The sequence below is a fragment of the Dendrobates tinctorius genome, unplaced genomic scaffold (genome assembly GCF_039654945.1).
Source record: "Dendrobates tinctorius isolate UK_male_01 unplaced genomic scaffold, ASM3965494v1 ptg000166l, whole genome shotgun sequence".
NCBI classification, from domain to species: Eukaryota; Metazoa; Chordata; class Amphibia; order Anura; family Dendrobatidae; genus Dendrobates; species Dendrobates tinctorius.
In genome coordinates, this window is record NW_027361833.1 from 3,495,793 (window position 1) to 3,639,971 (window position 144,179).

At 41.4% G+C, this 144,179-nt stretch overlaps 1 long non-coding RNA gene across 1 annotated transcript; it reads left to right on the forward strand.

The window, feature by feature from the left end:
- The first annotated feature begins 58,652 nt into the window (after positions 1-58,652).
- Positions 58,653-112,050, forward strand: LOC141053637 (uncharacterized). Its single transcript, XR_012221237.1, has 5 exons — positions 58,653-58,812; positions 109,023-109,095; positions 109,189-109,232; positions 109,869-110,022; positions 110,192-112,050. It is a non-coding gene; the product is annotated as an uncharacterized lncRNA (long non-coding RNA).
- The last annotated feature ends 32,129 nt before the right edge of the window (positions 112,051-144,179 follow it).

Genomic DNA, 144,179 nt, shown 5'->3' on the forward strand with positions numbered 1-144,179 from the left:
ATTATCACCCATACTGCCAGACAGACCTACCAAGGATCTGAGGAATTCCCTGTTGGGAATCTGAACTAAAATGTGAGTGCCAGCTATTCATAGCCCATAGGCATCGCCAGCAGCCAGGCGTAGTTGTGCACAACTGAGTTTCCCACTCTGGAGCAATGCACAAATAGGAATGTAAGTGAACTGCAAACAGTTAGCATATCCATTCTAGCTGCTGCATCCCATGGTTCACATTGAAAGAACTTCTCATGGATAGTCAGAGAGTGAAGTTTACTCTGCTCCATCGGTGAAAAAACAAAGGGCCAACCAACTAGCAGGCCACAGGTGCCAAGAAAACAAGTGTGACCATGCCCCAATCCTCCTTCCCCTCCAAAGGACACAGATATTTACTGTAAATAATTACATTCATTTTGTAATACCTTAACTATTTTCCTCTTTCCCCCAAGAAACTGTAACTCTTAGCATATCCTGACAGTCAAAGACCTTCAGGGCCTGATGGGAGCTGTAATTTTCCTTCCTGAAAATAACTGTACTATTATGCTCTAGTGATGTTGCAGGCACAGAAGTTGTGCCCACATCAGTCCATGCTGGTGCCAACTGTTTCAAGGTAAGGTCCCATGTAGCAGATATTACTTGGCAGATGGACAGCTGTGAAGCAGCTCTGATGATGCTCATATTTGATTAATAATACAGTTTTGGAAATAAAGTGTGACCATTATCATTCAGTTTGAAAACTACAGAGGTATGAATGCCTGCATGTTCCTTGGTTGCCTTATAGGCACATTGTATCCATATTACTGTACTACTGTAATACAGTTTGCATGCTATATTAACAGCTGAAATAAGATTTAACTATGATCCATTCTACTTCACCCCTCTAGTACTGTAGTCAATACTGATCTTAGCACCTTGGGGTACTATAGATGATAAAGTATTTTATAATGCATGGAAATGGTACTGTCATGATTTATTGAGATTTCAGGGTTGGATGTTTAAGAGTTAACTTGTAAAGCCTCACTCTGGGTCCAGGGAGGGTTTTTATAGCCTCATGGTAGAGCCGTCCTCTGTCGTTTATCCTCCTAGCTGAGTGTGCCTGACCCTGTTCTGCCTGTGCTTCATGCCAATCGTTGTTTGTCAGTCTGGTGTTTGATTCGGTCCTGTCACGGTAAACGTCTCTTGTCTGTTGATCTTGTACCTCGCTGCCCGTCCTGTGTATGACCCTTGGCTATGTTACTGACCACTCTTGGAATACCTCTCTTGCACTTTGCTGTCTGTCTTATGTATGACCCTTGGATACGTTACTGACCCCTCTTGGAATACCCCTCTTGTACCTCGCCGCCTGCCCCGTGAATGACCTGCTTGCTTGTCTGACTATTCCATTCCTCTGAGCCACATCATTTCCAGTATATCTGCTAGCGTTACTGAGGCTCGCCTGTGGCCCCACCCACCTTCCCTGACTCCCGGTCACGTGACCGCAGGCCCTGTGAATCTTGGCTGTCACACCACAGCTCTGCCCTCCTCACAGGTCCTGGAGCTGGTCTCTCATTGCCAGCTCTGCGCTCCTGGCCCACACCACAGTGAGTAGACTCCCTCCTCCCTGGTATCCTGCCCTTGTCTCCTAAGTGGCTGCTCTATCACGCTGCTTGCTGACAGGTACACAGCATAAAAGATAAGTGTATTAACTGTTCTGCAAATCCTTCTACAAAAAAGTAAAGAAATATTTTATATAAATATATATATATATATATATATATATATATTTATATATATATATATATATATACTGTATATATATATTTTGTAAAATATATGTACCCAAAGCAGTGCTAATAAAATCTTCCATTTATCCTTTAATATAGAAGCCCATAATCAGCTACAGTAAATGCCTTCACCTCTATATTCAAATGTGCTAAAGTTAAAGGTAATCTTTTTGAGTTAATAATATGGGTATACTGGTTGTATACAGCTGAAATTAGTTATACCTGAATGCCTTCTTGATGATGATTGTTTAATCCCTTTACCCCCAAAGGTATTTTGCACGTTAATGACCAGGCCAATTTTTACAATTCTGACCACTATCACTTTAAGTGGTTATAACTATAGAACGCTTCATCGGATCCCAGTGATTCTGAGATTGTTTTTTCGTGACATATTGTACTTCATGATAGTGGTAAAATTTATTTGCTATTACTTGCATTTATTTGTGAAAAAAATGTAAATTTGGCAAAAATTTTGAACATTTTGTAATTTTCAAACGTTGAAGTTTTATGCCCTTAAATCGCAGAATATGTCACACAAAATAGTTAATAAATAACATTTCCCACATGTCTTCTTTGCATCAGCACAATTTGAGAACCCAAATTCTTTTTTAGGAAGTTATAAAGGTTAAAAATTGACCAGCGAGTTTTCATTTTTTCCAACAAAACTTACAAAACCTTTTTTTAAGGACCACCTCACATTTGAAGTGACTTTGAGGGATCTATATGATAAAAAATACCCAAAAGTGGCACCATTCTAAAAACTGTACCCCTCAAGGTGCTCAAAACCACATTTCAAAAGTTAATTAACCCATCAGGTGCTTCACAGGAATTTTTGGAATGTGAAAAAAAATGAACATTTAATTTTTTCTTACAAAACATTTTTCATCAGATGCAATTTTTTTATTTTGACAAGGGAAACAGGAAAAAATGGAAATCAAAATTCATTGTGTAATCTTTCCTAAGCATGATACCCAATATGAGGGAGAAAACCACTATTTGAGCGCACAGCAGAGTTCGGAAGGGAAGGAGTGCTATTTGACTTTTTGAATGCAAAATTTGCTGGAAAAATTGGCAGACACCATGTTGCATTTGGAGAGCCTCCTGATGTGCCTAAACAGTGGGAAGCCCAACAAGTGACCCCATTTTGGAAACTAAACTCCTCAGGGAACTGGTCTAGATGTGTGATGAGCATATTGATCTCTCAGGTGCTTCACATAAGTTTATAACATTGAGTCGTGAAAATAATAAAATCACATTTTCCCCACAAAAATTTTATTTTAGCCCCAAATTTTGCACAATATATAGTGCAAATTCTCCTAAGTACACTGATACCCCATATGAGGGATAAAACTACTTTTTTTTTGCACATGGCAAGGCTCGGGAGGGAAGCAGCATCATTTGACTGTTTGAATATAGCATTTTTTTGAATCATTAGCGGACCTCATGTCCCGTTTGGAGAGACCCTGATGTGCCTAAACAGTGGAAACACAAAACAAGTGACCACATTTTGGAAACTACACCCCTCAAGGAATGTATTTAAATATGTGGTGAGCAACTTGAACCCCCAGCTGCTTCACTGAAGTTTATAATGTTTAACCGTGAAAATAAAAAAATCACATTTTCCCCTGAAAAAAATGTTTTTTTTTAGCCCCAAAGTTTATATTTTCATAAGGGTAACAGGAAAAATTGCACCATTCAATTTGTTGTGCGATTTCTCCTGAGTAGGCTGATACCCCATATAAGTGGCAATACTACTTTTGAGGCACAGCGCAAAGCTCAGAAAGGAAGATGTGCCATATTTGATTTTGCTAGAGTTGTTTGAGGGTGTCATGTCACATTGGCAGAGCCCCTGAAGTGCCAGAACAACAGAAACCCCCAATGTGAACTCATTTTACAAACCACTCCCCAATGAATTAATCTAGGGGTGCAGTGATCATATTGACACCACATGTGCCTATCAGAATTTTATACCATTGATCAGTGAGGAAAGAGTACATTAGATTTTTACCACTAAAATGTTGTTTTAGCCTCAAGTTTTCAATTTTTCTAAGGGTTAATAGGAAATTTTTTTACAACAAAGTGAGGTCCATTTTTTCCTGAGTGTGCCAATACCCTACATGTAATAGGAAAATATTTTTCAAGCACAGTGCAAAGCTCAGAAGGCAAGGAGCCCAGATTTTAGTGTTATGTTTTTCAGGTGCCATGATCCACTGGGAGAGCCCATGAGGTGCCAGTACAGTATAACCCCCCATAAATGATGCCATTTTACAAACTATCCCTGTCAATGAATTTAGTTAGGGTTGCAGTGATCACATTGACACCATGGCTGTATCACAGAATTTTATACCATTTGGGCAGTGAATAAAAAATAGCTACATTATTACAGCCAAAATGTAGTTTTAGCCCCAGATTTTACATTTTCACACAATATGTGGGTAAAAATAGCACCATAATGTATCCCACAATTTCTACTGAATGTGGCAATATCCCATATGTGGCTGTAAAGTACTACTTAGCCATTTGGAGAGACTTGGGAGGAATCGAGCGCTATTTGTCTCCTTGAGTGCAGATTTTCCTAGAACAGTTTGCAGACTCCATATTCAGAGCCCCTAATTGCTAGAAGAGCAATATTCCCCCTCAAGTGACCTTATTTTGGAAACTATACCCCTTTAGAAATTTATCTACAGGTATAGTGAAGATTTTGACTTCATAGGTATTTTCCAGAAACAAGCAGCAATGAATGTTGCCGAGTGAAAATTGCATACTGCTGTTGTAATGACCAGTATGCTGTAGTGACCAGTATGTTGCGGTTACTTGTATTTTATGCCCAGCCTGTGCTTCTGGAGACATGCACCCACAACCCCTGCATAAGCGCTCACTGCAGAGCGCAGGATAAATGTGTTCCGAGTCTTACTGTGATCTTTTGGGATGCAGAATGAAAAAACAAAAGCAGGTGAAGAATCGGTTTTATTTATTTTTTAACGCTGTTGCTCATGTAGTATAAGTGATTAGGCTACTTTATTCTTCGAGTCGGTGCAATTACAGCGATTTCCAGATTTATATTGGGTTTTTATCTTTGGCTGCTGTCACACAGAAAAAGACGCTTTCTATTGCAAAAACTAGTTTTTTGCATCACCATATTTTAAGAGCTATAATTGTTACATATTTTGACCCATAGAGTCATATGAGGACTTGTTTTTTGCGGGACGAGTTGATGTTTTTATTGGTACCATTTTTAGACATGTGACTTTTTTGATTACTTCCTATTTTGATTTTCGGGAGGAAGAATGTACAAAAACCATCAATGCAGTAATTTTTTTTGTGGGGGTTTATCTCATTCCACGTGTGGTAAAATTGATAAGGCAGTTTTATTCTTCGGGTCAGTACTATTACAGCGATTCCTCATTTATATCTTATTTATGTTTTGGCACTTTTACACAATAAAAACAATTTTATTGAAGAAAATAATTTATTTTTTGGCTGATGGAGTGGTTTGGCGGCTTGTTTTTTGTGGGACAAGATGACGCTTTTATCGATAGCATTTTTATTTATGTCCATCTTTTTGATTGCGTTTTATTCCACTTTTTATTCAGCAGTATGATGATAAAGCATTATTTTTTGCCTTGATTTTTATGGTGTTCACTAAAAGGGTTAACTAGGGGGATAGCTTTATAGGTCGGGACATTCCGGACGTGGCAATATCAAATTTGTGTACTTTTATTGTTTATATTTTTTCATACAAGTATTTATTTATGGCTACAACATGTTTTGATTATTTTATTATTTTTTTTTGATATGTTTAAAAAATATTTTAACAATTATTTAAAAAAGTGTTTTTTTTTACTTTTTACTACTATGGGACTATCATTTTTTGCAGGCTGAGCTTGTATAGCATGGGGATGCAGCAACATCCCTGTGCTATGCAAACTGTCAACTCTGCACTGGCAGAAAAGGTTGCTGATCATGCTCTGAGCATGATCAAGCTACTTTCCTAGCTCTAGTAACCCAGATGATGTCATGATGACATTGGGTCACCATGGAAATGATCAGGACCCCGCATCATGACACAGGGTCTCCAATCCAAGGGAAGAGGGGCTGTCATCCCTCTGCCTGCTCCTGGAATGCTGCAATTAAGTTTGATCACAGTATTTAGGTGGTTAGAGTGCCAGGAGTGGTGCAGGACCACACTTGGCACTTAGCGCTAGTGTTAGCTGTTAGAGTCAGTCTGTGTGCACACACGATCACAACACATAATATCAAGTCCCACGTCAATAAGGCCCAGGGTGTGTGGATGTATTATTAATGACTGTTGGAAAAGGGTTAATAAAACATATTTTACAGCTTCAATCTTCCAGGCTTTGGAGCGTAGTCTGACCAGAAGATAAGACTGCCTCCGGCCATCATTATGCAAGATTTCTCCTCCCTTTCTCTTCAGATGTCCCTTTGATGTCATGTGTGCTGCCAGAAATTCCACACCTGCATATTCTGCATTCTTTCTCCTCTGTTCTGCCCTTCTGTGGGCACTGTCTTAATATTCATGTGTGCAGGTGCTTGCCAAATTTCCATTTTTTTCACAAATAAATGCACGTCATATCAAAGAAATTTTACCACTATCATGAAGTACAATATGTCATGAGAAAATGATGTCAGAATCACCGAGAGTAATTGTAACTTTAGGTCCCAGTGAACTACAGCGCATAGTGAATGTAAATTCCCCATACTGAACAGTCCCTCAGAAGAGAGCATTCGCGCCAAAATGTGCGTCAGGGACCTAGCATCCACTTCTAGCACAGGTAGAAATATTTTTACTTGCATTTTCTACTTTGTACCTCATATTTATTATGCTGCTATATAAAACTTTAATAGCTTGAGTCAGGTGCCCATGGTTAATACTTAGTTACTGTTATTTCACTGCTTCCCTGGGCCATTTCAGTTTTTATTAAGCACTATTTTTGCATACAAATTTCATTGGATTTTCTCATCTCTAAAAATTAGCATTAATGGGAACCTGACAGCTAATCCATGCTGCTCCATCCATGGACAGCATGTATCTGACATTGCTTGTATGATTTCAGCCATATATGTTTAACTTTTAAACACAATGGAATTTAAAAGAAAAATATAGTTCAATAGCCAAGAGGGAAACTTCTTGAACAGGCCAGTCCCCACCGGCTTCTCCATGCAAGCAGGCACAGACCTGTTATTCCAGAGCAGTGGGCATGGAGGAGCCTCAGGAGACACCCCTGTCTGATTAGTTTCCCATGTGGCTTGGTCACCAACACTTATGAAACTATACTTTTTCTCAGAAATGCCATAGCATGTCAGAGTTAAATAAACATGGCTTAAATTATGCAGCCAGGGTCATAGTCATACATGCTGCTCGTGGATCAAGCAGTATGTATCAGCTGACAGGTTTCCTTTAAATATTAATATTTAGATAAATTGTGGTACTCTTATGTCATAGATTATTGAGCAAAAACGGTAGCGGCAATACTTTCATTCTCACCCCACAATCAGTACATTTCAAAGTTATCTGGTCATATTATTTCATAATAATGATAATCATCAGCACAAATATAACATGATATAGTATACACTCGAAAAGCTTTTTCAGCATGCTGGTAGGAATAAGACAACTTTTGCATTCCATACTCTTATGTTCAGTGTCAACATCTGTGGTAGATGGATGTTTTATAGACAAAACTGGTCTAGAAATGCTGGTCACAATGCAAACAATAATTAATTATGCAATTATTTTAATTTATGCTCATACTCTCCTAGTGAACAGATGGCAAATTGAGAAACTTTGAGTGCGCATGTGCCATCAAGTGCATAGACCATTAGTAATGACAGTTTTCTTACAAATTACATTTCATTCAAACTCTCAAGGAGACCAGTATTACCTTAATGTTAAGCTATGTCTTTAAAATTGTCTTGAGTGCAATCATGATGTATTGACTTAGACATAAACAATTATAGCAAACATGTTATTCAGGTGAACAGTGAATTTTTAAAGAATTGGAATTTGATTTCTCAAGATATGATCAAGGCTCTCTTTCTAATAGCATATTTAGGTTTACATAAAAAATGTTATACTTAACCAAAAGAATAGTATAGTCTTTACCACTTTTCTTGCCATCTAAAGTCTCCCAAAATCTGCAGAAATCTATTGGACTCCATTATAGCTCAATGCTCTCTGTTAGGATTTGATAAGTCCATAAAGGCTCTCTGTGTGCAGTAAAACGATTGTGTGAGAACAGAAGCAATGTTGGTGTGATTAGCAGCAAGATCTTACCGGTAATTGATAGCTGGGCTCCTGCTCTACTGACCTGAAACCTCTGATCCCACTTGAGCAACAGCAGCAGCATTTCAGGGTTTGAAATAAGGAAGGATATATGTTTGCCCATTGGCCAGGTCAACAGGTTACTATGCCAACAAAGGATATAGCAAAAGAGCCCAGCTCAGCGGTAGGTATCAAAATATTAGGTCATAACAGAAGTACAGTAAATCCTTAGCCTTTGTTCTTACCTACAATCTATTTTTATATTTAAGGACTTGCATTGTGAACAGATCCAGGGAACTGCTGTTGGGGTAGCTTGAGTACCCTTTTATATGCATTTGTTCCTCAGGCTCAGAGAAGGTAATCTTTTTTACTGATTCAGCTTCATCGATATAGCAGGTACAGTTACTGGACTGCTATATCAATAATGTTTTGATATGGCATGGCTCAGATATAGAATTACAGTCATCACTCTTTAATTTAAGCTGAAATGGACACAAAATCAAATAGTCTTACAATATGAGCTGCACAACCATTTTTTTGGATGTTCCAAAACAGTTGGGCACATGGGACTTTTGTAAGGAGACATGTAGTGGAGTTTAAGTAGAATTCAATTCCACTCAAATATATGTGTCTATAATGTTGGCACATTGTAATTTATTATTTGACTCTGTTCAATTATACAGTATGTCTGTAATATGAAAGATTATGAAAATCATGTGCTATGTTTATTCATTCTCTGTGTGATTTCAAACTGGGGAAGTTTTTCCATGTCTCATTTACTGTTGTGCACAGTTCACATAATGTTCTTCACTATTACTTTGCACTGGTATTTCACTGTAAAGAAATATGACAAACTCTATTTTATTTATACTTTTTATTGTTATATATTATTTTTGTTATTTTATTATATTACTTTCTTCATTTTCATTTTTTCTTTTGATTATTTGTATTACTGTCACTATTTTGTCACATTTTACACATGCACTTAATATTTATTATTCACATTTTTTCTGGTCACAATTTTTTGTTTTTTCCTTTTTCTTTGTTGCTATTTTACTTTTCATTTCCTTGTCTTTCATTTTTTACTGTGTTATTCTGTGTGCCTTTTGCTTTGTCTTGTCGTTTTATTTCCTACCTGTTCGAACATTCTTTCTTGTTTGTTCTTTTTGTTTTTCTTAAAAATTCATAAAAATGGGAATTGCACACTTGCACTTTAAAAACACTGTCAATGAACGTACAGTATCATTGTCGCCTCTTGGTGTCTTGACAACAACGTCATTCATGAAATGGTTATCTGGTGACATATACACAAGACGTCATGTGACTGCGCGTGTGTTGGCTTATTTCCAGTTTGCGCACTTTTTTACCATTTTTACAAAGGCATCAGTATCTATTTACTGGTGATCTTTTACAATACAACTGATAGCTAAATACACATATCCTTATACATTATATATTGCACTTTTATATGTCTTTGCAAATGTATTTCACATATAGTGCTCAGCATAAATGAGTACACCCCAACAGATTTGCCAAAAAAACTTTAGGAATATTTGACAAATAGAGGAAAGAATGGATTGGATGAAATTTCAACAAATTCTTGATGCAAACATAACATCATCATTAAAAAAGCTGAAATTGAAAAGAGGATGGCTTCAACATATGAATTATGATTAGAGTTGAGCAAATTTTTCAAAATTCGGTTCCGATTAGGATTATCATTAAATATTGTTCGCCAAACACAGCCAAATGTCATTGGAGTCAATGGGAGTAGAAATTACCGAATATGTTCAGAACCGACCATCAAACATAAATTTGGCATGAATGTAGTACCAATATAACACAAATATGGCTAATTCAAATTCGGCGACCGATTTCGAACATATTCGGTCAACTCTAATTATGATATTAAATGTACATCAAAATCCACAGTAGACTTGGCACAAGCTGAAGGTTTTACAATGGCCCTCACAGTTCCCTGATCTGAACATCACAGAAAATCTGTGGGTAGGCCTCAAAATAGCAGTGCATGCAAGACATCCCAGGAATTTCACATAACTGGAATAATTTTCCAAGGAAGAATAGATGAAAATTCCTCAACTAAGAACTGAATGACTCTTGGCTGGCTACAAAAAGCATTCATTAGTAGTGATACTTTCAAAAGTGGGTGCTACAAGTCAATAACCATGCAGAGTACCTAAAGTTTTGCATTGGCCCATTTTCCTTTTTGTAATTTTTAAAATGTTAAAAATGACTATATTTGTTTTACCTTAAAATCAAAAGGAAGTGTGTCATTTTTAACTTTTGGCCTTTTAGAGATCATTTAATCTTCAAATTGCTTAACTGTTCACAATAACAGCTATCTTCTCCAGGGGTGTTAAAACTGTTACATGCCATTGTAATTCATTAAACAGATGTCCAGCAGATAATTAACAATAACATTTTATTAATTAATAAATAAAACCTATTCCTATTTCATGCTGTTAGCAATGGCACCACATAGAAGAGAAATGTCACAAGACTTGAGAAATATTAATTTATTTACACAAGAAAGGTGAAGGCTACAAGAAAATCACAAAAGCTTTACTTATCGATTAGAATACTGTAGCAAAGGTAATACAAAAATTTTACAAAGATGGAACTGTAACCGTCTCACAAAGATGTCCAGGCTAATCATGAATGTTAACACTCAAAAAGGAGTGTCTTCTGATGAGAACAGTTGAAGAAAATCGACATGCAAGTTCACTGCAGTGAGTAAATATTTATTATAATGTTGGTAGGACCATACATAATAGTCATTTTCTACTTATTGTGTCCCTCCTATTTCCTTATAGATCTTAAGCTTTCAAACAGGGCCCTTACTACTACTGTAACTTCTCAACTATGTGACACTCTGAAATGTCTTTATTGTCTGACACTATATAAATAAATTTATTACCACTAGTGTTGAGCATTCCGATACTGCAAATATCGGGTATCGGTCGATATTCGCTGTATCGGAATTCCGATACCGAGTACCGATATTTTTTCAATATCGGATACCGGAATCGGAAGTTCCCATAATGCAATGAGCCACTGTTGTGGCTGTCATTGGCTGCTGAAATGATGTCATCATGATGCGCGGTCTGTGCGCATCATGATGCGCTGTCTGTGCCGACTGTGGGAAGTCTGTACGGGCCTGCTGAGGGCCTGTGCCGGCTGCCGGGGGTCTGTACTGGCCTGCCGGGGGCCTGTGCTGGCTGTCGGGGGTCTGTACGGGCCTGCCGGGGGCCTGTGCCGTCTGCCGGGGGTCTGTACGGGCCTGCCAGGGGCCTGTGCTGGCTGTCGGGGGTCTGTGCGTGCCTGCCGGGGGCCTGTGCCAGCTGTCAGGGGTCTGTACGGGCCTGTGCCGGCTGCCGGGGGTCTGTACGGGCCTGCCGGGGGCCTGTGCCAACTGCCGGGGGTCTGTGCGGGCCTGCCGGGGGTCTTGTGTGTGTGCAGGCATTGTCCGATGGGACTACAAGTCCCATCGGGCTATGCCTGCTACAATGACAGTGATTGACACGTTAGCCAATGATGGGACAGCAGTAGTCCCATCATCAAGCTAATGTGTTGAATGTAAAAAAAACAACTTACATACTACATACATACTACATATATAAAACATTCATACAACATACATACATATTACATACTACATACATACTTCATATATACTACATTCATACAACATACATACATACTACATACATACTACATATATACTACATTCATACAACATACATACATACTGTACATACTACATACATATATACTACATTCATACAGCATACATACATACATACTACATACATATATACTACATTCATACAACATACATAAATACATACTACATACTTACTACATACATACTACATACTACATACTTACTACATACATACAACATGCTACAGACATACAACATACATACAACATACATACTACATACATACTACATACAACATACATACTACATACAATACATTTATACATTCATACAATACATACATACTACATATATACTACATTCATACAACATACATACATACTACATACTACATACATACTTCATATATACTACATTCATACAACATACATACATACTACATATATACTACATATATACTACATTCATACAACATACATACATACTGTACATACTACATACATATATACTACATTCATACAGCATACATACATACATACTACATACATATATACTACATTCATACAACATACATAAATACATACTACATACTTACTACATACATACAACATGCTACAGACATACAACATACATACTACATACATACTACATACAACATACATACTACATACAATACATTTATACATTCATACAATACATACATACTACATATATACTACATTCATACAACATACATACATAGTACATACTACATACATACAACATGCCACAGACATGCAGCATACATTCAACATACATACTACATACATACAACATACCTACTGCATACAATACATTCACACATTCATACAATACATACATACTACATATATACTACATTCATACAGCATACATACATAGTACATACATACAACATGCTACAGACATACAACATACATACTACATACCACATACATACAATACATTCATACATTCATACAATACATACATACTACATATATACTACATTCATACAACATACATACATAGTACATACTACATACATACAACATGCTACAGACATGCAACATACATACTACATACAATACATTCCTACATTCATACAATACATACATATAGACACACAGTACATATAACATAGAGTACATACTCACCATCACTTGTCACTTTAATCCCTGAAGCCAGTGTCATCTATGAAAAAAATTAGAAAAAAATAAATAAGCAATATACTCCCTGATCCGCAGAAATCCACGAGTTTCCCACGATGATCTGCTGCACTGCATCACTGAGAGGTTACTATCGTTCACTGGTCTCACTTTATGGCAAAAGCTGCGTGGGAACTTTCTCACACAACAAGGCCAAAAATGAGACTAGGGACAATTTTTTTACAGTGGCGGAGGAATACAGTGCGGAAGGATACCTACCTCCCGTCATTGGATTCCTGGAGCCCCTAGAGAGCGGTCACATCAGCTGATGCTGCTGTTCTCCACGGGAGATCGTCGTGGGACACTCATGGATTTCTGTGGATCAGGGAGTATATCCGTTGTTTGTTATTTTCATATTTTTTCACAGATGACACTGGCTTCGGGGATCAAAGTGACAAGTGATAGTGAGTATGTACTCTATGTTATATGTACTGTATGTCTATATGTATGTATTGTATGTAATATGTATGTAGTATGTATGTTGTATGTCTGTAGCATGTTGTATGTATGTAGTATGTATGTAGTATGTATGTATGTTGTATGTTGTACTAGCTGAAGAGCCAAATAGAAAAAATAAAGACGCGCACTCGTGCTGTAGGAGGAGGTGCTGACTGAACGTGGATATACCACAGGTAAAAGTCAACGGGTAGACAGTTGCACTCAAAATTGAATGTCACTTGCATCAGAGTCATTAAAGGAATTATTATGATTTTTATTAATTTTTTTTTTTACCTATCCTCCATCCCATAGTCGAGTGCCCATATACCCATCATACATATTCTCCATCCTATAGTCATATGCCCATATACCCATCACACATCCTTCATCTCATAGTCCCATGCCCATATACCCATCATACATATCCTCCATCCCATAGTCGAGTGCCCATATACCCATCATACATATCCGCCATTAGCTAGTATTTTGTTTTTTCCTCCTTCGGTGACTCATCATAACAGATGGGTATATGGGCACTCAACTATGGGATGGAGGATATGTATGATGGGTATACGGGCACTGGCCTATGGGATGGCGAATATGAATGATGGGTATATGGGCATGGGACTATGGGATGGAGGATGTGTGATGGGTATATGGGCACTGGACTATGAGATGGAGGGTATGTATGATGGGTATATTGGCATGGGAATATGGGAAATTCCCACACAGCAATGGCATAAAGTGAGACTAGGGACTTTTTTTTTTTTTAAGTGGCGGAGGAATACAGTGCGGAAAGACTTGAATGGGACTTCCGGTATCGGAATCGGCGATACCGATACTTTTTTTAAAGATCGGCCGATACCATCCGATATGATACTTTGAAGTATCGGATGGTATCGCTCAACTCTAGTCTCTATATAATGTAGTGATGAGACAGTTATAAATGTTTTTTAAACTGATGGCAGATATGCAATTTTCCAGCATGACAATGGCCTCAAACACATACAGTCATCACCGAAAGTGTTGGTACCCCTGAAATTTTTCAAGAATATGAAGTGTTTCTCCCTGCAAATTATTGCAATGACGCATTTTGTTATACACATGTTTATTTCCTTTGTGCATTTTGTAACAATACAAAAACCCAGAAAAAAATTGGGCATAATTTCACACAAAACCCCCAAAATGTGCTGGACAAAAATGTTTTCACCTTCAATTTAATATTTGGTTGCAAACATTGTGTAAAAAGTAATTGCTATTAATCACTTCCATCCATCAACAAGCTTTTTACACCTCTCAAATAGAATTTTGGAGAACTAATCTTTGGCAAACTGCTCCAGGTCTCTCATATTTGAAGGGTGCCTTCTCCTGACAGCAATTTTAAAATTTCTCCACAGGTGTTCGATGGGATTTAGATCTGAACTCATTGCTGGCCATTTCAAAGCTCTCCAGTGCTTTGATTCCATCCATTTCTGGGTGCATCTTGAAGTATATTTGTGGTCATTGTTCTGCTGGAAGTCTCTTGTCCTAGGACGCAAACTCAGCAATCTGACACTACATTGATGTGCTTTATCAAAAACCTCTCTCGTGGTCTCATTTGTCAACAAGATGCTATCCTAGAAGAATTTTGGCTTACTCATGCACCTTTTTTCAAACTGCAGTCTAACTTTTTTATATCTGTATGTCAGCAGTGGCGTCCTCCTTGGTCTCCTACCATAGCGTTTCATTTCATTCAAATGTTGATAAATAGTTCTCTCTGACACTGCTGCACCATGACCTGCAGGACAGCTTGATTTTCTTTGAAAATTGATTGGGGCTGAGTATCCACCATCTGGGCTTTTTATAAAAATTTTTCTGCCATCTTCGTCCGGGGAGGTTAACTACAGTGCCATGGGTTGTAAACTTCTTCTTTATGTTATGCAACATGGACAGAGACATCAAGATCTCTTGAGATGGACTTGTAACTTTGAGCATATTGATACTATTCAAAAATTTTGTTTATAAAGTCTTCAGAGAGTTCGATTCTCCTCTTTCTGTTCTCCATGCTTAGTGTTGCACACACAGTCACGCTATGCAAAAATTGAGTCAATGTCTCCCCTTTTTATATGGTTTCAGGTGTGATTTTCATGTAGCTCATACCTGTTATTTTCCACAGGTGAGTTTGAAGGAGCATCACATGCTCGAAAAAAGTTGTTTACCTACAATTTCGGAAAGGTACCAACAATTTTGGCAGGCCCATTTTTTGGTGGTTTTATGTGAAATTAAGTCCAATTTGCAAATTTTTATCTGTTTTTTTGTGTTATTCCAATGCACACAAAAGAAATAAACATATATATATATAATAAAATGTGTAATTGTATAATTTTGTAGGAAAAATACTTCATTTTCAGAATCAATTTCAAAGATGCCAACACTTTTGGCCATAACTGTATCTAAGGTCAATGTTGTATTTCTAAAGAAAAAGAGGGTGAAAGCTTTTCGGTGGCCAAGTATGTCTCCTGATCTGAGTCCAATCAAAAACCTATGGGGAATTCTAAAGAATCAAGTTGAAGATAACTCTCCATCCAGCATCCAGGCTCTAAAAGAGGTAATTCTTTAACTCCTCTTCTCCCCTCCAAGCATGTTTTTAACTTCATTACAAGGCCAAATTTGACAATTTGACCAGTGTCATTTTATGGAATGTTTTGATGTATCCAACTAATTCTGAGATAGTTTTTCTTAACATGTTGTACTTTATGATATTGGTAAAATTCGTTCAAAATGACTAGCATTTATTTGTGAAAAATCAGAAAATTAGAGAAAATGTAACAAAATTTAGCAATTTTCATACTTTTATCTTTCACATTGTTAAAGTATAGAGTTATGTCACACAAAATTGTTAAAAAATAACATTTGACACATGCCTTCTTTACATCAGCAAAGAGAGACTTTTTTTTGTATAAGACGCAAGTTGAAATGTGTAGGTTGTAAAGTACAGTACCAAATGTATTCTTGTATCCCCATGTTCTCAGATGTGACTATATGTTTGTTTTAATTGGTTTAATAAAAGCTATATTTTACCTAACAAGATTAAAAGACTACATCGCTGGATCACATCACCTTCTAGCTGTTCCTACAATGGTAGCTCTGCCGTGACCCGTGCGAGGCTCTGATTCACTTTGGGATCTATACACCCAACAACAGGTTAGCTGACGATTATATCTTTCCTATATTCTTTTTTTGTTAGATAGTTAGAAAGGTTAAAAGTTGACCAGCAATTTCTCATTTCTTAGACAAAATTTTCAAAACTATTTTTTTCGGGATCACATCCCATTTCAAGTGACTTTGAAGGGCCAATATGACAGAACATACCCAAAATTGACACCATTCTAAAACTTCAACCCTCAAAGTTCTTCAAACTACATTCAACATTCAAGAAGTTTATTAAATCTTCAGGTGCTTCATAGGAACTGAAGCAATGTGGAACAAAAAATTAATATTTACATTTTTTTCACAAAAATGTTACATTAATCTTCAATTTTTTATTTTCACAAAAGTAACAGGAAAAAATGGACTCCATATTTGTTTTGAAATTTAAATTTGAGCACGCCGATACCCCATGTCTGGGGGAAAAAGATTAAACTGTTTGGGCACACAGCAGGACTGGTAAGGAGCACCACTTGACTTTTTGATTGCAAAATTGGCTGGAAATCATTAATGGACACCATGTCATGTTGGGAGAGCCCTTGATGTACCTAAACAATGGAAACCCCCCACATGTGACCCCCTTTTGGAAACCAGACCCCTCAAGGAACTTATCTAGATGTGTGGGGAGCACCTTGAAGTCCAAGGTATTTCACAGAAATTATATTGTTTTGCCGTGAAAATAAAAAAACAAACATTTTTTTTCTGCAAAAAAATGTTTTTAACTCCAAATTTTGCATTTTTACAAGCAGAGCAGGAAAAAATGGAACCCAAAAATTGTTGTGCAATTACTCCTGAGTACACCAATACCCCATATGTGTGGTAAAACTACTGTTTGGATGCACAGCAAGTCTCAAAAGAGAAGGAGTGCCACTAGACTTTTTGAATGCAAAATTAGCTGGAATCATAATCGGACTCCATGTATAGGTTGGAAAGCTCCTGATGTGCCAAAACAGTGGAAATCCCCCACAAATAGACCCCTCAAGGAATTTATCTAGATGTGTGATGAGCACCTTGAACCTCCATGTGCGTCACAGAAGTTTATAATATTGAGCTCTAAAAATAAAAAAATAAAAATTTTCCCACAAAAATGTTCTTTTAGCCCCAATGTTTTTTTACTTTCACAAGTGTAACAGGAGAAATTGCACCCTATAATTTGTTGTGCAATTTCTAGTGAGTACACTGATGCCCCATATGTGGCTGAAAATTACTTTTGAGGCACAGTACAAAGCTCAAAAGGTAAGAAGCGCAATATTGGAGTTCAAATTTTGCTGGAATGGTGTGAGGGTGCCATGTAATATTGGCAGAGCCCCTGAGGTGCCAGAAAAGCAAAAACCACCAGTAAGTGGTGTCCTTTTACAAACTACACCTCTCAATTAAATCATCTATTGGTGCAGTGAGCATGTTGACACCACATGTACCTTTTCAAAAATTTATACAGCAGCTTTATTCTTCGGGTCAGTATGATTACTTTGATACCACATTTATATAATTTGTTATGTTTTGGTGCTTTTACAAAATAAATACTATTTCAATTAAAAAATAATTATTTTTGCATCACTTTATTCTGAAAGTTATCGCTTTCTTACTTTTCTACTGATGGAGCTGTATGGTGGCTTGTTTTTTGCAGGACAAAATGACATTTTTAGCTATACCTTTTTATTTACATTCATCTTTTTGATCACTTTTTTTATTCCATCTTTTGTCTGGCTGTATGATGAAAAAGCATTTTTTTCCTCTTTTTTTTACTGTGTTCATTGAAGGTGATAACTAGAGGGACAGTTTTATAGGAAGGGTTGTTCCGTATGCAGCAATACCAAATGTGTACTTTTTCCTTTTTCATAAAAATATTTATTTATGGGTACAATATATTTTTATCTGTGTTTTATAATTTTGTGATTTTTTTTATTAATATTTTTACGCATATTAAACTTATTCCTACTATGTGACTTTCACTTTCTGCACTCGGATCACAGTTATCTATACTTTATAACTGTCAGTGCTGCAGTGACACAAGTTTGTTAGATCAAGCACTAACTAACTTGCTAGCACTGGTGACCCTGATGTCATCATGAAGACAATGGGTCACCATTGGCAACGATCTCCCCCTTTCAGTTAATTTCCTGGGTCACCGATCGGAGTGCATAGGGATTTCCCTCCCTCTGTCTGCCTTCTAAATATTGTGATCGATGGCTAAACTGCCTGGAGGAGTGCAGGCACTGCTCCTGGCAGTGAGTGTCGGGTGTCAGCTGTGATGTCAACTGAACACTCGGCAAAGATTGCTAGTGCACAGTTCCTGTGCTTGCAAACTCATCTGGGCGTATCCATACATCCAAGGTTGGGAAGTACTTCCCAACCTGGATGCATGGATATGTATAAGGTCATGAAGAGGTTAATTATGAAAAAGATGCTGCAATATGTCGCCAACTTGTTTATTCCATGTCTAGAAAACTTACTACTGTCCATGAAATATATAGAGGTCATGCAAAATACTAGATTTAATAGATTTTTATGTAGAATGTATTCATATATGCATCAACCATTTTGAGTAAAACAAGATTTTTTAATAAAACTCATATTATTAACCTTACTTTTATGTAACGGGTTAAAAAATCTTCTATGAAATTCAATCTTGTCAAAAAAATTTTTGTGTTCAGTGAGATATTGATTAAAATCTTACTTTTCACAGTGACTGTACTTACTTATACTGAGCACTTTATGTCTTATTGTATTGTATTTGATTGTATACTTGCTAAATAAATATCCTAAACCCAAACTTACCAACCACTCCTGATGTAATTGTGTGTGAAATGTGCATCGTGTTTGGTGGGTGAACCTCAATGCTTTGACACCAGTCTTTTAATTCACGTGTGATGTTTTTGACTATTTGTCAAGGGGAACTTCTCTTTATGCAATCCATTTCTCCCATTTTTTCTAGTACTTTTTGCTTTAAAATATACTGTTGTGTTCTTCCCTTTATGTTGAATTACTTAATTATTTCTTTTTTTGCATTATGCCTTACATGTAGTAGTTTATACCCTGTCTTTTTAGTTTGGTCATAGGTTACTTTTTGATGGACCAATATATTTTTAAGTTTTAGCTCCATATTGCTGTGAGTCTGTTTTCACACTGTCTGTTTTCTCCTTCCACTCAGTGCTTTTTCCATCCATTTCAACATTTTCACTACCCCCTGTAAGGCAGCAAGAGCACCCTACACAGTGATGAGGCAGTGACCTGCAAAGTCCAAACATAAAAGTCTCTTTAATGTGTTATCTTCACACAGAAAAGGTTCCAATCCACACAAATGCAAATAACTTCATTGCATATTAGTAGTGCTTACTTCACACCAGTTCATAGCACTATATAGTACCCAGCATCCTTTAGATTGCAGTCACTACACACGCTAGTCCTCCACTGACTAGTTCCCGTGGGTGTTCTGCACTGCTGTATCACAGTCTCTACTCACAGCCATACCCAGTCCTCGATATCCTCCGGGTCGCAGCAGGGCACCATATCCACCTGGTTGCAGCCGCTAAACATGCTAATCCTTTATTCGGCCACAAGATATCATCCTCTGGTTCCAGTCACCTTGGATGGCAGCCCCCCTCTGTATGCTGTGGGTGGCAGACCTATTGGCTCAGCTCTGTCCTGTGCTCTACACACCAAGTGCTCTGCACAGCAACAAGCACCAACTTACTCGGGCCCTGACACACCTGAGACTCCACAAACTTTCTCAGCACTCACTAACTCTTTACTGCAGGGCTTTTATCACAGAAATATGTGGCTTTCAGCCACATGGAAAACCTGGGTCCAGAATGGAACAGACTGCACAAACTACTATCCTACAGTCTTCTTCAAACACAACATCCAGAGCAGGTTTTCCATACCTCTGTCTTGGATACTACCATGTCTAAGACTAACACTTACTTTTATTATCAGTCTGCATTGCAGTCACAGCTACGCCGTGACTTCCATGCACACCTATGGCCTTCATACACCTCCATGCTCATCCTGGGGAGAACATTCCGTGACCACTAGCTGTAACAGGGGTCTGCCTCACACCCCAGACCTCTTTGTACAATCTGCCAGAAAAATTCTCTTATTTCCCATTGACTCCCATTATACTCGTTACTCAAAACGAGCATCAGAGCATTAGGAATTGCTTGGTTTGTGTAACCTGTATCCTAGCATTTTAGTGCTCGCTCCTCCCTAGTGAAAATCCTATATTTGCATTGTCGAAAGAAGTGTAGTTTTTCTTTTGTAGCTTTGCCAAATCTTGCAACTCGTGTATACTCAGCTTAGTTTCAACCATCCGGATTTCAATAGCTTCTCGTCTGTGGTGGTATAACTACGGTAACCTAAACTGTCACAGCAGTAGCATCTGACTCTGCAGGTTCAATTCATCACAACACTTCACATTTACTGAGTGTCAAAACCAGATTAAGGCTGTGTGCCCACATAGTGTTTTTTCAGCGTTTCTGCAGCGCTTTTAGACAAGCTTTTCTGCTGCAGAAATGCTTAAGAAAAGCATCCCATGGAAACATAATGGAATCCGCACATGTTGTGCTATTGGTGTGTTTTTTTCCACTACGGAAACGCTAAGCGGAAAAAAACGCAGCATGTTAATTTTTTTGGCGGAAACGTGTGCGTTTCCACATACATACAGTTGTATTGCAAAAACGCATAGGAAAATGCATGCTAAAACGCTTCACAAAAGCGTCAAAAACGCTTACAAAAGCGCTTCATAAAACGCATGCATTTTCCCAGGAAGAGGGTGTGCGTTTCCACTCAGGAATATTCTGCATGAAAAACGCTATGTGGGCACATAGCCTACTAGTCACATTAGATTTATTAGATCTTATCTTTTAATTTGCATACAATTTACAAATAGCGGTACATGCTTTTACTGATTGTTTTCAGATGAATTTACATCAGTATAGTTTGGAATTATCTACACTACAGAATCATGATATACAATTGATAAATTCAGGAATGGATTATAATGTGGGCAATATGGTTCACTCCCGGGTTCAAGGCTCCAAGAGGGAGTATTTCCAGTTTGTCCTTAATGTAGTAATTTTTTTTCCACCATTAGCGGCATACATCATCAGGTAGGGAGCATTCCCGTAACTCCACTACAGAAGAGACACCAACAGCAAGTTACTGGATCTAAATATTTATTCAGTATTTACAGTGTATAACTTGCAAACATGGACATAATAATCTTGTTCATGAAAGAAACTCCATTATTAAGTATAGCGCTGTTCCTTAGTATACAGTGTCTTCTGTTTTTATGTATAGCATCATGCCCTATTACATAGCATCACTTTTTGTTTTGTATAGTGTTACAGTATATTTTATTACATATCATTTCCTTTTATTATGTATTGCGCCACCTTTACAACATAGAATTCATTCATTTTACGGATAGCGCCATACTTAATTACTGTACATACCGCCCATTATTATTATGTATACTGACATTCCTTATTGTATAGCATTTTCTCTAGTTATGTATGGTGCCATCCTTTATTACATAGTATCCTCTTTTGTTATGTATAGCATTGTACAAAGGAAACATTTTTGCTTGTGCTGCCCCCTCTATCTCCTTACAGATACAAATGTTCTCCAGAGCACCTGTCTGTTCATTATGTGACCTATCTCTTGACTTCCCAAATCGTCATGTGACAAGTCACATGATATATCAAATGCCTGGGGGAACAAGCACTGGTCAGTACTAGAGATGAACAGTTCCTTTTAAATTCAAATTCACAAACTTCACCAAAATTTTCCCAAAAATTTAATTTGTGGAAAATAAATGTGTGCAAATCTCAATACTTGAAAATTCGTAATTGCTCACAAAATACATGTGGGAGAAGAGAGAGAACCCTACTGACCATAATACTGTAGACTACACTCTACAGGAGAGAGAAATAAATAGAGAGGACCCCACTGACTGTGATAGCTACAGGGTATTATGGAAAAGCTCACATGGTAATAAAATATGACATTAGCCCACTCTTTGATCCTTCAGTAGTGTGGAAATGGTGCTGGGCAAGTTCTTTTTGTGTGAATTGCAAATCAAATCTCAAAATGTTTATATTTCAATGCCTCCAAGAGTTTCAGAAATTTGACTTGAACTCAATCCTCTGTGGAGTAGTATGTTCACCTCTCGTCATTACCTACCAAAAGTAGTTAAGTAAGGATAACTAGAAAACCTATTCCACAGGACATCTAATATCGGACAAACTGCTGAAAAAGATACTGTTTGCTATGATAAAATGGTGTCAGAAAATACAGTCCATAAAATCCTGCTAAGTGTGAGGCTGAGTATCTGCAAACCAGTCAGAAAGTGCACATATCAGCATCAGTACTGGACCAAGGAGCAATTGAAGAAGGTGGCTTATCTGATGAATTGTCTGTCTCCTATAATATAGAAAAAACTAGGATTCTCTAAAGGCCCCATCACACATAGCGAGATCGTTAGCGAGATCGCTGAAACACCACAGGTTTTGTGACGCAACAGCGACATCGCCAGTGATCTCGCTATATGTGACTCTCGCTGATCGTACTCGAATGTCCTGGGCCAATTTTTGATCGTTGGCGTCCCGCTGGCCAGCATTCATCGCTGTGTTTGACGCCATAACAACGACGAGCGACCTCGTTGAAGCACGTGTATAGAGGTCTGTGTCGTCACAATAGCTGCAGTGTGACAAGGTCCCAACGACCGCCGAGGATTGCCCGATCGTTGCTGCGTCGTTGAGTAGATCTGCCTGTTTGGCAGCTTACTAGCGACCATGTAGCGACGCTCCATCAATCCTTACCAGGTCGTATCGTTGTCAGGATCGCTGGAGTGTCGCTATGTGTAACGGTACCCTTAGGGCTCACTTAGTATCCAATGTTTTATCATGTATTCATGAGCCTATTGTTATACTATGAGGCAGTGCTGTCTAGCGTTTTTTGCTCTCATGCTGACTCGGCATGAGAAAAAAATTGCATCATGCTGCGAGTCCATCTGATAATTGGACAACACACACCCATACAAGTCTATGGGTGTGTGTAAAACATTGAACTGTATTCGGATGTCATCCGAGTGCAGTCTGATTTACCTGGACAGAGACAATTGGGAAGATGGAGAAATTATTTTCTCCTTTTTCTACTCAACTGTGATACGATTCTCTCAATTATGTGTCCAATCTGTGGAGATACCTCCTCACAACTTACAGAGCTTAAAAGATCTGCTGTTGGTTCCAGGTACCGTAGAACACATTCAGAGATCTTATGGAGTCTATGCCTTAAATGGAAAATGTCAGCAGCAGGTTTTTGCAATTTAATTTGAGGACAGCATGAGTAGGGGTTAAAACATTGAGTTCAGTGATGTGTCACTTATTATGTTGTGTGCTGTAGTTTACTTACAATGAAGGTTTTATAACCAGGACAGTATCACTGCCAAGACTAACTGCCTTATACCATGTGGGCACATGTAGACAATGTACATAGAGAGCCTAATGTGGGCGGGGTGAGCTTTCTGAGCTCTGCTACATGCTACAGATAAAAACTCTGATTTAATCACAACTGCTGCACCCAGTAAACTAAGTGATATATCGCTGGAATCAGGGTCTCTTTTCTTACATTATGCTGCTTTCAGAAGATGTAGCATAAACCTGCTGATGGATTCCCTTTCATGGTTCAAAACTGTTTTTGCAGTCTGAGGGAGACGTTAACAATGACAGGTAGGTGTTTTAATGTTACGTCTGCTTTGTGTGTAAATGTATTATTGGAATCAGCTTATTATTAGAATCATGGCTATGATAGCATAGATGAGAAGCTGCGGAGATAAAAATCCTCCTCTTCCCTGTCAGCGCTAAATTAATGTGAGCTGCTTTTTTTCAGACACAATTCTAAGAAATGTTCCTAGAATGATTTCCTTCTATTTTGCCTTCAGTATTAAGTTCTTTCCTTTGGAAATATCCAATTACAGTGTTCTGAGGTTTAGAAACAGATCAGCATGATATCAAACCAACTCATTCCTGCAGTGGTCACTAAATCAGTGTGTAAATGTGAATTCCTAATCTCCAAATCGGCATCAATGCCCATCTGCGGAATAATACAGTGGGAAATCACCAGTGGATGCTAATTGTGAAAAAAATAAAATACGAAGTTATCACCCCACCAGGTGTGCTTTATGTCTCCTGCAGCTTTTTCATATATGTTTTTTCTTATATTACCTTGAAACTGGGAATAGCGCGGGTATTCATATTCATTTTTAATTGTGAATGTGGCCTAAATCATTCCACTTGCAGGTATGAGGATGTGATCATTACTAGTATATCATTCACTCCTTTTGTTCTCTGCATGTTTAGTAACATACTTAACCTTAACCAAATGATAAGACAAATGACACCTTAACAGTCGGTAGAGCAGGAGTGGTTTTATTTTAGTTTTTGCTGTACCTTTTTTTTCTCGGCTAAAATTTGCTTCACATCAATCTCCTAGTAAAGCCAATGCTTTGGTTTGCGAGAGCAGAGTATAAAGGCACTGGGGCCATTAGGGACTGCCAGTGCCTGACCCTGCGGGCCTTTCTGTCAATCACAGCTTTCCCATCTCTTCTGCTTTTCACACCAGGCAGCTGTACCCATCGCTGTCAACCAGGTAACAACCGGCAAACAATAGAGGCTTGAATGCCTGGTCTAGACACTCTTTTAGCCACTTATTTGCTGCTCTTGGCAGCTGTTGAAGCATAAATAAGCAGTTTGTAATCAGAAAGCTGACATCATCGCAGCTCAGCTGAGGGCGAGAATTGTTCCTGTGCACTGAGCTGCTTTTTTTATGACTTTTTTGTGTGACATTGGATTCTAGGCAGGGAGGGGGAACAGATCCGTGCCACGCTAAGCTGGTCTTTCTTTCGACGTACAATAAGGCCGGGATTGTCAAACTACTGAAAAAACACAGAGAGGAAAACGAGCACATGCTCTTTCTTATGGATTTCAGGAAAGATAATCTAGAACCTACATAACATGTCATAAAATGAGAGCAAACGCTGAAATATGGCCATCTGTGGTCTAACGCGTCATCTCCAAATCCCAAGAAAGCAGCTTCTGTGCAGGGTGGCTGCCTTCCTAATATTATGCAGCTCCTTGCCTAGAACTTTGCTACCGGTCATTGAAAATGAGCGCACATAGCAAATTGATTGTAGTCACAATTAGAAGGGCAGCGCGGCGCCGTAATGAATTGTTTATTTATTTACTACCTCCTCTCATCTCGCGTTGGTGGGGGTGTAGGATGTCAACCTAGTTTGAGACCTGTATTTAGCTTTTCTATTCCCCCAAGTCTTTATGTAAATGTTACGAGCATCTACATTCTATATACCCATACGCAAGTTTCAGCTCAAGAATCTCTATGATGCAAGGTGGTGATTAAAAATTAAAAAAAGGCAGTATACAGTATTTATTAAAATAAAAAATAAAAATAATGATTTTATTTATATAGCACCAACATATTCCACAGCACTTTTCAATTAAGAGGGACATATACAGGCAATAAAGTAATAAAGTAACACGCAGTTCACCTGTTACTGGAGGAGCGACGACCCTGCTCGCAAGCTTGCAAGCGGTAAAATAAACTTTTACTTTACACGATGTTTGAAGTTTAAATGATTTAGAACAATAAACTGTTATGAATAATGCTCAACATTATACGATATGACTATAAAATATTCATTTGACATTCACATTTCAACATTTAACAAGACCTTAGCATCAAGAAATACATTTCCAGTTGTGCCGCAATACAGTGAACATTGGGAAGGTGTTTCGCCATCATCTGCTATATCTTATGTTCAGAAAAGTGCCATCTTTCATACATGTCTAATTCAATACAATATTCACTATAAATCAGTACCGTAATGGAGATGTAGGGAAAATACATAAAATATTTTACAAGTCAAAGAAGCATTTATAAAATATACAAATACAGAGCTACATTTCTTCGCACTTTGTGACAACTAGGAAAATCTGCATTTCTTTCAGTCAGGGCATGAACTAGGTATGGTTATTTTACAACCAGTAGGTCACACATGGTCTTATAGGAACTATTCCATGGACTGTTTCTTCCAAAATAAAGCCCTCTCCCAATACATGTAGAAACCAAGTGTGGGTGCCTGAGGTTTTCATAGTGCAGTTACGATCCGGTGCTGCACCTCTATGTTCACCGGACAGTGAACGTTGTATATACTTTGCTTCTGCACAAATTATGCTATCACTAAATAAACTATTTCATATTTGTATAGCATGGGGGTAGATATGTTCATCATGTCCCAGATCTATGGTAAAGTCATATTGTTTTGAAACCAGAGTATCTACTTATTGATTGTCTGTGTGAAGGAAGACTTGGACATTCTGTGCATGTAGAATGGTATCAATAACTGATAGCAAACCAGCCTAGAAACAACACCCCACTATTTCTTGTGCCCCTTTTATCAATGTTTTTAGTTAAAAGGAGTAAAATTATGTTAATTATTAATACTGTGATATCGGTGCAGCAATGCGTGAGGTCCTGTATACTTCTTTCACTCCACTTTCTTTACGTGGCAAGAGTTAAATGCTACTACACCACACTGGAGTCCAGGGAATGGCTGAAGTTTTGTAGTATTCATGAAATGTCCTAATTAGCATTTAGAAACGAGTATGGCAGCGCCAACAATTGTCCTTAAATGAACTATCTATCTATCTATCTGTCTGGCTGTCTGTCTGTCTGTCTGTCTATCTATCTATCTATCCATCCCATATTTATCTATCTATCTATCTATCTATCTATCTATCCCATATCTATCTATCTATCTATCTATCTATCTATCTATCTATCCCATATCTATCTATCTGTCTATCTATCCCATATTTATCTATCTATCTATCTATCTATCCCATATCTATCTATCTGTCTATCTATGTAAAAATAGAAAAGTAGGAGTAGCACCAGTGTAAAGTGGGTGCAAAGCCTCCCTGGCAAACCATCCAGATAAACAGTAACAAATGGAGGCCACTATGTGCTGATTAACCACAGTTATTTTTGCCATATCTCATATCCATCCATCTCATATCTTTCTATCTATTATCTATCTCTCTATCTCTATATACAGTATCCCATATCTATCTATCTATCTATTATCTATCTATCTATTGTATATCTATCTATCTATATCTATCTATCTATCCATCTATTGTATATCTATCTCTCTATCTATCTATATTCTATTTACTGTATCTAATTTTTTTCTTTTCAGATTTGCTCTAAATGATGTTATGAATTTAGGAAACAGAGCGCATCAAGAATATTCCATAGAGGAATTAAGTCCGTGTGAATTGGCCTGCGCTGCTTTACATCCCTGGTATGAATTGGGAATCTGTAAAACTCTACAGTACAGAGAGGAACATTTCATAATAAATATTTCTCCATAGCTTTGCGACATTATCTTATTGTACAGTAAGTGGCTTGTGATTTACAATACCAGAAAGCATTTCCAGAACGCATGTTTAACAAAATGACATAGCAGATAATTGAAATTTATTTGCAATTTTCAAAGTACAATAAACACAATTCTCTCTTCCTTTCATTAATAACCACACGACTAATGCATAACAATCCCTCTGCAGCTTTTACAAGCCAAACTTGAGCTGCTGTGTTGTAATAGCTGAAAAAGTTAATGTAGCTTGAACAAGGTTCCTAATTGTCCCTGTCTCTGTCATATTTGTCTACTTGAGTGGTCCTAAATACCACAGCGATTAATTACTGCAGAGCAGGTATTACAAGATGTTATCATACTTCCCTGGCTGTCTGGGTGAATGAAGAGAAGCAGGAGATTGTTCCAGTGTTTCATCTTTGCACTTCCTATAAGGCAGTTTAACCAGAAGATTTAATGTGTCAAAGTTAACTGCGATCCCTAGTAGATATTCACATTCTAATTAAAGATTAAGGAACACAATACATTACACTGTGATTTGTCATACTTGACTTGTTAAGTAGAAAGCCTAGTGGGATTCCCCAACATTTCAGAAACCTATATTTTTGTGTTTTTTCCACTTCTGTATAGTGTCAGAACACAGATGTTTAGTAACACAACTTGCCTATGTGTGTGCAATGTAACCTACAGATTAGGATTGATAATATATTGAAATATTAGGTGGAAGGAAGGATGATTTACTCATAGAATAACGGCACTTAACCCTAAGTTACTTTTGATTCATCTAGTGAAATATCACGTCATCATCCTGAGCTCTGATGACTAGGTAAGTACCGGTAAAATATGCTAATATGAAAAAATTCTCCAGAATAGTTTTTGAATCTAAATTTTGTGTGTTCTTTACATGTATTACCTATTCGTTTTAGATAGACATTTTCATTGTCATCACTTGACTTTCAATTGTATACATAGTATACCATAATTTCTTTTTTTTTCCAGATTTAGACCATCTTGCTTTTCAATAACATGACAATAGCTAACTCATAGGGATGTACTGGAGCAGAAATGATATTTTCTTTCGGGTGCGTCTCTGAGCAGGAGGTTTGGAGCAGTAACTGCTTTGGATTGATTATAAACAGCTCTATTGATTATTAATCTGAAAAAAAGCTGTCGAAGCTGGCAATCCTAGAAAATGTGAGTGTCCCATAAAGCACAGTGTGAATAGAAAAAAGCAAATAGAGGGATATGTGCTGGGATAAAACTAGTCATGCCAATTATTAAAATTTTGATCAAAATTATGTTTACTAAATACCCTTATTATTATTACCTTTATGCATTATTTGCAGTATACATTTTTTACTTTTTAGTTCAGGATATTTGTGTTTTTGCTTTTTGTTTTCTCAATTATTAAAATGGTATAGACTTTATTTAAATACAATTTATAAAATGAACAGTAGGAAGATGATGCCAGTGATGCAAATAAGGATTAAAACTGTTGAAATGGAAACCTCTTGTATACAAAATTTAATGCATGACAAATATATAAAGAGTAAAAACAATTTCAAATCAATATTCATGATCTTATTAATATACAGCTCTGTCAAAAATTAAGAGACCGCTGCAACATTTTCAGTTGGTCTGATTTCTTTCTTTATAGGTATATTTGAGTAAAATGTAAATTGCTCTTTTATTCTATAAACTACTGACAACACGTCTTCAAATTTCCAAGCACGAAATTTTGTATTTATTTTCAGAAAATGAGAAATGGTCAAAAGAACAAAAAAATGCAGTGCTTGCAGACCTCAAATAATGCTAAGAAAGCAAGTTCATAATCATTAGAAACACCAACACTAATGTTTTAACTCAGGAAGAGTTCAGAAATCAATATTTTGTAGAAAAACCATGATTTTTAATCAAAGCTTTTATGCGTCTTGGCATGCTTTCCACCAGTCTTTCACACTGCTTTTGGGTGACCTTATGCCACTCCTGGTACAAAAATTTAAGCAGTTCTTTTTTGTTTGATGGCTTGTGACTATCCATCTTCTTCTTGATTACATTCCAGAGGTTTTCAATGGGGTTCAGGTCTGGAAATTGGGCTGGCCATGACAGGGATTTGATATGGTGGTCCTTCATTCACACATTGATTGAATTGATTGACCTAGCTGTGTAGCATGGCACATTGTCCTGCTGGAAAAAACAGTTCTCAGAGTTGGAGAGCATTGCCTGAGCAGAAGCAATCAACTGTTTTTCCAGGATAACCGTGTATGCGGCTTGATTCATACGTCCTTCACAAAGATTAACCTGCCCAATTCCAGCCTTACTGACGTATCCCCAGATCATCACCGATCCTCCACCAAATTTCACAGTGGCTGCAAGACACTGTGCCTTGTATGCCTCTCCATGTCTCCATCTAACCATTAGACGACCAGGTGTTGGGCAAAAACTGAAAATTAGACTCATCAGAGAAGATTACCTTACTCCAGTCCTCTATGGCCCAATCCTTATGGTCTTTGGCAAATTTCTGCCTGGCTGTCCTTTGCTTCTCATTGATGAAAGGCTTTTTTCTAGCTTTACATGACTTGAGCCCTGCATCTAGGAGCCTTTTACGAACTGTTCTTGCCCTGCACTTCACACCAGCTGCCATTTGCCATTCCTTTTGTGCGTCACTTGATGTCATCCTGCTGTTGCTGACTGATGTTCAAATAAGACGACGGTCATCCTGGTCAGTGGAGAGTCATTTTCAACCTCTGCTCGTCTGTAGCTTTGTTGTCCCCAATATCTGCTGCTTGACCTTGTTGTAATGGACTGCCGTCTTAGAAACTTTTAAGGATGGAGGCAACATGACGCTCACTGTATCCCTGGCTTGTAAAGCCAGAATTGAGCCCTTCTTTTCCTCACTCAAGACTTTTCTTTTCAACTCCTTTGGCATGGTTAAACATTATTTTTTCATTCCTATTATTTTTTGGGATATTACTAGCACTTGTTTTGCCATCCAGCTTGTCCTATTGCAAGAGGATTGTGAACACCACAGCAGGGTTTCTTATACTTTCCTTCATTAAATAAGATTCAGGTGATCACCTAATCAGAAGCACATTAAATAGAATGAGGTGTACTCTGGCTGGAATTAAACTGACACTGGAAAGGAATGGCTGTCAGACATGAAGAGAAGCTGATTTTTATAAAACTGTGCAATGGTCTCTTAGTTTTTGAAAGAGCTGTATATCTTTACTAGGGGGTCAATACCAAAGAAGCTAGTATAACCCACAGGAGGATAAGAGGTAATGAGTGTAGATAATTAGTAGCAGTAAGATCACCCACTCAATGTGTGTTTCACAAATGCTTCATCAGGGTGGTTGGGGAGGAGCTTAGAGAAGTATATAAAGTGAAAATGGCCAATAGGAAAAATGAACAAGATGCCAGCAGGTGGAAGCAATACATATATCAAGCATTAAACCACTGCATTTAGTTTACCACTGAGAGAAGTGTAAATAATAAAAACAATAATATTTCTTAATGTATTATCTGCAAAAATTTAAATAAAGATAGAAATCCAAACGTCAATTCTATTTTTCTCATTTGCTCTATTATTCTTATAAGTTTATTTGTAGTTTTATGGAATGAGCTTGGAGAATTTTCTTTTGCATTCATTGTCTCAACAAACTATTGGATACAAGGTGTAAAAATAGGAATTCACACATTAAAGGGAATCTGTCACCCCATTTTAGCCCTATAAGCTGCGGCCACAGCCATCAGGGGCTTATCTACAGCATTCTGTAATGCTGTAGATAAGCCTCCGATGTAACCTGAAAGATAAGAAAGTAGAGTTAGATTATACTCACCGGGGGGCGGTCCGGTCTGATGGGTGTCGCGGTCCGGTTCGGCGCCTCCCATCTTTATACGATGCCATCCTCTTCTTTCCTTCCTGTCGTGGCTCCTGTGCAGGCACACTACTCTGCCCTGTTGAGGGCAGAGCAGAGTCCTGCAGTGCGCAGGTGCCGGGAGAGGTCCGGCGCCTGCACACTGCAGTATTCTGCTCTGCCCTCAACTAGTCCCAAAAATATAAATAAAAAGCTTTATTAAAAACACAACATGTTTCAGCTGTATTCAGCCTTCCTCAGGTGTATAGAAGTTGGTGGAATGCTGGGCTCACATATTACTATCCTGATCGATGTAGACTACTGCCGCAAACAGGAGGTTAAAAATTGTCAGCTTCTGTTTGTTGCTCCTGCCTACATCAATCAGTATAGATATATATGAGCCAAGTATACTGACCAACCTCTAGACACCTGGATACAGTTTAAATACATTTTGTTTTTAATAAAAATGTTTCATTTTTTTGGTATACTTTTTCCTTTTCCTACATTTACTACTGCAGGCGAGCCCTACACCTGGTATCTCTCCCTATCAATACACACTGCTGGAACTTACCTGGAGGAATTCCCAACAGCACATCGGGTCTGCTGCACAACAGTAATCTCACAAAAGAAAGAAAATAGGTAATTGCAGTGTTTTGTGAACTTAACCTTAGTTAAAGCCCTAGAAGTTCTAACTTTTCCTTCAGTACACATTACAGTGTTTCAATAACCTTCATATCCTGTGTACACAGGGGTAAGAGAGCAGCAGTTAATCTAATGCACTAGAAATTATCAAATCATTTTAGATTCAAATTTACTAGGTTCGACAAATTAGAAAAAAAAATCGCAATACTGAAATGCCTCTGATCACGTTGAAAATATGTGACACAGAGGTCTGCTAGATGTATATCCAACCCCTTTCAAGTTCTTTACACAAAAACAGCCTTAGTTATGTCAAGTGACCCTAACATAGAAAAGGATTGCAATCCAGTAGTTATTAACAGCCCATTTGATAACACATTATATTGACAGACTTTTGATGTAATTTCATAATAAAGCATGATCTAAACATTATCCCTCGTAACAGGGATGGACTGGCCATCTGGCGATTCTGGCAAATGCCAGAAGGGCCTATCTGTTTGTGGACTGCCTTGTCTGCTGCCTTGCTAGCAGAATCAGTGTTCTCAAGACACCCATACTGTTAAGAGTTGTGACGGAGCATCAAGTCGCTGACTCAGTCACTTACCCCAGAAAGCCAAGGGTATCATTAGAAATATTTGTCTTGTAGTAAATCTTCCTTTCCTCCATATAGAGTAATATTATTAATATATCCCTTCTGGTTCTTGGGGACGGGGACAACACGGGCCTATGTGATTTCAAATGCCAGAGCTGAATTTCAGTCCCAGTCCATACCTGCCTCTTAATCACTTGTAATCAAGCTGACCATTCAGTGCAAAACACTGACTCAAACTGACAATACCACTGGCGGAGGTAACATCATCTTGATGTCACTGAGACTACTGATGTGCCATATATTTTATAATGCTTCCTCCCCTCAAATATGCTTGTCAGAACTTGCTACACTACATCACTGATCAATTACAAAGACACTGCTGCTGGTGATACACCTCCTATGTTTTTCTCCCACCATCAGTTGAGTTTGTGTATTATTCAGAGTCTACTACACTAATCTTTTTCAGTGCTGCAGTTATACAATATGTTACTGTCTGTGTTTATCCAATGCTTTAGGGATTTCTCTTCCTATTTCTTTAGTTGAGTTGTGAGCTCTGATGTCCTCCCACTGTCTTAAGGCACTATAAAATAGACGCTGCATTCCCTCTATAGTCTTTTATATAAGTTAACATAGTCATTCCTGATTGGCTGCACTGTACCATGTGATGTAATAGCTGCAAGGCATTAAGGGGAAGCCTGCTCAGTCATGCCTACAGACGTGAAACTTTTGTGGATAAAGCAGTCTTCTACAATGTATGAACAACCACAAAAATAATAGCATTATCTATTAAATAAATATAATATATGTTAGTTTTCACTAGATAACTATGCACATAGTACAAAAAAGTGAGTAGACACAGGAATAGTCAATAAATATGCGGTTTTTATTAATACATAAATATAAAAGCTGCATGTTAGCAGAGAAGGTTAAAATACAAAAGGAAAAGACTAAATCCAACATAGGAAAATCACAGCAAATGACATATAGAAAATGGTTCTAATAATCAATTGGTATTGTCCTCAACACATATAAAATAGTACAATTCAGATTTAGCATGAGGGTTGGCTCCACACATGTAACTTCCGTTCCTGGGGAATTACTTCCTAGCAAGCGTTCTACACTGGAGCACATTGCCTCTTCTTGATTAAAGAATTTTCTACTCATGTTCTTCTTTTATTCCTTCTCCAGTGTGGATTGTCCTTGACATCACATGCTTATGCTATCCTATGAGACATTAATTTACATTCTAAAACCCATTTTGGCAAATTCTCTTCTATTGGCTGAGTTGACATTTATACACCTCCTTTTTTCTCTCTTTCATTATACTCCTTGAGAAAGTCACCTGGCAAACGTTGAAGTTTTTGGATATTTACAGTGAGTATGGAAGGTATTCAGACTCCTTTAAAGTTTTCACTCTTTGTTTCATTGCAGCCATTTGATAAATTCAAAAAAGTTCATTTTGTTCCCAATAATGTACACTCTGTACCACATCTTGACTGAAAAAAATCAGAAATGTAGAAATTTTTGCAAATTTATTAAAAAAGAAAAACTGAAAAATCACATGGTCAAAAGTATTCAGACCCTTTGCTCAGACACTCATATTTAAGTCAGATGCTGTCCATTTCCTTTTGATCCTCCTTGAGATGGTTCTACTCCTTTATTGGAGTCCAGCTGTATTTAATTAAACTGATAGGACTTGATTTCTAAAGGCACACACCTGTCTATATAAGAACACACAGCTCACAGTGCATGTCCGACCAAATGAGAATCATGAGGACAAAGGAACTGGCCAAGGAGCTCAGGGACAGAATTGTGGCAAGGCACACATTTGTGGCCAAGGTTACAAAATAATTTCTGCAGTACTTAAGGTTCCTAAGAGCACAGTGGCCTCCATAATCCTTAAATGGAAGAAGTCTGGGACCACCAGAAGTCTTCCTAGACCTGGCCATCCAGAAACCTGAGAAATTGTGGGAGAAGACCCTTGGACAAAAAGATAAAGAAGAACCCCAACATTACTGTGGCTGAGCTCCAAAGATGCAGTAGGGATATGGGAGAAAGTTCCACAAAGTCAACTATCACTGCGGCCCTCCACCAATCGGGCCTTTATGGCAGAGTGACCCGATAGAAGCCTCTCCTCAGTGCCAGGCATATGAAAGCCCACATATTGTTTCCTAAAAAACACATGAAAGACTCCCCACCTATGAAAAATAAGATTCTGTTGTCTGATGAGATGAAGATAGAATATTTTTTTTTTCATAATTCTAATCAGTATGTGTGGAGAAAACCAGTCACTGCTCATCACCTGCCCGATACAATCCCAAAAGTTTTTCAGCTGCAGGGACAGGATGACAGGTTGCAACTGAAGGAAACATGAATGCAGCCAAGTACAGAGATATCCTGGATGAAAAAATCTCTTCGAGAGTGCTCTGGACCTCAGACTTGGCCAAAGGTTCACTTTCCAACAAGACAATGACCCTAAGCACACAGCTAAAATAACAATGGAGTGGCTTCAGAACAACTCTGTGACCATTCTTGACTGGCCCAGCCAGAACCCTGACCTAAATCCAATTGAGCATCTCTGGAAAGACCTGAAAATGGCTGTCGACCAAAGTTAACATCCAACCTGACGGAACTGGAGAGGATCTGCAAAAAAGAATGGCAGAGGATCCACAAATCCAGGTGTGAAAAACTTGTTGTATCATTACCAGGAAGACTAATGGAGGCAATGAAACAAAGAGTGAAAAATTTTAAGGGGTCTGAATACTTTCCATACCCACTGTATCTGCATTGTACTGTTTTATTTGTGTTGAGTACAATACCATTTTATTATTAGAACCTCTTTCTATAAGTCATTTCCCTGTGATTTTCCTATGTTGGATTTATTCCCTTCTTTATGGATTTTAACCTTCTCTGCTAATATGCTGTTTTTATATTTATGTATTAATAAAACATGTATACGATATTTTATTCACTATTCCTGTGTCTACTCACTTTTTTGGTAGGATATGCAAATCTTCTACAATGTGTAAAATGGCAGGTATTTTTATTGGGCAACTTACACCAAGAAAATAGCTAATTTTTCGAATTCACAAAGATGTGAAAATGTTATAATATTTTAGTTTAATCCTAATTGGAAGTTCTGAGCAAATCACTATAAGTTATATAAGTTATGCCATATATATAAGCTCATACTATGTGTTATTGTTTTTCTTAACTTATTGCACTTTGTTGTCCTTTTCTTTTGTGCTTTCTGATCAATTGGTTATCAGAAATGGATAACCCCGTTAAACAACCCTTGTGACCCACTTTTATTTGATTCTTTGGATTTACAAAATAATTAAGGGTTTTATATTTTGTGCATTTAAAATATCATCTTAGTCAACCTCTTTATATTTTTAACTTCACTGACATTTTATTTTTTTACAAAAGATTTATGTAGTTGAAAGCTTGTGATATGATCTTACACTTCTAAAAGTTTATACATGATCATCTAGAATGTAAAAAGTTGCTGCTTCAACTTGTGGTATTTTAGCTCTGTTTATTCAGCAGCAAGCTTTTTTTACAACCACAGTGACACCATAGGAGAAATTTAGAATCACACAGGTTCCTTTAAAATATGCAAAGTGTTGGATCCTCTAGGGTGAGAGGAGCTGGTTCTAGTTGATCTCTTTTGTGATCTACCAATGAACACTCTGAATGGTCAATCCACCTTTATTTAACTGGTAGGGCTTATTAAAAGTGGTTTTCTGAACAGTACACCTATAATATTAAACATATTTAAGAGTTAATTTGTTTGAATAGTAATAGTAATAACGATGACAATTTTCTTTATACAGCACTAACATATTTCTCTGCATTTTACAATTCAGAAAGTACATTTACAGACGCTATTAGACATTGCAGAGTGACACAGAATACAATTTAAACAAGAGTAGGTCACAATGTATAAGGAAATAGGGCAGACACAAAAGATGTAAAGTTCTCGTATTGTGTGGTCCATCCACTTTTATAAATGTGGGTATCCATGTAAAGCTGCATGAACCGATCATCAGCCGGTATCTACAATTGTCCAGATACTAAGTGCGACTGTGTACTAGGAGAGTATGGCAACAGATGATAGAATGGACCAGATTCTGAGAAAAATATAGAAAGTGAGAACAAAAAGCAGTTAGGTTAGCGAGGTGATGTGATAGGCAAGACTAAAGAGATGTTTTGGGATATGCTTAAAACTGTCTGAACTGGTAATTAACTGGATTTTCTGGGGTAGTCCATTCCAGAGAGCTACTATTTAGATAAAATTATTCCTGTAAAATCATTGTTCCTTTGAATACAAAAAAATAAAAAATATATAAACCATTTTTATATGCAACTTTATAACAATAGCCATTATTACTACAATTATTCCAATTTATTCAGCACCAATGACTTTCACAGTGCTTGTACTATAAAGGTTTAATGCTTTACACTAACTACAAAAAATAGTGTGCTACAAGCAAATTAATTAATTCTTGCTAAGATACATTTGGGAGGCTCCAAGGAATATATAGAAGAGGTCATCTCACATGTAAAGCGCCATGGAATAATGGAATAAGTGGCGCTATAATAATAATAATAATGAAGGGAGTCATCAGATCTATCCATGTCAGGCAGAGGCAGTGTTTACATTTTTTGGGTTGGACTTTTTATGCCATTTTACATGGACATTGGAAAATATAGACTTTTACTGACTATTCACAATGTTGTAGAGTTGGGGTGATCTTAACTTGGATGGTAAAATAGAACTGTTAATTAAAATACATTTCATACACAGCCTCAGATGTTAGTGATGTTAGGTTGTGTTCACAATAGCATTATGGTGTTTGGTAATATCTGCCGTGGCTTCTGTAATAGCAATGTGTGGTGTAATGGAATCGAATGGATCTTGATGGATATAATTTATTTTTAATAAATTAATACGTGTTTTTTTACATCAAAAAATCATAGCAGATTGGTGTATTCTGGAAGTCAAAGAACAGTTCATTCTTATTGTAATGGTATGGTACAAAGTAAGACTTCTTTACTAGTGAAAATTATACGGACACTAGTGTTGAGCATTCCGATACTGCAAATATCGGGTATCGGCTGATATTTTTACAATATCGAATACCGGAATCGGAAGTTCCCATAATGCAATGAGCCAGTTGTGTTAGCTATGTTAACTAATGGCATGGCTGTGATTGGCTGCTGAAATGATGTCATCATGATGCGCGGCCTGTGCGGGCCTGCCGGGGGTCTGTGTGGGCCTGCCAGGGGTCTGTGCAGGCTGCCGGGGGTCTGTGTGGGCCTGCTGGGGGTCTGTATAGGCCTGCTGGGAGTATGTGCGGCCTGCCGGGCGTCTGTGCGGGCCTGCCGGGGGTCTGTGTGGGCTGCCGGGGCTCTGTACGGGCCTGCCGGGGGTCTGTGCGGGCTGCCGGGGGTCTGTGCGGGCCTGTCGGGGGTCTGTAGGGGCCTGCCAGGGGTCTGTGCGGGCCTGCCAGGGGTTGTGTGTGTGCAGGCATCGTCCGATGGGACTACAAGTCCCATCGGTGTATATCTGCTACAATGACAGTGATTGACACATTAGCCAATGATGGGACAGTAGGAGTCCCATCATCCGGCTAATGTGCTGAATGTAAAAAAAAAATACATACATACTACATACATACATACTACATACTAGAGTTGAGCGACTTTTGGTTTTTTAGGGTCGCGTTTGGTTTCGTGAAACCCGACTTTTCCAAAAGTCGGGTCGAGCAAGATCGTCCGATTATAGGGAAAAGTCGGGGTCGTCCTGAAACACGAAACCCAATGTAAGTCAATGGGGAATAAAAGTCGGCAGTGAGAGGAGGACAGGAAACACACCTACAGTGCCCATTTGAATGCCAAAAGCATCAATTCTTCTTACTTAAGCTTGTCAACCTTAATTAACTTCATAATACAAGTTACGCACTGAAAAATGGGGGTTATTTGGCTAAAGTTGTGGGGGGGGGGCTGGCTGCAGGTTTTCATGTGCCCTGGGCGAAAGAGCGCCCCTTTAACACATACCACAACTCATCATGCTCCGATACGGCAGATAAATAGCGGTATAGTACAATGAAAAATACCTCACTTTTTACATCTCATGACGAGGCCCATCTATTTCTCCATACAGAATCATTGGTCCCATATAATGTTTGAAACAGTATATGAGGAGCTCCACATAATGCTACAGTATATTTTAGTCCCCATGGATGAAGCTCCACTGTCTTATGGGCCCAAATAATGCTCCAAACATAATGGGCCCCATTTCTAATGCTCTAGTGTATAATGGGCCCTGTAAATGCTGCTCCAGTGTCTGATGTCCACCTTTGGAATGTTCCAGTGTATGGTGGGCCCCATCTATCATTCTCCAGAGTATAGTGCTCCCCAAAAATTGCTGTCCCAACATTGAAAACAATCAAATAAGTCTCCTCGCTAGGGAATCCCTGTACTTGTCTGGACAGGTGCTGTAGCTTGCTTAACAGCTCGCCAGCAGTTCTCACGCCCAGTATGGATTGCACGTGATTGCACAAAGGTTAGAAAGGGTACCGTATCCCTGGATAACATGTACGGATAGAGTACACATTCAAAATATATGTCTCAGGAGGCAGGCTCAGACGGTGTCAGGCCCAGTTTGGATTGCACGTGATTGCACAAAGGTTAGAAAGGGTACCGTATCCCTGGATAACATGTATGGATAGCGTACACATTCAAAATATATGTCTCAGGAGGCAGGCTCAGACGGTGTCAGGCCCAGTATGGATTGCACGTGATTGCACAAAGGTTAGAAAGGGTACCGTATCCCTGGATAACATGTATGGATAGCGTACACATTCAAAATATATGTCTATACAGCATGAGGCAGGCTCAGACGGTGTTAGGCCCAGTATGGATTGCACGTGATTGCACAAAGGTTAGAAAGGGTACCGTATCCCCGGATAACATGTATGGATAGCGTACACATTCAAAATATATGTCTATACAGCATGAGGCAGGCTCAGACGGTGTTAGGCCCAGTATGGATTGCACGTGATTGCACAAAGGTTAGAAAGGGTACCGTATCCCTGGATAACATGTATGGATAGCGTACACATTCAAAATATATGTCTATACAGCATGAGACAGGCTCAGACGGTGTTAGGCCCAGTATGGATTGCACGTGATTGCACAAAGGTTAGAAAGGGTACCGTATCTCCGGATAACATGTATGGATAGCATAAACATTCAAAACATATGTCTCAGGAGGCAGGCTCAGACGGTGTCAGGCACAGTATGGATTTGACGGCCCAGATTACACAGCGGAGGAGCAGGGAGAGGTAAAGATTGCAAATGCTGGGGCCCTGCCCAAGCAAGGGGGGCCCACTCGTGGGCGTCGGTACTGGCACTGGGCCCCTCATAGTACAGCGGTGTGTCTGACGGCGGGTGTTCACCACCACCGTCAGAGACACTTGATTGCACTATGAGGGACCTTGTGCCAGTGCCCGCGCCCAAGAGTCGGCCTACCCACCTGTCCAGGGCAACGGCACTCGCACGGTGTCGTGCGGTAGGTGGTGACCCTGGCCATGGGGGGGAGGCAGCACAGTTAGGGAGTTTTAGAAAGTGGCATATGTTGATGTTGGACATTCAGCTGATGCAAAAGGCGAAATAGGTGAAGTACCAGGAAGAGGTGGACCAAAGCAAGCCATTTTTCTGTCACCCTATGTGTCATCAGGGGAAGGTGGGACAAAATCCTTGGAAACCCATGCGTGGTTCATTTTAATGAAGGTTAGATCATACACATTTTGGGTTGACAGACGGGTCCTTTTTTCTGTCAGGATTGATCCAGCTGCACTGAAGACTCTTTCCGATAGCACACTTGCAGCTGGGCAAGCGAGCTCCTGTAAGGCATATTGTGCCAATTCAGGCCAGGTGTCCAGTTTAGCGGCCCAATAGTCAAAGGGGAATGACCTGTGTGGGAGAACATCGATATGGGAGGAAAAGTAGTTTGTAACCATAGGTGACAACTGCTGTCTCCTGTCACTTTCCATCGATGCAGTATTACCAGTTGTGTGAGCAGTATTTGAAAAATCAGTCCACAACATTGTCATGAAACCCCTGTCTCCAATGCCACTTCTGCTGTGTGCACCACGAACACCTCTGCCAAGCTGCTCCCGGCCCGTACGGCTCGTGTGAGAACCATCACCGCTGCTGTGTGCTGGGAATGCCTCAAGCAACCGATTTACCAGAGTTGCTTGTTTATTAGCCAATATTAGGTCAAGGTTCTCCTGTGGCATGATGTTTTGTAATTTGCCTTTATAGCGTGGATCCAGGATGCTGGCCAACCAGTAGTCGTCATCCTTCATCATTTTGGCAATGCGGGGGTCCCTTTTTAGGATCCGCAAGGCATAATCTGACATGTGGGCCAATGTTCCCGGTGTCAATGATGCACTGCGAGTGCTGGGTGGAGGAGCACTTTCTGGCAAATCCACATCCCTCCAGTCACGCACAAACCCTGTACCAGACCTTGCCACGCCAACATTTTCACTTGCCCCACGAGATGCATCCTCCTCCCCTAAGTAATCATCCCCATCATCATCCTCCTCCTCCTCTTCTTCCTCCACCTCGTCCAGGAGAGGTCCCTGAGCAGACAATGGCTGAATGTCATCAAGGATTCCCTCCTCCTCTTCCTCCTCATCAACATTGGCTGCAGACGCCTGCTCCTTAAGGTGCGTCAAAGTTTGCATGAGCAGACGCATAAGTGGGATGCTCATGCTTAGGATGGCGTCGTCTGCGCTTACCAGCCGTGTGCATTCCTCAAAACACTGAAGGACTTTACAAAGGTCTTTCAGCTTCGACCACTGCACGCCTGTCAACTCCATGTCTGCTCTCAAAGTGCCTGGCCGTGTATCCTCCCACAAATGCATTATAGCCTGCCTCTGCTCCACCTTGTTGCAATGTCGATAATGAGGCGGTGGTTGGGAAGGTGGAGCAATCGCTGCAGCTTCTGCATACGAACGGAGTGTACAGGCGACCGGCGGATGTGCGCGCACAGTCTTCGCACCTTCTGGAGCAGGGCTGTTAACTCCGGATAATTTTTGAGGAAGCACTGCACCACCAGGTTCAAGGTGTGAGCCAAGCAAGGTATGTGGCTGAGTTTTGAAAGGGCTATGGCTGCCACAAAATTACGGCCGTTATCACTAACTACCTTGCCTGCCTCAAGATGTACACTGCCCAGCCATGACTCAGTTTGTCGCTTCAAGTACTCGGCCAGCACCTCGGCGGTGTGTCTGTCGCCCAAACACATCATCTGCAACACAGCCTGCTGACGCTTTCCACTAGCTGCTCGATAGGGGGACACATCGTGTGCAACAGTGGCAGCTGCAGATGGAGTGCTCGTACGACTGCGCTCTGTGGACGAGCTTTCGCTTCTGGAGGAGGAGGAGGAGGAGGAGGGTCGAACGCCTACAGCCAACTGTTTCCTATACCGTGGGCTAGGCAGCACTGTCCCACCACCGCTGTCCCCTGTGGACCCTGCATCCACCACATTAACCCAGTGCGCAGTGATGGACACGTAACGGCCCTGGCCATGCCGACTGGACCATGCATCAGTTGTGAGGTGCACCTTTCCGCTCACTGACTGCTTGAGTGCATGGACAATGCGGTCTTTCACATGATGGTGGAGGGCTGGGATGGCTTTGCGAGAGAAGAAGTGGCGACTGGGTAGGTCATAGCGTGGTACTGCATAGGCCATGAGTTCGCGGAAAGCTGTGCTTTCCACCAACCGAAAAGGCATCATCTCAAACGAGATTAGTTTGGCAATGTGGGCGTTCAAACCCAGTGTACGCGGATGAGAGACTGAGTACTTTCTTGACCTACTCAGTGTCTGGGAGGGTGAGCTGGACTTGAGAGCTGCATATGGTGGAAGTAGCGGTGGACAGGGCGGACTGAGAGAGGGTTGATGATGGTGATGGAGTTGGTGTTCTTTCTGATGGCCTAGAATCAGTCTTTCGTTGATATAACAGTGGGATTCCCTGACTGCTGTGGTCTTGCAATGACACCTCAACATTTGCTGCTGTGCTAACCGGTGGGCTTACAGTGGGGGAAACAATGTAGCGTTCCTGACTACCTTCGTTGTGATCAGTTGCACATGTGGCACTTGAGGTTTGGTGTTGTGTCCATGCTTGCAAGTGCATGCTGGTTAAATGTCTAAGCATGCAACTGGTATTCAAATTTTTCAGATTTTTTCCTCGGCTAAAGGTCTTTGCGCACTTCTTACAGATAACCTTGGCCTGATCATGAGGATTTTGTTCAAAAAAGTGCCACACTGCACTCTTCCTACTTTGGCAGACATTTTGCGGCCTAACACGCTGTGATCTTTTGACCCTCTGGACAAGCTGTCCAGCAACTCTTTTGATGTTTGGAACCTGTCTTTGGAGTGCTCCGGGCCTGCCAGATAACAGCTGTTGCGATGTCGATGTCTGCTGTGGATGCTCCTTATCTGAGCTATTGGAAGCAGCACCCTCTTCCCCCAATGGATGCCAATCTGGGTCAACAACTGGGTCATCCATCACCTCCTCTTCTATGTCATGTGCACCTTTCTCTGTGTCACCGTGTATGGTGGTATAGTGTGCGGGAAGGGGCACCTGAGTCTCATCAGGGTCAAAATCTGGCTCTGTACACTGCGAGGACAATGTAGTGCTCTGAGTGAATGTACCAGCAGAATCATCCATCAGCGGCTGTGCATCAGTGCACTCCATGTCAGATTCATCTTGGCCTGGGTAATTCACCATTTCACTTGATAATCCAGGCATGGTATGTGAAAACAGCTCCATGGAGTAATCAGTAGTATGGTCTGCGCCATCCTTCAATCTTGGTTGGGGTGAAGGACACAAGGAAAGGTGTGGTTCATGAACATGAGCCTCCAATGACGACTCAGTGCTTTTACTTTTTACAACTGAAGAAGAGGAGGCGATAGAGCTGGAGGCTGAGTCAGCAATGTAAGACAAAACTTTTTCCTGATGCTCTGCCTTTAAAAGCGGTTTGCCAACTCCTAGAAAACTAAGCGTTCGAGGCCTTATGTAGCCAGACGATGACGCAGGGTCAGCACCTCCTGCATTCGGTCCTATTTTGTTCTTGCCACTACCATCAGATACACCACCAACACCATCGTTACCAGCTGCCAACCCCCGCCCAATTCCAAGGCCTCTTCCACCAGCCTTCCTCATTTTTGGTAGAAATGTAGACAAAATCCAACAAACTATATAGTAATGTAAAACAAGGTACAAGGTATCTATAGGACAGGGGAGATTTAGAATTTCTGCACACACTTGTGGACAGTGGACACTTTTGGATTGTGTGAGGCCCACTGATATCTGAGCGCTATGTGACACGCTCGATGGCACAGCTGCCTTTGACCAAAGTGACGAGAGGATAATGGAGATTTTGAATCTCTGCGCACACTTTTGGACACTGGACACTTGTGGATTGTGTGAGGCCCACTGATATCTGAGCGCTATGTGACAGGCTCGATGGCACAGCTGCCTGTGACCAAAGTGACGAGAGGATAATGGAGATTTTGAATCTCTGCGCACACTTTTGGACACTGGACACTTGTGGATTGTGTGAGGCCCACTGATATCTGAGCGCTATGTGACAGGCTCGATGGCACAGCTGCCTGTGACAAAAGTGACGAGAGGATAATGGAGATTTTGAATCTCTGCGCACACTTTTGGACACTGGACACTTGTGGATTGTGTGAGGCCCACTGATATCTGAGCGCTATGTGACAGGCTCGATGGCACAGCTGCCTGTGACAAAAGTGACAAGAGGATAATGGAGATTTTGAATCTCTGCGCACACTTTTGGACACTGGACACTTGTGGATTGTGTGAGGCCCACTGATATCTGAGCGCTATGTGACACGCTCGATGGCACAGCTGCCTGTGACCAAAGTGACGAGAGGATAATGGAGATTTTGAATCTCTGCGCACACTTTTGGACACTGGACACTTGTGGATTGTGTGAGGCCCACTGATATCTGAGCGCTATGTGACACGCTCGATGGCACAGCTGCCTGTGACCAAAGTGACGAGAGGATAATGGAGATTTTGAATCTCTGCGCACACTTTTGGACACTGGACACTTGTGGATTGTGTGAGGCCCACTGATATCTGAGCGCTATGTGACACGCTCGATGGCACAGCTGCCTGTGACCAAAGTGACGAGAGGAAAATGGAGATTTTGAATCTCTGCGCACACTTTTGGACACTGGACACTTGTGGATTGTGTGAGGCCCACTGATATCTGAGCGCTATGTGACACGCTCGATGGCACAGCTGCCTGTGACCAAAGTGACGAGAGGATAATGGAGATTTTGAATCTCTGCGCACACTTTTGGACACTGGACACTTGTGGATTGTGTGAGGCCCACTGATATCTGAGCGCTATGTGACACGCTCGATGGCACAGCTGCCTGTGACCAAAGTGACGAGAGGATAATGGAGATTTTGAATCTCTGCGCACACTTTTGGACACTGGACACTTGTGGATTGTGTGAGGCCCACTGATATCTGAGCGCTATGTGACAGGCTCGATGGCACAGCTGCCTGTGACAAAAGTGACGAGAGGATAATGGAGATTTTGAATCTCTGCGCACACTTTTGGACACGGGACACTTGTGGATTGTGTGAGGCCCACTGATATCTGAGCGCTATGTGACAGGCTCGATGGCACAGCTATGACCAAAGTGACGAGAGGATAATGGAGATTTTGAATCTCTGGGCACACTTTTGGACACTGGACACTTGTGGATTGTGTGAGGCCCACTGATATCTGAGCGCTATGTGACACGCTCGATGGCACAGCTGCCTGTGACCAAAGTGACGAGAGGATAATGGAGATTTTGAATCTCTGCGCACACTTTTGGACACTGGACACTTGTGGATTGTGTGAGGCCCACTGATATCTGAGCGCTATGTGACTCGCTCGATGGCACAGCTGCCTGTGACCAAAGTGACGAGAGGATAATGGAGATTTTGAATCTCTGCGCACACTTTTGGACACTGGACACTTGTGGATTGTGTGAGGCCCACTGATATCTGAGCGCTATGTGACACGCTCGATGGCACAGCTGCCTGTGACCAAAGTGACGAGAGGATAATGGAGATTTTGAATCTCTGCGCACACTTTTGGACACTGGACACTTGTGGATTGTGTGAGGCCCACTGATATCTGAGCGCTATGTGACACGCTCGATGGCACAGCTGCCTGTGACCAAATTGACGAGAGGATAATGGAGATTTTGAATCTCTGCGCACACTTTTGGACACTGGACACATGTGGATTGTGTGAGGCCCACTGATATCTGAGCGCTATGTGACACGCTCGATGGCACAGCTGCCTGTGACCAAAGTGACGAGAGGATAATGGAGATTTTGAATCTCTGCGCACACTTTTGGACACTGGACACTTGTGGATTGTGTGAGGCCCACTGATATCTGAGCGCTATGTGACACGCTCGATGGCACAGCTGCCTGTGACCAAAGTGACGAGAGGATAATGGAGATTTTGAATCTCTGCGCACACTTTTGGACACTGGACACTTGTGGATTGTGTGAGGCCCACTGATATCTGAGCGCTATGTGACACGCTCGATGGCACAGCTGCCTGTGACCAAAGTGACGAGAGGATAATGGAGATTTTGAATCTCTGCGCACACTTTTGGACACTGGACACTTGTGGATTGTGTGAGGCCCACTGATATCTGAGCGCTATGTGACAGGCTCGATGGCACAGCTGCCTGTGACAAAAGTGACGAGAGGATAATGGAGATTTTGAATCTCTGCGCACACTTTTGGACACGGGACACTTGTGGATTGTGTGAGGCCCACTGATATCTGAGCGCTATGTGACAGGCTCGATGGCACAGCTGTGACCAAAGTGACGAGAGGATAATGGAGATTTTGAATCTCTGCGCACACTTTTGGACACTGGACACTTGTGGATTGTGTGAGGCCCACTGATATCTGAGCGCTATGTGACACGCTCGATGGCACAGCTGCCTGTGACCAAAGTGACGAGAGGATAATGGAGATTTTGAATCTCTGCGCACACTTTTGGACACTGGACACTTGTGGATTGTGTGAGGCCCACTGATATCTGAGCGCTATGTGACTCGCTCGATGGCACAGCTGCCTGTGACCAAAGTGACGAGAGGATAATGGAGATTTTGAATCTCTGCGCACACTTTTGGACACTGGACACTTGTGGATTGTGTGAGGCCCACTGATATCTGAGCGCTATGTGACACGCTCGATGGCACAGCTGCCTGTGACCAAAGTGACGAGAGGATAATGGAGATTTTGAATCTCTGCGCACACTTTTGGACACTGGACACTTGTGGATTGTGTGAGGCCTACTGATATCTGAGCGCTATGTGACATGCTCGATGGCACAGCTGCCTGTGACCAAAGTGACGAGAGGATAATGGAGATTTTGAATCTCTGCGCACACTTTTTGGACACTGGACACTTGTGGATTGTGTGAGGCCCACTGATATCTGAGCGCTATGTGACACGCTCGATGGCACAGCTGCCTGTGACCAAAGTGACGAGAGGATAATGGAGATTTTGAATCTCTGCGCACACTTTTGGACACTGGACACTTGTGGATTGTGTGAGGCCCACTGATATCTGAGCGCTATGTGACAGGCTCGATGGCACAGCTGCCTGTGACCAAAGTGACGAGAGGATAATGGAGATTTTGAATCTCTGCGCACACTTTTGGACACTGGACACTTGTGGATTGTGTGAGGCCCACTGATATCTGAGCGCTATGTGACAGGCTCGATGGCACAGCTGTGACCAAAGTGACGAGAGGATAATGGAGATTTTGAATCTCTGCGCACACTTTTGGACTCTGGACACTTGTGGATTGTGTGAGGCCCACTGATATCTGAGCGCTATGTGACACGCTCGATGGCACAGCTGCCTGTGACCAAAGTGACGAGAGGATAATGGAGATTTTGAATCTCTGCGCACACTTTTGGACACTGGACACTTGTGGATTGTGTGAGGCCCACTGATATCTGAGCGCTATGTGACACGCTCGATGGCACAGCTGCCTGTGACCAAAGTGACGAGAGGATAATGGAGATTTTGAATCTCTGCGCACACTTTTGGACACTGGACACTTGTGGATTGTGTGAGGCCCACTGATATCTGAGCGCTATGTGACACGCTCGATGGCACAGCTGCCTGTGACCAAAGTGACGAGAGGATAATGGAGATTTTGAATCTCTGCGCACACTTTTGGACACTGGACACTTGTGGATTGTGTGAGGCCCACTGATATCTGAGCGCTATGTGACACGCTCGATGGCACAGCTGCCTGTGACCAAAGTGACGAGAGGATAATGGAGATTTTGAATCTCTGCGCACACTTTTGGACACTGGACACTTGTGGATTGTGTGAGGCCCACTGATATCTGAGCGCTATGTGACACGCTCGATGGCACAGCTGTGACAAAAGTGACTAGAGGATAAGGGAGATTGGATTGCTTTTAAAAAAGCAGTTTGCGGAGCAGTGGGTAAACAGCAATGCCAGCGTGTCAGGAAGCCTTAAAAGGCAGCCCAACAACCAACACCACTGATACACCACAATATAGCCTCCCCTTGCACTGCACACACAGTGACTTGTGTGTTGTGCAGGCCAAATCGCTAGCAGCAGAAGCAGTTTTTTTGTCTTCTTCCCTGCCTAACGCTCTCCCTACAGAATCATCACCAACCTCTCCCTATACTAAGATCGGCAGAAGTAAGATGGCGGTCGGCGTGCACGCCCTTTTATACCCCCTGTGACGCCCACCAAAGCAAGCCAATCACTTGCATGCCCTTCTGAAAGATGGTGGTGACCCGTGCCTAGGTCATCACGTTGCCCTCAGTGTCCGTGGATCCTGATTGGCTGAAAAAGAGCGCAAAACAAACTTTTGAAACGCGACTTTGGCGCGTAAGTCGCCGACCTCGTGGCCGACCTCATCCTAGGGTCGGGTTTCGTTTCATGAAACCCGACTTTGCCAAAAGTCGGCGACTTTCGCTCAACTCTACTACATACTACATACTACATACATACTACATATATATTACACTCATACAACATACATACATACTACATACTACATACATACTTCATATATGCTACATTCATGCAACATAAATACTACGTACATACTACATATATACTACATTCATACAGCATACATACTACATAATACATACATACTACATATATACTACATTCATACAACATACATACATACTACATATTACATACATACTACATATATACTACATTCATACAACATACATACATACTACATATATACTGCATTCATACAACATACATACATACTACATACTACATACATACTGCATATATACTACATTCATACAACATACATACATACATACTACATATTACATACATACTACATATATACTACATTCATACAACATACATACTGCATATATACTACATTCATACAACATACATACATACTGCACACTACATACATACTAGATATATACTACATTCATACAACATACATACATACATACTACATACTACATACTTACCACATAGATACAACATACATACAACATGCTACATACATACAACATACATACAACATACATACTACATACAATACATTCATACATTCATACAATACATACATACATATAGACATACAGTACATAAAACATAGAGTACATACTCACATCACTTGTCACTTTGATCCCCGAAGCCAGTGTCATCTCACTGTAAAAAATATTAAATTAACAAACAACTAATATACTCCCTGACCCGCAGAAATCCACGAGTGTCCCACGACGATCTCCTGCAGTGCATCACTGAGAGGTTACTGTAGTTCACTGGTCTCACTTTATGGCAAAAGCTGTGTGGGAACTTTCTCACACAACAATGCCAAAAGTAAGACTAGGGACTATTTTTTTACAGTGGTGGAGGAATACAGTGTGGAAGGATACCTACCTCCCTTCATGGTATTTTTGGTGCCCCTAGAGAGTGGTCGCATCAGCTGATGCTGCTGTTCTCCATGGGAGATCATCGTGGGACACTCGTGGATTTCTGTGGATCAGGGAGTATATTGCTTGTTTGTTATTTTAATATTTTTTCACAGATGACACTGGCTTCGGGGATCAAAGTGACAAGTGATGGTGAGTATGTACTCTCTGTTATATGTACTGTATGTATGTATTGTATGAATGTATGAATGTATTGTATTTTAATATAACCGATACTATGGGTAATCAGCAGTTTCCATAGTCCCCAAAGGGGATGGGTCACTCTCAACATACAACAGAATTCACACATGAAAAGAGCATTCTGCCCAATATAAATAAACATCAGAAAGAGTTAGATTAAAAAAATCCTTTTATTAATCATCACATAAAACCACAAAATCATAGTAATGGTAAATGAAGTAATCGGTGTTTGGGAAACAAAAATAGATTCCCCGGAACTAATTCAGAGCCTAGGCAAAATAAAGTGCACCATAAGAGAAATTCCCCAAAAGAAGGGGGGCAGTAAGGTGCCCGTATCAAATCATCACCCTGTACATACAATCTCAAATCACTATAAATCCCATAAATATCAAAGTATCCTAGTACAGGATAAAGAGACTGCTAATGAAAAAGCACTGTGGCTAGTATGCAGAGAGTCGCCCACCATAGAGGCTATACCTTCTTTGCTAGATAAAGTGACGGTGCAAATTAAAGTGCCATATCGTGCTTACCCATATGGGTGAATGTCCAAGTTCCAGGAACGTGCCCCGACGCACGTTTTGCCTATCTGGCTTCCTCGGGAGGCAGTGTATTGTATGTAGTATGTATGTAGTATGTATGTTGTATGTCTGTAGCATGTTTTATGTATGTTGTATGTCTGTAGTATGTATGTAGTATGTACTATGTATGTATGTGTGCTGTATGAATGTAGTATGTATGTAGTATGTATGTATGTTGTATGAATGTAGTATATATGAAGTATGTATGTAGTACATATGTATGTTGTATATATGTAGTATGTATGTATGTTGTTGGAATGTAGTATATATGTAGCATGTACGTATTATGTAGTATGTATGTATGTTGTATGAATGTAGCATAAATGTAGTATGTATGTGTTATGCCGCGCTCACCAGGAGGCGGGGCTTCGGCCCCGACGTCACTCCTTCCGGTACGGCGGTCCCTCAGGGGTCCCCGTCGGGTGTGCACGCGCAACTCTCGTCCCCGGGTCTCCCCCTCCATGCCACGTTTGCGCTTGCACGCTCCTGTCAGTGCTGTATAGGGCTCGGTCCTCTCTATGGTATTGGAGGACCCGACCCGGAACCACTAGTGGTCATGTGCTTTCTGGCTAGGTCCTGACCCGGAACCAGTAGTAGTCATGTGCTATATCAGACGACCTCCCCCTAGGGGAGGTGCCTGATTATTGTTGTGCTTCCTGGCTGGGTCAGCTGTGTCCCAGCCTGGCTGTGCGCTGTTCTCAGGTCCTCTGCTCTGTCTGCTATTCTGTGGTGCTCCTAGCACTTGCTCTGAACCCTTGTTGCTTCATGCTCAGTTGTGCCTCCTGGCACATCCTCTCGTATCCTGTCCCTTGTTTCTTGCTCCGCCGTGCCTCCTGGCATTCACTCTATTCCTGTGTTCTGTTACTTGCTACACGCCTTATGTGCCCACGTGTACCCGTCTAGCACTACCTTTTACTCAGCACACTCCCGTGTACTCTCCTGTGTTCCCTAGTATCCTGCACCGTCCAGTCACACAGTCTCGTATCTCCTGTGAGCCGGCCGCCTGGTGCCAGCAGTCGTGGTATCGTATCCCCTGGGGCTTGCTCCTGACACTCCCTGTATAGGGGGTGGTCCTCACTAGGCTAGCTCGCCCTGGGAGGGTTGGTGCCGCGACCCAGAGGGTCCACTCCAGGAGTCGCTAACACTCTAACATTCTAACAGTATAATCAGGCCATGGACCCCGCTGGTACTGCGGCTTCCGTCCAAAAGGAGCTGACGTTCCTCCGGGAAAACCAGATTAGGATTATGGCATTTCTCAAGTCCATGGAGTCCGGTTTATCTGCCTCTCAGTCTTCTGAGCCTGAGAATGCTGCCCAGTTGGCTAGTCTCCAGCAGGAACTTGCGCAGCAACGCGACTCCCAGGCTCAGATTCTCAACTATATAGCGTCGGTAGATAATCGGCTCCTTTCCATACAATCTGCCCAGGCCATGCTTCCACACTCGCTTCCGCGCCTATGCAAGCCACCCCGGTATAGTGGTGACCCTGTGTTGTGTCGCGGATTCTTGAACCAGTGTCGTTTGCATTTTGAGTTTTTGCCGCAGCATTACCCCACCGATCGTGCTAAAATAGCATTTATTGTTTCTCACTTAGAGGGTAAGGCGCTTGCGTGGGTGAATCCCCTTTGGGAGCGTGATGACCCGCTCGTCGCTCAGCTTTCCATCTTTTTGGACACTTTCCGTAAGGTGTTCGACGAGCCGGGTCGCCTTGCTTCCACCACCGAGTCCCTCTTTAATCTTCGTCAAGGTTCTCTATCGGTTGGACAATACGCGATATGTTTTCGCACTTTGTCCTCTGAGCTAGGTTGGAATAATGATGCCCTCGTAGGGGCCTTTTGGCGTGGTCTGTCCGGTCGGATCAAAGACGAACTGGCGGGCCGAGATACCCCTACCAATTTGGAGGATCTTATCTCTCTCGCGACCCGCATTGATTTGCGCTTCCAGGAGCGCACCCGCGAGTCAGCCAGAGAGAGAGGGTCCTCTCGCCTCTCTTCGTCCACTCGCAGTTTTTCTCATCCGTTACCCGAGTTATCTGCGGCAGATCCGGTACCTGAGCCTATGCAGGTGGATCGCCTCCAGATAGCTCAACGGCGTCGTGTGAAAAGGCAGGCACAAGGGCTCTGTTTCTATTGTGGGGATGCCTCCCACTTTCTACGCTCATGTCCCAAGAGACCGGGGAAGTCTCTCCGCCTGGGACTGTTAAGTGAGGTCTCCCCAAGTGTATGTGATTCCTCTCTACCCCTGACCGTGCCTGTCTCCCTGAATTTTGGTTTCGAGACTTTTACTGTGAAAGCTATTGTGGACTCTGGCGCAGTGGGTAACTTTATTAGTCTCGAGGCAGTTAAGAAGTTTCGCATCCCTGTCAGATCCCTGGAGTCTCCTAGGTCAGTAGTTCCGGTCGACGATAAGCCCTTGCAGGACACCGTTAACCAGGTCACTGAGGAAGTTGAGTTGCAGATTGGCACATGTCATCGGGAGCGGATCTCCTTCTACGTATTGCCGACTTCCCCTCATACCCTTCTTCTTGGCCTTCCTTGGTTACGTATTCATGGGCCGACCCTGGACTGGCAATCTGGTGATATTCTCCGTTGGGGACCGTCCTGTCAAAAGAGTTGCCTGCTGTTCATTCATCCTAAGAACCCTGCTTGCTCGTCTTCGACGGTTATAGGTCCGCCGTCCACCATCCCGTCTGTGACTTGTGACATTGTCGAGAAGGAGGCTGAGAGTCAGTCTCCACATCCGTCAAGCATCCCGTCTGTGACTTGTGACATTGTCGAGAAGGAGGCTGAGAGTCAGTCTCCACATCCGTCAAGCATCCCGTCTGTGACTTGTGACATTGTCGAGAAGGAGGCTGAGAGTCAGTCTCCACATCCGTCAAGCATCCCGTCTGTGACTTGTGACATTGTCGAGAAGGAGGCTGAGAGTCAGTCTCCACATCCTTCAAGCAACCGGTCTGTGACTTGTGACATTATCAACAGGGGGGCTGAGAGTCAGTCTCCACCTCCGTCAAGTGACCGTCCCAAGGTAATTACCGTGGCTTCCGTCAAGTTGACGCCCCAGCGTCCAGGGGAGACCTTTGTGTCTAAAGGTAACCGTAAAGGTGTGTTATCCTGGGGACATTCTTCTCCGGCTGCCGGTCATGTTGGTGCCAAGAGGACACTCTCCCGTTTATCCCACGATTACTGGTGGCCATCTATTGCTCAGGACGTCAAAGACTTCGTGGCTACTTGCCCATCGTGTGCCAAGAAGAGACTTCCCAAGCAACCATCCTACGACAGCTCGCCTCCTATGGATGAATTGACTTCCATTGACTGCACCACCACTTCGGCCTCCAAGCATGTCTGTGTGCCTCTGCCGGTTCGACCTGTCTCGGGGATACCTGCCTCCGACTCTCTGTCCGTGGAGTTCTCCAGGGTATGGCAGGAGACCGAATTTTCTCGTATTGAGACTCTGGATCTCATTGGTCCTCATGCAGTTAGGAAGTGTCTGGATCCCGCTCCTAGTGTCAAGGTGCTATTTTCCAGTTCTAGAGAGAGGGGGCTTAAAGGAGGGGGTACTGTTATGCCGCGCTCACCAGGAGGCGGGGCTTCGGCCCCGACGTCACTCCTTCCGGTACGGCGGTCCCTCAGGGGTCCCCGTCGGGTGCGCACGCGCAACTCTCGTCCCCGGGTCTCCCCCTCCATGCCACGTTTGCGCTTGCACGCTCCTGTCAGTGCTGTATAGGGCTCGGTCCTCTCTATGGTATTGGAGGACCCGACCCGGAACCACTAGTGGTCATGTGCTTTCTGGCTAGGTCCTGACCCGGAACCAGTAGTAGTCATGTGCTATATCAGACGACCTCCCCCTAGGGGAGGTGCCTGATTATTGTTGTGCTTCCTGGCTGGGTCAGCTGTGTCCCAGCCTGGCTGTGCGCTGTTCTCAGGTCCTCTGCTCTGTCTGCTATTCTGTGGTGCTCCTAGCACTTGCTCTGAACCCTTGTTGCTTCATGCTCAGTTGTGCCTCCTGGCACATCCTCTCGTATCCTGTCCCTTGTTTCTTGCTCCGCCGTGCCTCCTGGCATTCACTCTATTCCTGTGTTCTGTTACTTGCTACACGCCTTATGTGCCCACGTGTACCCGTCTAGCACTACCTTTTACTCAGCGCACTCCCGTGTACTCTCCTGTGTTCCCTAGTATCCTGCACCGTCCAGTCACACAGTCTCGTATCTCCTGTGAGCCGGCCGCCTGGTGCCAGCAGTCGTGGTATCGTATCCCCTGGGGCTTGCTCCTGACACTCCCTGTATAGGGGGTGGTCCTCACTAGGCTAGCTCGCCCTGGGAGGGTTGGTGCCGCGACCCAGAGGGTCCACTCCAGGAGTCGCTAACACTCTAACATTCTAACAGTATGTTGTATGAATGTAGTATATATGAAGTTTGTATGTAGTATGTATGTTGTATGAATGTAGTATATATGTAGTATGTATGTAGTATGTATGTAGTATGTATGTATGTTGTATGAATGTAGTATATATGTAGTATGTATGTAGTATGTAGTATGTATGTATGTATGTTGTATGAATGTAGTATATATGTAGTATATATGTAGTATGTAGTATGTATTTTTTTGTTTTTTTTACATTCAACACATTAGCCGGATGATGGGACTACTACTGTCCCATCATTGGCTAATGTGTCAATCACTGTCATTGCAGCAGGCATAGCCCGATGGGACTTGTAGTCCCATCGGACGATGCCTGCACACACACACAACACCCCCGGCAGGCCCGCACAGACCCCCGGCAGCCCGCACAGACCCCCGGCAGGCCCGCACAGACCCCCGGCAGCCCGCACAGACCCCCGGCAGGCCCGCACAGACCCCCGAGAAGCCCGTACAGACCCCGCCCACACACACAGACATGCACAGTGTCCGCCCACGCACCACCCACACTCTTCCCCCCTCCTGAACTGGATGTGCAAGTAAATAAAGGGTTCATTTTCATTACGATATTTGTGCCCCATTGACTTGCATGGGTTTCCAGTATCGGAATTGGCGATACCCGATACTTTTTGGGTATCGGTCCGATCCAATCCTATCCGATATTTCACGATATCGGATGGTATCGCTCAACACTAACGGACACTAAAATGTAGGTTTTCGCTGACTGTTCCAAATATTGAAGAGTTAAGATGATCTCTACATGAGTTTTAAGCGTATATTTATGAGTACTGTGCTATATGAGTAGTTTATTATATGATCTGAGTTGTAAAAATGAGCCTTATGGGTGATTATCTCGACAAAGATCATACATACAAGAACAAGAGGAGGAATCTTTAGTGCTTCCTAATCTTTAATATTAAAATCCAGATACTTTGATTTATTTAATATACTTTAAAATGTATATCCAAAGCTTTGGATTTTGATAATACTCTATAAGAAAAACAGAAGACTCTGACTCTTATTTGTGTATGAATGATTTTACCATCGATCCTGGAAGAACGATTGGTGATGGACAACATGGCAGCACACCTGCAATCCATATACTATGCCCACATGCGTAGATCTAGAGATGAGTAGATAAATAGGGTGTGCCCGACTAAACTTCACAGGGTTGAAGTTGCTTTAAGGTTAATATGAGCATCTTGTCATCATGGTCACATGCATAGGATGCAACCGTGGGTTGAAACGTGGTCTCCTACTCTTAGTTTCGATAGCCAGTCACAGTGGCATATTTTTAACAGTTAAACTATAATCAGTAATTGCAAAGTTTAACATAAAACATTATTTTTAGACCCCCTTTAAATGCCGTAATATAAAAATGATTACAACTAAAGTACAAGTATTTGATACATTTCAATGAAGCTGCAGAAGCACATTCTTTTAAATTTCCTATTTTCAAGGTTTTTTTTATACTTTACTACAATTTCAATATGCTACCAAATGTTTTTTAGCAACCTCTTACCAACAGTGAAAAAATATATACCCTTGTGTCACCTTTTCTTTGGTTTGTCTGTTTTCATGGCCAGTGTGAACATGCCTTTACACCATTCATGTTTGCAAGTCATACTCTGGCTCAGTTTTCTATTTTTCTTTAGTATTTTTCTATTCAGTACAAAAAGGGTGTGGCCCCCTTTTCACTGAGCTGGGTAGTTCATATATAGTCCCTCCAAAGTTGAGTGTCCGCTTCGGACCCGGTGACTCTCTGCCATTCTTCACACTGAGTAGGTTTTCACATTAGAGAGTGTAGTTACTGTCCCAGTTGGGTACACCTTGTCACGGTGGGACAGCTTTATGCTTTTTTTAAATCAAAAACAGTGTTAGCTAAGTACCCTATGTGAATTATTCAATGCACTGGCGTTTTTACTTATTTATTTTCATTAGGCTATATGCACACATTGTCTTTTCTTTGGTTTTCCTTGTGACCTTGCATTAAAAGTCGCTTGCAGTGTACTCGCATCAGAATATACAGCGCATATATCTTTTTTATACTAAACATAGTGTAATAAAAAACTCAACTTTTTATAAATTGAGTTAATCCAGGCTAACAGATAAAAAAATAAGATAAAAGATGTCCTTCTCAGATTCCGCTATATTACAGTGTAGCGCCCAAGTGTTTTCTTTCCCTAAACCTTTCAATGTAAATTCAGGACAGCATTTATACCCGTCGCTTTCCAAACTGACCTGCAGCTGTTCATTATCATTTTTCTTACCATTTTGAACATCAGAATCCTAACAAGAACGTATGATTATATCGAGCAATGAGTCATATTTATGCTTTTTTCTCTTTTTAAATGATTTATGCAACATTTGATTTCAAGTGGCCTAGCACTTCACAAAGAAGCACGCTTAACATTAAAGTGTTTTTTTTTCTGTTTTACAATATCAACTTTGAAACTGCAGCAATTCTTCTCATTTTCTTCTTTGTGCATGCTGTGTTCGCAGTAATGAACTCTGGAAATGCTCTTTGATAATCACATGCCTTGAGTTTTTCGAAAAAAAAAAGTAGTGTAAAGATGATTACTATTTATATAATATATGCCCAACAGAATAAGTTTCTTAACACATGATGCCCATGTTCAAGTCTTTACCCTAAAGTACCCTCCTGCATCACTGATCACTGCGATGGCATAAGTTACAGTGGATCTCAATGTCATTTGTACATAAAATAACATAAAAATATTATTTCTAGACATCTGCCTCTGCTTTTCAGCATAAAAAATGATAGAAAATCAGTCAAAACTATTATACGTATAAAGTCAATTTTAACAATAATGTACATACATTATCATCTTTTGCTTTTATTATTCTGAAACAAGAAAATTAAATTTTTTTTTAATGTTTTAGTCCTTTATGCTAATCATACACTTAGATCTGCGTGTAAACTTGCATTTTCCTACAGATGTCTTTAATGAGCTAGAATATGACCAATACTGTCATATTTTACTTTTGTCCATTAGTGATATAAATGATATAGAAATTTACCAAAAAAAATTAAAATTTTCTGTTGTTAATATTTGCATAAATTTTGCTTAACAAAAATCAATTTTATGTTATTTTTCTATATTGCTTTTGCATCTAACAAAATGGAAAAATTCCAAAAATCAGAAAAGCTCTTTAGATTTTTGTAAGTCACATATACACTCCACTATTTTCTGAGCAGAGTTTGCAAGTATAGGTTGTGTTTTTTTTTTTTGTCACTGCCATTTCATATGCAAAGCATGCATCAGCCACAACGAGGCTATCTCCAAGAGCACAGTCATTCCGAAACCTGATCTGGGAGAAAGTGCAGACTAAATAAAATTTCATTTTGACTTGGCCTCCCGCTGAGAATGGGACTGCTTTGTTTCAGCCAACAGAAGCAGCAAGCCAGAAAGGTATGTCCTGTTTTGCATGGCCGATGTGTGACTTGAGGATTCACAACCATAGTGTTCATGCCTTTATACTCGGCATCAGACACACTTCCTGCTCTTTCTCTCAGTCTATCTCTCCCCCTTTCATAGCTGATGGTCTACCTGCAGGGCAGAGCTGTGACTGACTATATTGCAATTATTTGATTTGTCATGTGTCATTGTATGGTGTGGAATTCTGGTTTTTGCACAAATTATTTACACATTGTATACATCCGGAATTTTCACACTTGTCTCGTCACAGAAGACATAACATTTGCATAATGAATTAAATTAAATATATATTTTTTACAAATTTGGATTATAAATGTCTAGTACCTTACATATTAAATATCATAATGTGTATGTGAGATCTTATTAAAAAAAAAAAAAATTATATATTAGAAAATTAATCATACGTTATTTCGTTACCACAGTTGATGAAAACGCTATCAATGGATCTATAGATTTACATTTTGTATTTTTATGAGTAAACTAATGCAATATAGTACAACAAAAGGCAAAATTTGCAGAAAGGTGTCGCCAGATATGGAGAATAGAATGTATTGAGTGCTAATGGCAATCGAATACATAATCCTCAGTGCGATGCTTTCTATCGTTCTATCCCAGAAAGACTACAAGCAAAATTGTCTGAATGAAATTGTGTTCCGATAATCCTAAAGAGACTGGTATGAAAGCAAATAAGACAATTTTGCTTGCGCTGCTTTGTGTACGTACACATCGCACCCTTATAATTGTAGACTGCCAACTTGATGAAAGAATGTAAGGCTTTTCTTTACTTTTCTCTGAAAAGATCTGTTTTAGCTGTTAAATAACCTGGATCTAATATGCACTGTAATAAACAAGCCACAAAATGTACATAGCTCTAGTCATTAACTAGTGCAGAAAATGCAGAAAGAAATATTATTACTTTTCAGAGCGAGTGAAAGCTTGTCGTGTTTGCTAGCTTACATACACTATATAGTTTTTTATGGGACTCAGTAATACCCAATGAATTAAAAGTAAGGTTGATCTTACTGTATTTTTTAAGTGGATATTATGAATATATTGTAAAAACTTTCCCAGCTTTATGCCATTGAATATGTGTCCAGTAAAACTAATAATCATATGGTTGACATTACTATGCAGCTCAATATTATGTTCCTTAGGAAGCATTGTCAGGTAGGTACAATGACTAATGTACAGTGGTTGTATATTAATAATCCCAGATCACATGAGGCTTTGCACATGCTCTGTCTGTATAGTCGTGATCACTAGTTTTCATTTCTGTGTATACTGTATGTATTTAAGCAATTAGGGCAATTAGAAAATGAAAACTCTGCAGCTACTTAGAAGGGTCCCTTCTTACCTATTGATTGTTTCTACACTGTTGATACTCTAATTGCTAATCAATTCCAAGTTGACTAATTTCCGCACACAGGTTTAGTGGCCATTCAGCTCGACTGAGGATTTATGGACAGCTGTCAACTAATTGCAACCTATTTGCAGTAGGGGTTACCAAAAATGCTAGACCAAATCTAATAATAAATATCATTGAATTATTATTTTTACCTATAACTCTGGGCATGGGCGGGTACAGACAGAAGAGGGCGCTTTTGCAAGAATAGTATGTGGGCATACTGCAGTTCAATAGCTCCTCATAATGTACCCCCTATGAATGTGTGATAGAACCTTATGGCTGCTTTGGGACTAGCATCTTGCCCTCTAACCCCTTGGGCATAATGGCAACAATTAAACACCTGCCTTTTACTCTGGGACAGATTTTTTTTAAAACCTGAAATTATGCTTAGTGATGAACGAGGTTGCTTGGGTCTTATCCAAGTATGTCGGGCATGCTCGAGTAATATGTTCGAGACCCCGCGGCTGCATGTCTTGCGGCTGTTGGGCAGCCGCAACACATGTGAGAATTGCTTAACAAATAGGCAAGTCCCGCATGTGTTGTGGCTGTTTTGAACAGCTGACAAGTGCCTGGAACACCCGAGGGTGGAATCGCAGTTCACCTGCAGCTATTAACTCATTAAATACCGCTGTCAAACGCTGACAGCAGCATTTAACATGCGCTTCCGGCAATCGCTCTGGAAATCCGCCTACTGGTGACCTCCATCACGTGATTGTGGGTCACCAGTGGTTTGTCATGACAACCGGAGGTCTCCTGGAGACCTCTATGGTTGTCAGTGCTGGCTTGCTGCAAGCACTGCCCAGTGGTCGGCGCTCATAGCAATTGAGCAATTCAGCTACATATAGGCAACTATTGAAGACTATTGGAGACTATTGAAGCATGCCAAAAGTAAAAAAAAATGTTTTTAAAAATCTGAAAAAAGTAAAAAACATAAAAGTTCAAAACACCCCCCTTTCGCCCCATTCAAAATAAAACATTAAAAAATTCAAACATACACATATTTGGTATCGCTGCGTTCAGAATTGCCTGCTCTATATGGTGACGCTGCAGGTAATGGAAAATGGCACAATTTTTTTTTAACTAAGTTTGGAATTTTTTTTCACCACTTAGATAAAAAGAACCTAGACATATTTAGTGTCTACGAACTCGTAATGACCTGTAGAATCATAATGGCAGGTCAGTTTTAGCATTTAGTGAAACTAGCAAAAAAGCCAAACAAAAAACAAGTGTGGGATTGCACTTTTTTTTGCAATTTCACCGCACTTGGAATTTTTTCCCATTTTCTAGAACATGACATGATAAAACCAATGTTGTCATTCAAAAGTACAACTCGTCCCACAAAAAACAAGCCCTCACATGGCCATTTTGATAGAAAAATAGAAAAGTTATAGAAGAAGGGGAGCGAAAAACAAAAACGAAAATACCTATGGGGTTAAGGGGTGAAACAAGTACTGAACTGTTGAATTATGTTTTGGACATTTAGTTTACCTACTATATATGTCCTATAATACACATGTATATATACCATTAGACATAAATAGAGCATGAAGTGAAAACTGAAAACAAATTTTTGAAGCATTTTGCAAACATTAGGCATTGTATCATTAAAGTATTATACTGTTTTACTAGCAAAAGATTTGATAAAATATTGCACCTCTATGACTCCATTGATGTGCTTTAATGAGGGCCAGAGTCTTAAAGTGAAATGTATGGGTGAGAGATTAAAGTTTTGATTAGAAAGTGAAGTGTACATAAATGTATTAAAAGGTTAGTCTAATAAGTTGGCGTCAGACATGGAGATTTTCTCACAAAAATAAAATGGTGGTATCTTTCATCCAGTCTTTTGACCCAAAGCCAGGAGTGGATTCAAAGGTAATAGGTAATATAAATGAAAGGCTTCCAAATTATCTTCACACCGGATCCTTTTCTGGTTTTGGCTCAAAAAACTGCAGCAGACACTACGAAGTTCTAAAAAAAACCCTCTATGCATGAAACAACCCAACATCCCATAGACTTTTGTTACTTATCAATGACTTACCTTAATTTTATGTTTTAATCAGAAGCTGATGAGATATTTAATGTCCACAAAATATTATTATCTTTAACTTCAACAGAGATCCATTGCTAAACTGGTGTATAATTCACTAAGTAAGCCACAACTAATGACTCTTCCACCACCTTGCAGTAAAATAGCAGCACTGAGTTAATGACAACCAGGAATTCTGCATTTACCCGAGTACATGGCAAGAATAACAAGCTCATTCTAAAACTAGCTTCAAGTGTACACTATTTGGAGCATTGCTGACACATTTCTGCTTGCCAAAAAAGGAAGCTCTAAGGTTACATTCACAAATACAAAATTTCTCTTTTGGATTTTCCATAGCAGAATTTTCCAAACTGCATGCAGATTTTCATAGATTTGGTGCAGACCTGTCCTGGGTTTCACCCTATGCATTGCAATGTGAAAACATAAACTAAACAAAAGGATAAACATTTGGCCTACTGAAAAGGCGTTCCCCCCCAAACTATTCATGAGGGTCAAACGTGGCAAACTGATCACATATAAAATATTCTTCTGTATGTAGGAAAACTTTAATGAAAAATCCATTTGTGGAAACTTTGTGCCCCCTACGGTATGATCTGTAACTTAAGGCAGATATGAACTATTCCCACTATTCCTTTTTTTACACTAGGAAGTGTCTACACAGCCTACACAGATGTCAGTTGTCAGGTGTAGCGTGACACTTTTTAACTGAGTCCTATCCAAAATTAATCAAGATTTAACTGACCTATTGATAAGTACTCTTTATGTCACCAATCGGGGACGTATTGTTTAGAACGCTCAACCCTAGTAATCTCTGAGTGTGAGTCTAATTTCTTTTATTAATTTTTCTTTTAATGATATTTTATAAATTGGATCACTTAGGGTACAACTTAGTACATCACACAATCATTCATACAGATAGTCATCAAATTATCCCTAATGATATCTATACATCATCAGTCAGTCTAATGACAGGAAGATATATACTGTAAATGATTTACCTTCATTCGTGTGAATTGTTGCTCTGACTCACATAGATGCTCACATGCTGTAGTAAACAGAACTGGTTCCATGTATTCTTTCACATTGCCTTAGGGATGTTATGTTTAGTACTGGGATTACTTTGGCACTTACTGGCCATTTGGCAGAGCAAATAATTTTGGCGTATTTTCCAAGTGTGTTTTATTTCCAATTGAAATCCAAAATACAATAACGATAGATTACAGATCTAAAACAAAGCTAAATAACACACCGAGCATTAAAAGGACACTGATTTCCATTTATTAGTGTGTCAATGTACAGTATTTTTATTCACAAATCAGAATTATAAAACCTTTTACCATTTAAAGGGAATGTAAAATCACAAAGTTATTGTATCTGGCGTAGATATTTTCCATAAACACCAATATTATAATATATCAACGTAAAACTATCTACATCTGATTTAGAAAAAATAATAATAATTGCAGGCTTTCAGGAATTTATCGTACCGTAGAAATATAATACCTGTAATTAGAAAGGTTCCAATATGATGGATATCATAGGGTTCCATAAAACTAAAAGGCTTAGATACCAATGACTTGCAGATTACTACATCTTTTTGACTTATCGACTAAGGCCTGTTTCACACTTCAGTTTTTCCTTGTCAGTTAAAATCCGCCAAAATGGCGGAAAGCTGATCCGTTGGTAACTGAAGTAAACGGATGCCAGCGGACCGGTTTTTTGACGGATCCGTTGGCTGAAGAATTTTAAAGGAACCGCAGTCTGGGGACGAGAGAGAGAGAGAGAGAGAGAGAGAATTTTTACCATCCGCCAGAAATGATTTCAGGGTTAAATTTCCGGCAGAGATCATTCCTCCGGGCATGCGCAGTACAAAAATGGGAATCCTTCAGCCAAAAAAAGTTACAAGCTCCGTCCGGGCATGTCGGCGGATGCAAAAAAATTGGCGGATCCGCCAAAAAACGGATCCGACGGTTGGCCATCCGTCAAGATCCGCCAGTAATGCAAGTCAATGGGAAATAAAGGGATCCGCCAAACAAAATGGCGGATCCATTTTTTTAGGAAAACGACGGATCTTGACTGATGGAAAAAAAACTGAAGTGTGAAACAGGCCTAAGCAGGAAATGTACTAACTCACTGAAAAAAGGCCCCTTGATAAACTTTAATAACTATCCACTTGAGGCTTAAGCCAAGTTCATCCATGAGTGCTTCACAACAATATTCCAAAGCCAAGCAAAATGACAGATATAAGCAACCACAATCACAAGGCAAAAATACTATGAAATGTTAAGTTAAAGGGAATCTGTTACCAGATTTTTGCTGCCCCGTTTGAGAGTAGCCTGATATCAATGAAGAAACCCTGATTCCAGCAATATACAGTAACTCTTACTGGGCTACTTGCTGCAGTTTTTTGTAAAATCATTGTTATATCTGTTTCCGATCTACCATCTCCCTGAATGCTGAGCTTTGTATATCCACGCCCACACCACAGATTGACAGCTTTCTGTGTACCCTGTTCATAGGCAGAAAGCTACCAGTCAGTGTTATTGGTGAAAATATATAGAGCTCATGAATATAGTGGCCCAAATGGCAGTAGATTTACTAGTGCTCAAGTGATAATTTCCTGCTGGTAAAACATTGATTTTATCAAAACTATCACTGGAATCTGTGTCTATGTTGTGCTGCTCTGAGATTAGGTAGCAAAACCTTGGTGATAGTTTCCCTTTAAAAACTATCAATACATTGGTTGTCAAGGAGCTGTAGGATATGGCAAAGCCCTGGCCCACTTTTCTGAACCTTTCTATGGAGGAAAGTGGGTAAAATATGTGCAAATCATATGCTTAGCACGTGAATATCATGGAATGCCACCTTTTTATCACACAAATAGGGAATTCTTAAGTTTTATAAACTAGAGACTTTGAATCTGGGCAAATTCATTTATCTCTATTATAAACAGTGTCATGACGTATGTCCTTCCTTACCTTGCTTCTTGGCTCAACATAATCTATATATGTAGAAAAGCTACTGACCAAAACAAGCAGGGATCACCAAGAAAAATAATAATAATTTTTATTTAGACAACCATTGACAACACAAATATAAAAACAGTTAAAAGTCATAACACATGACAGATCATACACAAGGCTCCTAATAAAGCCAAACAAACATCCCCCATGGAGCTGAAATAATTGGGCAATCAATGAAAATAACCTAAAGAGAGCTAGATATGACAGAAAATAGTCAGTAACACTGATTCAAAATATGCATAATTCAAAATAATAACATAAAGGTTATCCATGTATCAATAGGAATAAACTCAAAAAATGTCCCGCAATGCTGCTGCAGCAATGTGAATAAACATACAATTACAAGGACAGGTTAAGGTGAAACCAAGATAGATGAAAACAAATCACGCCATGTGAAAAATAAACACACAGAACAAGATCTACAAGAGATGCACAAATGAAGTTGCCCAGAGTATCTAAATAACCCTCTTACACATGGGGGAGCTTGTGGAGTGCCCTGCCCGACGCGTGCCCCTGACGAAGCTACCTTGCGGTAGCGACACGCGTCGGGCAGGGCACTCCACAAGCTCCCCCATGTGTAAGAGGGTTATTTAGATACTCTGGGCAACTTCATTTGTGCATCTCTTGTAGATCTTGTTCTGTGTGTTTATTTTTCACATGGCGTGATTTGTTTTCATCTATCTTGGTTTCACCTTAACCTGTCCTTGTAATTGTATGTTTATTCACATTGCTGCAGCAGCATTGCGGGACATTTTTTGAGTTTATACCTATTGATACATGGATAACCTTTATGTTATTATTTTGAATTAGGCATATTTTGAATCAGTGTTACTGACTATTTTCTGTCATATCTAGCTCTCTTTAGGTTATTTTCATTGATTGCCCAATTATTTCAGCTCCATGGGGGATGTTTGTTTGGCTTTATAAGGAGCCTTGTGTATGATCTGTCATGTGTTATGAGTTTTAACTGTTTTTATATTTGTGTTGTCAATGGTTGTCTAAATAAAAATTATTATTATTTTTCTTGGTGATCCCTGCTTGTTTTGGTCAGTAGCTTTTCTACATATATACGTTACTATTTTCTTGCTGACTGCAGGAGGATCCCATTTTTTGTATTTGGTGGTGCCCTCCTTGGTTTCACTTTCACAACGGCTCAACATAATCTGAAATAATTTACACACAAGATGACCAACTTTCAAAAAACATTATTTTGCAATACTCAGAGCTTGTTTCTGTTATATTCGTCTATTGGAACTGATCAAATTTATACACATCTTCAGCACATATCAGGAATCTCAAGGTGAACTTGAATTATATGGCTATAACTAAACTGATGGTAGTTTTTCTGCACTGCTGTTTTGAAACTATCTGAAACTTTTATTCAAAGTTTTTTTTCTCTTTATTTTTATTGCTAAGCTGTGAACTGTGACATCTTTTCACTAAACATATTAAACCCAAAATGGTAGAAACGCCTCATAGAATCATAGAAAGTTAGAGTTGGAAGGGACCTCCTGGGTCATCTGGTCCAACCCCCTGCTCAATGCAGGATTCACTAAACCATCTCAGACAGTTTGTCCAGCCTCTGTTTGAAGACTTCCATTGAAGGAGAACTCACCACCTTTCGTGGCAGCCTGTTCCACTCATTGATCACCCTCACTGTCAAAAAGTTTTTCTTTTTCTGCCTTAACTTTTAAACCAGCTATGATTGCTTCTACTATATTACACTACATTTTGTAATGGCTATGCTGTACTCTATGATGGGATCTACAAGTTATTATTGGAAAGTCTGCCTGGTTGTGCCTGAGATCATATGAGCATTCTGTGGTTGATGCAATATTCTGTATTTTGCAACATGGTGGAGAGCACTTTTTTATTCATGCAAATAAAATTGTAAATTGTTTGTACAGCAAATTTCTTAATGTTTGGCACAAAGTTGATTTGCTTCAAATATATTTGCTCATCTCTAATATCCATATGTGGCCACCCAGTGGATCTCAGGAAAATTTCAGCATGTTGAGCAGTTTGCTACCATGTTGCAATATTGTATTTCATTTGTAGAGTAACATGTATGAGGTGGGGATGGTGGAGAGAGATGGATGCATAACAATTTTCTTTTTAATCACTTCCACATCCTCAGAATTTAGCAAAATCGCAGTCATCTGCCCACCGTTTTGAAAATCTTGCCCAAATTGAATCCCCAAAAAATGGAATTCTTGTAATCTCTACTTATTATTACTGAAAATATTACTTCTAAATACCACTTAAAATCAGTATATCTGAGTATTTATTAGTCTTTGAGTATTAGGCCTTGGTCAAACTTTTGTGTGCAATGCAAGAAACTCTTGCGAGTCTCTCGCATCAGTATCCGGCACTGCCGCCGACACTCGGACCAGAATGTGTGGCTGCATAGAAAGACATGCAGCTGCACACTCAAGTCTCAAGTGCTGGCGACAGCGCCGGGTATTGATGCGAGATATTCAAGCAAGTTTCTCGCATTGCACACACAAGTGTGACCCCGGCCTTAGTCTGTTTTTCCAAAAACACAGCAAATTATTACCAAAGAGCTACCTAACAGATACCCAAACCCAAAATATATTGCTATCAAGACAGACTGCTATCAGTATTTTAGTTCTGCCAAACTATGCAACTTGGGTTCTGTTAAATTTATTTTTTTTCAGTAGAGAAAAGCTGTAGACACAATGAAAAGCACAATAGGATCCAAACCGGGGATTGGCGAGAACAATTAATGGTGCATATAGGTACTCACCTGATGGGATTTGCAACCACTGTAGAAACACAAAATGTCAGCTGCTGCAAGCCCACAAGGGATATACACATAAAATGGAGTAGGAAAAATGTGAGTTGAGTGCACTGATGATGAATAGTAGAAGTATCCAGGAGGCGGAAAAATATTCAATGCGGTTTATTTGTCACCGTTCAGGTTTTTAAAGGTCTCTGCTCCATTTTAAATTTAGTTTTTTTGCTTTTTGTCAGAGCTATGCATGAGGAGTACTTACAAAATACTACTGTATATGTCACTAAAAAGATATATTGGCCTTGACTCTTTCTGAAATTTTTTTTGCTGTTTCTTTTTTTATAGGATAACTCAGCAGACTATACTTTTGTATAGAAAAAAAGTATACTGGCCTAGCACATGCCAAAAGAGCATTTTTTTGAAATGCTGTATGTTGGGTTTGCTTTGTTTCAAATAAAAATTAGGTGAAGTTATCCCTTAGCAAATCACTAGAGTGATCAGAAAATTACATTTTAATCCTCCAAACCAACACTCAAAATTAAATATATCACATACAGAGGATATAAAAAGTGTTTAGTGTTAAAATGCTATTTTTTTGCTGTCAGAAAAAAATATCTTGAAGAATCACTTCAGATCCTTTTCTACCTTTAGACTACGTGCCCACGATTAGTTTTTGGTGATTTTTTGACGTGGCATGGTTTTTTGTGTCAAAAACACAGCATACTATAGTTCCAGCAGAGTGGATAAAATTTATGGAAATCTTATGCCCACTGTGCCTCTTTTTTTACTCAGTGCAATCTGACCTGTGGTTTGGTTATCAAATCCGCAACATGGCAATCTCTCTTGCAGGGACACTGAGTTTTATGTGCAGTTTTTCCCCACAGACTTGCATTAGATTTGAAGAATCCACAAGTAAAAAATGTGTTTTTAGTGCATTTCTGTGGCTGAGAAACACATGTAATCCACGCATGACTGTATCGATGATGTTTTTTTCAAAGCCACATACCAGGAAGTATAAAAAACAAAGCAGCTTAAAACATTACATGCCAACAAGAGACAAAAACCAGATTCAAAAACGCAATAAAAACAAGTGCAAAAAAAAGTAATGAAAAAATGGAAGTAACCTAGTTTTTTTAATTGGTGCAGAAATTGTGACGAATATCTGAAACATCAAACAAAATCACTAAAAGCTCATTATGGGAACATAGTCTAAAGCCACTTTAACACATTCATTTTTCTTTTCAATATTTTATATCACTATTTGTAAGCCAAAACCTGGGGGGGTGACAAATGCAGAAGTGGTGACATGTTTCTATTATACTTTTCCTCTTATTGTCCCACTCCTGGTTTTGGCTCACAGCTGGTAAAACACTGACCAAATAGTGAACATATGACCGTGGCCTTATACTTTTCCTCTGTTCCATTCTGGATTTCGACTTACAAATACTAATGTAAAATACTGGTCAAATGCTGAACATGTGAACATGGCCTTAATATCACCATTTAAAAAAATAAATCTTTTTGGATGAAAAAGAAAATGATGAACTAAAATATTGTGGCTGCATAATTATGCAAACTCATATTTTGTTGACGTACCCTTTGTATTTATGACACTATAAATGTATAAGGGGTTAATCAGAATCCCCTGTGTACTAACTACTATTTAACATGGTTAATACTGAAAACAACCAAACCTAAATATAAGAGGGTGTTCACATGTATGCAACATCAAAATTTAATTTTTAATTTTCCCCTTAACATAACTTCAATTTATTTTCCATTTGATCTGTGCAGATTATGGGTGACATTAAAGGTGGAAAAAGTTCTGAAATTATTTTTCTTGGTGTGATTTTTTTTACATGAGAAAAGCCTGGTAGTTTATCAGGGATGTGTAGACTGAAGACTTGTTATATGTACTTGATCTGCTAAGAACCACTCATCTGTGATGGTCCAGGTACTCACCATAACTGTAGGAGGTATGATAATCCGTAAGATGTCATAACTGCAGGTCATTATGCACAGGCCTGTGTAACAATTTTAAACTACATTGGTCACTCTTTGATGCTTTAGCAGTATGGGAAATGGTGCCAAGCAATTTTTGTTTGTGAACCTTGAATCAAATCTCAGAATGTTTGAATTTATGTGAAATCACAAAAATCAGGAAATTTGACTTGAACTTGAACCTCCGCTCATCTCTAGTGACTACTCTTTGTCTTCAAAACAACATCAGTTCTTATAGAGGAACTTACTTATAGTATTTAACAGGAAGGTTGTCCTAAACAACCTGAAGAACTAACCACAGATCGTCTCAACCTTCTGTGGTTGTAGGCGCTTGTGCAAATTCTTTTGTCTCATGTAATTTCAGAAAAATTCGATGATGTTGAAACCAGTACTCTGTTTTGGCTATATCAATGTTTGCAGGACTGCTTCTGAATTAAGATAATTCTTAATGACATCTGTTGTATATTTACAGTCAATGTTCTGCAGCAGAACCTATTTAGAGCCAATAAGACACTGCCCTAATGGTATTGCATGATGGATAAGTATCTGCCTCTATTTCTTCGGATTGAGTACACTAATAATCCTGATGAATTACTCATCTTTATTTGCTTGAATACAGCCCCAAACTTTCAAGAAATCTCCACTTCAACTGCACTTTGCCTAATGATATTCACTGATGTGCCATTCTCTAGACCTGTAAACATCTTAAGGATCAAATCAATTTATACGTAAATGACCGAGCCTCAGTTTTTAAATCTGACCAGTGTCAGTTTATGAGGTAACAAAGTTTCTTCGAATCCCATTGATTCTTAAATTGCTTATTTTTACATATTGTACTTCATGATATCAAAATTTGCTCGATTTGTATTTATTTGGGAAAATATCGGAAATTTGGTGAAAACTTTGAAAATTTCACAATTTAAAAATGTTTAATTCTTATGCCCTCAAGCTAGAGTTGTGTCACACAAAATTGTTAGTAAATAACATTTCTTAGATGTCTAATTTACATCAGCAAAATTTTTGAAAAAAAAATTTTTGTTAGGAAGTTAGAAGCATTAAATGTTGATCAACAATTTCTCTTTTTTCCAACAAAATTTACAAAAACATTTTTTAGGGACTGCATCACATTTGAAGTGACTTTTGAGGGACTTTATGACAGAAAATACAGCAAAGTTACACCATTCTAAAAACTGCACCGCTCAAAGTCCTCAAAACCACAATCAAAAAGTTTGTTAACCCTCAGGGTTCTTCACAGGAATTAATGCAAAGTGGAAGAAAAAAAATTACATTTTACTTTTTCTTCACAAAATGTTTAATTTAGCTCCAAATTTTTTATTTTTACAATGGTAACAGGAGAAATTGAATCTCCAGATTTTTGGGGTAAATTCTCTTGAGTATGCCAATACTCCATATGGGGGGAAACTACTGTTTTGTCACACAACAGGGCAGGAATGGAAGGAGCACCGTTTGACTTTTTGAACACAAAAATGGCTGGAATAGAGAGCAGACACCATGTCGCATTTGGAGAGCCCCTAATGTGTCTAAACCATGGAACCTCCCCACAAGTGACCACATTTTGGAAACTAGATCCCTCAAGCAATGTATCTAGATGTGTGATGAGCACTTTGCACCCCATGTGCTTCACAGAAGTTTATAATTTCTCAAAAAAAATGTTCTTTTAGGCCCAGTTGAATTACAGTTGTGCTCAAAAGTTTGCATACCCTGGCACAATTTTTGCTTTCTTGGCTTTTTTCAGAGAATATGAATGATGACAGCAAAACTTTTTCTCCACTTATAGTCAGTGGTAGAGTGAAGCCATTTATTGTCAAACTACTGTGTTTTCTCTTTTAAATCACAATGACAACCCAAAACATCCAAATGACCCTGATCAAAAGTTCACATACCCCATTTCTTAATACCCTGTATTGCCCCTTTTAACATTAATAACAGCTTGAAGTCTTTTGTGGCAGTTGTGGATGAGGTTCTTTATTTTCTCAGATGGTAAAGCTGCCAACTCTTCTTGGCAAAAAGCCTCCAGTTCTTTTAAATTACAGGGCTGTCTAACATGAACTGCACACTTGAGATCTCCCCAAAGTGGTTCAATGATATTGAGGTCAGGAGACGACTGAGATGGCCACTCCAGAACCTTCAATTTGTTCTGCTGTAGCCAATAACAGGTCAACTTGGCGTTGTGTTTTGGATCGTTGTCATGTTGGAATGTCCAATTGCATCCCATGTGCAGATTCCTGGCTGATTATTGCAAATTTTTCTCCAGTATTTGCTGATAACGTGCTGCATTCATATTTCCTTCAACTTTAACAAACATTCCTGTGCCTTTGTAGCTCACACATCCCCAAAACATCAGTAACCCACCTCCATGCTTTACAGTAGGAATGTTGTTCCTTTCATTATAGGCCTTGTTGACCTCTCTCGAAATGTAATGTTTATGACTGTGACCCAAAAGTTCAATTTTGGTATCATCACTCATAATTACCTTGTTCCAGAAGTTTTGAGGTTTGTCTCTGTGCTGTTTTGTGTACTGTAGGTGAGATACTTTATGGCGTTTGTGCAGTAACGGCTTTCTTCTGGTGATTCGAAAATGCAACCCATTTTTCTTCAAGTTCCTCCTTATTGTGCATCTTGAAACAGCCACACTGCTAGATTTCAGAGAGTCCAGTATTTCAGCTGATGTTCTTTGTGGGTTTTTCTTTGCATCATGAACAGTTTTCCTGGCAGTTGTGGATGCAATTTTTGTTGATCTACCTGACTGTGGTTTTGTTTTTACAGAGCCCTTGATTTTCCATTTGTTAATCACAGTTTGAACGCTGATGCTCACAGGTGAGAATTTTACCTTTAGTAGCCATTCAAACCCATTTGCGTCAACTTCTATGCATGTTATCAGGCCAAAATCACCAGGGTATGTGAACTTTCAATCAGGGTTATTTGGATATTTTGGGTTCTTATTATGATTTAAAAAGAGAAAACACAGTAGTTTGACAATAAATGGCTTCACCCAACCACTAACCATGAGTGGAGAAAAGGTTTTGGTGTTATCATTCATATTCTCTGAAAAAAAGCCAAGAAAGCAAAAATTCTGCCATGGTATGTAAACTTTTGAACACAACTGTATATTCACAATGATAACAGGAGAAAACAGACCCCAAAATTTCTTGTGCTATTTCTCCTGAGTACACAGATACCCTATATGTAGGGGAAAAATATTGTTTGGGTGCATGGCACGGCTCGCATGGGAAGGAGCACTATTTGACTTTTCGAACGCAAAAATGGGAGGAATCAAGACCAGACACCATATTGGATTTGGAGAGTTCCTGATGTGCCTAAACAGTGGAGACCCTCACAACTGATCCTTAATTTGGAAGCTAGACCCCTCAAGGAATGTGTCTAAATGTGTGGTCAGCACTTTTAACCCCCACATGATTCACAAAAGTTTAGAAGGTAGAGCCGTGAAAATAATAAAATCAACTTTTACCTCAAAAATATTCTTTTAGCTCCAGATTTTTTATTTTCACAAGGGTAACAGGAAAAAAATGCACCAAACTGTTTTTTATGCAATTTCTCCTGAGTGCGCCAGTACCCCACATGTGGTTTCAAATTACTTTTAAAGCACAGTGCAAAGCTCATAAGTAGAGTTGAGCGATACCGTCCGATACTTCAAAGTATCGTATCGGATGGTATCGGCCGATCTTTAAAAAAAGTATCGGTATCGCCGATTCCGATACCGGAAGTCCCATTCAAGTCTATGGGACTTCCGGTATTGGAATAAGAAAAACCCTTTCCTGCCCTTGTACAGCCTCTCTGGGGTCTGTACGGGCCTTTCGGGGGGCTGTGCCGGCCTGCCAGGGGGTCTGTGCAGGCTCCGGTGGTCTGTGCCGGCCTGCCGGTGGTCTGTGCAGGCTCCGGGGGGCTGTGCCGGCCTGCCGGGGGGCTGTGCCGGCCTGCCGGGGGGCTGTGCAGGCTCCGGGGGGCTGTGCCGGCCTGCCGGTGGTCTGTGCAGGCTCCGGGGGTCTGTGCAGGCATCGTCCGATGGGACTACAAGTCCCATCGGGCGATGCCTGCTACCATGACAGTGATTGACACATTAGCCAATGATGGGACAGTAGTAGTCCCATCATCCGGCTAATGTGTTAAATGTAAAAAAAAAAAAAAAAAAAAAAAAAAATTACATGCTACATACATACAACATGCATACTACATACATGCTACATTCATACTACATACTACATACATGCTACATTCATACTACATGCAACATACATACTACATATATACTACATGCATGCTACATACATACTGCATGCTACATACATACCACATATATACTACATACATACTACATGCATGCTACATGCATGCTACATGCTACATACATAACACATATATACTACATGCATGCTACATACATACTACATGCTACATACTACATATATACTACATGCATGCTACATACTACATGCTACATACATACTACATATATACTACATGCATGCTACATACATACTGCATGCTACATGCATGCTACATACATACTACATACATACTACATGCTACATACATACTACATATATACTACATACATACTACATACATACTACATGCATGCTACATGCATGCTACATACATACCACATACATAACACATATATACTACATGCATGCTACATACATACTACATGCTACATACATACCATATACATACTACATGCATGCTACATACATACTACATGCATGCTACATACATACTACATGCTACATACATACTACATATATACTACATGCATGCTACATACATACTACATGCTACATACATACTACATATATACTACATGCATGCTACATACATACTACATGCTACATACATACTACATATATACTACATGCATGCTACATACATACTGCATGCTACATGCATGCTACATACATACTACATACATACTACATGCTACATACATACCACATATATACTACATACATACAATACATTCATACAATACATACATAGACATACAGTACATATAACATAGAGTAACATACTTACCAATACTTGTCACATTGTTCCCCGAAGCCATTGTCTTTCCGGAATAAATATTAACATAACAAACCACAAAAATACTCACCCACGATCCGAAGCAGTCCACGAGTGTGTCCCACGACGATCTTGGGTAGAGAACGGCAGCATCAGATGATGCTGCCGTTCTCTACGGGCTGCAGGAATCCAATGACGGAAGGTAGGTATCCTTCCGCACTGTATTCCTCCGCCACTTAAAAAAAAAAAAGTCCCTAGTCTCACTTTATGCCATTGCTGTGTGGGAAATTCCCACGCAGCAATGGCATAAAGTGAGACTAGGGACTTTTTTTTTTTTAAGTGGCGGAGGAATACAGTGCGGAAGGATACCTACCTTCCGTCATTGGATTCCTGCAGCCCGTAGAGAACGGCAGCATCATCTGATGCTGCAGTTCTCTACCCAAGATCGTCGTGGGACACACTCGTGGACTGCTTCGGATCGTGGGTGAGTATTTTTGTGGTTTGTTATGTTAATATTTATTCCGGAAAGACAATGGCTTCGGGGAACAATGTGACAAGTATTGCTAAGTATGTTACTCTATGTTATATGTACTGTATGTCTATGTATGTATTGTATGAATGTATTGTATGTATGTAGTATATATGTGGTATGTATGTAGCATGTAGTATGTATGTAGTATGTATGTAGCATGCATGTAGCATGTAGTATGTATGTAGCATGCATGTAGTATATATGTAGTATGTATGTAGCATGCATGTAGTATATATGTAGCATGTATGTAGTATGTATGTGGTATGTATGTAGCATGTAGTATGTATGTAGCATGCATGTAGTATATATGTAGTATGTATGTAGCATGTAGTATGTATGTAGTATGTATGTGGTATGTATGTAGCATGTAGTATGTATGTAGCATGCAGTATGTATGTAGCATGTATGTAGTATGTATGTAGTATATATGTAGTATGTATGTAGCATGTAGTATGTATGTAGCATGCATGTAGTATATATGTAGTATGTATGTAGCATGCATGTAGTATGTATGTAGTATGTATGTAGTATGTATGTAGCATGCAGTATGTATGTAGCATGTATGTAGTATGTATGTAGTATATATGTAGTATGTATGTAGCATGCATGTAGTATGTATGTAGCATGTAGTATGTATGTAGCATGCATGTAGTATGTATGTAGCATGTATGTAGTATGTATGTAGTATATATGTAGTATGTATGTAGCATGTAGTATGTATGTAGCATGCATGTAGTATGTATGTAGTATTTTTTTTTTTTTTTTTAACACATTAGCCGGATGATGGGACTACTACTGTCCCATCATTGGCTAATGTGTCAATCACTGTCATGGTAGCAGGCATCGCCCGATGGGACTTGTAGTCCCATCGGACGATGCTTGCACAGACCCCCGGACATCAGCACAGCCCCCCGGCAGGCCGGCACAGCCCCCCGGCAGGCCGGTACAGACCCCCACAGGGTGCACAGACCACCGGCAGGCCGGCACAGCCCCCCGGCAGGCCGGCAGAGACCCCAGGCAGTCCACACAGCCCCCCGGCAGGCCGGCACAGCCCCCCGGCAGGCCGGCAGAGACCCCCGGAAGGCCCGAAATGACGGCGCATCATGATGCGCACACACCGCGCATCATGATGACGTCAGGCCGTCAATCAACTGAACTTCCGATTCCGATGCCGAATTCCGATATTGAAAAAATATCGGAAGTCGGTATCGGAATTCCGATACAGCAAGTATCGGCCGATACCCGATACTTGCGGTATCGGAATGCTCAACACTACTCATAAGATAGAATAGCTATATTGGAGTAGAGATTTTGCTGGAATGGTTTGAGGGTGCCATATTACATTAACAGAGCCCCTGTGGTGCCTAAACAGCAGACTCCAATGATAAGTGACCTTATTTTACAAACTACACCTTTCAATGAATTCATCTAGGGGTGCAGTGAGCATGTGGACACCATATGTGCCTCACAAAAATTTATACCATTGGGCGGTGAAGAAAGAATAATTACATTTTTACAGCTAAAATGATGTTTTAGCCCCAAATTTTTAATTTTTACGAGGGCTAATAGAAAAAATGAACCTTTGAGTTTGTTTTGTAATTTCTCCTGATTGCACCAATACCCTACATGTAATCAGGAACTAATTTTCTTTCAGGCACAGTGCAAAGCTCACAAGGGAAGGAGCATCATATTATAGTGTAGATTTTACTGTAATGTTTTGCGGGTGCCATGACCCACTGGGAGTGTCCCAGAGTTGCCAGAATAGTAGAATCCCCTGATAAGTGACCCAATTTTACAAACTACACCTCTCAATGAAGAAATAATAATTACTTTTTTACCATAAAAATTTTGCTTTCACCCCAGATTTTACATTTTCACATGGGGTAATCGATAATAATGGCACCCAAATTTGTCACACAATTTCTTCTGAATGTGGCAATGTCCCATATGTTGCTCTACATTACTGCTTAGCCATACGATGAAACTTGGGAAGGATGGAAAATAGTTTGTATACTACATATACAGAGACCCTAGGTGCTAGAAGAACAGAATAACCCTCTTAAGTGACCCCATTTTGGAAGTTATACCTCTGCCTAACATGTGGACACTAAATGTGGTACAGACACTCTGTGGAGTTCTGAATGGAGAGGGGCATTTGGATTTGACAGCGCAGAATTAGCTGAATTTCTTTTGGGGGGCCAACATACATAGAGCTTAGAGTATTTGTACTACCAGTAACATGTAAGCCCCATATATTTCCATTGACAGATGACAGACCTGAGTGGGGACTTGCTGTTTTGTGGATTGAGTTGAAGCTTTTATTGAAAACATTTTACTTGATATTTGGGATCACAATTATCCGTCGCTCTACACTGAGCAGTTACATTGGGGTTTCCATCTAAATCTACTAACAATTTGATTCAGACAAACTCCCAAGGTATCCATATACTAAAATGAGGCAGCAGTCAGTCTGGCCTTTGTTCAGCATTGTCCTTCTTTTCAGAAATGCACAAAAATGTGGTCAACTGCACATTTATGCATGTCTAAAAAGAAGGACACCACCAGATCATAGGCCAGATGGTGTTCACAGTGCCTCCGTCTGCCTCATTACAGGGAATCTTCAGCCAGGGTTTCTGTCACAAAGTATTGAGATGAAATTTTGTTTCTGACCAAATACTTATTTTCCACCATAATATGCAAATAAAATGAAAAAAAACCAGACAATGTGATTTTCTGGATTTTTTTTTCTCAGTTTGTCTCCCATAGTTGAGGTCTACCTATGATGTAAATTACAGACGCCTCTCATCTTTTTAAGTGGTGGAACTTGCACTATTGCTGACTGACTAAATACTTTTTTGCCCCACTGTAGCTGCGCAGTAGGGTTGCCAGGGGGAAGACTCTTGGACCTGGACAGACTGCATCATGAGCCTGTCAGTAGCAGTGGGAAGGAGGAAGTGGTTCTGCACAGGAAGGAAGCCAGGCAGAGAGTGGGAAAAGCACGTGCGCAGACCTCAGAGCAGCCTGGGCAGCATTCAGGACAAGACGCAGCCGCAGACCGGGGGAGAGAGCTCCCATTCAGAAGGCAAAGACCAGTAGACCACACAGAGAGACCGTAGCCCATGACTACGTGAAGCCGGAGTCTGCAGCGACAGTTGAAGTGTGTCCTGACCCCATGCAGAGACTGTGGTCCATGCAGAGACTGTGCCCAGGGAAGAGACTGTGGCCCATGCAGAGACAGAGGCCAGTGCCGGGACAGTGGCCAATACAGAGACAGTGTCCCCCGCGCGAAGCCCCGGTGCCCGCGGTGTAGGTGCCGAGCCCCTGATTTCTGTGGAGAGATTTAACTGTAGTGTTGGAGTGAAGGACTCGTATCAGAGGGGACCTCGTTTGCCCCGTATCCCTTCTGGCTCCCGCAGCAACCCCTGAGACCCCGGATGGGGACTAGTAAAGACCACAGAATTCACAGAGACTGGAGATGACAAGTGCCGCTGTAGTTCGGTACCAACATGGGAGAAGTTCGACCCTTCAATCAAGCCCCTTTCTGACTGATAGGTTCTTTCCAAGAAATACCGTCTATTACTGTTTATACTGCTTGCCTGTCTGAGAACCTGTTTCACTTTGCTTATACTTGCACTGTTATATTGCTATTGTTAATCCCAGTAAAATAAACCTCCCTTTAACTGTTGGTCCGTCTGTTCCATGGTGACATACCCAACATCTGCACTTTATTACATGTACAGAATAAACATTATAGATCATGTAACAGAGTCAATTGGATATACCTCAAATCAGTGTATATAGAAAGAATTATACATAAGGCACAAAGTTAAATCTATCTAGTATATAGTTTTGTTCAAGAACAATAATGAAGAAAGTGACAAGTGCAGTCAAACTGTATGGACAAAAGGTAAATTTATAAGGAGGATGAATAGATATCAATTATTTAATAATCACAAGATCTAGGCAAAAAAATGTATAATTGGTTGTAGTTATTCCAAAAGAAGAAGTTGCAAGTGCAGATTTGAAATAAATAAATATACTAAGATAGTATCAATATATGTGGAATGTTCCCAAAGGGTATCTACAGCGTCCATTTATAAACAGTCTCAAAGGGTACAGAAAATTGCTTACTGTGATAAAACACTCCGGGATCGCCTTTGCTGGGGTCAAAGGTCACGTGCGTTCAGCATGAAACTCAGGCGCAGAGCTGGGATTCGTGTATAACTGACCCTGGGTCAGGTTTATTAACGGTGAAAGCAATGCAAAAGGAAATAAAACATAAAACAAATCCTTGCCTGTCCGGCACTAGCTAAACAATGGACAACCTAACTACCAACTGGCGGGCTTCTCCCGTCCAGCCAAACCACAGTTGCAGTGGGCACTGCTTCCACTCACGTGTGTCTCTCACACAGACAGGCTCTCTGTGTTCCCAGGCTGAGACACTCACACAACCACCTTGCATCCTTTTATATCCACCTCCCATTATCCATTAGTAAGCAGGTGCGATACTGACCAGACTAGGCCACATAGGAAAGGAATCTGGGCGAGATATACCTGCCCTCATCCACTATTCCCACATGATTCTCACATATCCCCCCCTTCTGCTCAGACCACTCCGGTCGAGCAATGACACCCGCCAAACAGTGCACTCGGGACAGGGCATCTGCATTTCCCATCTGTACCTCTGGGCGGTGCTCCACCGTAAAAGTGTAGGCCTGCAAGGCAAGGAACCACCGGGTCACCCGGCTATTCCGTTCCTTGTTCAAGTGCATCCACTTGAGAGGGGCATGGTCAGTGATCAGCCTGAACTTTCGGCCCACCAGGTAATATTTGAGGGCCTCTAAAGCCCACTTAATGGCGAGGCACTCTTTTTCTACGACTGCATACCTTTGCTCGTGTTTATTCAGCTTCCTGCTGAGATAGAGGACTGGGTGTTCCACTCCGTCCCTCACTTGTGAGAGTACAGCCCCGATACCGGTATCAGAGGCATCCGTTTGTGCCACAAACTCACTGCGGAAGTCCGGAGTCACCAGTACGGGCTGAGAGCAAAGTGCCCGTTTTAGGCTATGGAAGGCTTCTTCAGCCGCTAAACTCCATTTAATCATGACGGAGTCTTTCCCTTTTGTAAGATCCGTCAGGGGGGTAGCGATGGCTGCAAAATTGGGTATGAACCGGCGATAATAACCGGCAATCCCCAGGAAGGCTTGCACCTGCTTCTTGTTGACAGGTTGTGGCCAGTCCTGAACCGCCTGAATCTTATCAACCTGGGGTTTAACAACACCCCTCCCAATTACATACCCCAAATACCAGGCTTCTTCTAGCCCGATGTGACATTTCTTGGGGTTCGCGGTTAGACCTGCCTCCCACAGGTCGTCAATCACAGCTTGTACTTTCTGGAGATGAGTCTCCCAGTCCAAGCTGTAAATGACAATGTCATCCAAATAGGCCGAAGCATACCGCCTATGTGGCCTCAAGACTCGATCCATCAGTCTCTGGAAGGTCGCTGGTGCCCCGTGCAGTCCAAACGGCATATACACATACTGAAATAAACCTTCCAGCGTAGCAAATGCTATCTTTTCTTTGGCAGCCTCCACCAGAGGGATCTGCCAATACCCCTTTGTTAGGTCTAGGGTCGTAATATACCGGGCTTTTCCTAACCGATCTATTAACTCGTCGACCCGGGGCATGGGGTAGGCATCAAATTTTGAGACCGCATTCAGTTTCCTGAAGTTATTGCAGAACCGGATGGTGCCGTCCGGTTTAGGAATTAGCACAATCGGGCTGGACCACGCACTGTGCGATTCCTCAATGACTCCTAACTCTAACATTGCCTTCACTTCTCGGGAAACGGCTTCACGGCGCGCTTCCGGGATTCGGTAGGGCTTTACGTGAACTGTGACACCAGGTTCCGTTACGATGTCATGTTTCATTAGCATAGTCTGCCCGGGTTTTTCTGAGAAAAACTTTTGGTTGTGAAGTAGAAACTGCCTGACTTCCGTCTTTTGCCGCTCCGAGAGAGTCTCTGCAACCCGTACCTCCGGTACGGTATGCGAGCAGACAGGACGTGCCAGCTCCGCTGACAAGGCAGACCGATCCTTCCAGGGCTTTATCAGATTTACATGATAAATCTGTTCAGGTTTCCGTTTACCTGCCTGGTATACTTTGTAGTTTACTTCACCAACTCTTTCCTTGATCTCAAAGGGGCCCTGCCACTTTGCCAGGAACTTACTGTCCACCGTGGGGACCAGGATCAACACCCTATCTCCGAGTGCAAACGTACGGATCTTGGCGCCCCTATCATAGATTCTTTTTTGGGCTCCTTGAGCCTGTATCATGTGTTCTTTGACGATAGGCATAACAGCCGCAATACGGTCCTGCATTTGTGTGACGTGATCTATCACTGTTTTAAACGGAGTGACCTGACCCTCCCAGGTTTCTTTTGCAACGTCTAACAGTCCGCGAGGACGTCGGGCGTACAATAACTCGAAAGGCGAGAATCCCGTGGAAGACTGGGGTACTTCCCTGATGGCAAAAAGCAAATACGGAAGTAAATAGTCCCAGTTCTTCCCATCCTTGTCTATCACCTTTCTCAGCATCTGCTTCAGAGTTTTATTGAACCGTTCGACCAACCCGTCTGTTTGAGGGTGATACACGGATGTGCGTAACGGTTCAATTTGTAACAATCGGCAGAGCTCCTTCATTACCCTGGACATAAAGGGGGTCCCCTGGTCGGTGAGTATCTGTTTTGGTATACCGACCCGACTAAACACATGCACCTGTTCCTTGGCAATCGTCTTGGTGGCCGTGTTACGCAAAGGGATGGCCTCCGGGTAACGAGTGGCATAATCCAAGATGACCAGGATATGTTGGTGTCCACGTGCAGACCGTGGAAGGGGCCCAACTAAATCCATCCCAATCCTCTCAAACGGGACTTCAATAATAGGTAGGGGTACCAAAGGGCTACAGAACCGGGGCTTAGGTGCAGAGGCTTGGCAGTCAGGACAAGACTCACAATATACTCGAATATCGTGATGCATGCCTGGCCAAACAAAACAGTGTAATATCCTTTCGGTGGTTTTCTGGACTCCCAGGTGACCTCCCATCACATGTCCGTGGGCCAGGTCCAGCACCTGCCGCCGGTAGGGTTTTGGCACGACTAATAGTTGCACCGTATCTTCCCCCTTTTTCTCTATCTGATAGAGTAAATCATTCTCCAGAACCATGTAAGGATATGCCAGCCTAGAGCCAGGTTCAACGGGTACCCCATTTATCACTTTTACATTTGTCCTATCCTGAGAAAGGGTAGGATCCTTTATTTGCTCGCTTTGGAAGTCATCTTTCTGAACTTCCAAATCCGGCAAACGGGGAGGTGGACGGCTGTCGGCCTCCTCCTCTTCCCCGGTCTCCTCCGTATCACCCGCCATGACTGAAAACGGGAAATGTAGGTCATTTCCAGCAGACTCTTCCCCCGAGTCTTCCGGGGAGACCTCTTCCAGGGGTTCGGGACCCACACGCGCCCTGGGAGAAGAATCATGTACACTATTACCCGAGGGCATCAACTGATTCTCCCACAATTGCCAGAAGTGGGGAAAATCCCGGCCCAGGATAACATCATGCAATAACGCCGGGACGAGTCCCACTTTATGTTGCACAGACCCATAGGAAGTAGTAATGCATATGACCGCGGTGAGGTACGAACAGGTGTCTCCATGCACACACGTTACAGAAAATTTGTCTGATGGTCCAGTCGGGGCTGACACCAGACTGGCCTTCACCAGAGTCACCACACTTCCCGAGTCTAACAATGCCACCACATTTTTGCCATTAACAGTTAAATCACACAAATGTTTTTCCACATCTTTTTGACCGGCATTCACACTCACTACCCGTGCCACCATAGACATGCGGCTTTTAGAGTCTGTGACGTCGCACTGCATGGGTTCAGTAGTGACCGGACAGTTCGCAGCAATATGTCCCATCTCTTGGCAGCGGAAACACCTAACGGGCCCCTTGCTTAGACCATAGTTCGTTACTCTCGGCCTCGCAGTGCGGGCAGTCCCGTTTTCCTCCACCACTGTCTTAGGGATTTTTCCATCTCCCCTACTCCCTGGAACAGTCTTACCGGTTCCCCGTGGAGATGATGAAGAACGAGGTGGGGTAGCGTCGTCTCGGAGTCCTTCCGCCACGGACTAACGTTCAACCAGATCCACCAGTTGATCTGCCGTCGTAGGATTTCCATGGCTTACCCACTTCCTCAGGGCTGGCGGTAGAGCTCTCAGGTACTTGTCCATGACGACTCTCTGAATTATCTCTGGCGCTGTCAACACCTCGGGTTGTAGCCACTTCTTCGTCACGTGGATCAGGTCGAACATCTGTGACCGCGGTGGTTTATCCGGCTGATAAGTCCATTGATGCACTCTCTGTGCATGGACAGCGGTCGTCATTCCCAGCCGGGCCAAGATTTCGGATTTCAATTTGTCAAAGTCCTGCGCAGCTTCAGGTTCCAAGTCATAATACGCCTTTTGGGCCTCACCGGAAAGAAACGGGGCAATCAGACCGGCCCATCGTGCCTTCGGCCATTTTTCTCGCACCGCCGTCCGTTCAAACGTGGTCAGGTATGCCTCGACGTCATCTTCGGTCGTCATCTTCTGCCAGTACCGACTCACGTGAATCACTCTCGACTCGGCTTCCAGGTTAAGCTCAGGTAAGCTTGCCAAGCGCTGCGCCACCTGCTGGAGAAGCGAACGATCGGTAACTGTCATGTCCACCAACTCCTTCAGCTGGGCCATCATCACCCGATTAGCTTCTTGCTGGACGGCGGTGGACTGTACCAGCGCTTTCACCACGTCCTCCATGCTCATGCTTGCAACGTGTTGCCCGCGTTCTCCACCACAATGTGATAAAACACTCCGGGATCGCCTTTGCTGGGGTCAAAGGTCACGTGCGTTCAGCATGAAACTCAGGCGCAGAGCTGGGATTCGTGTATAACTGACCCTGGGTCAGGTTTATTAACGGTGAAAGCAATGCAAAAGGAAATAAAACATAAAACAAATCCTTGCCTGTCTGGCACTAACTAAACAATGGACAACCTAACTACCAACTGGCGGGCTTCTCCCGTCCAGCCAAACCACAGTTGCAGTGGGCACTGCTTCCACTCACGTGTGTCTCTCACACAGACAGGCTCTCTGTGTTCCCAGGCTGAGACACTCACACAACCACCTTGCATCCTTTTATATCCACCTCCCATTATCCATTAGTAAGCAGGTGCGATACTGACCAGACTAGGCCACATAGGAAAGGAATCTGGGCGAGATATACCTGCCCTCATCCACTATTCCCACATGATTCTCACATTACCCATGTAGGTGAGAGAAGGAGGGATCACCTGAGCACGCTTTGAAGCGTGTTTTACCTGCTGCTTTTACGAGGGGTACTGTGAGAAGGTATCAGAGCTCCTTATATCTAGCCCAGTTAATGTGCATGCCGTTCTAGTTGGCATGTGTGGAGAAAGCCGCTCCCCTAGTAAAGGAACGTAATTTCTGGCATTCCTGTCACATTACCGCACCTGCAGGTATGGTATTCCCCCTGACATCATGGGTGCAGAGATGTGACAAGCTCTCGGAGGTGTTCAGTGGGATAGCAATCTGCTCATACATACAACGGCGGCCATCATTATGGAGAACATATGACAGTAACAAATAGAGGTTCTAAAGCTAATTCAGAGTAAGGATAAATGAAAGCAGGATTGTGAAGTGCATCACATCACTTCACACTAGCACACACATTGCTCATTCACATACTTCTTACATCACAGTCACATTTTTATACAGTATATACTGCTCAAAAAAATAAAGGAACACTTAAGCAACAAAATGTAACTCCAAGTCAGTCACACTTCTGTGAAATCAACACTGATTGTGATACAGTTTCTCCTGTTGTTGTGGCTATGGAATAAACAACAGGTAGAAATGACAGGAAAGTCACTAACATCCATGTGTCTGCTCAGTAAGAGTGTCTAGTGTTCCCTTTAATTTTTGAGCAGTATATATTTACTCTGAATTAGCTGTGACACCTTTGTTGTGGCTGCTGTTGCTACCGCTGCTGATGTTACTAACTAGTGCCTTGGTGGCACAACAATCAGAAGGTGTGTCCACTGCTTTTATTTTTATAATTTACCTTTTTTAAAGCACCTAACATTCCTCCTATTCCTCCTCCTTTTGCTTCCTCCTCCTGAGTCATGACAAGCCAGATATCTGGTAAATGGAGACCCTTATTCTGGTCTCTTTGTTGTGTGTTCCCTGTAGTGGAAGGGTTCTCAGAGCACCATTTTGGTAAATAGTAATCACTAGAGTTGAGCGAAACGGGTCGAAAAAATTCAAAAGTCGCCGACTTTTGGCAAAGTCGGGTTTCATGAAACGAAACCTGACCCTAGGATGAGGTCGGCCACGAGGTCGGCGACTTACGCGCCAAAGTCGCGTTTCAAAAGTTTGTTTTGCGCTCTTTTTCAGCCAATCAGGATCCACGGACACTGTGGGCAACGTGATGACATAGGCACGGGTCACCACCATCTTTCAGAAGGGCATGCAAGTGATTGGCTTGCTTTGGGGGGCGTCACAGGGGGTATAAAAGGGCGTGCACGCCGACCCCCATGTTACTCATGCTGATCTCAGAATAGGGAGAGCTGCTGCTGCTGCTGATTTTGTAGGGAGAGCATTAGGCAGGGAAGAAGACACCAAAAACTGCTTCTGCTGCTAGCGATTTTGCCTGTACAACACACCAGTCACTGTGCAGTGCAAGGGGAGGCTATATAGTGGTGTATCAGTGGTGTTGGTTGTTGGGCTGCCTTCTAAGGCTTCCTGACATTCCTGCATTGCTGTTTACCCAATGCTCCGCAAACTGCTTTTTTAAAAGCAATCCCAATTTTTTTTTTTGTCCTGCTGAGAAGAAGAAAAAAAAACTGCTTCTGCTGCTAGCGATTTTGCCTGTACAACACACCAGTCACTGTGCAGTGCAAGGAGAGGCTATATAGTGGTGTATCAGTGGTGTTGGTTGTTGGGCTGCCTTCTAAGGCTTCCTGACATTCCTGCATTGCTGTTTACCCACTGCTCCGCAAACTGCTTTTTTAAAAGCAATCCCAATTTTTTTTTTTGTCCTGCTGAGAAGAAGAAAAAAAAACTGCTTCTGCTGCTAGCGATTTTGCCTGTACAACACACCAGTCACTGTGCAGTGCAAGGGGAGGCTATATAGTGGTGTATCAGTGGTGTTGGTTGTTGGGCTGCCTTCTAAGGCTTCCTGACATTCCTGCATTGCTGTTTACCCACTGCTCCGCAAACTGCTTTTTTAAAAGCAATCACAATTTTTTTTTTTTGTCCTGCTGAGGTACTGAGCGTGCATTTTTTCACACCATACAGTGGTGTACGCTCCTCACACAGTACCGTGTAACGGCTGTTATCACAGCCACAGTGAAGCTATCAGTGAGTCACTCTGTGAGAATAAGTCGAGGACATGTTCCGTTCTTACAGACCTGCACTCTAGGGAGATTCCAATTCTGCCCAATTCTACATACACCTTGTAGTTTGTGATACACTAGCCAATTTCTGCCTGTGACATAGCGCTCAGATACTCAGTGGGCCTCACACAATCCATAAGTGTCCAGTGTCCACAAGTGTGTGCAGAAATTAAAAATCTCCCTTATCCTCTAGTCACTTTGGTCACAGCTCTGCCATCGAGCCTGTGACAGAACGCTCAGATACTCAGTGGGCCTCACACAATCCATAAGTGTCCAGTGTCCACAAGTGTGTGCAGAAATTAAAAATCTCCCTTATCCTCTAGTCACTTTGGTCACAGCTCTGCCATCGAGCCTGTGACAGAGCGCTCAGATACTCAGTGGGCCTCACACAATCCATAAGTGTCCAGTGTCCACAAGTGTGTGCAGAAATTAAAAATCTCCCTTATCCTCTAGTCACTTTGGTCACAGCTCTGCCATCGAGCCTGTGACAGAGCGCTCAGATACTCAGTGGGCCTCACACAATCCATAAGTGTCCAGTGTCCACAAGTGTGTGCAGAAATTAAAAATCTCCCTTATCCTCTAGTCACTTTGGTCACAGCTCTGCCATCGAGCCTGTGACAGAGCGCTCAGATACTCAGTGGGCCTCACACAATCCATAAGTGTCCAGTGTCCACAAGTGTGTGCAGAAATTAAAAATCTCCCTTATCCTCTAGTCACTTTGGTCACAGCTCTGCCATCAAGCCTGTGACAGAGCGCTCCGATACTCAGTGGGCCTCACACAATCCATAAGTGTCCAGTGTCCACAAGTGTGTGCAGAAATTAAAAATCTCCCTTATCCTCTAGTCACTTTGGTCACAGCTCTGCCATCGAGCCTGTGACAGAGCGCTCAGATACTCAGTGGGCCTCACACAATCCATAAGTGTCCAGTGTCCACAAGTGTGTGCAGAAATTAAAAATCTCCCTTATCCTCTAGTCACTTTGGTCACAGCTCTGCCATCGAGCCTGTGACAGAGCGCTCAGATACTCAGTGGGCCTCACACAATCCATAAGTGTCCAGTGTCCACAAGTGTGTGCAGAAATTAAAAATCTCCCTTATCCTCTAGTCACTTTGGTCACAGCTCTGCCATCGAGCCTGTGACAGAGCGCTCAGATACTCAGTGGGCCTCACACAATCCATAAGTGTCCAATGTCCACAAGTGTGTGCAGAAATTAAAAATCTCCCTTATCCTCTAGTCACTTTGGTCACAGCTCTGCCATCGAGCCTGTGACAGAGCGCTCAGATACTCAGTGGGCCTCACACAATCCATAAGTGTCCAGTGTCCACAAGTGTGTGCAGAAATTAAAAATCTCCCTTATCCTCTAGTCACTTTGGTCACAGCTCTGCCATCGAGCCTGTGACAGAGCGCTCAGATACTCAGTGGGCCTCACACAATCCAAAAGTGTCCAGTGTCCACAAGTGTGTGCAGAAATTAAAAATCTCCCCTGTCCTATAGACACCTTGTACCTTGTTTTACATTACTATATAGTTTGTTGGATTTTGTCTACATTTCTACCAAAAATGAGGAAGGCTGGTGGAAGAGACCGTGGAATTGGGCGGGGGTTGGCAGCTGGTAATGATGGTGTTGGTGGTGGATCTGATGGTAGTGACAAGAGCAAAATAGGACCGAATGCAGGAGGTGTTGAGCCTGCGTCATCGTCTGGCTATATAAGGCCTCGAACGCTTAGTTTTCTAGGAGTTGGCAAACCGCTTTTAAAGCCAGAGCATCAGGAAAAAGTTTTGTCTTACATTGCTGACTCAGCCTCCAGCTCTATCGCCTCCTCTTCTTCAGTTGTAAAAAGTAAAAGCACTGAGTCGTCATTGGAGGCTCATGTTCATGAACCACACCTTTCCTTGTGTCCTTCACCCCAACCAAGATTGAAAGATGACGCAGGCCATAGTACTGATTACTCCATGGAGCTGTTTTCACATACCATGCCTGGATTATCAAGTGAAATGGTGAATTACCCAGGCCAAGATGAATCTGACATGGAGTGCACTGATGCACAGCCGCTGATGGATGATTCTGCTGGTACATTCACTCAGAGCACTACATTGTCCTCGCAGTGTACAGAGCCAGATTCTGACCCTGATGAGACTCAGGTGCCCCTTCCCGCACACTATACCACCATACACGGTGACACAGAGGAAGGTGCACATGACATAGAAGAGGAGGTGATGGATGACCCAGTTGTTGACCCAGATTGGCATCCATTGGGGGAAGAGGGTGCTGCTTCCAATAGCTCAGATGAGGAGCATCCACAGCAGACATCGACATCGCAACAGCTGTTATCTGGCAGGCCCGGAGCACTCCAAAGACAGGTTCCAAACATCAAAATAGTTGCTGGACAGCTTGTCCAGAGGGTCAAAAGATCACAGCGTGCTAGGCCGCAAAATGTCTGCCAAAGTAGGAAGAGTGCAGTGTGGCACTTTTTTGAACAAAATCCTCATGATCAGGCCAAGGTTATCTGTAAGAATTGCGAAAAGACCTTTAGCCGAGGGAAAAATCTGAAAAATTTGAATACCAGTTGCATGCTTAGACATTTAACCAGCATGCACTTGCAAGCGTGGACACAACACCAAACCTCAAGTGCCACATGTGCAACTGATCACAACGAAAGTAGTCAGCAACGCTACATTGTTTCCCCCACTGTAAGCCCACCGGTTAGCACAGCAGCAAATGTTGAGGTGTCGTTGCAAGGCCACAGCAGTCAGGGAATCCCACTGTTATATCAACGAAAGACTGATTCTAGGCCATCAGAAAGAACAACAACTCCATCACCATCATCAACCCTCTCTCAGTCCGCCCTGTCCACCGCTACTTCCACCATATGCAGCTCTCAAGTCCAGCTCACCCTCCCAGACACTATGAGTAGGTCAAGAAAGTACTCAGTCTCTCATCCGCGTACACTGGGTTTGAACGCCCACATTGCCAAACTAATCTCGTTTGAGATGATGCCCTTTCGGTTGGTGGAAAGCACAGCTTTCCGCGAACTCATGGCCTATGCAGTACCACGCTATGACCTACCCAGTCGCCACTTCTTCTCTCACAAAGCCATCCCAGCCTTCCACCATCATGTGAAAGACCGCATTGTCCATGCACTCAAGCAGTCAGTGAGCGGAAAGGTGCACCTCACAACTGATGCATGGTCCAGTCGGCATGGCCAGGGCCGTTACGTGTCCATCACTGCGCACTGGGTTAATGTGGTGGATGCAGGGTCCACAGGGGACAGCGGTGGTGGGAGAGTGCTGCCTAGCCCACGGTATAGGAAACAGATGGCTGTAGGCGTTCGACCCTCCTCCTCCTCCTCCTCCAGAAGCGAAAGCTCGTCCACAGAGCGCAGTCGTACGAGCACTCCATCTGCAGCTGCCACTGTTGCACACGATGTGTCCCCCTATCGAGCAGCTAGTGGAAAGCGTCAGCAGGCTGTGTTGCAGATGATGTGTTTGGGCAACAGACACACCGCCGAGGTGCTGGCTGAGTACTTGAAGTGACAAACTGAGTCATGGCTGGGCAGTGTACATCTTGAGGCAGGCAAGGTAGTTAGTGATAACGGCCGTAATTTTGTGGCAGCCATAGCCCTTTCAAAACTCAGCCACATACCTTGCTTGGCTCACACCTTGAACCTGGTGGTGCAGTGCTTCCTCAAAAATTATCCGGAGTTAACAGCCCTGCTCCAGAAGGTGCGAAGACTGTGCGCGCACATCCGCCGGTCGCCTGTACACTCCGTTCGTATGCAGAAGCTGCAGCGATTGCTCCACCTTCCCAACCACCGCCTCATTATCGACATTGCAACAAGGTGGAACTCCACCCTGCACATGGTGGAGCGGCTGTGCGAGCAGAGGCAGGCCATAATGCATTTGTGGGAGGATACACGGCCAGGCACTTTGAGAGCAGACATGGAGTTGACAGGTGTGCAGTGGTCGAAGCTGAAAGACCTCTGTAAAGTCCTTCAGTGTTTTGAGGAATGCACACGGCTGGTAAGCGCAGACGACGCCATCCTAAGCATGAGCATCCCACTTATGCGTCTGCTCATGCAAACTTTGACGCACCTTAAGGAGCAGGTGTCTGCAGCCAATGTTGATGAGGAGGAAGAGGAGGAGGGAATCCTTGATGACATTCAGCCATTGTCTGCTCAGGGACCTCTCCTTGACGAGGTGGAGGAAGAAGAGGAGGAGGAGGAGGATGATGGGGATGATTACTTAGGGGAGGAGGATGCATCTCGTGGGGCAAGTGAAAATGTTGGCGTGGCAAGGTCTGGTACAGGGTTTGTGCGTGACTGGAGGGATGTGGATTTGCCAGAAAGTGCTCCTCCAACCAGCACTCGCAGTGCATCATTGACACTGGGAACATTGGCCCACATGTCAGATTATGCCTTGCAGATCCTAAAAAGGGACCCCCGCATTGCCAAAGTGATGAACGATGACGACTACTGGTTGGCCAGCATCCTGGATCCACGCTATAAAGGCAAATTACAAAACATCATGCCACAGGAGAACCTTGACCTAATATTGGCTAATAAACAAGCAACTCTGGTAACTCGGTTGCTTGAGGCATTCCCAGCACACAGCAGCGGTGATGGTTCTCACACGAGCCGTACGGGCCGGGGGCAGCTTGGCAGAGGTGTTCGTGGTGCACACAGCAGAAGTGGCGTTGGAGACAGGGGTTTCATGACAATGTTGTGGACTGATTTTTCAAGTACCGCTCACACAACTGGTAATACTGCATCGATGGAAAGTGACAGGAGACAGCAGTTGTCAACTATGGTTACAAACTACTTTTCCTCCCATATCGATGTTCTCCCACACAGGTCATTCCCCTTTGACTATTGGGCCGCTAAACTGGACACCTGGCCTGAATTGGCCCAATATGCCTTACAGGAGCTCGCTTGCCCAGCTGCAAGTGTGCTATCGGAAAGAGTCTTCAGTGCAGCTGGATCAATCCTGACAGAAAAAAGGACCCGTCTGTCAACCCAAAATGTGGATGATCTAACCTTCATTAAAATGAACCATGCATGGGTTTCCAAGGATTTTGTCCCACCTTCCCCTGATGACACATAGGGTGACAGAAAAATGGCTTGCTTTGGTCCACCTCTTCCTGGGACTTCACCTATTTCGCCTTTTGCATCAGCTGAATGTCCAACATCAACATATGCCACTTTCTAAAACTCCCTAACTGTGCTGCCTCCCCCCCATGGCCGGGGTCACCACCTAGCGCACGACACCGTGCGAGTGCCGTTGCCCTGGACAGGTGGGTAGGCCGACTCTTGGGCGCAGGCACTGGCACAGGGTCCCTCATAGTGCAATCAAGTGTCTCTGACGGTGGTGCACACCCGCCGTCAGACACACCGCTGTACTATGAGGGGCCCAGTGCCAGTACCGACGCCCACGAGTGGGCCCCCTTGCTTGGGCAGGGCCCCAGCATTTGCAATCTTTACCTCTCCCTGCTCCTCCGCTGTGTAATCTGGGCCGTCAAATCCATACTGTGCCTGACACCATCTGAGCCTGCCTCCTGATGTATAGACATATATTTTGAATGTGTACGCTATCCATACATGTTATCCGGGGATACGGTACCCTTTCTAACCTTTGTGCAATCACATGCAATCCATACTGGGCCTAACACCGTCTGAGCCTGCCTCCTGATGTATAGATTAGACATATATTTTGAATGTGTACGCTATCCATACATGTTATCCGGGGATACGGTACCCTTTCTAACCTTTGTGCAATCACGTGCAATCCATACTGGGCCTAACACCATCTGAGCCTGCCTCCTGATGTATAGACATATATTTTGAATGTGTACGCTATCCATACATGTTATCCGGGGATACGGTACCCTTTCTAACCTTTGTGCAAACACGTGCAATCCATACTGGGCCTAACACCGTCTGAGCCTGCCTCCTGATGTATAGACATATATTTTGAATGTGTACGCTATCCATACATGTTATCCGGGGATACGGTACCCTTTCTAACCTTTGTGCAATCACGTGCAATCCATACTGGGCCTAACACTGTCTGAGCCTGCCTCCTGATGTATAGACATATATTTTGAATGTGTACACTATGCTATCCATACATGTTATCTGGGGATACGGTACCCTTTCTAACCTTTGTGCAATCACATGCAATCCATACTGGGCCTAACACCGTCTGAGCCTGCCTCCTGATGTATAGACATATATTTTGAATGTGTACGCTATCCATACATGTTATCTGGGGATACGGTACCCTTTCTAACCTTTGTGCAATCACGTGCAATCCATACTGGGCCTAACGCCGTCTGAGCCTGCCTCCTGATGTATAGACATATATTTTGAATGTGTACGCTATCCATACATGTTATCTGGGGATACGGTACCCTTTCTAACCTTTGTGCAATCACGTGCAATCCATACTGGGCCTAACACCATCTGAGCCTGCCTCCTGATGTATAGACATATATTTTGAATGTGTACGCTATCCATACATGTTATCTGGGGATACGGTACCCTTTCTCACCTTTGTGCAATCACGTGTAATCCATACTGGGCGTGAGAACGGCTGGCGAGCTGTTAAGCAAGCTACAGCACCTGTGGTTTGCACACGTAAGTTTTTAATTTTTTCAGGAATGACGGTTAGGCCTAATTCCGGAACTGCGGTTGACCTGCACTTACTGGGAAATCATCGTTCGCGGGTAATAATTGTAATCACAGATCCCCATCACTAACGTTGTTCAGCGGGTTATCTGCACCTGTAAGCGACAAACGCTGGCCTTTTCAGTGTAGCGCACATGCAGCCACGGACATGTAAGGGCATGACACACCAGTTATTGGCCAATCTCATGTGCCAGAGCCTCACGTGTCCCTCTAGTAAGCCGGACTCGGACCGCGGGGCATGACGGAGTCTCGTTCGTTAACAGAATTAAGCTTGCAATGTGTGCATCTGTTCTGTAGCTGGCATGGTTGAGGTTGCCTGTGTTGAGTCAAATTACGCAGTAGGCTCCACTCCTGGTGGTGCCCTTCTGGACATTCCTTTAAGGTTCAGCTTTGCAACCATACTGCCCACGTAAAACAAACACTTTGCCTTCATGAACGCTGTTTGGAGGGTCATGACTCGTGGGAATAACGCCGCCCAATCAGTTAACCTGCTAGAGAGCTCCTTCGTTGCTCCCAAGCATGACATCACACTCCCTAGGAGGAAGGTAATGCCACTGTGGCGACCGTACTCCTGGGGGCGACACAAGTGCACTGATGCCCAGCCACTGCTCGATGAATCTGCTGGTACATTGACCCAGACCACTACATTCCCCTCGCACGCTACACGGCCTGAATCTGACCCTGATGAAACTCAGGTTACCCTTCCCATATACAGTTCCATCTTACACGGTGACAAAGAGGAAGCTGCAGATGAAAGTGCAGGTTCGGCCCACCCGCCATCAGACACACCACCGTACTATCAGGGGCCCTGTGCCAGTGCCGTCGCCAACGAGTGGGCCCCCCCTGCTTGCTCAGGATCACAGCACTTGCAAGGTTGAAATACTGTGCAGTGAGATGGAAGATGGGGATGACGAGGAGTCCAGACTAGTGCAGGGATTCCCTAGCGAGGAGACTTATTTGATTGTTTTCAATGTTGGGACAGCAATTTTTGGGGAGCACTATACTCTGTAGAATGATAGATGGGGCCCACCATACACTGGAACATTCCAAAGGTGGACATCAGACACTGGAGCAGCATTTACAGGGCCCATTATACACTAGAGCATTAGAAATGGGGCCCATTATGTTTGGAGCATTATTTGGGCCCATAAGACAGTGGAGCTTCATCCATGGGGACCAACATATACTGTAGCATTATGTGGAGCTCATCATATACTGTTTCAAACATTATATGGGACCAATGATTCTGTATGGAGAAATAGATGGGCCTCGTCATGAGATGTAAAAAGTGAAGTATTTTTCATTGTACTATACCACTATTTCTCTGCCGTATCGGAGCATGATGAGTTGTGGTATGTGTTAAAGGGGCGCTCTTTCGCCCAGGGCACATGAAAACCTGGAGCCAGCCCTCCCCCCCCACAACTGTAGCCAAATAACCCCCATTTTTCAGTGCGTAACTTGTATTATGAAGTTAATTAAGGTTGACAAGCTTAAGTAAGAAGAATTGATACTTTTGGCATTCAAGTGGGCACTGTAGGTGTGTTTCCTGTCCTCCTCTCACTGCCAACTTTTATTCCCCATTGACTTACATTGGGTTTCGTGTTTCGGGACGACCCCGACTTTTCCCTATAATCGGACGATCTTGCTCGACCCGACTTTTGGAAAAGTCGGGTTTCACGAAACGAAACGCGACCCTAAAAAACCAAAAGTCGCTCAACTCTAGTAAAGAGTTTATATAGATAGTTTGACGCCACCTGTGGTGTTCGGCAACATAGATGTTAGGCCGACGCTGCATGCAGATCCTATGGGACTGATGGTGTTGTGCAGCAAAGATGGTGAAGCTCCCCACAGGTGGAGCTGGAGTCCCAGGGAAGTGTAGATGTAGTGATGGGGGAAAGGCACAGGCGGTGTAGGTGCTGGTACCCAGATGTAGCGGTGCTGGAATAACTGTAGGACACCAGAGCGTGCAGTTCCAAAGCTTTACTCACAGTCTGCAGGTTACACAGATGCCTGCCTCCGTGCTGTGTCCTCCGGGTCAGGACCTCAGCCAACCTCCGGGATAAAAATGGAAAGCTCCCTTCCAACATTCCACCAACATGTACCTTCCTGAACGTCTCCTTTCTAGCGCTTGTGGGGGAAGCACTCACAGGACCGTGGTTCACTGAAGCGCCTCCTGTCTAACAGATGTTCCTCAGACTTTACTTGTATGGCAGACAGCTGTAGCCTTTTCCTTCTGGCTCCCACACGTCGATGCTGGGGCCTCCGAGCCTTAGTTGGGTACAGAGCATTTATAGCTGCTACTTCCCCCGGTTTCTGCTGCAGGAACGTCAGTGTCCCTACAAACTCGGAGACCAGAATCGGGACCATGCGCTCAAGCTAGGAGTGAGCCTTAACTCTGCTCATCCTCCAGCTCCCCTTCTCACGTCCACACACTTCCCCTTCCCTGCACAGAGTGCCCTAACTTACCTCCTCCCGACCACAGAGAGCAGCTCTTCAGCAGTCAGGTTCAGAGGTCTCCCTGCTAGCCTGGAGTGGGAAATGTGTTGTGTATTGGTTTCACTGCTAGAGAGATCCTTCGTTGCTCCCAAGCTTGACAACACACTCCCTAGGAGGAAGGTAATGCCACAGTGGCGACCGTACCCTTGGGGACGCCACAAGTGCACTGAGGCAAGTATTTTTCATTGTATTATACTGCTATTTCTTTGCCGTATCGGAGCATCATGAGTTGTGGTATGTGTTAAAGGGGCGCTCTTTGGCCCTGGGCCCACGAAAACCTGGAGCCAGCCCTACCCCCCCACAACTGTAGCCAAATAACCCCCATTTTTCAGTGCGTAACTTGTATTATGAAGTAAATTAAGGTTGACAAGCTTAAGTAATAAGAATTGATGCTTCTGGCATTCAAATGGGCACTGTAGGTGCTGGTACCCAGATGTAGCGGTGCTGGAATAACTGTAGGACACCAGAGCGTGCAGTTCCAAAGCTTTACTCACAGTCTGCAGGTTACACAGATGCCTGCCTCTGTGCTGTGTCCACTTGCAAGGTTGAAATACTGTGCAGTGAGATGGAAGATGGGGACGGCGAGGAGTCCAGACTAGTACAGGGATTCCCTAGCGAGGAGACTTATTTGATTGTTTTCAATGTTGGGACAGCAATTTTTGGGGAGCACTATACTCTGGAGAATGATAGATGGGGCCCACCATACACTGGAACATTCCAAAGGTGGACATCAGACACTGGAGCAGCATTTACAGGGCCCATTATACACTAGAGCATTAGAAATGGGGCCCATTATGTTTGGAGCATTATTTGGGCCCATAAGACAGTGGAGCTTCATCCATGGGGACCAACATATACTGTAGCATTATGTGGAGCTCATCATATACTGTTTCAAACATTATATGGGACCAATGATTCTGTATGGAGAAATAGATGGGCCTCGTCATGAGATGTAAAAAGTGAAGTATTTTTCATTGTACTATACCACTATTTCTCTGCCGTATCGGAGCATGATGAGTTGTGGTATGTGTTAAAGGGGCGCTCTTTCGCCCAGGGCACATGAAAACCTGGAGCCAGCCCTACCCCCCCACAACTTTAGCCAAATAACCCCCATTTTTCAGTGCGTAACTTGTATTATGAAGTTAATTAAGGTTGACAAGCTTAAGTAAGAAGAATTGATGCTTTTGGCATTCAAATGGGCACTGTAGGTGTGTTTCCTGTCCTCCTCTCACTGCCGACTTTTATTCCCCATTGACTTACATTGGGTTTCGTGTTTCGGGACGACCCCGACTTTTCCCTATAATCGGACGATCTTGCTCGACCCGACTTTTGGAAAAGTCGGGTTTCACGAAACAAAACTCGACCCTAAAAAACCAAAAGTTGCTCAACTCTAGTAATCACCTCTTTCTCATCATCCTCCATTTTTTCCTCGGCTATTGCACCTTCACTAACAGTTTGTGGTACCATGAGCCTTCCTCGATCGCTGTAATCCACCCTCCCATGGCAACCTCCTGTGCAACGACAGTCAGGAACTTAGAGATATATTTATCTTTTCTGTATCCTCCTCTGCTTCCTCCTCTTCCTCTGGGATCACCACCTCCTCGCACAGACTATTCAAAGCATGAAGATGACCAGAATAATAATGCTGATAATGGCATCACCAGCGCTCACCATCTCACTAGCTATTTTGAAACTGTGCAGAAGGGTGCAGAGGTCCTTCATCTGTGCTCACTCCGCAAACGTGAATTGCACCACGTCCACATTGCATTGGGCAGGCTATGTAAAATGACATATTGTACCAGGGCTTATCGCTGCTGCCACAGAATCAGCAGCATTATGGATTTATATGCTGAAGTAGTGACTGATCGCTGTACCACAGAATCAGCAGCACTATGGATTTGTATGCTGAATTGGAGACTAGTTGTTGTAGCACAGAATCAGCAGCACTATGGATTTATATGCTGAAGTAGTGACTGGTCGCTGTACCACAGAATCAGCAGCACTATGGATTTGTATGCTGAATGGGAGACTAGTTGCAGTAGCACAGAATCAACAGCACTTTGGATTTGTATGCTGAAGTGGCAACTGGTCGCTGCAACACAGAATCAGCAGCACTATGGATTTTTTTGCTGTTGTGGCTACACCACAGAATTAGCACTCCAGATTTGTATTCTGGAAGGTTGATTTGAAACAAGATCCTACGTACCTGAACTAGTTGAGAATAAACCGCCTAGCTAACTATTTGACTACTTTCAGAAGCAGCAGCAGCCTCACTATGCTGTTACACTCACAAAATGGTGCCGAAACAACATGTCAGCTTTTTATATGGAAAGGGGCATATGACGTCGGCAGCCAATTACACAAGCCCTTGTGTCTGCATGTTGTGGATGGTTTCTGCACCCTGATTGGCTGCTGTAATCTTCACACATTAACCCCTTCACGACCTATGACGCCTACGTAGGCGTCATGAAAAGCAGTGCCCAAACGACCTATGACGCCTACGTAGGCGTCATGCTATAAATAGCCCCCCTGCGGGTCGGGTGACCGGGGTCACTGAAAGGTCACCTGACCCGCACACAAAGGACCCTTCAGAGTTAACACCTGGGGGTGTGGCTTAGCCCCCACGTGCCTACGATCGCTCTGATTGGCTGTTAAAAGTGAAACTGCCAATCAGAGCGATTGTAATATTTCACCAATGAAAATTGGTGAAATATTACAATCCAGCCATGGCCGATGCTGAAATAGCATCGGACATGGCTGGACACCGAGACCCGGCCCCCCCCCCACACCGACTGAAGGCACCGATCGGCTGCCGCCACCTTCTGATGGCACCGATCGGCAGCCGCCGTCATGATCTGCCCCCCCGCCTGCCTTCCGCCCCCCCAGCCCTCCGATCATCCCCTCTCACCCTCCGATCACCCCCTCACCCTCCTTTGTGCCTCCGATCTCCCGCTATCCGTCCCGGTGTCCTGCCGTCCAGCGTCATGGGCGCCGCCATCTTGCAAGATGGCAGGCGCATGCGCAGTGCGCCGAATCGAATCTGCAACGCTGCAGATTCATTCATTTATTTTGATCACTATGATAAACTTTCATAGTGATCAAAATGAATAAAAAGTAAATCACCGCCCTCCTTATCACCCCCATAGGTAGGGACAAATAATAAATTTTTTTTTTTTTTTTTTCCATTAGGGTTAGGTCCAGGGCTAGGGTTAGGGTTAGGGCTAGGGTTAGGGCTAGGGTTAGGGTTGGACTAAGGGTTAGGGTTGGACTAGGGGTTAGGGTTGGACTAGGGGTTAGGGTTGGACTAGGGGTTAGGGTTGGACTAGGGGTTAGGGTTGGACTAAGGGTTAGGGTTGGACTAAGGGTTAGGGTTGAATTTAGGGTTAGGGTTGAATTTAGGGTTAGGGTTGGAATTGGGATTAGGGTTGGGGTTGGGATTACGGTTAGGCTTGTGGTTAGGGTTAGAGTTGGGATTTCGTTAGGGGTGTGTTGGGATTAGGGTTGTGGTTAGGGTTATGATTAGGGTTGGGATTAGGGTTAGGGGTGTGTTGGCGTTAGGGTTGGAGATAGAATTGAGGGGTTTCCACTGTTTAGGCACATCAGGGGCTCTCCAAACGCGACATGGAGCCAGAATTTATTCCAGCCAATTTTGCGTTCAAAAAGTCAAACGGTGCTCCCTCCATTTCGAGCCCCGACGTGTGCCCAAACAGTGGTGTACCCCCACTTATGGGTATCAGGGTACTCAGGAAAAATTGCACAACAACTTTGGGGGTCTAATTTCTCCTGTTACCCTTGGGAAAATAAAAAAATGGGGGCTAAAATAATTATTTTTGTGGAAAAAAAAGATTTTTTATTTTCACGGCTCTGCGTTATAAACTTCTGTGAAGCACTTGGGGGTTCAACGTGCTCACCACACATCTAGATAAGTTCCTTGGGGGGTCTAGTTTCCAAAATGGGGTCACTTGTGGGGGGTTTCCACTGTTTAGGTACATCATGGGCTCTGCAAACGTAACATGACGCCCACAGACCATTCCATCAAGTCGGCATTTCAAAACGTCACTACTTCCATTCCGAGCCCCAACGTGTCCCCGAACAGTGGTCCCCCCATATATGAGGTACCAGCGTACTCAGGACAAACTGGACAACAACTTTTGGGGTCCAATTTATCCTGTTACCCTTGTGAAAATAAAAAATAGTGGGCTAAAAATCACTTTTTGAGGAAAAAAAAATATTTTTTTATTTTCACAGCTCTGCGTTATAAACTTCTGTGAAGCACTTGGGGGTTCAACGTGCTCACCACACATCTAGATAAGTTCCTTGGGGGGTCTAGTTTCCAAAGTGGGGTCACTTGTGGGGGGTTTCCACTGTTTAGGTACATCAGGGGCTCTGCAAACGTAACATGACGCCCACAGACCATTCCATCAAGTCGGCATTTCAAAGCGTCACTACTTCCCTTCCGAGCCCCAACGTGTGCCCAAACAGTGGTCCCCCCCACATATGGGGTACCAGCGTACTCAGGACAAGCTGGACAACAACTTTTGGGGTCCAATTTATCCTGTTACCCTTGTGAAAATAAAAAATAGTGGGCTAAAAATCACTTTTTGAGGAAAAAAAAATATTTTTTTATTTTCACAGCTCTGCGTTATAAACTTCTGTGAAGCACTTGGGGGTTCAAAGTGCTGACCTCACATCTAGATTAGTTCCTTAGGTGATATAGTTTCCAAAATGGGGTCACTTGTGGGGGGTTTCCACTGTTTAGGTACATCAGGGGCTCTGCAAATGTAGCATGACGCCCACAGACCATTCCATCAAGTCTTCATTTCAAAGCGTCACTACTTCCCTTCCGAGCCCCAACGTGTGCCCAAACAGTGGTCCCCCCCCACTTATGGGGTACCAACGTACTCAGGACACACTGGACAACAACTTTTGGGGTCCAATTTATCCTGTTACCCTTGTGAAAATAAAAAATAGTGGACTAAAAATAATTTTTTGAGGAAAAAAAAATATTTTTTTATTTTCACGGCTCTGCGTTATAAACTTCTGTGAAGCACTTGGGGGTTCAAAGTGCTCACCACACATCTATATTAGTTTCTTGGGTGATCTAGTTTCCAAAATGGGGTCATTTGTGGGGGGTTTCCACTGTTTAGGTACATCAGGGGCTCTGCAAACATAACATGACGCCCACAGACCATTCCATCAAGTCGGCATTTCAAAACGTCACTACTTCCCTTCTGAGCCCCAACGTGTGCCCAAACAGTGGTCCCCCCCACATATGTGGTACCACCGTACTCAGGACAAGCTGGACAACAACTTTTGGGGTTCAATTTATCCTGTTACCTTTGTGAAAATAAAAAATAGCAGGCTAAAAATTTATTTTTTGAGGGAAAAAATATTTTTATTTTAACGGCTCTGCGTTATAAACTTCTGTGTAGCACCTGGGGGTTCAAAGTGCTCACTATGCATCTAGATAAGTTCCTTAAGGGGTCTAGTTTCCAAAATGGGATCATTTGTGGGGGAGCTCCAAAGTTTACGCACACAGGGGCTCTGCAAACACAACATGGTGTCCGCTAACGATTGGAGCTAATTTTCCATTCAAAAAGTCAAATGACGCTCCTTCCCTTCTGAGTCATGCCGTGCGCTCAAACAGTGGTTTTCCCCCACATATGGGGTACCAGTGTACTCAGGACAAACTGGACAACAACTTTTGGGGTCCAATTTATCCTGTTACCCTTGGGAAAATAAAAAATAGCGGGCTAAAAAATCATTTTTGAGGAAAAAAAATTATTTTTTTATTTTCACTGCTCTGCGTTATAAACTTCTGTGAAGCACTTTGGGGTTCAAAGTGCTCACCACACATCTAGATAAGTTCCTTCAGGGGTCTAGTTTCCAAAATGGGGTCACTTGTGGGGGAGCTCCAATGTTTAGGCACACAGGGGCTCTCCAAATGCGACATGGTGTCCGCTAACGATTGGAGCTAATTTTCCAATCAAAAAGTCACATGGCGCTCCTTCCCTTCCAGGCCTTGCGGTGCGCCCAAACAGTGGTTTATGACCACATATGAGATATTGATGTACTCAGGAGAAATTGCCCAACAAACTTTAGGATTCATTTTATCCTGTTGCCCATGTGAAAATGAAAAAACTGAGGCCAAATAAAATTTTTGTGAAAAAAAAGTACTTTTTTTTTTACAGATCAATTTGTGAAGCACCTGGGGGTTCAAAGTGCATACTATGCATCTAGATAAGTTCCTTGGAGGGTCTAGTTTCCAAAATGGGCTCACTTGTGGGGGAGCTCCAATGTTTAGGCACACAGGTACTCTTAAAACAAGACATGGCAACCGCTAAACATTCAAGCATATTTTACATTCAAAAAGTAAAATGGCGCTCCTTGCCTTCTGAGCCCTGCCGTGCGCCCAAACAGTGGTTTATGACCACATATGAGGTATCAGTGTACTCAGGAGAAATTGCCCAACAAATTTTAGGATACATTTTATCCTGTTACCCATGTGAAAATGAAAAAACTGATGCTAAAATAAAATTTTGGTTGGAAAAATTAAAATGTCCATTTTTTCATTCCATGTTGCTTTAGTTCCTGTGAAGCACCTGAAGGGTTAATAATCTTCTTGAATGTAGTTTTGAGTAGCTTGAGGGGTGCAGTTTTTAGGATGGTGACACTTTTGGGTATTTTCTGCCATATAGACCCCTCAAAGTGACTTCAAATGTGAGGTGGTCCCTAAAAAAATGGTTTTGTAAATTTTGTTGTAAAAATGAGAAATTGCTGGTCAACTTTTAACCCTTATAACTTCCTAACGAAAAAAATGTTGTTTCCAAAATTGTGCTGATGTAAAGTAGACATGTGGGAAATGTTATTTATTAACTATTTTGTGTCACATAACTCTCTGGTTTAACAGAATAAAAATTCAAAATTTGAAAATTGCAAAATTTTCAAAATTTTTGCCAAATTTCCATTTTTTTCACAAATAAACGCAAAAATGATCGACCTAAATATACCACTATCATGAAGCCCAATATGTCACGAAAAAACAATCTCAGAATCGCTAGGATGCGTTGAAGCGTTCGTGAGTTATTACCTCATAAAGGGACATTGGTCAGAATTGCAAAAAATGGCCAGGTCATTAAGGTCAAAATAGGCTGGGTCATGAAGGGGTTAAGTTAATAAAAAAAAAGAATAACAGTCACTGACAGCTGTCAGCTGTCACTTGCAGTTTAAAGTCATGATGGGCATGGTGCGCTACGATCGGGGAACTTACACCCGCTCATGATGTGCTATATCTGTCATTGGTCATTAAGGGGTTAATCCCGAGCACCTGCTGCAATTTTTCTCCAGTCTAGTTCTTATATTTGTCTACATAGTTGAGATGCTTTGCCTTGCTTCCATGTCAAAGGTATGGCTTTTTGGCTGCAATTTTGCCTTGACGATCACTTTTGGGAAGACTTCTCCGAATGATTGAAGTGTGTAGTTGGATTCTCCTGGATGCTGAAAGTTCTGAAGTCAGTAAACTGATGGATGTCTTCCAGTTTTGAAGGGAAATAAACATGTTATGTCTTTTATCAGCTGCTGTAAGGTTCCTTGGCTCACCACAGCATCTAGGTGTCTAATGTTGACGATTTATTGGTGCTTCTTTAACCCCTTAGTGACAGAGCCAGTTTGCAGCTTAATGACCAGGCCAATTTTTACAATTCTGACTACTGTCACTTTATGAGGTTATATCTCTGGAATACTTTAACGGATCCTGCTGATTCTGAGACTGTTTTTTATGACATATTGTACTTCATGTTAGTGGTAACATTTCTTCGATATGACTTGTGTTTATTTATGAAAATAAACGGAAATATGGTGAAAATTTTGAAAATTTTGCAATTTTAAAATTTTAATTTTTATACCCTTAAATCAGAGAGATGTATCACACAAATTTCTTAATAAATAACATTTCACACATGTCTACTTTACATCAGCACAATTTTGGAAACAAAATTTTTTTTTGTTAGGAAGTTATAAGGGTTAAAAGTTGATCAGCGATTTCTCATTTTCACAACAAAATTTACAAAACCATTTTTTTCAGGGACCACATCATATTTAAAGTCATTTTGAGGGGTGTACATGACAGAAAATACCCAAAAGTGAAACCATTCTAAAAACTAGACCCGTCAAGGTGCTCAAAACCACACTCAAGAAGTTTGTTAACCCTTTACGTGCTTCACAGGAACTAAAGCAATGTGGAAGGAAAAAATTAACATTTAACTTTTTTTTGCAAAAAATTTACTTCAGAACCAATTTTTTTTATTTTCACAAGTGTTAAAAGAGAAAATGAACCAAAAAATGTGTTGTGCAATTTCTCTTGAATACGTCGATACCCCATATGTAGGGGTAAACCACTTGTTCAGCGCACGGCAGAGCTCGCAAGGGAAGGAGCCCGTTTGACTTTTTCAACGCAGAATTGGCTGGAATTGAGATCGGATGCCATGTTGCGTTTGGAGAGCCCCTGATGTGACTAAACAGTATAAACCCCCCACAAGTGATCCCATTTTGGAAACTAGACCCCCGAAAGAGCTTATCTAGATATGTGGTGAGCACTTTGAACCCCAAGTGCTTTGGAGAAGTTTATAAACGTAGAGCCATGAAAATTAAAAATCATTTTTTTCCTCAAAAATGATTTTTTAGCCCGCTATTTTTTATTTTCACAAGGCTAACAGGAGAAATTGGACCACAAAAGTTGTTTTGCAATTTGTCCTGAGTACATACCCCATATGTGGGGGGAACCACTGTTTGGGCGCATGGGAGAGCTCGGAAGGGAAGGAGTGCCATTTTGGAATGCAGACTTTGATGGAATGGTCTGCGGGCATCATGTTGCGTTTGCAGAGCCCCTGATGTACCTAAACAGTGGAAACCCCCCACAAGTGACCCCATTTTGGAAACTAGACCCCCACGGAGCTTATCTAGATGTGTGGTGAGCACTTTGAACCCCCAAGTGCTTCACAGAAGTTTATAACTCAGACCCGTGAAAATAAAAAATCATTTTTTTTCCTCAAAAATGGTTTTTTAGCCCTCTATTTTTTATTTTCCTAAGGGCAACAGGAGAAATTGGACCACAAAAGTTGTTGTGCAATTTTTCCTGAGTACGCTGATACCTCATATGTGGGGGGAACCACTGTTTGGGCGCATGGGAGAGCTCGGAAGGGAAGGAGTGCCATTTTGGAATGCAGACTTTGATGGAATGGTCTGCGGGCGTCATGTTGCGTTTGCAGAGCCCCTGATGCACCTACACACTGAAAACCCCAGAAAATTGACCCCCTTTTTGGAAACTAGACCCAACAAGGAGTTTATCTAGATGTGTGGTGAGCACTTTGAATCCCCAAGTGCTTCACAGAAGTTTATAACCCAGAGCCATGAAAATAAAAAGTCTTTTTTATTTCCACAAAAGTGATTTTTTTTAGCCCCCAATTTTTAGACCCCCAAATTTGGTAAATAGTGGGAACCCCTCAATTATTGCTCCAACCCTAACCCCAACACACCCCTAACCCTAATCCCAACCTTAACCCTAATCCCAACCCTAATCCCTAATCCTAATTCTAACCCTAATCCTAATTCGCCCTAACCCTAATTCTAACCCTAATTCTAGCCCTAACCCTAGCCCTAATCTAACCCTAGCCCTAACCCTAGCCCTAACCCTAGCCCTAACCCTAACCCTAGCCCTAACCCTAGCCCTATCCCTAGCCCTAGCCCTAACCCTAGCCCTAGCCCTAACCCTAGCCCTAACCTAACCCTAGCCCTAACCCTAGCCCTAACCCTAACCCTAACCCTAGCCCTAACCCTAGCCCTATCCCTAGCCCTAGCCCTAACCCTAGCCCTAGCCCTAACCCTAGCCCTAACCCTAGCCTTAACCCTAGCCCTAATGGAAAAATGAAAAAAAATATATTTTCTTTATTTCATTTTGTTTGCCTAACTAAGAGGGTGATAAACGGGGGGGTTATTCACAATTTTTTTTTATTTTGATCACTATGACAGATTATCATAGTGAGCAAAATGAATGAATGGAATCTGCCAGCCGGAGCCGGCAGATTCCCGGCGGGCGCACTGCGCATGCGCCCGCCATTTTCCCTGGATCCAAGATGGTGGTGCCCACTGGAGGATGTCGGTGGGACGCAGGACCACTGGGAGGGGACAGTGGACCACGGAGAGGTACCGGGGGGATCGGGGACCCTCTTTCTCTCTCCTCTGATGTGCGATCACATCAGAGGAAAGAGAAATTAAATGCAATATTGCGGCTTTTTTTTGCGTTCGCCGTTATAGGGTTAATAACGGCGATCGCAAAAGCGGGGTCTGTAAAAACCGACCCGATTCATGTTCTCTGGGGTCTCGGCTACCCCCTGCAGCCGAGACCCCGGAGAAAATCCAACACTGGGGGGCACTATTTACTTACTCCACAGCGCCGTGAATTCACTGGGCTGTGGTTTAAGTACCCTTAATTACCACCGTTAAAAGGCGTATCGGCGGTCGTTAAGGGGTTAAAAGTGCAGCTAGTCACTGAATTCAGAATTTTGAATTGCTCTTGTTTCCTAATTTGTTTTACAACATGATCATTATAATCCCATCAAGCTATGTTAGAAATAATTAAACCCATGTCACATATCATTTGCTGGCGTGAATAATTTACTGTAATGGAATGATGGTATAGATTCTAATGTCAGGTTGTCCAGGGCACATCTTGTTAAAGAAAGGGATATATACTGTATAAATACCAATATATACAGTGGGTATGGAAAGTATTCAGACCCTTTTACATTTTTCACTCTTTGTTTCATTGCAGCCATTTGGTAAACTCAAAAAAGTTCATTTTTTTCTCATTAATGTACACTCTGCACCCCATCTTGACTGAAAAAAACAGAAATGTAGAAACTTTGGCAAATTTATTAAAAAAGAAAAACTGAAATATCACATGGTCATACGTATTCAGACCCTTTGCTCAGTATTCAGTAGAAGCATCCTTTTGAGCTAGTACAGCCATGAGTCTTCTTGAGAATGATGCAATAAGTTTTTCACAACTGGATTAGGGATCCTCTGCCATTCTTCCTTGCAGATCCTCTCCAGTTCCGTCAGGTTGGATGGTGAACGCTGGTGGACAGCCATTTTCAGGTCTCTCAAGAGATGCTCAATTGGGTTTAGGTTAAGGCTCTGGCTGGGCCAGTCAACATTGATCAAAGAGTTGTTCTGGAGCCAGTCCTTTGTTATTTTAGCTGTGTGCTTAGGGTCATTGTCTTGTTGGAAGGTCAACCTTCGGCCAAGTCTGTGATCCAGAGAACTTTGGAAGAGGATTTCATCCAGAATATGTCTGTACTTGGCCACATTCATGTTTTCAACCAGTCCTGTCTCTGCAGCTGAAAAACACTCCCATAGCATGATGCTGCCACCACCATGTTTCACTGTTGGGATTGTATTGGACAGGTGATGAACAGTGCCTGGTTTTCTCCACACATACTGCTTAGAATTATCACCAAAAAGTTCTATCTTCATCTCATCAGACCAGAGAATCTTATTTATCATAGTCTCGGAGTCCTTCATGTGTATTTTAGCAAACTCTATGCAGGCTTTCATATGTCTTGCACTGAGGAGAAGCTTCCGTTGGGCCACTCTGCCAAAGGCCCTACTTGTGGAGGGCTGCAGTGATAGTTGACTTTGTGGAACTTTCTCCCATCTCCCTACTGCATCTGTGGAGTTCTGCCACAGTGATCTTAGGGTTCTTCTTTACCTCTCTCACCAAGGCTCTTCTCCCATGATTGCTCAGTTTGGCTGGGCGGTCAGGTCTAGGAAGACTTCTGGCAGTCCCAAAATACTTCCATTTAAGGATTATAGAGGCCATTGTGTTCCTAGGAACCTTGAGTACTGCAGAAATTCTTTTGTAACCATGGCCAGAAATCTACTTTTCCACAATTCTGTCTCTGAGCTCCTTGGCCAGTTCCTTTGACCTCATGATGCTCATTTGGTCTGACATGCACTGTGAGCTGTGAGGTCTTATATGGACAGGTGTGTGCCTTTACAAATCAAGTCCTATCAGTTTATCTAAACACAGCTAGACTCCAAATGAAAGAGAAGAACCATCTCAAGGAGGATCACAAGGAAATAGACAGCATGTGACTTAAATTTGAGTGTCTGAGCAAAGGGTCTGAATACTTATGACCATGTGATATTTCAGTTTTTCTTTTTTAATAAATTTGCAAAAATTTCTGCATTTCTGTTTTTTTTTAGTCAAGATGGGGTGCAGAGTGTACATTAATGAGAAAAAAATGAACTTTTTTGAATTTACCAAATGACTGCAATGAAACAAAGATTTAAAAATTTAAAGGGGTTTGAATACTTACCGAAAACACTGTACATCTTTTATCTAGGAATGGAAAAGGGAAGTGGGCCCTGGGCTGCATCAGCAGGCTTCTTTAGGCTTACAGTTTTTCTTTTTCAACAAGGTGGTGAGCTCCTGTTGTCATGCTCCATTCGACTTCTCTCATGTAATAATATATTGAGGTTATAAGTCCACGATTAGATGTAATGATACCTTATTACCACTGCCTTCTCAGTTTAAGTACAAAAATCACACTATTGCACTAGAATTTCAAGTAATAGAACAGTCAAAAATCCCAAGAAGAAGGGTTAATATTTAAAAAATTATCTTCCACAGAGAGGCATACTGGATACACACCGTTAATTCACTATCATCAAATGAGGTTTTGAAATTATTCGCATCACATGAGGTCAGTTTTTTCTCTTCAGTTTTTTGTTTGTTTTTCTACCAATTTTGCTAAGTTTTTTCTTTGCTTTAATATGTTTTTCTTTATTTCTTATAGATGTCCCAGGTATACTAATTCATATTGATGGGATCTAGTGATGAGTGAGTATACTTGATACTCGAGATTTCCTGAGCATGCTCGGGTGATCTCTGAGCATTTGGATGTGCTCAGAGAATTAGTTTCTGTTGCCGTAGCTGCATGATTTGTGGCTGCTAGACAGCCTGAATATATGTGGGGATTGTGTTGTGAATTCACTTTCTGGCCTACCTCTGGTTACTAGTGAAGTTAGTGAGCTGGTTATATTGACAGAGGATGTCGCGAGGTCTCTTTCCGGGCTCCCTCTGGTGGTTACAGGAGCTAATGGAGCTGATCTAATTAACAGAGGCCTGCCACCTGATAATGAGGAGGACGATTAGACATCTGGAGTTTTTGACTGGATTTAAGACAGCCGACTCCCTCTATCTCGGCTGGTGATTTTTTCCTGCCTCCTGAGGTCTTAGTTTCCAGCTCAGTCCTTGCATGCTCAAGCTAAGTGTTCTTTTGCTATTGTTCACATTTGATTTGGTTTTGTCTATTCTTTTTTGTGTGGTCAGCCAGTCCCGGCTGGGGCTGTGCTGAATTTCCATCCTTACATTACTGCTTGTGCCAGTTTGTTTTTGTCCCTTATTAACCCTCCGTCAGGAACAATGGATCTGACAGGCGCAGCTCTTCTACTTTCATTTCTCCCTTCTCACCAGATTTTCAGGAAACCCCCTCCCTCTAGATAGTCTCCTGGCTCTAGCTGCTGTCTGAAACCTGATACCACAGTTGGTCTGCAGAGCTTCAGGAAGGAAGATATAGCTGTGCTGGCTTCTCAGGTTCATTGGTCCCGAACACATCACACTTTATAAGGTTGGTATGTAATGTTTTTAGTCATTACTATTGTTTATTTAGCTTGTTTTATGAATGGATAGAGAAAGGTTTGTGGATATTTCATATAAATAAGGCAGATTTTCTTACAAATGAAAGTGTGCTTCTCAGGCACATTGTTCCCTAATGCATATTCTCTCTCTTGCTTCAGATTATCTTCTGAAATGGAGAAGAAAATGTATGATCTTTCAAAACCCCATCATGTTGAGGAAGTGGGAAACATGCTGTTAGATGATGATGATGCAGACCCCACAATGAATGAGGATTTTAAAGAAAGTGAGATTGATTCTCATGATGAGGTGGAAGTCTGTGAACTAAATTCTGAAACAGAGCAAGATAGTGACAGTGATGAGGAGGAAGAAGATATAGAATCTTATTATATGGGAAAAGATAAAAAAAAACAAATGGAACAAGAATCCACCCATAAAAAACATATGTAACCTCATAACATTATCACTCACCTTCCTGCAGTTATGGGAACAGCACGTAATGCAAAAAATGCAGCTGAATGCTGGAATACTTTTTTCACAGATGACATTCTGGACTCTATTGTCATATACACTAATCAATATATAGACAATATAAAGCACAAGTTCATCTGTGACAGAATCCTGAAGCCCACGGATGAAATCGAACTGCGTGCATTTTTTGGATTATTATACCTTGCAGGAGCTTATAGGGCAAATCGGCAAAGTTTGGAGGAACTTTGGGATTTAGAAAGTGATGGAATTGAAAAATTTAGCCTTGTTATGTCTCTAAAAAGATTCAAGATTCTAATTCGTTGCTTTCGGTTTGATGACAGAACTACCCGAACCGAACGTAAAACATATGACCGGCTTGCTCCAATTCGCGATGTATTCCAAAAATTTGTGGAAAACTGCAAGATAAACTATCGCCCTGGGGCAAATGTCACAATTGACGAAATGCTCCCTGGTTTTCGTGGCAGATGCGCATTTCGTCAATACATACCATCAAAACCTAGCAAATACGGAATAAAAATGTATGCCCTTGTTGATGCCAGTAAGACCTACACATACAACATTGAAATTATGTTGGAAAACAGCCAGATGGTCCTTACTGTGTCAGCAACAAACCCACTGATGTTGTGAAAAGAATGTCTGAGCCCTTATTTGGATCAGGTCGCAATATAACTGCTGATAATTGGTTTTCAAATTGTGATCTTATTGATTATCTAAAAACGCAGAAGCTTTCATATGTCGGAACTGTAAGAAAAAATAAAAAAGAATTGCCGCCACAGCTTGTTACTGTGACAGGGAGAAAACAGTACAGCAGTATGTTAGCATTCCATGATGGAAAGGTTTTGGTTTCCTATGTACCACGCAAAAAAAAATGTACTTCTTCTCTCAACGCTTCATAATGATGATGCCATCGATCCTAAATCTGAAGCACAACAAAAACCAGAGATTATTAAATTTTATAATGAAACCAAAGGGGGTGTTGATACAGCTGATCAGATGTGCTCAACTTTCAGCGTCAGCAGAAACACCAAGCGCTGGCCAATGGTCATATTTTTCGCTATGCTAAATTTGGGTGGTATAAATTCACAAATCATTTACCTTGAAAACCAGCTTGAACCACTCCGTAGACGATTGTACCTGAAAAAATTGACCCACGAACATTAATGCTTGGAGAGCTACGCAGGAGAAGTATGAAAACCATCGGTATCCCCTCTAGCCTTCAAGTTAGGCTCAAAAGATTCCGCCCAGATATTGATACTAAAAATCGAACACCTGTCCCACCTCCCAAAAGAAGGAGATGCAAAAATGTATTGCAATTCTTGCTCTTTGCTTTGCAAATGTGTTTTTTCTGGGGAACCTTCAGGATCTTATTCAGATTAATTCTGTGTGCAATATTATTCTAGGTGCCTAGAAAATGTTTTTGTGCCAAAATTTTCTCTTTTTAATAACCGTTACTTGATATCATTGGGGGCTATTTGGTGGGAGTTTTGAAATTTGTGTATATAAAAGTTATTACTTTTATGTTGAGTAAATGGGTTTGTTTTGCACTTGATAATGTGTAGTCTCTTTTATTACATCCCTATGAAGGTCTCTGATCACTTTTAGATCACTGAAATTGAGAAAATTAGATATTCTAGGCATTTTTCTAGCCTGCGCTTGACAGGCACATTGTTCCATTATGAGTTAGTGCGAATATTGTTCCTGATGGAGGGTTAGATTGGCCTCTTTTTGCTCTGCTTTCAGAATATGCCAGAGTGCTGATATAGTGGGCGAAGTCAAGTGACTTCAGTATTTTTCTATCAGACGTGTTGGACATTTTTTGCAGGGCTTTTTGTGTGATTGCAGACAGTGTCTTTCCTTTCCTGTCCTGTCTAGTTAGTGTGGGCCCCATCATTTGCTCAGCCTATTTTCCTACCTGCGTTTGTGTTTTCATCTTGTCTCACCGACAATATACTGTATGTTTGGGGGCTATCTATTCCTTTGGGGTCTGCTCTGGGGCAGTTTAGATTTCCCCTTTCTTGCTTTAGGCTTATTTAGTTCTCCGGCTGTGTTGAGGCATCTAGAATCATCGTAGGTACGCTCCATGGCTACTGCTAGTTGTGTGGATAGGATCAGGGGTCTGCAATCCGCTTAGTTACCAACCTCTCTGGTTTTCTGTGGCTTAGCTTGGTCTTGCTTTCCTCCTCGGTGACCCAATCATAACAGATTGCCTGTTTGTTAGGAAATCCCCACATGTATTCAGGCTGTCTAGCAGCTGCGAATCATGCAGCTATGGCATCAGAAACTAAATCTCCCAGAACATCGAAATACTCGGAGATCACCCGAGCATGCTCACGAAATCTCGAGTATCTTCTATGAAAATATGTATGAAACAAGTGGATTTAGATCAATTGTATATGATTAAGTTGATTTTGAATTTATACCCTATTACTATTATATTTATGATATATAAAACAGTATTCACAAAATAATAAAAAGTAATTAAAAAATGGAAAAATTAATTAAGTATTCATCAACAACAATATATAAAAGTAGCCTTTTGAACCTATGTAATTGGTTAATTGATCTACGGTACAGTATATCTGATACATTTACATTGCATTATTAGATGTATTTACGTGGGACATCAATAACACTAATTGTTTTTTGACAATTGTTTTCTCATATAAAAATATGTTTACATATTCGTCCTATTTTTTTCAGTTCTACTAAATTTTGGTATTAATCTTATAAAAGTTATATGTAAATTGTGTCTAATATATTAGTGCCTTCACCCCTGAAGCATATGATGTCATTCCTTTGAATGTGACCATATACAGTATAAGTAAAGTCTTGTATTCTTACTGCACTATTGAAAAAAAGAGAAAAACAGAGAAGGTAAGGGTTTTAGAATTGTTTTAGTAACCAAATTTAACAACTATATGTGCCACATCAATATGGCTTGCTGTTGCTGCAAATTACTTTCCGTATGTGTACTTACCTAATTTCATAGTATTCTAGGAATCCTTAATACCTTGCTTTTTTGGTGAAGAGGTGATAACTTAAAAAAGGTTAAGGTAGTACAATTGGATTGGTAGTATAATTCAACAACCGAGTTTGACACATCACTGCTGGCTGGTACCCCAAATTGCTTATTAACTCTTATGGTCAGTGGGGTTCTCTTTCTCCTTTCCCTCATGTGTATTTTCTGAGTATTTCACAAGCTTTCCAGTATTGAGATCCAAGAAAATTGACTTGCTGAAAATCTAATTTTTGGGGGAAAATACCTAGCTGCCATTATTTATTGTAAAAACAAGCCATCCTTGTGAGGTTTGGGCAAAGAATGCAAACAAATTTTTTAACACTAAAATTTATTGCGCATCAATTTTTCTATTAAAAGTCTCATGTTCTTCTAATTTTGGATGAAATTAAAAATTATTGTGCCATCATTTGGGTTGTGTTTTCTCATTAGCACCCTGATCAGGATGGGAGAAAGGGCAAAATTGTTGAAAAATTTCCAACCAAAATTCTTTGAACTTCATAGAATAAATTTTTTTTAAAATAATTATGAAGTTTTTCCAAAATTGTTCAGGAATGTATGGGGCGATGGAATTACGAAATTCAGTGGTGAACATTCCCTCGTCTCACGTGCAGGTGAACATAGATCACTCTCTCGACTTTAAGAAATATGGGCAAGGACAATACATAGGTTTAATTGGCCACTGTGTGAATGTTTGTAGTGGCAGCAATGCACCACTGAATTCAAAACAGTGTTGACGCCAGCAGGACTGGAAGCTACATATTTTTCCACCACCAGTTGGTAATTATTTCTCTTCTCCAACACCTCTGGAGCATACTTCGTTGTCATAACCACATCTCCAAGAGCCATATGGTACAGAATTGAATCAAAACCAATGTCACTCATTTCCATCAGGCAAGGTAATGTGCTGCCAAGCGATTTTACAGCTAGAAAACCATACACATGCCAAGTTACTGCTGTGAAACAAGTGGTAATGTGCATAATGGCTTCATATCCATGAACCATAGCTGAAAGTTGTCATGGGCATCAACGCCCATAACTTTCTGACTGCCTTGCAATTGGGCAAAGTTGCTCACTAGTGTTGAGCATTCCGATACCGCAAGTATCGGGTATCGGCCGATACTTGCTGTATCGGAATTCCGATACCGACTTCCGATATTTTTTCAATATCGGAAGTCGGCATCGGAATCGGAAGTTCAAAGTTGATTGACAGCCTGACGTCATCATGATGCGCGGTGTGTGCGCATCATGATGCGCAGTCATTTCGGGCCTTCCGGGGGTCTCTGCCGGCCTGCCGGGGGGCTGTGCCGGCCTGCCGGGGGGCTGTGTGGACTGCCCGGGGTCTGTACCGGCCTGCCGGGGGGCTGTGCCGGCCTGCCGGTGGTCTGTGCACCCTGTGGGGGTCTGTACCGGCCTGCCGGGGGGCTGTGCCGGCCTGCCGGTGGTCTGTGCACCCTGTGGGGGTCTGTACCGGCCTGCCGGGGGGCTGTGCCGGCCTGCCGGGGGGCTGTGCTGATGTCCGGGGGTCTGTGCAAGCATCGTCCGATGGGACTACAAGTCCCATCTGGTGATGCCTGCTACCATGACAGTGATTGACACATTAGCCAATGATGGGACAGTAGTAGTCCCATCATCCGGCTAATGTGTAAATGTTAAAAAAAAAAAAAAAAATACTACATACATACTACATGCATGCTACATACATACTACATGCTACATACATACTACATACATACTACATACATACCACATATATACTACATACATACTACATACATAACACATATATACTACATACATACTACATACATACTACATATATACTACATGCATGCTACATACATACTACATGCTACATACATACTACATACATACTACATGCATGCTACATACATACTACATGCTACATACATACTACATATATACTACATGCATGCTACATACATACTACATGCTACATACATACTACATATATACTACATACATACTACATACATACTACATGCATGCTACATACATACTACATATATACTACATGCATGCTACATACATACTACATGCTACATACATACTACATATATACTACATACATACTACATACATACTACATGCTACATACATACTACATATATACTACATGCATGCTACATACATACTACATGCTACATACATACTACATATATACTACATACATACTACATACATACTACATGCATGCTACATACATACTACATGCTACATACATACTACATATATACTACATGCATGCTACATACATACTACATGCTACATACATACTACATATATACTACATGCATGCTACATACATACTGCATGCTACATGCATGCTACATACATACTACATACATACTACATGCTACATACATACTACATATATACTACATACATACTACATACAATACATTCATACAATACATACATAGACATACAGTACATATAACATAGAGTAACATACTTACCAATACTTGTCACATTGTTCCCCGAAGCCATTGTCTTTTACGGAATAAATATTAACATAACAAACCACAAAAATACTCACCCACGATCCGAAGCAGTCCACGAGTGTGTCCCACGACGATCTTGGGTAGAGAACTGCAGCATCAGCTGTTGCTGCCGTTCTCTACGGGCTGCAGGAATCCAATGACGGAAGATAGGTATCCTTCCGCACTGTATTCCTCCGCCACTTAAAAAAAAAAAAGTCCCTAGTCTCACTTTATGCCATTGCTGCGTGGGAATTTCCCACACAGCAATGGCATAAAGTGAGACTAGGGACTTTTTTTTTTTAAGTGGCGGAGGAATACAGTGCGGAAGGATACCTACCTTCCGTCATTGGATTCCTGCAGCCCGTAGAGAACGGCAGCAACAGCTGATGCTGCAGTTCTCTACCCAAGATCGTCGTGGGACACACTCGTGGACTGCTTCGGATCGTGGGTGAGTATTTTTGTGGTTTGTTATGTTAATATTTATTCCGTAAAAGACAATGGCTTCGGGGAACAATGTGACAAGTATTGGTAAGTATGTTACTCTATGTTATATGTACTGTATGTCTATGTATGTATTGTATGAATGTATTGTATGTAGTATGTATGTAGTATATATGTAGTATGTATGTAGCATGTAGTATGTATGTAGTATGTATGTAGCATGCATGTAGCATGCAGTATGTATGTAGCATGCATGTAGTATATATGTAGTATGTATGTAGCATGTAGTATGTATGTAGCATGCATGTAGTATATATGTAGTATGTATGTAGCATGTAGTATGTATGTAGCATGCATGTAGTATGTATGTAGTATGTATGTAGTATGTATGTAGCATGTATGTAGCATGCATGTAGTATATATGTAGTATGTATGTAGCATGTAGTATGTATGTAGCATGCATGTAGTATGTATGTAGTATGTATGTAGTATATATGTAGTATGTATGTAGCATGTAGTATGTATGTAGCATGCATGTAGTATATATGTAGTATGTATGTAGCATGTAGTATGTATGTAGCATGCATGTAGTATGTATGTAGTATGTATGTAGTATATATGTAGTATGTATGTAGCATGTAGTATGTATGTAGCATGCATGTAGTATATATGTAGTATGTATGTAGCATGTAGTATGTATGTAGCATATATGTAGTATGTATGTAGTATGTATGTAGCATGCATGTAGTATATATGTAGTATGTATGTAGCATATATGTAGTATGTATGTAGCATGTAGTATATATGTAGTATGCATGTTGCATGCATGTAGTATATATGTAGTATGTATGTTGCATGTAGTATGTATGTAGTATGTATGTTGCATGTAGTATATATGTAGTATGAATGTAGCATGTATGTAGTATGTAGTATGAATGTAGCATGTATGTAGTATGCATGTTGTATGTATGTAGCATGTAATTTTTTTTTTATTTTTTTTTACATTCAACACATTAGCCGGATGATGGGACTACTACTGTCCCATCATTGGCTAATGTGTCAATCACTGTCATGGTAGCAGGCATCGCCCGATGGGACTTGTAGTCCCATCGGACGATGCCTGCACAGACCCCCGAAGCCTGCACAGCCCCCCGGCAGGCCGGCACAGCCCCCCGGAGCCTGCACAGCCCCCCGGCAGGCCGGCACAGCCCCCCGGCAGGCCGGCACAGCCCACCGGAGCCTGCACAGCCCCCCTGGCAGGCCGGCACAGCCCCCCGGCAGGCCGGCACAGACCACCGGAGCCTGCACAGACCCCCTGGCAGGCCGGCACAGCCCCCCGAAAGGCCCGTACAGACCCCAGAGAGGCTGTACAAGGGAAAAACAGGATTTTTCTTATTCCGATACCGGAAGTCCCATAGACTTGAATGGGACTTCCGGTATCGGAATCGGCGATACCGATACTTTTTTTTAAGATCGGCCGATCCATTCCGATCCGATACTTTGAAGTATCGGACGGTATCGCTCAACTCTATTGCTCACTTTTTTTGCATTTTTGCATGTCTCATGTTCTTAATTTATTTGAGAAACACTTTCTTTCACCAATATACCCACCAGAAATGTATAACTTTTCTTCAGCGAATATTACATGACAAAGCACACCCTACTAGCTTTGGAAAAACAGAATGTTCTTGTCACACTAGTGGGTGTGGACCCACTGCGCCATAACCTGGGCTTACCCTAGAGGGACATTACTAAAAGGCTAAGAAAGGAGGAAATCCAGCTTCTTAAATGAAAATAGCTTGTAGTTTATTTCAAAAATTTAAAACATGATTGCAAGAAATCCATGATGATCTCATAGCTACGTGTTTCAAACACAAAGATGTGTTCTTTTTCACCACAATGTTACTTCCACATGTAGCAACACAATTCTTTGCTTCTGTTTGCCATCAACTGTCCAGGTGGGCTGGCTTTCTCTCTTTTTTCTAGTAACTATGCGACTACCCGGTCTTCACTAAAGCTTTTATGGTGAGGTTACATGTATATCAGAATAGGGCCCATTCTGTAATGAAATATATGAAGATCTTGGCACTCAGAAATCTATATTTGTATGAAGTGTTTAATAGCAATCAAAAGTGAAACATACAGTAGCATGGAAAAGTTTGGGCACCCCTGGTGAAAATTATTCTCATTGTAAACAGTTAAAGGGAACCTGTCACCTGTTTTGGCCACCATAAGATGCATATTATAGCGGTCAAAACAGTTGACAGGTTCCCTTTAAGAAAGATGAAGATGAAATGATGTCTAAAAGGCCTAAAGTTAAAGATGACACATTTCCTTTAAATTTTAGTTTTGTAATTTTAAAAATTACAAAATGGAAGATGGGCTAATTCAAAAGTTTGGGTACCCTGCATGGTTAGCACCTAGTAGCACCCCCCTTTTGAAATTATCACTGCTTGTAAACATTTTTTTGTTTCCAGTTCTGTGAGATTCCTGGGTCATCTTACATGAACTGCTGTTTTGAGGTCTAACCATGGATTTTTAATGATGTTCAGACGAGGGAACTGTGATGGCCATTGTAAAATTTTCAGCTTGCGCCTTTTGAGGTAGTCTACTGTGGATTTAGATGTGTGTTTAGGATCATTATCCATTTGTAGAAGCCACCTCTTTCTTTTCAACTTCAACTTTATTACAGATGATGTTATGTTTGCGTGCATCAAGAATTTGTTGAAATTTCAATAAATCCCTTCTTCCCTCTACCCATGAAATTTTCCCAATGCCATTGGCTGCAACACAACCCCAATTCATGACTGATCCACCCCATGCTTAATCTCTTTCTGACCTTTGACGTACTATTCCATCCATGTGCCCTGGGCCCTATGACCATGGACGGAATAGTACGTCAATGAGCCGTGCTCATGGGGAAGCATGGCTGATTGCAGCTGGGTATATTACAAGGTGACGGGGTGTTCACTGCTCCAGTCTGGTGCTCAGAGGAAAAATTAGAACATATTATAGAAAAAACCTCGGCAGACAGTATAGTATGAATCCGATATTTATTCTTCCAGAAAAATACGTATCATGGGACCCAGATAATACAGACAAAAAACATCAATGTTTTGGCTATTCAGCCTTTCTCAAGATTTTATCTGCATAAGCAAAGGTCCATGTATATCACGATTAAGAATCCCTCCACATTCAATTCATATAAGTGATCAGTGAAAAAATCCTTCACCAAAGTGTTCGTCCTAGAGGCATAACGTAAAGCGCCAATGTGAGTTGCGGCGCTTGCCATTATGCCTCTAGGACGAACACTTTGGTGAAGGATTTTTTCACTGATCACCTATATGAATTGAATGTGGAGAGATTCTTAATCGTGATATACATGGACCTTTGCTTATGCAGATAAAATCTTGAGAAAGGCTGAATAGCCGAAACGTTGATGTTTTTTGTTTGTATTATCTGGGTCCCATGATACATATTTTTCTGGAAGAATAAATATTGGATTCATACTATACTGTGTGCCGAGGTTTTTTCTATAATTTTTTCTATAATATGATTGCAGCCGGGTGTCAGCCGATTCTCACAGCTGACACCTGGCACTAAGTGCCAAGAGCAGTCACAAACCGCTCCCAGCACTTTAACCCCCAGCACACTGCGATTAAACATGATCGCAGCATTCCGGGGCAGGCATAGTGGCTGTCAGCAGGTTATCAGAGCTCAGAGACTCCCTTTCAGGCACAGTGCATGTCAGCAAGTCTCTGAGGTTAGTGAGAAATCCATGCAGTGCTGACAGCTTATATGGCATGCAGATCTTCATGCCATATAAGCGATCAGCCTGCACAAAATGAGTGTCCCATAGTGGGACACAGTGTAAAACATAGAATGAAATAATAATAAATAAATATTTATTCCATCAATAAATCAATATTTGAATAAAAAAATCTAAACAATAAAAGTACACATATTTAGTACCGCCGTGTCCGTAAAGACCCGACCTATAAACCTGTCCCACTAGTTAACCACTTTAGTGAACACCATTAAAAAAAAGCAAGGCAAAAAAAATTGCTTTATCATCATACCGCTGAACAAAAAGTGGAATAAGACGCGATCAAAAAGACGGATATAAATAAACGTGGTACCACTGAAAATGTCTTCTTGTCCTGCAAAAAACAAGGTCCATCACTGGAAAAATGAAAGAGTTATAGCTCTCAGAATAAAGCGATGCAAAAATATTTTTTTTATAAAATAGTTTTTATTGTATAAAAGTGCCAAAACATAAAAATATAAATGAGGTATCACTGCCATTGTACTGACCCGAAGAATAAAACTGCTTTGTCAATAGTACCACACGTGGAACGATATGAACGCCCCCAAAAGAAACTGATGAATTGCTGGTTTTTGCTGCTTCCCAAAAATCAGAATAAAAAGCGATCAAAAAATGTCATGTGCCCGAAAATAATACCAATAAAAACGTCAAATCGTCCTGCAAAAAACAAGACCTCACTTGACTCTGTGGGCCAAATATGGAAAAATTACAGCTCTAAAAATTTTGTGATGCAAAAACTATTTTTTGCAATATAAGTCTTTTAGTGTGTGACAGCTACCAAACATAAAAACCCACTATAGATAGTAAATCAAACCCCTGTTTATCAACCCCTTAGTTAGGGAAAAATAATAAAATAAAAAAAAGTATTTATTTCCATTTTCCCATTAGGGTTAGGGTTAGGGTTGGAGCTAAAGTTAGGGTTGGGGCTAAAGTTAGGATAAGAGTTGGGGCTAAAGCTAGGATTAGGGATGGGATTAGGGCTAAGGTTGGGATTAGGGTTTGGGGTGTGTTAGGGTTAGGATTGTGGTTACGGTTATGGTTAGAGTTGGGATTAGGGATAGAGGTGTGTTGGGGTTAGGGTTGGAGTTAGAATTGGGGGGTTTCCACTGTTTAGGCACATCAGAGGCTCTCCAAATGAGACATGCGTCTTATGTCAATTCCAGCAACTTCTGCGTTGAAAATGTCAAAGGGTGCTCCTTCCCCCTTCGCTTCTGATCTCTGCCATGTGCCCAAACAGTGGTTTACCCCCACATATGGGGTATCAGCATACTCAGGACAAATTGCACAACTTTTGGGGTCCAATTTCTTCTGTTACCCTTAGGAAAATAAAAAATTGGGGGCGAAAAGATCATTTTTGTGAAAAAAATAAGATTTTTTATTTTTACAGCTCTACATTATAACTTTATGTGAAGCACTTGGGGGTTCAAAGTGCTCATCACACATCTAGATAAGTTTCATAGGGGGTCTAATTTAAAAAATGGTGTAACTTGTGGGGGTTTTCCACTGTTTAGGCACATCAGGGGCTCTCCAAATGCAACATGGCGTCCAATTTCAATTCCAGCCAATTTTGCATTGAAAAGTCAAACGGCGCTCTTTCTTTTCCGAGCTCTGCCATGCACCCAAACAGTGGTCTACCTGAATTATATAGGGTATCAGCATACTCAGGACAATTTGTGCAACCACTTTTGGGGTCCAATTTCTCCTGTTACCCTTGGTAAAATAAAACAAATTGGATATGAAGTAAAAATTTTTTGAAAAAATGTTAAATATTCATTTTTTTAACATTCCAAAAATTCCTGTGAAACACCTGCAGGGTTAATAAACTTCTTGAATGTGGTTTTGAGCACCTTCAGGGGTGCAGTTTTTACAATGGTGTCACATTTCGGTATTTTTTATCATATAGACCCCTTAAAGTGACCTCAAATGTGATGTGGTCCCTAAAAAAATATGGTGTTGTAAAAGTGAGAAATCGCTGGTCAACTTTTAACCCTTATAACTTCCTAACAAAAAAAAATTTGTTCCAAAGTTGTGCTGATGTAAAGTACACATGTGGGAAATGTTATTTATTAACTATTTTGTGTGACATATTTCTCTGTTTTAAATGCATGAAAATTCAAAGTTGGAAAATTGCGATATTTTCAACATTTTTGCCAAATTTCCATTTTTTTCACAAATAAATGCAAGTCATATCAAAGAAATACCGTATATACTGGAGTTTAAGCCAAGATTTTCAGCCCATTTTTTGGGCTAAAAGTCCCCCTCTCGGCTTATTGTCGAATCATATACGGGGTTGGCGGGGGAGGGGGAGCGCTGGTGTCAGAGATCATACTCACCCCCTCCTGGCTCGTCTCTGCACCCCCTGCTCCTTCAATGGTCTCAGGGCCCCAGCTCTTTCCTGCATTCAGCGGTCACATGGTACCACCCATTAAAGTCATGAATATGCACATATTCATGACTTTAATGAGCGGTACCATGTGACCGCTGAAACCTGGAAGAGCTGCAGGGCCGAGACCATAGAAGGAGCAGGGGCTGCAGAGACTGTGCACCAGGAGTGAGTGAGTATGATGGTGGAGCAGAACAATATTCACCTGTCTCCCATTCCACCGCCGTGTGCTGCTCTGTCTTCTGCTTCAGCTGGCTGTGATGTTCAGATCAGAGGGTGTGATGATGTAGTCAGTGTGTGCCCTCTGCTGAATGTCACTGCAGAGACTAGGGAGACAGAGCTGCGTGCAGTGGTGGAATGGGGGACAGGAAAATATGACCAGTGTCGGGGGCCTAAGCCAGTGGCGACACCGGCACCTGGCCCACATATTGCACCGGTGTCCCTACCTGATCAGAACACCGGCACCTGGCTCCCAGCAAGGAGAGGTGAGTATGTCATTTTTTTTTAATTGCAGCAGCAGCGGCAGCAATATATGGGGGGTATTTATCTATGGAGCAACTTCTTGGGCCACCAGTAACCCTTGTGCAGCATTTTATGTTGGTATTTATCTATGGAACATCTTGGGCCACCATCAACCATTGTGAAGCATTTTATGGGGAATATTTATCTATGGAGCATCTTTTTGGACCACCATTATCCCTTGTGTAGCACCACCCTTGGCCTATACTTGAGTCAAAAAGTTTTCCCAGTTTTTTGTGGCAAAATTAGGGGTCACGGCTGATACTTGGGTCGACTTATACTCGAGTATATATGGTATATATCAGGATGTACAATATATCATAAGAAAATAGTGTCAGAATCACTGGAATCCATGGAAGCGTTCCAGAGTTATTACCTCATAAATGGACTGTGGTCAGAATTGTAAAAATTGGCCTGGTCTCTAACATGCAAACCACTCTTGGGGGTAAAGGAGTTAATGGTTGGCAAGATGTTCTTTTCCTGAAATGCTGTTGTATTTCTGCAAATTTGGCTTGTTATTGTTTGCTTAAAGGGAACCAGTCAGTTGATACATGATGTCTAAACTGTGGGGAGCATGTATCAATCACTGACTGTACAATCACAGCCATGTACGTATGTCTCTGAACAGCTGCGGTGTTTCAGCGAAAAACATACTTTTAATAGCATACTTTTAATAGCTGCCAGGAACTGAGCCACATGTAAAGGAGGGCCCCCCAGAGGTTTCTCCCTGCCCTCTGACGGCGAATGACAAACTTTTGCCTGTGTGTGTGTATAGCCAGATGCTTGTCAGTCACTGTTAGCGGATGGGCAGGAGCCACATGGGATTCGCATGTATGACTGCTCAATAGTGTGCCCCGGTGCCCAGCGGCTATTAAAAGTATGGTTTTCTCTGAAACAAAGCATCTTTACAGAGACAAACATACATGGCTACGATCATACAGCCAATGACTGATACATGCAGCCCATGGTTAGGACAGCATGTAACAGCTGACAGGTTCCTTTAAGCAAAAAGGATTGTGATAGTGCATTGATAGGTGAACTACATTTGTTATATCTTCAATATAGGACTATTCCAACAAATCCCTTTAGATGGTTGTAAATGGTTGAACAGCTTTTATTTGCCTGTATTTACATGTGTTCTGTGGTGGGAATAACTTTAGATATTTAAAATAAAGTAAGTAAGGCTAAAATATTATTACAATTGGAAGAAACTATTGCAGGGTATGCCTTTCAAAACAACATTTAAAAGTTATGATGCTATCATAAAAATCTAATGATGAATACAATATATACCTTTGACTGTGTCAAAACACAGAGAAACCTTGTGTCCTGCTCTTAAAATAACATATCAGTCAACCACACTGTGGAGCTTATCAGATGTTGAAAAGTAAACACAAACTGATGTAGAATACCCAGGGATTCATCTTTGAACTAGTACTACAAGGACTGTAGCAACCCAGCAGGCATTTCCACTGCTTATGATTGAGGCTGGTCCAAACAACTTAGACTATCCAGCAGCTCCTTTTGAAATCTAATATTTCCTAAGCAGGAAGGAAAGAAGGAAGTTGGGAATCAGCAGAGAAAAAGTGACAAGAAAACATTTACTTGTAGGATATAGTAATTGTATATGGTTTATAACAGCATGCAAGTATGTGAGGCAAAACATTATAGTAGTCTGAACTATTCACTATTTTCTCAATCATACTAGTTCAGCTTTTATTATTTTAAGTCTTGTCTATATCCTAAGTATCTTGACAATGGAAGTAGTTACTTTTTCTGCAAATGCCCTCTCACTAAATAGCAGCTCTTTTAATTTTGCACTCCAAATCAACATATTAAATAGATATTAGTTTGAAGTTAAAATAAAAAATTTATAATTGCTATATATCTTTAGTTACATTTTTCTGCAATGCTCTCTTTAAAAAAGAAAATGTTAAAAGTTAGCAATGAATAGTAGAGATAAACGGATCTGACAAAATTCAAATTTCTCAAATCTCATAGCTTTTGCTGGTACAGTAAAAAGAAGTTTTTAATTTGCATAAAAAATGCAGCAAAAGCGCAAAGTGTGAACATAACTTAAAAAACAGTTTTGACAAGAATATTGGTTTTCATTAGGTACAGTATCTCCATTGATTTAAAAGTTTTGTGGCCTAGTAATAATAACAATAATTTTATTTGTATTGCGCCACCGTATTCCGCAGCACTTTACATTTTAGAGGGGAATTGTACAGACAATAAAAGACATTACAGAATAGCGATAATCACATGAACAACAGATACCAAAAGGAATGAGGGCTCTGCTTGCAAGCTTTCAATCTATGAGGAAATAGGGGAGACATGAAAGGTGGATGGTAACAACTGCTTTCATTGCACGGACCAGCCATCATGTAAGAAATTGGGTGTTCATGTAATACTGCATGAACCGGTTACCAACCAGTATGTGTAAAAGTACAGACACAGAGGGCTATTAAAGGCATAAAGGGTGTGAGAACAGATGATACAAGGGTTCTAGTTTTGAAGAAAATTTTATATGGGCAAAATATAACCAAAGACGGAAATGGCAATGTCAGGCATGGTTAGGTTAGTGGAGGGAGGAAACACAAGGAGTTTTTGACAGGTTCAATTTCAGATAGAGGGAGGACATGATGTTAGAGATAGTGGCAAGACAATCACGGGTGTTTTGTAATAATTCAGGCATGTTATCAGGAGTAGAGGTGTATAATTGGGTGTCATCAGCATAGAGATGGTACTGGAAAACAAATCTACTGATTGTTTGCCCAATAGGGGCAGTATACAAGGAAAGAGGAGGGGCCTAGGACTGATACTTGAGGAACCCCAACAGTTAGGGGAAATGGAAAGGAGGAGGTGCCAGCAAAAAATACAGTAAAGAAGCAGTCAGAGAGGTAGGAGGAGAACGAGGAGAGAACAGTGTCCTTGAGGCCAATAGATCAGAGCATAGTGAGGAGGAGCTGACGATCTACAATATTGACTGCTGCACAGAGATCCCGGAGAATCAGCATAAAGTAGTGACCATTAGATTTAGCTGTTAGTAGATCATGAGAGACTTTAGCGAGGGCAGTTTCAGTAGAGTGTAAAGAGTGAAAACCAGATTGTAGAAAGTCAAGTAGAGAGTGATCTGAGAGATACTGGATTAGTTGGGAATGGACCAAGCATCCTAGTAGTTTAGAGATGAAGGGAAGATTAGAGACAGGTCTGTAGTTAGCAGCACAGTTTTGATCGAGGGATTTTTTTTAAGTAATAGATGAATGTTGGTGCATTTAATTAAAGAGGGAAAGATACCGGAGTTACAGAGGTTGAATATTTTTGTTAGACGAGTGATGACACCTGGAGGAGTTGTGAGGGAATTGTGCAAGTAGTAGGGTGAAAATATGCAAGAAGCCTCATTACTTCCTCCGTGACTGATTCAAAGACAGATAGTGAGGTAAACGCAGTGGGGGAGGGAGGGATTGGGAGAAAATATCCTGTCGAATATGGTCAATTTTTTCTTTGAAATAATTGATCAGATCATCAGCACTGAGATCCATGGTTGGGGCCTGCACTCTTGGATTAAGAAGACAATAAAAAGTGTCAAAGAGACAATTAGGATTGTGGGATAGTGAGGTGATGAGAGTGTTGAAGTAGGTTTGTTTGGAGAGGTGAAGGGCAGAGTTTTATGTTTTAAGCATAATGGATGAAATCTTTGGGTAGATTGGATTTTCTCCACAGATGTTTAATGCACTTGGAGCACTGCTGAAGGAAACATGTTTGCAGCGTGTGCCAGTGTTGTCACCATCTATGCCGAGTTGTTCTATGTGTAGGAGGTGCAGCTTCATCCAGGGCACTTTGCATTGTTTTATTATAATGCTCCAGTGCAGAATCAGGACATGAGAGGGAGGAGATTGGAGTCAATGATGACTGCAAAGTTTTCATAAGTTTCTGAGTGTTAATTGCATATAAATTTCTATTAGGTAGGTTTCAAGCGTCCTGATATTTCCGCTACTGGAAAAAATGGTACCTGAGATATCAGTGCGCGTGTGTGTTTGTACTACATGTGGCTCACAGGTGGCAACCATGTGCCACCCGTGTGCCGCACCAGGACCACACGGAGAGCCACTGAGGAAGAAGCACTACTGTAAGTTACTGTCCCCACGGCGGGTGGTGCTGAACGCGTCTGTCATCAGTGTGAGCAGAGAAGAATGAATGACTGGAAAACTGACCTGCTGTGACCTCCAGACCACAGGAGAATACAAGTGATGAGGTCATTGTGTCAGAGCTTGAACTGCCATGACCTCATCACTTGCATTCTTCCTCCAACTGGAGGTCACAGCAGGTCAGTTTTTCATTCATTCATTCTCCTCTGCTGGCAGAGCAGGGGAGAATGGATGATAGTTGCGTTCAGCACCTGCTGCCGGGGAACAGCGACTTACAGTAGCTCTATTTCCCCGGCGGCCATCCGTGCACATGGAGGACAGTGTGCACTGTTCTCCATGTGCATGTGTGCGGCCCATGTGTCCTGGTGAAAACGGACATGTCAGTGTGTTTTGCACATGGACATATGGTACATGAAAACATGCTGACATGTGCATAGACCCATTTATTTGAATGGGTCTATGTATGTCAGTGTCTCCAGTACGTGAGAAAACTGTCACCACATGTACCAGAGACACTGACGTGTGAAACTGGCCTAAGTGTGGAAAATGGGTATGTACTTTGTGTTGTGACAGTTCTTGATAGAAGATTTTTGTCAGAGGGCAGGAAAGAGTGGGTAAAATCATGCACTGAGCAGAGCCAGTTGAAGACCAGGTCCAGCGTATTTCCATCTTCATGTGTAGGAAAGTTAGTAAGCTGTACAAAATCGTGAGGACGTATCCATACATCCCAGATCAATAACTACCAGGTCACAGGGATGTATGGATATGTCTTGGGTGAGAAAGGGGTTAATAATTGTGCTATATAAAAATGCATGCCAAATGGATGCCATACAGATTTCATACAGATTGTATACAAATGACAATTGGGATGAAAAATCGTCTGTTTTTTTCTGGATAAAACTCAGACGATTTCCAAATGTTTGTATGAACTTAGATTTAATGACTTGCTACATTCATTTTGAAGGTCAATTAGATTACAGTGACGACCAATTTTCATAATTTGTTTCAATATTTTATACTACTACTACTACATAATAACAACTGCTTTTTTTGTTTGTTTTTTTAAAGTCGCCTTAGTAATCTTATGGCTCTGTTAACTATGTAAGTTCTTATTTTTTTCCAACTGGGCTAGCTTTTATTGACACCATTTTGGATACACATGACATTTTAATAACTTTTTATTCCATTTTTGTGACTCCACTTTGTGTGCGATACAAACAACAAACTGTAGTAAATGTATTATGTGTCAATACTATTACAGAGATATAAATGTATTTAGCTTACTTCATGTTTAATACTTTGTTCAATAAAAACATAACACTGGGGAACAATTTGAAAAAAATTTTCTGTTGAGTTAGGTTTTTGAGCTGATTTATACTAAAATTGGCATGCTGATTCCAAAAATATAGTCAGTTTTTTTCTATCACGTCAAGTTTTTCCTCCTCAACTTACCTGCCATAGAAGCACAATTGCACTGATTTCTGTAATAAGACTTGTTATCTGAGCACAATTCGACTCATATAGAGCTACGTGGCAACTTGTAAGAGTAGTCACAACTGAGACAGTGTGGTGAGAGGTGTGTACAGCTCCCAATACGTCATAATTATCAATATCTTCACACAAAAAATGTATCATAGTAGGAATAAATAGGATTTGTGATAGCTTTTCTCTTTACATTGGGCGCTTAGTTGTAATTTATATATCTTTTATGATTTTTTTCTTTGTTAGTTTTCAAAGCTTGTAACTTTCCATCTCAGTGTTTTATTTACTTATGTACATATTTCCTTTGTTTCAGATCATGTCTGCTCCTTTTTCCTCTCGTCATAAATGCCTAAACAACCCTGACTCCTTCTGCTATATTTGTGGTGTTTTCACCATTCCAGTTCAAAGGGCAAACATCAGTGCATTTGTCAAACAAGCATATTTTGCATATTTTAAAGTAAAACTCGGTGATCAAGATAAGCCATGCTTGCTCACATAGTGTGCAAGCAGTGTGTCGAGAGTTTACGGATGTGGACCAAAGGAACACGTGAAAAGTTGGCATTTGGTATCCCCATGGTGTGGAGAGAGCAAAAAAGTCATTCCACAGACTGTTACTTCTGTTTAGTGAAAACATCAGGATTTAACAGGAAAAATAAAAGTAATATAGAATATCCAAATCTACCGTCAGCTATCAGACCAATGCCTCATTCAGCTGAAATTCCAGTGCCAGTTTTCGAACAGCTATCATCTCTAGAAGTTCTGAGTGATGTTGACGAACACAGTGACAGCAATGATGCAGAATTTGAAATTCACAAGGATTCAGTCCGTAAGGGATTTGATCAGCACGAGTTAAATGATTTAGCACGTGAATTGGGCTTATCAAAAAAAGCTTCAGAATTACTAGCATCAAGGCTGAATGAGAAACAGTTACTTGAACAAGGAGCGAAGGTATCATACTTTCATACTAGAGAAAGTACATTTTTGCAGTACTTTCGGTGTGACAGCGGTTTTGTGTTTTGCCATAATATTCCTGGTTTACTACAAGAATTAGGGCTTTCAATGTACAATCCAAATGAATGGCGACTGTTTATTGATAGCTCAAAGCGGAGTCTTAAGTGTGTCCTTCTACACAATGGCAATTTATTTGGTGCAGTCCCTATTGGGCATTCTGTCTCTCTTCGTGAAGAACATGGAGATGTAAAGAGAGTATTGAGTTATTGAAATATGACACACACAATTGGATCATCTGTGTTGACCTTAAAATGGTTTGCTTCCTTCTTGGTCAGCAACGTGGGTACACAAAGTATCCCTGCTTTCTCTGTATGTGGGATAGCAGAGCTCGAGAAAATCATTGGGTTGAGTCGAATTGGCCTCCAAGATCTGGTCTTAAACCTGGATATCCTAACATTCTACATCAGCCACTTGTTGACAGGAAGAATATACTATTCCCACCTCTGCACATAAAACTAGGTCTCATGAAGCAATTTGTAAAAGCATTGCCAACTGACGGCGACTGTTTTAAGTACATCATGTTGGCACTTCCTGGACTGTCCATTGAAAAAATCAAGGCTGGTGTGTTTGATGATCCACAAATTTGACAGCTCATCAAAGATGAACATTTCACCGGGACTATGTCAGATCTTGAGAAGAATGCTTGGTTATCATTCAAAGACGTCGTCAAGAACTTTCTTGGAAATACACGTGCAAGTAATTACAAAGAAATTGTTCAGAAACTATTGGAGAGCTACAAAGCGCTTGGTTGCAACATGAGTATTAAACATTTTCTGCATTGCCATCTTGCCAACTTTCCGGAAAATCTTGGTGCTGTTAGCGATGAGCAAGGTGAACGATTTCACCAAGATTTGAAGGTTATGGAAGACCGTTACCAGGGTAGATGGGATGTACATATGATGGCTGACTATTGCTGGAGCATCAAACGTGATTGTCCTCAAGTTAAACACTCCAGAAAAAGCTATAAATGTACATTTTTACCTTAAATACTTGCATATATATATATATATATCCTTTGTAAAAAACATGATAGTGTTAAAAAACATATTTGTCATGCCTATTTCTTATATATTTCATTTTTTGTTCATATTTGTACTATTTAAAAAAAAAAAAACTTTTTAGGTACAGTAGTTTACATATTTTTGAGAAGACAAAAATCCTATAGTTCAAAAACTTGACGTGATAGAGAAAAACTGAGATCATTTCTGGATTCAGCATCCAAAAATTAATTAAGAACAGTTGTCTGACCTAACTCCTAAAAAATTGCGTTCCCCAGTGAAGTGGTTTTCCAAAATTAATGACCTGCAGTATGAAAAAAATTGGATTTATATCAGTGGTGTTTGTGAGCGCTTGTTTTCTTGATGAATGATCCATCATTTTTCTGTAGTGCATAATTTTTGAGTACATTTTTAATCACGTTCTAGAACATTATTTGGATGCAGGATAGACAAAAAACAGCAATTTTGGCATTATTTTTCATGTACTGTACTGTTTATGGTGCAGGTTAAAAAACATAACTGTACAACAAATTGTGTCATAATTTATGCGACGATTTCGTTTTTAAATTTTAAAGCGGTAAGTAATTTCTTTGCATTTTTCTTTTTTGTTTATAACAATTTTTAACAGTTTTTGGTTTTCTCAATTGTAATAGCGCAATTGAAAATATTGCAACCAATACTTCTGTATTGTAGTGTATTATTGCCAGTCACATGAGTTAAATGGCTATTCACTGCCTGTTTATCAGCTTCTGCATCCATCATTTATATACATGATATACATGTGTATATACAGTGTATTGTAGGAGACCTGTGCTAAGAAACAGAAATTTTTCAAGAATGTAGCATGTTAGTGCCATTCAGAATATCAATTTGTCTATGTTATATAATGCCTTTATTCCAAACTTTACTTCTCCATAAACCATAGCAAATAGAATAGATGAGTAAAGAGTCCTTTTTATAGTAATGAAGTTTGCATTTTACTCCAGAATGATACTATGGTTTATGTGGTGATCTACGCTTGGATTGTACCAAAATATAACTTTTACTAACACCAAATTATTTCTTTCTTGTAGTCACTTTTACCAACAAGAAGAAAATGCTTACTTTGAAGTGGTGAGAAAGAAACCACCTGAAAATCAAACATTTCCAGTGGAAACCTAAAATCTAAAAACATGTAATACTAAAAAAACATCAAAACAAAAGCACTTAGAGCTTACTGTAGCGTATCTAGAATGATGGCTGCTCAAAAAGTGCTTAGAATGTTCCTGTATGCTTTATCAAGAAGTCATATGGAATGCAGAAAGAGAATAGTGGTCGCAGACATCTTTCTCACTAGTAACAGCAATTATCATGGATTTCATGACAACTCTTCATGTGACAACATTTTTCAAGATCTGGGACAATCTAATTTTATTTTGATGTATACCACAAAAAACAAACATAAATCCAACATATGTGTACGAAATAGTAATTGTTAATAAATGTGTAATGTCTCACAGGTAAAATTAACGGGGTTATTTGGGACTTTAACATTGATGGCCTATCTTTATCAGCTGTTTCCGATGTTGGTGGCGCCTGGAACTACTCAGCTGCATAGCTGCACAGCTCCGTCGACGGAATAGTGGCTACACGTCAACCCCCTTTTACTTTGAATAGGTGGCAGATGTGCAGTAACCGAACACAGTCAATATAAAGTTGATGGAGCTGCAATGTGCAGATCCGCAACTAAGCAGTTATGGCTGCCACCGAGAGCAGAAACAGCTGCACGGTGGGAATGCTGGGCATCATACTCCCACTGATCAGACATTGATGACGTATCCTAAGGATGGGCCTTTAATATTAAAGTCCGAGTCAATCCCTTTAAGAACAGTTGGCCAATTGTTGTATGGTTAGTGCAAAATGTGAAGAGGGGAGTTTATGGCACAAGTGTTCTCTTTTTGAGGATTTTTTTGTGGTGTATACTCCACACTGTAAGATCCTGCACTTGGTGTATTACAGAATTTAAGTTTGGCCAAGATTATTCCTTTATAATTTCTCAATATCCAATCTATCTGCACGTGTTTATAAATGTTCTATTCCTCATCTAACTGCTTTTGAGGAAAATATGTTTTAATCATTGACATTTTGAAAGCAAGCCTAAAATGTATAGTAAGATGATGGGTTATGCAATCAATGCACATGTAGATATGCAGAAACTGTCTTTTATATATCCCTTAGCTTTTCTCCTATAAGTTCTGTGAAGTTATGTCTCTATGCTTTCTGTGCCTATTTTTATTAATATATAATGTAATTAATTCATACTATGAGGTAAAAACACACACCTTCAAGAATGACATCATCAAATATTAAAATCCATCCTTTATTGGTTCATTTAAAAGCATGGTGATAAAGTGCACCAGAAGAAAACCAACATGGTTGAAATGTGGCACGTAATTAGTCTCATACCATGTTTTTAAAAGAATTTTTAAAATATGGATTTTAATATTTGAAGATTTCATCTTTGAAGCTGAATTGTTCATTCAAATCCCACTTCTGGTTTCCAACACACCTGATGTGTTTCTGTTCTTTGAAGTAATCCAAATATAGGACAAGTAAGCCAGTCTCTTACCAAAGGAGAACACACATACCATTCCCAAATGACCTCTAGTAAACATTTTCTTAAAGTTCTTGTCAACTATGCTGAAGGTGTACGACAATGATAGTGCTTAATTAGTGTTAAGCACAGCTCCTTTTCAATATTTTTATTTGTATTAATTATTTTTGTTTATTAACTACTTTAAAATCATGTTGTCACAACAAAGCTGTTGGGTGACACAGGACCAGGGGCTCCTTCCCTGGCCCTAACATTAGGGGGTGCCCTAGCTTGCCCTACTCCCCAGGATACTTCTGAAGGTGAAGATGCCAGGGCCTCCACCCTTGCCTTATCTCCTGAGTTAGCCCTCCGTCTGTTCTCTTCTCCCACCCCGGGGAAGAGGAGCACTACTGTGCACCTTAGTACACCAACCCAACAAACAAGGCAACACAAACAAGTTTTAACAGAAAACTCCAGGCATGCAAAATATTCACTCACATATGACAGAGGAATGCACTGGGGCATGGAGGTAGGGGAATAAACCAAAATAGAGAAGGATATTGAATTACCACACATACAAACCAAACAACAGTCACAGATAACTCCTCCAACTCTCCTTCTCATATGAACTCCTGTCCCTCCATTATCCATACAGTAAATGCTTGCTCTGAAAGGATTTGTAACCGAGCCCAGATTATAAAGGGGAAAGGAGTGACTAACTGAACTCATCTGTGAGCACAAGGATTTCCAAAATGGCCGATTAACCCCTGTTCTTCAAAAGGAAATAAACACATTTAAAATGAAGAAGTATTTCCTCTCAGCAAAGGAGTAGGAGCAATCAGATGCTGCAGTCTTCTGACTCCACACTCTCGTAGTAACCCCGTGACACATGTCACCAGACTGGACTATTTAGTTTGGGAAGTTTAGAACATGTCTATCTAAGATGAGGATCAAAGGTAACATTTCTTCTTGCGGATATTGATATGTCTAGCGTGACATGCCAAGGAAAAACGTTACCCCTTGGATGCCAGTCAGACACCTCTCACCCAACCGAACCAAATCTCATATTTTGCACTGACAAGGGGCAATACCCGGAAACACAGTGTCTGCACATGTTTGAGATTTAGATTTTAGCTTCTATCCTAAGTCATGTGGCAAGGCTAGTTAGAAGGTCAATATTGACTTTTAGGATTGCTACTTCCAATAGGTGACACTAGAGTTCTAGTCCTCTATGAAGAGAAAATTTGCATATTTACTAGAGAAGCATTTACAAGGCTAAAAAGTCTCCTCACCTTGGCATGTCAGGCTTGACATGTCATTGTCCTCAAGGAGTAACGTTACCCCTTGGATCCCAGTTAGACGCCTTTCGCTCAACTAAACCAAATCTCATACTTTGCACTGACAAAGGGCAGTACCCCGAAACTTCTGTAAATTGAGGTTTAGGTTTTGGTTTTTATCCTAAGTCATGTGGCAAGGCTCATTAGAGTGATGATATTGACTTTTAGGTTTACTATTTTCTATTGGTAGCACTAGAGTTCTTTTCTCCTTCCTCTAAGAAGAGGCAATTTGCATATGTAAGATGAGTCATTGATATTTTTCATTTTAGCGGTCATAGTGTCTTTGGTGTTGCTAGCTTCCTTTTTCTTAAATTCATTTAATTATACCTTTATATACTGACCTTTTAGATTTCACACCACTTACAAATATCTATATCTGATTGCATCTTAGGTGCTTTAGATGCAAAACTGAGCAGTGGCAGTCAGACAAATAAGATGATAAAGCTTAGCCCAAGATTTATTTAGATGAGCTGATTTCAGTACATTAACAAGCACTGATGAGCTATATAGTAGTTGATCGACTTACACATGCTGACGAATGCTGATTGAAACAGAATGATCATTCATGCAATTGTTCTCTCACCATACAGCATCCTGTGGTTTGCAGCCCATATCTTGTTTTTATGGGGTGACGTCCTGGCATAAACAATCCAATCAAATGACTACATGGGACGATTATAGGGAATGAGCATTCTTCCGAATATTCTTTGAGTGATTGTTTGTTCAGCTAAATTCAACTTAACTCATATATGAGTAATATAGCTTGAGGGTTATTCATTGTAGAAAAAGCAATGGGTAATATATCGAAACCACTACATGTAAACACTCTATAGCAATATGTGGTAGCCTAATGTGTTGATGTTAATGTGTTAATGTATGTTTCTCACTTACCTGCATTCTAGTCTTTTGTATGTATGTGTCACCATATAATATTGCCAGGAATAATTTTTCCTATATGTTGGTCATTTTAAGGGAGGTGACACCTACAGTATGTTTTGACTTGTATGTGATGTCATTTTTTGCACTGTCTTTGCACTTTAGGTCCAGCTGGACCAACTTGTATACATGTTGGGAATTTAGATTTTTATTTAGTGCAGATTAAAAGTTAAGTTTTAGGCTACCACATGTTGCTATAGCATGAGGCTTATTCATTGACTGCATCAACATTTTTTCTTTTGCATGTCACATGAAATCCAGATTGTATTAAACAATGACTCATAGAATCATAGAATCATAGAATGGTAGAGTTGGAAGGGACCTCCTGGGCCATCTGGTCCAACCCCCTGCTCAAAGCAGGATTCACTAAATCATCCCAGACAGATGTCTGTCCAGCCTCTGTTTGAAGCCTTCCATGGAAGTCGAACTCACCACCTCTTGTGGCAGCCTGTTCCACTCATTGATCACCCTAACTGTCAAAAAGTTTTTTCTAATATCTAATCTGTGTCTCCTCCCATTCAGTTTCATCCCATTGCTTCTAGTCTTTCCTTGTGCAAATGAGAATAAAGATGATCCTTCTACAATGTGACAGCCCTTGAGATATTTGTAGACAGCTATTAAGTCTCCTCTCAGTCTTCTCTTCTGCAAGCTAAACATTCCCAAATCCTGTAACCATTCTTCATAGGACACGGTTTGCAGACCGGTCACCATTTTGGTCGCTAATCTCTGAACTTGTTCCAGTTTGTTGATGTCTTTTTTAATGACATGGAACATGTTGATAATTAAAGATTAGATAGTTCACTAAGATAAACAAATGGCAGGGGAAGTCTAGTCCAATCCTAGTTTTTACGTGTTTCTTAGGCTTATAGTCATGGCCAAAAGTGTTGGCATCCTTGAAATTATTCCAAAAAATGAAGTATTTCTCCCACAAAATTATTACAATTACACATGTTTTGTTATACACATTATTATTTCCTTTTTGTGTATTGGAACAACACAAAAACACAGAGACAAGAGACAAATTGAACAAAATTGTACACAAACCCCAAAAAATGGGCAAGACAAAATTATTTGCACCTTTCCAAAATTGTGGGTAAACAAAGATGTTTCAAGCATTTGATGCTTATGGAACCTCACATGTGGGCAATATAAAACACACAATAACAGGTGTGGCCAATATGAAAATCACACCTGAAACCAGATAAAAAGGGGAGAAGTCAATCCTTGCATTGTGTCTGTGTGTGCCAAACTATGTAAGGAGAACAGAAAAAAGAGAAGAGAACTATCTCAGGACTTGAGAACCAAACTTGCTGAAAACTATTCTCAATATACTTCTATACCACAGTGTTGCAGTATGTAGTTAAAATCACAATATCCTTTGAATCTCAACCTTCAGCAGTGGCTCACAGGTGCTATAATAACTCGTCAGCACCTCAACATCACATTGCAGGGAGCAGCGCGTAAGTATGGCACACATTACATGTAAATGCCGCTGTCAGATATTGACAGCAGCATTTAAATGGATACAAGCTGCGGGCGAAGTTTAGCTCCATCTGTGAATGTTTGAGACATATGCTGGCTATTTAATATAGTTGGTATCTGCTGCATGTGCAGAGATTTCAGCTCTTAATCACTCCACATGTGATCCCCCTACAATCAGGTACATGTACTGTATGTAATATTGTGTTAAGGGGTTAAAGGTTCGATATTGACTTTGAGGATTCAAATTTCCAATTGGTGGCACTAGAGTTGCTGTTGTTAGTCATCTTGGTTATATCTCATATTGGTAATATCTCTGCATGGTGCGAATTATTCGCCTAATGCAAGCAACATAACATTGTAAGCATCTCTCCTATATCTTCAGTGTGGAACATCATCCATAAATAGACCACAGCCATGTAATATTATATATTTTTATGCCATATTATTTATATTATTTATCTCAACTTATTTCTTATAAGCATATTTGCAAGGAAATGCTTGATTCACATTCTGTCTTAAAAAATCTCAGCATATGGCTATATTACATCCCAACAATCTATTTTTAATTCAAATCTATTTTGTATAAATCCTGGCACCTTTTTGGATAAGTGGAACCCATCATGTAAGCACCACAGAAGCACAGCATTGTGCATAAAAATGCCAAATTTCAACTGTTTATTCTGGAAATGTTCTGCTGGCACTGAAAACATATTCTGGCAAGCTCTGGTTATGTGAAGAGATTATGCAGGCTTTTTATTTTCCGCCAATTCCACAAGTACTACTGAAAGCTGGGGCTAGAGAACATCTTGTTAGGGCTTCAGTATGTAAAGAGTAAAAATATCTGTGCATCTTCAATCATCCAAATATTAAGTAAATTTGCATTTGTAAATTAAGATTTTTTTCTTTCTAAACGATACCAGATTTTACTTCCCTGCAGCTTTCAGCATAAGGTACAGTGGTGGCAATAGTAATTTTGCAGATGCTTATGTATATCCTCCCATAATCATCACAGCACGCAAAATACAGTATATATTAACATCTTATTATTTGCCAGAATGGTATCAAGAATAAATGAGCGAATTGAATTACTGTTGAATTTTCAGAAGTTCACTGGACCTGGCAAATTTAAGCAATTTGTGATTGGAATTGCACGAATTGCCAGAAATACCCACTGCTATTTTACCAATGAAGAAGATTGCAAGAGAAGGCCCACCTGACCATAGGTGCCATGGGGCAGGCTTAACATTAAAGGGAGCCTGCCATGTGAAAAAATGCTATTAACCTGCACTTATGTGGTTAATCTACAGGTTAGTAGCGTTGCAAACCTGGCTGATGCTGGAACCTAGACCCCCACTGCCGGGATTAAATTAGCTTTATTTCTTCCAGTAGCATTTGGGTTTAGGCTATAGGGGTAGCACAGGAGTGGGTTCTCTCACCGCTCTGTGCATCGAGAGCGGCTTCTGTAGCCACATCCCATCACTGACTGACAGCACTATTAGCATTAGGATCGGCTGTCAGTCAGTGTCAGGGGTGCGGTTAGAGCTTCTGCTCTCAAAACAAAGATCAATAACTGAAGCCACTCTTGCGTCACCCCCATGACTAAAACACATACGTTACCGGGAGGAATGAGGTTCGTTTCCTCCCTGCAGCTGGGAATTGAAGTGCCGGTGCCGGTACTAACCTGAAAATTAACCCTATATCTGCAAGTTAATAGTGTTTTTTTCACATGACAATTGCCATTTAATGCTTTGCAGCTATGGGTACCGTTACACTTAGCGATGCACCAGCGATCCCGACAACGATATGGATCGCTGGTGCATCGCTAAGTGGTCGCTAGTGAGCTGCCTCACAGGCAGATCTCACCAGCGACATCGCTGGGGTGGGGGTCGCTACTTACCTGTCAGACGCGGCGATCCTGACGTCCTCCCGCCTGCGTCCACGCGTCGCTCGTCGGCGCCACAGGAAGCCCAGCAGGAAGCGCCCGACGATAAATGATCCAGGACCAGCGATAATCAGCAGGGGAGCCGGTTGGAGGTAAGTATCACATGTAGCGATATCGCTAGCAATATCGCTGCTACGTCACAAAATCGGTGACTTTACAGCGATATTGCTAGCGATATCTCAGTGTGTAACGGGGGCTTATCACATCAGTTAGTGCCTTGTACACGTCACAGGGAATGCATAGCGAGAAAATGTCACAGCTCATGTCTTAGAAATAGAAATATTGAAGAAAGTCCCAAAAAACTCAAAAACTATGACTATACGGTGTAAATAGTAAGTGACCAAAACGCAATGAAGAACAGTTACATCCATTTACCTATTGTCATATATGAGGAGATCACTTTGACATTACTAAGGCTGTGTTTGCATTAAAGAGCTTAAAAAGCTTTCAGTACAGTCCTAGGAGAATTCAGAGTATTATACATGTGTTTTCAGGGCAATTGAAGTACCTAAAAAATATTTACCGCAAAAGCTAAAGCTGGTAATTGTGAACTTCAAAAACCAAGTGTTAAATGTTCAATACTCCCAATATACTTAAGAAGGTATGTTGAGAATATTTTGTCATACAAGAAATTGTTCTAAAAAGGCAATATGTTCATAGATATTTTTTTCAGTTTGTACATGTATTAAATAAAAAATACTCACCAACTTACTACAGCAAACTTCTACAAAGTCATTAACTCTACACCCTGTTCATATATTTTCTTCAGAATGATTTCCAATGTTTTCAAGGGTGGATAATCTGACCACTCCAGCACATATAATTTGTTTTAATTTAAAATATATAATTCCCTATTATGTTTTATCAATTCTATCCTTAGTTTACCTTTGCAGTTGTATTAACTCAGGTATTCATGAAATTTACCATTGCTCCATAACTTTGTAATAATTTCATCCGTTATTTTGACAGATGTCTCTTCCCTCTTCCTACATTATGCGCCCATGCAGTAGTTAAATATATGTGTGAAGACATCTGCAATGGAAAAAAAGGTCAAGATGTGTCTGAACTTCACTATATGTTCCAGTATTGTTTCATTTACAAATATGTCCTAATCAGAAAAACTGTTTTCATGTTAAAATTCTGATCAAGAGGGCCCTACTGCTATTACCTTTCAATCAGCGGTTGCTGTTAGGAATCACAACTGAGTAGTCTACAATGATGAAAGCGAAAGACAAGTGAAGTATATGCAATTCCCAGGAGTGGATTATAATGAGGGCAATCTAGGTACCGCCCTCATTTCAAAAAATTTTTTGTGGCCCTTATCATCGGACATGGAGCCATTTTTAGCTTCCTGTACATTGACATTTCTGTGACTCAGAAAACACAGTGATGCCATCATGCTGGCTGAATCAATTAGCATGTACGTCCTGGCCATGAAAGGAAGGAAGCAGAGCTACAGGAGATCGAATGAAAAAGTAAATAATTTTTTTAAACTGAATGAATTTGGAGGAGTTAGAGAGAGCACATGACAATAGTATTAAATGAGGAGTGATGATGGGTGACATAATGACTTGTGGGGTACATGCAATTATACTGTACTATGGGGGACATGTAATTATAATAAATTTTGTGGTGGATATGTAATTATAATGTATGTGGGAAGAGTATATAAGTATAATGAATTGGAGAAGAATGTGTAATGCAATGAATTGGGATGTATGTAGTATAAAAATGAATTGGGAGGGTATGTAATTATAAGGAATTGGAGGGGATATGTAATTATAATGAATTGATGGGGTGACATGTAATCATAATGTATTGGGGAAGGTAATTAAAATGAATTGGAGAACATGTAATTATAATAAATTGCGGAACATGCAATTGTTATGAATTGGGGGAGTACATGTCACTACAATGCATTGGGTGCAGGACACATAACTATAATGAATTGGGCTAGTAAGTAAATATAAAGAACTAGCTGAAGAGCCCGTCGCTGCCCGGGAATAGTAACTAACTGTGATTAGTTATAGCAAATTATAATTATCCTCCATCCCATAGTCCCTTGCCCATATACCCATCATACATATCCACGATCCCATAGGCCCGTGCCCATATACCTATCACACATCCTCCATCCCATAGTCCCATGCCCATATACCCATCATACATATTCTCAATCCCATGGTCCCATGCCCATATACCCATCATACATATCCACGATCCCATAGGCCCGTGCCCATATACCCATCATACACATCCTCCATCCCATAGTCAAGTGCCCATATACCCATCACACATCTTCCATCCCATAGTCCTGTGCCCATATACCCAGCATACATATTCTCCATCCCATAGTCCCATGCCCATATACCCATCATACATATTCGCCATCCCATAGTCGAGTGTCCATATACCCATCACACATCCTCCATCCTATAGTCCCATCCCCATATACCCATCAAACATATTCTCCATCCCATGGTCCCATGCCCATATATCCATCATACATATCCACGATCCCATAGGCCCATGCCCATATACCCATCATACACATCCTCCATCCCATAGTCAAGTGCCCATATACCCATCACACATCCTCCATCCCATAGTCGAGTGCCCATATACCCATCACGCATCCTTCATCTCATAGTCCCATGCCCATATACCCATCATACATATCTTCCATCCCATAGTCCCATGCCCATATACCCATCATACATATCAGCCATCCCATAGTCCCGTGCCCTTATACCCATCATACATATCCTCCATCCCATAGTCCAGTGCCCATATACCCATCACACATCCTCCATCCCATAGTCCCGTGCCCATATACCCGTCATACATATCTTCCATCCCATAGTCCAGTGCCCATATACCCATCACACATCCTCCATCCCATAGTCAACCATTATGACATCATAATGAGCGGCGGGGCTTGCAACCTATGATGACATCAGTGTCGCCATGGCAACCATTATGGCATCATAATGAGGAGCGGGGCTTGATACACACACACTTTTTCCCCATTATGTAGCTAGGGGCAAAATTGTTTGGTGAATTGGAACACGCGGGTTTAAAATTTCGCCTCACAACATAGCCTAGGACACTCTTGGGGTCCAGACGTGTGACTGTGCCAAATTTTGTTGCTGTAGCTGCGGCGGTGCGGATGCCAATCCCGGACATACACACACACATACATACATACACACACACACTTGAGCTTTATATATTAGATTGGGAAGAGGACATGTAATTATAATAAATTGGGAGAAAATGTAATAAAAATTAAATAGACAGCGCAGTGGCTCTGTGGTTAGCACTGTAGCCTTGCAGTGCTGAAATCCTGGGTTCAAATCCCACCAAGGACAACATTTGCAAGGAGTTTGTACGTTCACTCCGTGTTTGCATGGGTCTCCTTCAGGTTCTCCGATTTCCTCCTACACTCCAAAGACAGGGAAGATAGGGAATTTAGATTGTGAGCCTCAATGAGGACAGCAAAGATAATGTCTGTAAAGAGCTGCAGAATATGAGAGTGCTATATAAGCAATATGTCATGATCCTATGCTTGGTTTGGGACTGGTGCACCAGGGGTTAATTATTGTGGCCTCTCTCTTGATCTGGGAGGGCTTTCTATAGCCTCGGGTTGCTCTAGTTCTTGTCAGTTATACTCCTGCCCTCGGCTGAGTTAAGTTGACCCCTGTGTGCCTATGCTTTGTGCCTGTTCTCGTATGTGATTGTTTGGTTCTATATAACACAAAACCATTTAGCACAGCTAAAGTGGTGGTGCAACAAGTAGGATCCTAGTCCGTAGTCATATGTATATAAAGACTTGGCACACACTATATATGATTTCCAGTGAAAAGGTAGTTTTTAATATACAGTACATACAGTATAGACGTTTCGGGCACATTGACCTTCATCGCAGTACTATGTATTGTACTGCTGTCATTTACATAATGCTCAAAGGAAGAAGAGCCAAAACATATGTGGTCCCCCCGGGAGTAGGGACAGAAAGCACTGCTGTGCAAAGTCGGTCTGGTCAGTTTGCTGCATATGGGGCAATGACACGGCATCCACCGTGGGTCAGAAGTACAATACATAGTACTGTGATGAAGGTCAATGTGACCGAAACGTCTATACTGTATGTACTGTATATTAAAAACTACCTTTTCACTGGAAATCATATATAGTGTGTGCTAAGTCTTTATATACATTGTTTGGTTCTGACCTGGTCTGTTTCCCCGTTGTATATTTGCCTGCTGATTTGGTACTGTGTGTTTGCTCGCCTGGTTCTTGGACTTTTGCCTGGTTATTGACTATCTGTTCTGTCTGCTCCCTTGGTACCATTATTGTCTCTCTTGGTTTTCTTACTCCTCTGGCCTGACCCTGACTACTCTCCTGCTCCTTGTGCTCTTACCCGGTGACCCCGGCTCACGTTACCCTCCCGCGTTACGGTCAGACTCTGATGCATCCCGCTAGCTCCTTTCGGCATACTGCTGTTGGCTCCACCCTGGTCCCGCTCCCTGCGGTCACATGCCTAAGGCCCTGCTCGTCGGCGGTCGCATACTGTCCCATCTATTCCCCGTACGCTGTGAACTCCATTTGTCTGCTCTGCACTGGACATGTATGGACCGGTGGGCACCCATTATGCGGTCTATGATACAATGCATAATAAATTATGCCAGTAATCTGAAAGATCCCGAAATCAAATTTTTTTAAGCTAATCTGTGCTGTATTTCAATGGAAAACATCTATAAACTCCCATCTTATGAACAAATATCATGCTGTAATATGCCGAAAATGTTGTTATTTTGTCTTACTAATTCATTTTTAATCCTGCCTGAAGGAGCCTCTGTGCTCTGAAAGCTTGCAAACATATGAGAATACTTTTGTCATTGTTGGGCATAATAGTATTTACTAGAGTTGAGCGAAACGGGTCAGTCAAATTCATAAGTTGCCGACTTTTGCTGAAGTTGGGTTTCATGAAACGAAACCCGACCATAGCGTGAGGTTGGCCACGAGGTCGGCGACCAAAGCGCCAAAGTCGCGTTTCA